At 41.5% G+C, this 121,896-nt stretch overlaps 2 protein-coding genes and 1 long non-coding RNA gene across 5 annotated transcripts; 2 read left to right on the forward strand and 1 right to left on the reverse strand.

Annotated features, from left to right (window-relative positions):
* Positions 1-11,422: 11,422 nt before the first annotated feature.
* Positions 11,423-47,010, forward strand: HCK (HCK proto-oncogene, Src family tyrosine kinase). 3 transcript variants are annotated; one of them, XM_020990720.2, is made up of 13 exons: positions 11,423-12,175; positions 19,605-19,722; positions 20,594-20,636; positions 21,714-21,819; positions 22,402-22,500; positions 23,322-23,425; positions 29,520-29,669; positions 30,093-30,245; positions 30,587-30,769; positions 31,479-31,555; positions 38,742-38,895; positions 39,244-39,375; positions 44,009-47,010. In XM_020990720.2, the coding sequence occupies exons 1-13, from the start codon at positions 12,075-12,077 to the stop codon at positions 44,209-44,211; spliced, it is 1,623 nt and encodes a 540-aa protein (XP_020846379.1). In that variant the 5' UTR covers positions 11,423-12,074; the 3' UTR covers positions 44,212-47,010. The 3 variants fall into 3 exon arrangements, with proteins under 3 accessions (XP_020846379.1, XP_020846380.1, XP_078006329.1); XM_020990721.2 differs by having other exon boundaries at positions 12,081-12,170; XM_078150203.1 differs by lacking the exon at positions 19,605-19,722 and having other exon boundaries at positions 12,154-12,175.
* Positions 47,011-51,909: 4,899 nt separating this feature from the next.
* TM9SF4 (transmembrane 9 superfamily member 4) lies at positions 51,910-120,749 on the forward strand. The gene is given in 19 exon segments (XM_020990722.2): positions 51,910-52,078; positions 89,085-89,201; positions 91,051-91,150; positions 97,808-97,976; positions 98,115-98,244; positions 99,947-100,070; positions 101,338-101,379; positions 101,382-101,455; positions 101,557-101,668; positions 102,331-102,401; positions 102,569-102,701; positions 103,325-103,406; positions 103,514-103,589; positions 104,593-104,676; positions 116,205-116,380; positions 117,370-117,433; positions 118,721-118,840; positions 119,374-119,463; positions 120,454-120,749. Coding segments are annotated over 19 exon segments (1,929 nt in total). The 5' UTR covers positions 51,910-52,063; the 3' UTR covers positions 120,604-120,749.
* Positions 63,831-70,855, reverse strand: LOC110211425 (uncharacterized). Its single transcript, XR_002325391.2, has 2 exons — positions 70,554-70,855; positions 63,831-66,866 (listed from the first exon to the last, which is right to left on the reverse strand). It is a non-coding gene; the product is annotated as an uncharacterized LOC110211425 (long non-coding RNA).
* Positions 120,750-121,896: the final 1,147 nt, after the last annotated feature.

A 121,896-nucleotide genomic window follows, 5' to 3' on the forward strand; every position in this document is an offset into this window, starting at 1 on the left:
AGGAAGACTTGGCTTCAGATCCAGTCTCAGATATTTACTAGTTGTGTGACCTGGAGCAAGTCGCTTAACCCTGTTTGCCTCAGTTTCCTCAAATGAGATAAAGAAGGAAATGTCAAATCACTCCAGTATCTTTGCCCAAGAAAATCCCAAATGGGGTTATAAAGAGTCAACCATGACTGAACAACAAATATGTAGATAGCACCTGTGTTATTTCATAATGTAAAAAAGATTCAAGTTGATGTGACCAAAAATTTCATCATCAACCTCTTAATAAGTTTTTCTGAAATTACTGGAAGTGGCATGGTACAGAGGAAAGCATGCCGGAAAGCATGTATTCAAGGGCCCTGTCTTCATATTCTGTCTTTGGAGAGCTTCTCAACCTTTCAGGGCCTCAGTTTCCCCAGAGAGGGGGTTGGACTAGATGACCTCTGGGCTTCCTTCCAGCTCCAAATCCATGATCCTATGAGCTTGGGCTGGTCTTTAGACAGCAAGCACCTAGGCCATTACTGAATCTGAAGTCTTTGAAGTGTGGTAGGATTTAACTGGAGTTTGGATTCTACTGGCATAGTCCACTTTCATGCCACAAGGAGGGATTAGAGAAGACACTTAGTGAAATGTGATGTTGTTATTGTGATGGTGATGGTAATTATCTCAGAAACAGGACACAAATATCTTTTGACATCCTCACCCCACCCACATTTTTCGGTAGGGACCAGTTTCTTTACCACTCACACTATCTCACTTCTGATGGTAATTCAGGCTGGGTAAATCCCAGAGGCCCTCCCTGTGCCCTCTGGGCCCAGAGGACCAGCCCTGGCAGCCTCTTGCCTTCCCGTCCCTCGTCTTTGGGGCTCCCCCTCCCCCAAGAGTGCTGAACTTGACAGGCCCAGTTCATGGGGAAGTCCAGGAGGTACTTCCTCTTTTCTGAAGGAAGCAATCTGTAGGTTGTGTAACTGAACCATGTTCCTGGTTCCCCTCCCCAGCACTGGCCATCCCCTAGGGGGATAGGCCACCAGCTGGAGGTGTCCATGCAGCTGGGAGAGAAAAACAACTTCACACTATACCCCTTTCTCTCTCTACACTTCCTCCTTCATTTCCCTACCCTCCTCCCTCCCATCCCAGCAGCCCCAGAGCTGGCATTTAAGACAGAGGCTAACTGAATAAAAACAAAGGGCAGAGAGGCTCCCATGATCTCTCACCTGTGCCTTTTGACATCATCAGGGGTTCCTAACTTGAGGTTTATAAACGTGTTTTAAAAAAATATTTTGATAATTTTTTAAGTATAATTTATTTTCTTTGTAATCCTATATATTTTAATTTTATTTGCTTAAAAATATTACCCTGAGAAAGGCTTCATCAGACTGTCAAAGGGATCCATAACATGAATAATAACAAATAGTAGCTAACATTTATATAGTGTTTACTTGTGTGCCAGGCACTGTGCTAAGCACATATAATTATTATGTCATTCGATCCTCACAAAAACCCTTCGAGGTAGGTGCTGTTATTTAACCCCATTTTACAGATGAGGAAACTGAGACAAAGAGAGGTTAAGCAACTCACCTAGGGTGACATAACTAGTTAGAGTCTGAGATCAGATGTGAACTCAGGTCTTCCTGACTCTGGACTCGGTGCTCTGTCCACTGAACTATGTAGCTGCTCATAAAAAAGGTTAAGAACCCCTGCTCCGCATCCTTCAAGACTGAGCTCAGATATTGCTTCCTCCAGGAAGCTTTTCCTGATTCTCTCCAGCTCAAAAGAACTCCCGCCTCATATCATCACATAATGCTCTGTACTTCTCCTATGCACTTATAGCTGAATGCTTTGGTGGGTCCATGATCTCACTGGTGTTGAGAATCATTCCACTGGCCCAGAATGAGACGCACCTATTCATCCTTTCAGATTTTTGCTTGTACCCTTCCAGAAACTGCCATACAAGAAGATCTACCTAACACTCTAGAGGCCTTTCTCTAGGTCTGCTAATGGTATGTAGGTCCCAGGGCAGCATTCTCCTTCTCTTATCTCTTGCTGCCATTACGTAGGCCCATAGATCATAGATTCATAAACTCACAGATTTAGAGCTAGAAGAGATCTCAAGGTCCACCTAATCCAACGCTCTCATTTTACAGATCAGGAAGACCAGGCCAGAGAGAGTTGCCTCAGATCACACAGGTGGTATAAGAGGCCAGATTGGAACCTTAGCCCTCTGACACCAGAGCCAATACATTTTCTAGGCAGGTGATATGACTGGCCTGCCTCTTTTTTGGGTCACATATATCTTTTTTTATGTTTTTATAATCTTTTATTTTTATTTTTTTAACATGTGTTTTTAAAACTCTGGGTGACAAATTTTCTCCCTTCCTCCTTCCCTGCCCACCCTCATTGAAAAGGAAAGCATCTCGATACAGGTTATAGACGTGTAGTCGTGCAAAACACTTCCATAGTAGTCCTGTTGTGAAAAACTAAGTATATTTCCCTTCATCCTCTTCTACCCCCCCCATTTATTCTATTCTCTCTTTTGACCCTGTCCCTCCTCAGAAGTGTTTGCTTCTGATTATCCCCTCCTCCAATCTGCCCTCCCCTCTATCAACCCCCTGCTCTCTTGTCCCCTTCCCCTCTTATTTTCCTGTAGGGTAAGATGGATTTCCATACTCCATTGAGGTCACATATGTCTTCACTGACGTATTTTATGTCACTTGTATTCAAGTCACCGTTGGTAACATGCGCCAGCCTCCTTACACCCACCCATCCATCTCTCTATTGTTCTTGGGGGGTGGGGGAGAGGGCAGGTCACAGTTTTAATTCTTCTGAGTGCTAGAGTTCTACAGTCCACAGCCACGGAGCATCATGAAGAGAATGTTGGTGTTAAAGAGATAAGTCTTGGGGGCAGCAATCAGCTTGGGATCATTGAAGCTGGTATCCACCTTCCCAAATGCAATCTAGCTCATTCTTTTCCTATTCAGTTTTGGGCCTGGCTCATCTCATACAACTTTCATATTCTACTTCATATTAATACATGCATATATATATATATGTGTGTGTGTATATATTACATGTATTGTATATAATATCCATATATCCATATATTACACACATATATATATATGTCTTATCACTCATACTAATTGTTAACCCCTTGAGGGTAGGGATTGGGCCTTTTTCATTTTTGTATCTTCCTTAGTGCCTAGGACTGTGCTCTGCATATAGTTCAACCGATCAATAAGTATTTAATAAGTGTGTCCTATGTGCCATGCACTGTACTGGGTGCTGAAGATATAAAGACAGCTAAAGAGCAGTTCCTGACCTTAAGGAGTTTACAGTCTAGTATAGGTTATAAGACAAATATACAAATTAATATGAAGTAGGATATAAAGCAGGGCAAATAACACATACAAAAATAAATAAGTATATACAAAATAAAGGCATTGAGGGAGGGGGGAAGAGAACTCTAGCAGCTAGGAGGATCAGGCTTCAGGTAGAAGGTGTCACATGAGTGGAATTTTGAAGGAAAAAAGGAATTCTAAGAGGTTATGGGGGAGGCATGTTTAATACATTCCAGGCATGGGACCGTTAGAGATGAGGATGGAGGGTTGCAAAGGGAGGAGCAGAGAGAAGGCCAGTTTAGTTGGACCATAGAGTGTGAGTAGGGGAGTGATTTAATGAGACATAATAATGTGTTTGCAGGTCAGAGGGGACACTGATCTGGATGGGATGGAGAGTGCTTGCAGGGTAGCAGCAGGAGAAACAGACAGAGGAGTTGGAATCTGGTTATGGAGGAATTTTAATGTGAAGCTGAGATGTTTGTACCTTATGTTTCAGGCAATGGTTAAGATTTGGGTTAGTCTGAGGTATCACCTCACACCTATCACATTGGTTAATATGACAAAAAATGGAAAATGTTGGGAGGGGATGTGGGAAAACTGAGACACTAATGCACTGTTGGTGGAGTTGTGAACTGATCCAATCTTTCTGGAGAGCAATTTGTAACTATGCCCAAAGGGCTATAAAACTGTGCATACCTTTTGATCCAGCTATACTGCTGCTAGATCTATATCCTAAAGATATCCAAAAAAAGGTAAAAGGACCTATGTTTACAAAAATATTTGTAGCAGTTCTTTTTGTTGTGGCTAAGAATTATAAATCAAAAGGATGCGCATCAAGTGGGGAATGGCTAAATAAGCTGTGGAATATTATTGTCCTGTAAGAAATGACCAGCAGGATGATTTCAGAAAAACCTGGTAAGACTTACATGAACTGATGCAAAGTGAAGTGAATAGAACCAGGAGAACATTATACACAGTAACAGCAATATTGTTCAATGAAGAACTGTGAATCACCTGGCTATCCTCAGCAATACAATGATCCAAGATAATCCCAAAGGACTAATGATGAAGCATACTCTCTGTCTCCAGAGAAAGAACTGATATTGTTTGAATACAGACTAAAGCATACTTTTTTTCACTTTCTTTCATTTTTTTTCTTTTATTCAAGTCTTCTTGTACAAAATTACTAATATGGAAATGTTTTACATAATTGCACATGTATGACCGCTATCTGATTGCTTACTGTCTTAGGAAGGGGAGAGGGAAAGGAGGGAAGGATAGAATTTGGAACTCAAAACTTTAAATAAAAATGTTAAGAATTTGAAAAAAAATATTTGGGTTAGGTTAGGGGTTAAGGAGAGTGTGGCTGGATTGCCGATTTCTGGACCAGACAGTGTTGCCCAATCAGCCAGTCTTTGTTCATATACATCCTAGAAGGTTCTCCCTCTTCCCTTCTGCCTTTCCACATTCTTCCATTTACCAAGGCCCAACTCTGGCCTTGCTTCCTCCATGAAGACTTCCTGACTGTGCTGGCCCAGAGAGCTCTTCCTCTTATGAGTTTCCATACCCCTGACTTTTCAATACCACTCACTTTCCCGTGGAGCACAGGCTCCATTCTGCCAGAGGGAAGAGGAGAAACACAACCCATAGGTGTAATCATTGATCACCAAAGGAATTCTATCAACCTCTGTGTGTGGCTCTCTAGCTTACTCCTGACTAATGTATTCAAAGGTGCCTGGGATCTGCTTACTTTAGATCAGTGTTGGTTGAAAGGGCTTTAGTAACTCTTGTTCTCCTAAGTATTAAACCAGCCTCAGCCCCAACATTTGGGAGTCACTCAAGTCAGCTGTCCATCTGGACAGCTTCTAGGTGGAGCTGAAGTTGTGAATCAGGAAGAAAAGGACCTCAGATTCATAGGATCTTAGGCTGGAAAAGATATTATAGATCATCAAGTCCATCTCCCGCATTTTACAGGTGAGTAAACTGAGGGAAATGACTTGCCCAGGATCACACAGCTAGTAAATGAACTTGGGTCTTTCTGACTCTAAGCCCAGTACTCTGTCTACTGCTTTGCTGTCATGAGGCCTCACTAGGAGCAGTGATGAACGGGCTGGCTAAGGAAGGTCTCTGAATACAGGAAATCTAAACCTAGTTCGCATTTCAACATCAGTCCTGCTCAGCAAAGTCTGGCCGTGAGACAAGTTTCCAAATCACACAAGTTAAATGACCCATCCAACAGCCTGGGACCTCTAGCAGTTTTCCAGCCTCACTCAGAAGATGAAAAGGGAATTCAGTAGTGATAGATATGAACGAATTCAGATGAGAGAGAAGTGCAATTGTGTAATGAATGCTATTAAGCTAGGAACAAGGAAAAATATATCTAGAGATAGATAGATATATAAATATACAATCAATCAATCAACATTTATTTTTAAGGAATTTATTTTATTTATTTTTAGCATTTATATTTTAAAATTTTGAATTCCAAATTCTCTCCCTCCCTCATTCCATCCCCTTCCCCACCGATTCAGACGGCAAGTGCTATGATACATATCATACATATGAAGTCATGCAAAACATTTCCATATTAGCCATGTTGCAAGAAAAATAAAGTGAAAAGCAATCAACAAACATTTTCCAAGTTCCTACTATGTATCAGGCACTGTGCTAAGTGCTGGGGATACAAAAGACAGTCCCTGCCCTCAGGGAGCTTATAATCTAAAGGGGAGACAACGAGCAAAGAAATGTGTACAAACAAGTTATATGCAGGATGAATAGGAAATAATTAACAGAGGGAAGGTACTGGAATTGAGAGGTTGGGAGAAGCTTCCTATAGAAGGTGGGATTTTAGTTGGGACTTAAAGGGAGAGTATGGTAATATGTATAATAAGAACCCTAAAACAAAGTCGAAGAAATGAGGAGATGTACCTCCCTCCTTTAATTGGAGAGGTAAAAAATTGCCTGCTGAAGGTCTGCATTTCTGGATTAATTGATTTTATTTAATTGTTTTTCATGTTTGCTCATTGGTGAGTGTGTGGTGGGAGTGTATCTGCAAATAACTGTGATGTAGAAGCAAAAAGCAGCCTAAAAAGATTTTAAAGGAAGAAATGTTCAATTAATACCTCACAGGGTATACAGCTGAATATGGTTAGCACCAGTGGCAAGGAAGGCTATAAACAAGTTGACCAAAGGACTCCCATGGGGCATCATGTTCTCCTTTTAAACAGGGCCATGGGTTCTAATTTCCGCCCTGCTTCTGACTTGCCCTGTGACCTTGAGCAGATAGCTCAAACCATTCTGAGGTTCACTGGACTCTCTCCTCAGCATATATTTGGGTGTACCTATGTTGCTAAAACAGTAATAGCAACTTGCATTTCAGTCACAAGAAGGAGGAGGAGGAGGAGGAGGAGGAGGAGGAGGAGGAACTGATCTCTGGAGCAGGGAAGCAGTGTTCCTGAGGTCTCACGGGGGTTAGTGGTATAATGCCAGGACTCACTCCTGTTTTCATTGATCTTTCTGCTACATTGCAGTGTCCTAACAAAGAGCTTTCCCATCTATTATCTTTCCAGATCCTCATCTTAGCTCTGTGACAGAAGTATGACAAGTTGTTGCCTGTTGTTTAATATCTGTATTTTACAGGAGAAAAACAAGTAAGTCTCAGAGAGGAGAATCGAACTTTCCCAAGGTCACTCAGAAAATTGGTGACTTATCTAGTCTTCATCCCAAGCTTCCTATCTGTCAATCCAGGGCAAGAAAATGCTAACATCTCATAAGGAATATCTTGGGATGCATCTGGCAACTCAAAAGGGAGCAAATGAATATTATACCATAATAACTGCATCTTCCCCTGTCCCTCCCTCCCCCCACCAAGTCAGTCCTGTGTTGAATGCCTGAACAATCAATAGGAATACCAGGGAATCTAAAAATATTAAATGCAAATGCCACTGGAAATATGAAAATTTTTCTAAAGAGCTGGTGGCAGCCCTGCTGTAGGGTACAATCAACCTTGTGGGGACGGTTTTTTAATGGGAGGGAATGAAAATGAAAATGAAAATGAAGGAGGAAAAAAGCCAGGAACACTGATCCTTAAACATAGCACTGAAAGGAACCATTGAGATTATCTAGGTCAACCCCTGAATTGTATAAGAATGAATATTTTCTGGGTGGCTCAGTGGAGTCAGGAGAACCCTGAGCAAGTCATTTAATGCTGTTTGCCTCAGTTTCCTCATCTGTAAAATAAGCTGGAGAAGAAAATAGCAAACTACTCCAGTATCTCTGCCAAGAAAACCCAAAATGGGGCCACAAAGAGTCAGAAACGATGACTGGACAACAAGAACATGGGGTCTTTAGACAATTGGATTTAGAGTCAGGAGCTAAGGTCAAATCCTGGCTCTGCTCCTCATCCCCTGTGTGACTTTTGGCAAGTCTCTGATTGAATGTCTCTGGGCTCCAGTTTCTTCTGCAAAATGAAGGGTTGGGCTGGGTATGTTACGAAGATCACTGACACTAGAGCCAGAGGACCTGGGCTCAAATATAATCTCTGACACTTAAGACATGGGTGACCTTGGGCAAGTCCTTGAACTTCGGTTTCCTCATCTGTAAAATCAAGAGGTTGGACTAGGTGGTCCTGGAGGTCCCTCCCAGCTCTAGATCTAGAAGCTTCTATTTTTGTAACTCTAAGTGATAGTTAAGCTTTCTTCCAGCACAAAATCTTGTGTTTCTAGTATCTCTTTTCTCACACGGGTTCTCCAACTTGAATGCCTCTGCTTCTAGTCTGCTAATCCATATTCTTGAAGCTCCCCAGCCCAGATCATCTGGCTGGTGCAGTTAATAGAGTGCTAGGCCTGGAGTCAGAAGAGCTGAGTTCAAATCCAGCCTTAGATACTTCCTAGCTGTGTGACCCTGAGCAAGATATTTAACCTCCATCTGCCTGAGTTTCTTCAATTGTAAAATGGAGATTATAATAGTACCTACCTCTCAAGGTTGCTGTGAGGATCAAATGGGATAATAATTGTAAAGTGCTTAGCATAGTGCCTGGACATAACAATAAATATATTTTATCTTCCTTTCCTTCCTTCTTTCCTCACTCTCTGCCTCCTTCCTTCCCCCCCTCCCTCTCTTCCTTTCCTTTCTTTCATTTTGTCCTCCCTCTGTGCCTCCTTCCTTCCTTCCTTCCTTCCTTCCCTCCCTCCTTCCTTCCTTCCTTCTTATCCAGATCCAGTCTCTCCACAGTTCTGTTCAATATTCTTTGACCACTCCTACCCACAGGGAACTCTGCCTCTCTCCCAACTCAGAGTTCCTATAGTATTGACTTGTATACCTCATTCATAGTTCTTAGAATCTCTACCATACAGTTTAGGGTATATACTCTATCTGCTCCCTTGCCTTGTTATCTATTTCACAAATGTAAACTTATCTTGATTCAACAAAGAAGCTGTAAGCTCCCCAAAGGCAAGGAACTTTGTATATGTATACATACATGTGAGTGTACCTGTGTGTTCATACAGGTGCATGTGCCTGCATTGTGTGTTTATGTGCATACATGTGGGTGTACTTATGTGTATATGCCTACATGTATGTGTTCATATGTAGGTGTGTGTGCATTTGAGTATACTTGTGCAGCCATGCATGTATATCTGCCTGTGTGTGCATTTGTGTGACTATACATGTGTGTGAATTGTATGTGTGTTTTGTGTGCACTGTGCACCTATGTAAATGTGCCTTGTGTGCATGCATATGTATATGCCTGTATGCATGTGTTTGTGTGTGAACCCATGTGAGAGTACGTGTGTGTGTGTACATGCATATGTGCATTTGTATGTGTGTACTGAGCTAGGGGCTCAGTACTTTGCTAGGAATATAAGAGGTGCAAAAGAACTAATTTTTTAAAAATAAGGTTCCAATATTGATTTGCTCTTTTCTGGGGTGTGAAATTGAGACACAGTTATTTGGGAATGTACCCTAGTTAAGGTATAAAGAGAGTATATAAGAGTTGCGAGTGAGCTTAGAACACAGGATATTAATGCTCCAAGCTCCATGTAATATAGAACATGGGATACTAGAACTGGAAGGGACTTCAGAACACAACATTAGAGCTCAGATTGGCCTTAGAACATGGCATATCTGAGCTGGAGGAAAGTTTGCCCAAGGTCACCCAGCAAATTAGTGTGTAAGCTAGATTTAACTCCAAGTCTCCTGCCTCCCAACCCAAAATTCTAAGTGAACAAGATAATACTAACCTCTCCTAGGGAACATCTTGAGGGGTGATGGCAGCAGCATCTGACAAAGCATAAGAGCTCTGAGCAATGGTCATTGTGTCTTCCCTCGCCCCCTCTTCCCACCTAAGAGCTCAAAGAGACCTCAGAACATAAATCTTGGAATGTCAGAGCTAGAGAGAACTTTAGAAATCATTTAAAAAGGCAGCATGGAAAAAAACACTGGCTTGAGTTATAGTTTTGGTTTCTTCCTTTAGCTACTTATGTGAACTTTCAATGTGGTTTTTGCATCTATTGGGCTAGATTACCTAAGGGCTTATCCAACTCCTCCAGTTCTGTTTCTATAGTTCTTTGCTCCTAACGTGGGAGAATATCAAGGATCAACATGAAAAAAAATGGGTGGTTCACTGTGAGGTAGGTGACTCCCTGTCACTGGAAGTGTTTACACAGAGGCTCTGTTTAGAGATACGGTAAAGGAAATGACTAGAGGGATGATCTCTGAGGTCCATTTAAATTCCTAGGTTCTATGGATATTTAAACAAAATTTGAACACCATACTCCAGATGTTTAATTCTAGGCCTCAAATTTTATATTGGCAGCTTGGAGAGGCAATGTCTCAGTGGAAAGCAGGGGATGAGAAAGGAGGGAGGGCGCGAGAGAAGAATGGAAGAAGGAAGGGGGGGAATGAGGGAGGGAGGGAGTAAGGGAGGGAAGGAGAAAGAGAGAAGGAACGAGTAAGGGAGGTGGGGAGAGAGAGGAAATGAGGGAGGGAGAAAGCAAAGAAGAGGAGAGAGAGAGGAAGAATGAGGGAGGAAGGGAGAGAGAGAGGGAGAAAGAGAGGGGGAGAGAGAGAGGAATAAATGGAGAAAGGGAGAGACAGAGGGGGAGAGAAAGAGAGAGAATGAGAGAGAGTTACCTCTGATTCATACTGGCTCTGTGACCATGGACAAGTCACTTAAATTCTTAGTGCCCCCAGACAACTAAGACTGTAAATTGCAGCGAGTGCCTGTCTGTATTGGTTTAAAAAAAAAAAGTTCCTCATTGGGAATTCCCTGCATTGTCCAAATCATAAGACTAGTCAGGAAAAAAAAACAAAAACCAACTGACAACTGGGAACACGTCCAAAGGAGGGTGGCCAGAACAAGGATTTGGGTCAGTTGTAAGTCTTCGGGAATTATATTTTCTTCCATTTATTCTCCCCTCCCCTCAAGTGACTACTGGTCTCATGGACTTTGGTATTCAATGGCTTAATACAATTAACTCTGCGGAACTTGCAAAGGAACTTACTCATCTGTTGGAGAAGGTGACCTCTAAGCATCTGCCCAGCTCTAACGTTCTATTTCTACAGTTCTCCTAGCATAGAAAAAGGAGGGTTGGTCTAGAGAAAAAAAATAATAGGGGGGTCTCATTATGAAATAATCGACCCCTTATTACTTCAGTATGGAAATAATGATCGAATTCCTGCCCCTCCTCTCCCCCCAAGTTTTAGATTAATTAAGAACTGGAAGGGACAGAAAAGATTATGTAATCCAACTCTCACATTTTACAGATGAAGAAACTGAGACCCAGAGAAGGAAAATGACTCGCCTGTAGTCACACAGGTACTGAGTAGCAGAGCTGGGATGTGAACTCCTGTCCTCCGTTTGTTAAGTTCAGGGCTCTTTATACTGCGCTAGTTCTTTCCATTGATCCCCACAAACAGGATCGCCTGGAGGATCACAAACAGATCACCATCTGTTGGGAATCCCTCAAAAGAAATGAACCTAGCAATCGAGATAGTAAAAAAACTAAACGGATGACAGCTTGATTTCCCTGTGTCAGAAAGCCGCTGAGCTCTTCTAAAAATAGTGTCAGTGGCCCCAAAAGTCAAAGCGATTGTTCCTGTGTTAGGGACTTTGCATGAGGTTTGAATAACCCACAGTAGGGGCAGAGAGGAGGAACTCTTTAACCGCAGAGAAACAGGGAAGGGTCTGGAAAGTGGTGGCTCCGACCCGAAGGGTCACACGGGAAAGGGAGAAGGGAGTAGAGGGGGTTAGGGGTAAATGAGGTAGCGGATGAAATGCGAATCAGGAAAGTTTGAAGGCTCCGGGGCGAGGCTAGAATGTTTCGTCCAGAGTCTGAACTCCTGTGGGCGGGACTAGACTCTTTCGGGTAGTCGTCAGAACGCTAGTTTTAAGGGCTTTAAAACTTTAGAACAGCTCCGGGACTGGTGGAAGTGTTGTAGGCGGAACTTGTCTCCACCTGTCTAGAACCCAGATGCCCCGAGGAGCGGTAGGTGACCACCTGAAGATGAGGTTTATTTCCTTGTAGCTCCAATTGTCTGCCCTCGCCTCCTCCAAAGGGACACTCCTACGACTGAAAGGATAGGGTTAAGTACCACTCCACCTGTGTCCAACCCACTCCCCTTCACCAACCTTTCAGTCCCCTGGAAAAGCAGAGGCGCCTAGAGCTCCTCGTGCAAAGGGAAATTTGAGTCCCGGAGGGCTCTCAAGGAACCACAGCACCAGCTTCACCTCAACCCCACGGGGGCAGCCTGATGCCCCAGAAGCGGCGGAGACCCCGGAAGACTGAGTCGGGGGCGCCTGGGCCAGGGCTGGAGCCGCACGTCTCAGGACGGTTTAGAAGACTAAAGGTCAGGTGAGTCCCAAAGGCTTGCGGGAGCATACCCAGACCCACCCCCACCACCGTCTCTGGGCAGGGCTGGAAGAAATGAGTAATGTAAATGGGGCCAGCAGGTTGTGGTGTCCCTGCAGTCCGGGGCTACTTATGGGATGGTGGTAATATGAACCCAATTCGAGAGGGAGGAGAATGGAAGAGTTGTGTGTATTGAGTGACCCAGAAGGAGAGAAAATGGGGAGAAGAGAGAGTAAAGTGATGTAGCAAGGGATAGAAAGGTGGAGAAAAAAAAAAGGAAAGAGAGATTAGAATGTTGAGGGAATGGGAGAAGCCAGTTTCATAGTCCTGGCTCAGGAACATTAAGTGGAGAAAGTACTAAAGAGGAACCAGAAGTCCTGGCTGTGTGACCTGAGATTACATTTTTAATCTCTCTGGGTCTCAGGTTCCCTTTCTACAAAATGGGAAGAACAGATAGACTCTTCTTGTTCCTCTCAGGACACTAGGGTATGTGAGGAGGGGCTTTAAGGTCCCGGAGCTAGAGAGAAGCACAGGGGTGGTGGGTGGGTCTGAGGCACTAGGCAGCTGGGGGCAGTTGGGGGTGACTGGGTGCTAAGGGAGGGGTGTGTGGGTGGCATCAGTGGTTAAGCTGCAGCTGGGTTCTGCTCCTCTTGGGCTAGACCCTCCTTCCAGACTCCCAGAGGATCTTGAATAACCTTTGCAGCCTATCCTCCTGCCCCATGTTCACCCATCTATAAGAGGATGACAGTCACTATTCCCAATGAGGAAGGGGTCAAACAGACTCCTGGAGGCCCAGAGAGGGGCAAAGTCAGCCTCCCTTACGCCCAATTCCATCTTGTTCACACAGTCATTCAGAAGATAGATCTATGAATAGGACCCAGGAGTCCCAGTTTTCTAGGTTTGAATCTCTCATGCCACCTGGGTAATCAGCTGTTCCTCATTCTTACTCCTTTCCAGAGATAAGATAAATGGATACATTGTAATCTCATGGAGAAGTCTGAAAGCTCCTGCCCTGGGGGGAGAGGGGGGTACTCTAACAGAATGGTTTCTTGTAGAGCTTAATTCCAACCTGTACTTATTAATATAGTTCAAGTCAACTTTGCTAGGACACCTAGGACCAGAGGCCCAGGCTTTAGAACCAGAATCAGAGAAACTTAGAACTGGAAGAAATCTAGAAATATGAAATGTCAAGACTGGAAGACCTCTTTGGATCACCTAGTCCAATCCCTTTCTTTTACTGAGAAGGAATTTGAGGCCCAGAAAGAGGAATTGACTTTTTCAAAGTCACACACAACTTAGAGCAGAGCACAGCTCTTCCAGTGCCTGGACTGGAGCTTTCCATCATACAGTGCTGCTTCTGAGCCCTGCCTTAGATCGGAAACTTTTGGAAGACAAAGCCTCTTCTATTCTCTTGCTCTGTACAGAGTCTGAGCACTGTCTGCTCATTGGTAATGAAAGGTGTGAATAACCCCTAGACTCTGTCCTTCAAAAGCTTCTTTCTGGGACAAAATGTAAAGGGCTTGGTGGGTGGTGGGTGTAGTGCACTGGCTGGTGTGGCGAAAATGATAGTAATAGATCCATCCCAGATAGCTGACCACTTCTCCTTCATTTCCCTAAGGTGAGAATGGTAGATAGAGACCAGAGGTTTGGGGTATTTTGTTTCTTCTTTTCTTTTTTGAGGGGGCTAAATGAGAACTGTATGCGTATAAAAAGACTGGGGGGGGAAGGGAATAAGTATTTACTAGGCCCAAACTATGTGCCAAGTGCTTTATAAATTCTACATCATTTGATCCTCACAGCAACTCTTATAAGGTAGATGCTATTGTCATCCCTGTTTTATAGTTGAAGAAACTGAGGCAAACAGAAGTTAAGTGATTTTCCCAGGGTCACATGGCTAACAAGCGTCTGAGGCTGGATTTTGAACTTCTGACTCCAGTTCAGCATCCTATCCACTGCACCACCTGGCTACTCGGTAGTTTTGAGCTTGTCCTCTTTATGTCTTGGTCAAGTCACTTCTTCCATTTGGGCTTCAATTTCACACTTCAGAAAATGACAGTAATCCACTGTAACCTGTCCTGGGGTTCTGAGGTTAGTATGAGAGCAAGCGAATCTGTGGCCATGGATATGTGGTCTTCTAGGAAACCTTGAGTCCATAGCATCTCTTCTCCAGACCTCAGTTTTCCTATCTGAAAAATTATCTAGTTGGGCCAAATGGTCTCTAAGAACTCTTGTAGTTATGGCATCTATGTTCTATGCCAGTGGTTCCCAATTTTTCAGAGTTTAAGGACCCTTTCTTAATGATAAAAAAAATTTAAGGACCACCACTACATATATTGATGGAAAAAAATATGCAAAATGCCTGACCAAAAGTTACAATGAATTTGATAAAGCTTTTAAGTGAATTTATATTTTATCAATTACAGCAGCATCTGTGTCCACTTGAAACATTGTGATAGGAGACATGCCTTATTCAGTTCGCAAAGGATGCTTACTTGTTGGTCACGCCCTGTTATTTAATGAGATAGTGGATAGAGCCCAGCATGTAGCTTTCAGTACTGGAAGTCTAGTTGAAGGGATGAAATTATGAACCTTAGAGCTGGTTCCACATGCCACTTGCTTCACTATTTAGATTTCAGAACAAGTGCAGAAAATCCACTTTCACAAACATATGTTGTAGAGAAAAGGCATCTGGTCCATTTAGCCTTATCAGATGGCTCTGGGCAATCAGAAAAAAACAGGTAGTCACAAGTCAACCAGGTGCTTTTTGTGTATGAAGATTAGGTTCAAAGGACTTTTTTCCCTCTCAACAACAAATGAAATGTAATATAAATGACAAAGTGTGGTGTGCACATAGTAACAACAATAACAACAATGAACATTTATATATCACTTAAAAGTTTGTAAAGTTTGTAAAACCTATATTATCTCATTTGATCCTCACAACAACCTTGGGAGGTAAATGCTATTATTATCCCCACTTTACAAATGAGGAGACTGAGGCTGAGAGGTCAAGTGACTTGTTCAGGTTCACATAGCTAATAAGTATCTGAAGCTAGATTTGAACTCAGGTCTTCCTGACTCACTAGACTCGAGTCTAGTGTACTATCCACATTGCACCACTACACTGCCTTTAGATTGGGAGATTCCTTGCAATAATTCTATGAGCCCCCACAAAGGTCCACAGTCCACATGTTAGGAACCACTGTTATATACTCAAAGATCCCTTACAGTCCTTACATTCTATGCACTAAGGTCATTTTCAGGCCTCTCTCAACTCCAACATTCTTTGAGGTCTTTTGATTGAGAGTTCATGGCCTCACAAAGATCACAGTCTAGTAAAGACATTTCTTAACCTAAGGTCCACAGACACTCAAGGAGTCTATGAATTTGTATAGGAAATAATGACATCTTTATTTTCACTAACCTTTGGTTTCCTTTGTAATCCTATGTATTTTATTTTATGTTTTTAAACATGTTATTCTGAGGAGTCCATAAGTTTCACCAAAAGATTAAGACTCCCTGGTCTAGTAGAAAGATTAGACAAGAACACAAAAAACATGCATGGAAGAATGTGAAGAAAACTTGAGAGGGTCAAAGTGGTGTAAGATCACTTCAAATGAGTGGGGGAAGGAATTAGAGAAGTCTCCCTGGAGAAGGAGGTATCTAAGATGGAACTTGTTGGATGACTTTTTTAATGAGGAGCAGGCATGAGAGGCAGAGATGAGAGGAGGAATTTCAGAAGTAGGGGAAAGTGAAAGCAAGAGATGAGCGAACAGTCCTTTAAGCTGAGTGTGTGTAAAGAGAAGCAGTGGCAGGGTAGGAAGAGGGGAGGAGGGGAGGGAGGGAGGAAGGCTAGAAAGGTGGGTTGAGAACAAATTGTGAAAGGCCTGGAATGCCAAACAAAGGAGTTTAGATTTTATTCACAGAACATAGAATTTATCTAGTCCCACCCCCTATTTTCCATATGAGGAAACTGAAGCCCAATGAGGGAGAATAATTTGCTCAACACCTGGCTAGCTATTATGGTCACAGCCAAAATTCTTGGCTTCTCAGACTTGAGGTCATTGCATTGAACAAAACTAGGGAACTATCGAAGGTTTTTTGAGCAAGAGACTTAGCCACCATGCCTCAGCTTCCTCCGCTTCTGCCCCAACGTAACCCTTTTCCCTTTGATGAGTTCTTCCTAGAATCTCTGTTTTGGAGAAGGGCCCAGGCCAGTCAGCCCTGATTCCCTGGATTTCGAGTGGTTACTTCCTTCCCTCTAATCAGAGGAGCCCAAGGGGCAAGGGCCACTAAGGAGGTGTGTTTCCGAGTTGATGTGATCTTATAGGAAAATGAGTTTCTGGAGACAATGATGAAGTCCAGATGAGCAGCTGAGTGAGATGATTGGATGGGGTGGGGGTGGGGTGAACATAGGGAGAGCTCCTCCCAGATCTTCTATTTAAGGAAGGGGCCCAGGATAGTCATCTCATCATTTCCCAGCCGGCTACAGGAATTCATCCTGCCCCTTCACAGGGTGCCCTTTCCCTCCCCCTTTTCCCTTCCTCCTTTCCCTCCCCCTTTCCTCTTCCTCCCTCCTCCTTCTCTTTTAGCTTCTTTTTATTTGCAGTCTCCTGTTAGACTGTGAGATCCTTGAAGGCAGGGATTGTTTTTCACCCTTCTTTGTATACCCAGTGCTTAGCACAATGCCTGGAACATTGTAGGTGCTTAATAAATGTTTATTGACTATTGACTCTATCTTCTTGTCCACCTCCTACTTTTCAGCTCCTTTTTTTATATGTTGTCTTCCCCCATTAAAACGTTAGCTCCTTGAGGGCAGGGATTGTTTCTCTTTTTGTATCTCCAGCACTTTTCATCATGGCTGGTACATAGTAAAGTGCTTAATAAATGCTTGTTCATTGATTATGGGGATGGAGGGTAGGACATAATCACAGGTGTGTATTAAGAAGCTGACTTAGATGCTGTGGGTTGTAGGACAAGAGATTGGAAGCAAGAAGACCTGATAAGAAACTATTTCAGAAATCAAGCAAGAGGTGATGGGGGCCTGGACTAGGATGGGAATGGGAATGGAGGTAGGGGATGAATGACAAAATATTGTGATATGATCTAACCAGAGCAAAGTCCTGTGGGCTTTTTCATTTTAGATGCCACGTCTTTCTTTCATGCAGCCTAAGACAGCATTTACTTTCTTAGCTCAGACATGAGGACTTATCTCTAAGCCCAGAGCCTCAAGAAGCAAGCCCTTCCTTGCCTTTAGAACACAAGCCCAAGACCAGAGCCTCAGAAACCAGTACTCCTACCATTAAGAGGAGGGCCTCTGACACCTGGCCCAATCCTTCCCTTCTTCCCTGGCATTTGAGAGAGAACTAACTGATACCTTTTTCCATCATCACAGGACCCATGAGGATAAGAGCTCTACTCCCTGTTTTATAGATGAAAAAACTGAGGGTCAGAAAGATTAAATGACTTGTTGTAACTCAGATAATCCCGGAGATGAGACTCAACCTCAAGTCTTCCAGATGCCAATTTCAACACTCTATCTATTGTGCCCTCCTGGCTCTCCTGCAGCCCCTGTTGCAGTAGCTAAGAGTTGACCCAATTGCCTACCATGTTCACTGTCTGCTGCCTTGAATGTTCTAGTTCAGCACAGGTGAATGTGAAAATGCTTTATAACCATGAAATGCTATATACACACAATGTCTTCTTTATTAATAATAATAGTAGGGGAAGGGAATAAGCATTCATACAGCATTAATACTATGTGCCAGGGAATGTGCTCAGGGATTTTTACAATTCTTATCTCATTTGATCTTCACAACAACCCTATGAGGTAGATATCCCCATTTTACAGTTGAGGAAACTGACACAGGTGAAGTATCTTGCCCAAGGTAACACAGCTAGTAAGTGTCTGAGGCCCCATTTGAACTCAGGACTTCTGGACTCCTGATAGGCCCAGCACCCTATCCACTACACCACCAGCTGCCTCTAGTATTTCCAGTTTCCCCAATATTTCCCGTTAACTAGGGAATCTATTCCCCAGCAATGTGTTCTTGAGATTACAGAATCCTGGGGTACTGTGTTTGCCTTCTGCATCTTCACTTTCTAGATGGTTCCACTGATCTACTTTTCACTTTTTTAAAATAATACCAAATAGTTTTGATTATTACTGCTTTATCATATCCTATGTGTCCTTGTAATTCTAGGCCCTCTTTATTCCTTTTCTTCTTCATTATTTTCTTCACACGTCTTGTTAATAAGAAAGAAACCCGCAGCAGTTTGGTTGACATAATAAAAAAAATCCATAAATTAAAGTAGGTGGTAGAATCATCTTATTATATTAGTGTGGCCCAACCATGAGCAATGAATTATTTAAGCCTTCCTTTATTTCTATAAAGAAGGCACAGAGTTTCTGCTATTGTTCCTATCATTTTTTATGTTACCATTAATTAAACTGTCTTGCTTTCACTATCCCAAGAGGTCTAAGGGATTCATTAATAACATGCTGAATTTAAGAGTGAAATTTCCAGTAGGTGGGGGTAATATTAAACAGAGTATCTGATACCCAAGGAATAATAGGAAAGGACTCCCCCTGAGAGAGTCTGTATATCCCTCTGGCTCCATTGGTAAAGAATGTTTAATAATATTTTCCTACAAATCGTTTTTGTGACTTATTAGGTAAACACCCAAATATTTTCTGTTTTTTCTAGGTATTTTGAGTGGCATTTCTTTTTTCCATTGTTTAGAGGTGCAATGTAATGTACTTTTGTTGTACTATATAAAAATGCTAGGGATTTTTGTGGATTATTTTGTATCCTATTATCTTGATAAGTCTGTTAATCATTGTGGTTCATTTCTTTGCTGATTCTTTGGGGCTTTCTACATAAGTGATTAATATTGCCTGCAAAAAGGGAGAATTTTGCCTCCTCATTGCTGTTTTTATATTTCATCTCTTTTTCTTCTTTTATTGCTATCATTAGTATTTCTAGTGCTATGTCAAATAATAGCAGGGAGAGGAGAAATCCTTGTTTTACCCTTTTGCTTATTTGAAAAGCTTTCGATGCTTCTATCTTGCTAATAATGCTAGCTCTTAGTTCTGGATCTGTACTTTTGATTACATTAAAGAAGGGCCCACCCATGTCCGTGCTTTTGTTTTGTTTCATTTGTTTTAAATAAGTGAATGTTGTATCCTGATGAAAATTTTTTCTATATACATTAATATAATTATATGGTATTGGGGTTTTTGTTTATGTGATTAATTATGCCAATTATATTGCAAAACCATAATCATCTCTATTGTACTTGTATCTCTTGCCCCTTGGAATATAGAGTCTTTTATACTGGACACCCAGAAAAGGATATCATCATTAATGGGTTGATTGGGTCCATGGGGATGCTATGGGCACAGAGCTACATTCCCCCTTTTCTATCCCAGGATGGGGTGTGTGAAGTCCAGGTTTACCCAGGATGGTGGGAAGTTCTTCAAAAAAGAGTCTCAAACAAATACCAAGGGCCCTGTGTATGTGCCAGATCCAACATCCCCTGGAAAAGAGGTGAGCAAGGCTTCAGGTTTGGTGGGAAGAGTGAATTCCCCATTATGTTATGAGTTTGACTTGTGCCATTTCTTTTCTATCTTCTCCTCACCTTGTTTGTGGGGGGAGTGCCCAAAGAGAGGCCTTAGTCCATGGTGTTGGTCTCCAATGCCCTTGGGCAGATCTGCTCTGAAGATTCTAGAAGGTGGCTGATTCTTTATCCCCAAATCTCCAGTACCCTCTTGTATTAGTACCTTAAGACCCTGATGAATCTGACACAAAGTTGGAAACCAGCCCTCCCTTATTTATCACCTACTATGCAAGATCCCAGACTCTCAGCCATCTTTTGCTGCAGCATTTCATTTCCTCCTATCCCAGGGTGCCTCAGGCTTGTCCATAACAACTGAATCACAGGATTTGGAGCTAGGAGGAACCTCAAAGATTATCTAGTTCACCTCTCATTTTATAGAGCAGGAAACTAAGACTTGCCTGAGTTCACAGAGAGTAACTAGGAGAAACAGATTTGGAACCTAGATCCTCTAGCTCCAAGTACAGGGCTCTTTCCACTGCCCAACTCTTCCTGTATCCCCCTTCCCTCCCACTTCCTTTCATCCCTCCAGGAGATGATATATCTTCCCACTGGTTCTCAGCTTGCTGAGGATTTCAGGTGGCAGTATAGAACAGCGGAAAGAGCTTTGGGCTGGAGTTTGGACACCTAGTATCTAGTTCCATCTCTGCCATTTATTTTCTGTTGTGTCCTTGGACAAGTCTTATGCCCTTTCTGTGTTTCAGTATCCTCCTCTACAAAATAAAGAGGCTCAACTTTGAGATCCCTGTCAAGCCCCAGACTCATTTTTCCTTTGATCCTGACCCTGTTCTTCACTCTCTACAGGTAGTCAGTGCTTCCAGCGTCAATAAGGTCATCTCCTCTGATGGTATGTGATCTCTAGTCACACCGGGACATGGTGAGGTGGAAAGGAATAGGGAACTGGGAGTTACACAGAGAAGCTCCAAGGCAGGAAGCATCTTGCCTTGGAAACCAAGGTTTCCTTGCTTTTCTGAGTCCTCTCCCCTTCCTCCCCTCCCCTCTTCCCTTCTCTATCCTCCTCTCTTTTCCTCCCTCCTTCCTCCCCTCCTTCTAAAACAATCTATTCCAATATGCTCCTTTTCCAGAGGGAGGAAACTGAGGCCCAAGGAAAGGACTCACCCAAGGTCACACAGCAAGGTCTAGAACTGAAGTCTCCTAATTTCTCACGCAATGCTCTTTATATGACACTGTGATGCTAAGCCCTTCACCACTTGACAAAAAACATTCTGAAGTTATAAATAATAACACCAAAATTTTCTATACACTTATAAAAGCTCAGATGGACATACTGAACAAATTAGATGTTACTGTCATTTTGTATAATAGGTATTCTATGTAGTCTTTTAGAGTATAAAAGACGATAATGAAAAAATAACATCACATTCCTATTGTACTTTGCTGTTCACAAAGTACCTTATACACATTCTCTTGTGTGATGGCCCTATTGACACCTCTGAGGACAATGATAATAATAGCTGCTCATATTCTGATAGGACCATCCTTTCCTCACAACAATCCCATAAGACAGAAAGGACAAGTATTCTTATTCCCATTTTACAGAAGAGGAAAGTACAGGGTAGACAGGGGAGGAGGGGGAGAAGTGACTTGCTCAATGCCAGAACCAGCAATAGAACCCAAGGCCCCTAATTCACAATCTAGTGCTCCTTCTACTCTACTTTTCTTATCCTTATTCTTCATTTTCTTGTTCTTATTCTACAGTTTAGTTTGTGTTTTCTTTAAATATTTGTTAAAATTGTTATTAAATTTATAGTAAAAGTTCTTTTGTAAAGAGAAAGGTAACACATAGGAAGGAGAAACATAGGAGGAGTCCAGGGGATGGAGGGCAGGTAGGGGTTGGGGGAAGGTAGGCCTAGCCATCGCCTGACAGTTCCTGATGATACATGTGTCTCCATTCCCCAAACAGGCTCTGAGAAGATGGACATCACAGTTGTGGCCCTTTATGACTATGAGGCCATCCACAGTGAGGACCTCAGCTTCCAGAAGGGTGACCAGATGGTGGTCCTAGAAAAGTGGGTCCTGGTCTGGTGTTTGTCTTCTTGAATGTGACTGAGCCTACAGTAGGTTCATGTCAAAACTCTGGAAGAGACAGGCAAGCCTCTTTGCTGCCTATAGTCCTGTCTTAGCCAAGATCAACTCCTGTCCCCAAACACCCACAGTTTTTGTGGTCATAAGATTTCATCTCTTGTTGTCTATCTTCTTGGTGCTGAGCCTGTTCACACTTGCTGGTCCTCAGATAAGTCATCAGCCATCACCTGCACTAGATATCTTCTTAGCTTATATGGAGCCAGGGCCACCTGCAAAGCTCAGGGAAGCTTCTTAAGAGAACTTTGAAGGAGAACATAACTCCTATTTTGTATGAATGAAAGTAACCCTCATTCAGGTTAGAGCTGGAATGGACCTTAGAAATAATTAAGAAATAATAAGCCCAACCCCCTCCTCAGTTGGATGCCCAACTCTGACACTCCTTGACCTTCAGGTCAAGTCTGGAGTTCTCTATCTCACTCCCTAGTGAAGAAACAGAGGGGCTAAAGGTTGGTTTGAAGCACTCTAGTTCTACCACAGTGGGATGATCGTATTTCCTCCTCCTGCAGGTCTGGAGAGTGGTGGAAAGCTCGTTCTCTTGCAACCCGGAAAGAAGGCTATATCCCAAGTAACTATGTGGCTCAGATCAACTCGCTGGAGACAGAGGAGTAAGTATACCTGTTGCCTACCCTCGGAGAAGGAAGTCTAGAGATGCACAGGGTTGAGAGGGTGATCATGATCTATATCCAATCTGGGATGCTTTAGTTTAGACCATCTCAGACAGATGAAGATCTACCCTGTTCTAAAATATCTTCCCAGAAAAAGTATCACAGCCTCTCTCTGAAGCCTATCCTCCCAAATACTAAGTTCTGCATTAAGTCTAACCTAAATTCTTTCTGCTGCACTCTAAGGCCATGGTGCTCTGTGAAATCTCTTCATTACCAGATGTTTCCTGGAGGTGAAAACATCACATTTTCTCACCCTATGCACCCCTTCAAATCCTTGATCCTAGATCTCTCTCCATTCATTCAACAAACACTAAGAACCTACTATATGTAGGGCTCTGTGTTCAACTCTCAAGGAAATACAAAAATAAGTGACATACATGCTAATCCTCAGGGAGCTTACAGTCTAGTAGGCAGATAAGACATGGACATAGATGAATATAAGACACATCCAGATATGATAAATCTGGAGGAAAAGTGTGAAGTCTTTGAGATCACAGAAAGCTTCATAGAGAGGGTAACATGTGAGCTGGGCCTTGAAGAATGGAAAGAATCTAGTTTAACGTCTTCACCTTCTTACCTTTGGGACTGCCTTCTCTAAATCCCAGGCCAGTTATGTTGCTCACAGTCTACTCTATCACTCAGAGTTACTATGATTCTCTACTGTGACCCCAGCATGCCCCTGGAGGCAAGGTTGCACTGTGGGCTGTCCTGGTTCTCGGCTCCCACAACTACCCCCACACCTTGCTCTTCTCCTGTCACAGATGGTTCTTCAAAGACATCAGCCGTAAGGATGCAGAGCGTCACCTGCTGGCACCTGGGAACGTCCTGGGCTCCTTCATGATTCGGGACAGTGAAACCACCAAAGGTAAGTCTTCAGGTGGCAGTGAGACACAGGGTGGCAGGTGGTCCCAAGCTGGTACAGTGAAAAGAGTATTGGATTTGAGGTCATGGGCTTAGGCTTCAAATTCCATCCTGTGTGATGTCGGGCAAGTCTCTTTCATTCTTGGGACCTTGGTTTCTAAACTTATATAAAATGAGGGAGTTGAACTAGATTATTTCTAAGGCCCCTTCAAGTTCTAACATTTTATGGTCCTATGATTCCTGGAGGACAAGTGAGGAGCGGTCCCCCTGGAGCATCCCAGCCCTAACATATGGACATAGCCTTTTCCTTAGTCAAACACCTGAGTGAGGTGTAATAATAGCAGTTTCCATTTCTTTAGGGCTTTCAAGTTTAAACTACCCTGGTAGAGAGTACAAATACTATTATCCCATTTTAGAGATGAGCAAACTGAAACTCAAAAGGGAAGTGACTTGTGAATGGCCTGGCTAGAATTTGAACTCAGATTTTCTGTCTCTGTGTCCAAGGATATTTCTACTATTCAATTCAACAAACATTTATTGGGCACACATTATGTGCCACACACTGTGATGGTCACTGGGATACAAAAGCAAAATTGTCCTTCCCCTAATGAGTTTACATCCTGTTGGGGCATTCATGTATACACAGAAGTAAACACGAGGTAATTTGAGTAGGGAGAGACCACAGACAGGGGAGAGGATAGGGGAAAGTTTCCTGAAAGAGGCAGTTTCTAAAGTATACTTTGAAAAAAGATGGAGTTCATTCAACAGCTTGTACAGATGTGCAGAGGTGGGAGATGAACCTTGACTTTGAAGAACAACATGGACTATGTGAAGGAGAGTAAAGCCCAACAAAACTCCAGCTCTGGCTTACTCCTCCTCTATTCCTACTCATGTGCTATTGAATGGAGCTGGAGAAAGTCACACAACTTTGAAGAGTCCACTACAAATTTGCTATCTAATCTCTAACTGGGCCCTTACTGCAAGACAATCCTTTTACTCCTCCCTAATTGAGCCTCTGCTCCATCCCCCACAGTAGCTATTACAAATCTCTTAACATTTCCCACACCATCTCTTGCTTTGCAACTGTAGGCTTTGACTATTCAAGAAAATAGAAACCATTTGCCTAAGCTCCCTTCTTTCTCCTTTTCATCTCACAACCCCTTGACATGATCCCCCATTTTTCTCCCTCCTTTACTCCAATCCCCAATAAAGAGATAGCATTTCTCTTTGCCAAGGCCAACCCCTCTATGTACATTCTGGATCCCATCCTCTCTTCTCCAGCAGATTGTCCATACTATCATCCAGTAGACCTCTCTAGTTTTTAATCTCTCTCTTTCTACTGCCTCTTTGTCTATGAATATACCCAAGTCTTTCCCACTCTTAAAAAACCCAGCACTTGATCCTACTACAACTATTCGAGCCCTCAGACTATCATTCTCCTTCCTTTCTCAGCCTAGAAAAATCCATCTACTTTCATTGCCTCCCCTTCCTGTCCTGTCACTTCTCAACCTCTTCAATCTGGCTTCTTACTCTATCACTCAGCTGAAACTGTTCCATTGAAAGTCACTGATTTTAATTGCTAAATCTTTTGGCCTGTTCTCATTCCTGATCTTTCTTGACTTCTTTACCACATTTGACACTATTAACTATATTCTTCTCCTGAAAGCTCCTTCCTCTTTGGGTTTTCTTAACCTGTTCTTTCTTGTTTTTCCTATCTATGTGACTACTTCTTCTCAGTCTCCGTTGGATCATCATCCATACCTTGTCCCCTAACTTTGGATGTCCCCCCAAAGCTCCATCCCGGATCCTCTTTCTTTCTATACTCTCTCGGTGACAACATCAGCTCACATAAGTTTAATTATTATCATCTCTGTGCAGATGATTCCTAGATCTATCTATTCAGTCCTAGACTGTCTCCTGAGCTTCAGTCTAGCATCACCAATTTCCTGCTGAGCATTTAGAATTCAGTGTTCTGAAGATATCTCAAATTCAACATGTCCAAAAATAAACTCATTATCTTTCCTAAATCTATTCCTCTTCCAAACTTCCCTATTTCTGTAGAGGGTACTACCATTACTTCAGTCACTAAGGTACCCAACCTTTTTGCCATCTTTACCCTCACTCTCACTCACCATATATATCTAATTAGTTGTCAAATCTACTGTTCTTATTTCACCACATCACTCAAATTATCCTTGTCTTCCCTTTTGCACAGCTGCCACCCTAGTTCAGACTGCCACCATCTCTTATCTGGACTGTTGCAATAGCCTTTGTTCTCCCTGTATCTCTAAGTCAGGCCTGCACAACTTGCAGCCCACAGGCCATTTGCAGCATACCAAAAGATTTTGGGCGGCTGGGGAAAAATGTACAGGAAAACATCTTCTACATCTTTTGCCAGCCATTTGAAATCGTTTGCTGTGCCTGTGGTCCACTTACAGCCAGCAGGCCACAGGTTGTGAAGGCCTACTCTAATTCATTCTTCACATAGCTACCAAAGTGATTTTCCTAAAGTATGAGTTTGATCATGTCATTCCCCCACTCAGTAAACAGCAATGGCTCTCTATTACATGCAGAATCAAATATATGAACTCTTCCGTTTGGCACTTAAAATCTTTCACAGCCTGACTCCCAGCTACCTTTCCAGATTATTTTCTTCCCTTTTTTCTACCAGTCAAACTGGCTTTCTTATTCTTCCTCATACATGACATTCCATCTCTCACATCCGTGGATTTGTACTGTCTGGCCCCCCCTCTATGTGTTTTGTATATGCCTCCGTTTGTATATATTGTCTCCACAGCTAGATTTTGAGTAGAAAGAAAGGGATTGACATGACATGTAGTTGCAGAATTAACAAGATTTGGCCACTGAATAAATATGGAGGATATAAGAGGGGAGAGAGGAAAGGATGGCTCTGAGACTGTGAATCTAGGTGACTGGAAGAATGTTAGTGCCCTCAATAGAAGAAAAAAGAAGATTGGAAGAAGGTCAGATATAAAGGGAGAAATGAGTAGGTCAGCTGGGACATATAGATTTTGATATGCGGAAGGGATATCCAAGTAGAAATAACCAGCAAATATTTGGTGATGGGGGACTAGAGCTGAGGAGAGAAATTAGGGTTAGGATATATAGAACTGAGATTCATCAGCAGAGAGATGCTCATTGAACCCATGGGAAATGGTGAGATCACCAAGGGAGATGATGTAGAACCAGAAGAGAAGAGGGCCCCAGACAGAGCCTTGTGGAACAATCATATTTAGGGGTCACAAGAAGGATCATCAAAGGAGAGGGGAAAGGAACAATCAAACAGCTAGGAGAAAAAACAAGAGAGAACAGTGTCATGAAAACCATGAGTTGAGAATATATCTGGGAGGAGGGGGTGTCCAATAGTGGCAAAAGCTTCAGAGAAGTCAAGGAGGTTGAGGACTGAGAAAAGGCAATAGGATTTAGAAGGGAAGGAATCATTAGTAATCTTTGACAGAGTTGTTTTAGCAAAGAGGTAGGAGCTGAAGACACTTTCTAAAAGAGGGAGATGTGTGTAGGTGGTGCAGAAGTGAAGATAGCTAGAGAAGAGGCCAGCAACTTGGCAGTGAAACAGAGGAGATCTCCAGGATACTAGCTTAAAGGGTGAGAGAGTCAAGGGAAGGCTTTCTAAGAATGCAAGACATAGGGAGTGTCTGTAGCAGCAGGAAAGGAACCAACAGAATGTGATAGATTAAAGGTGAGAGAGATTTGTTCACAGAACAAATCCCCTTAATAAAAGGATTTGTTCTGTAAAACGTGGACTCAGTCAAAAGGCCACACTCAAGGAAGGCCACATGTGGCCTCAAGGCCTCAGATTCCCCACCCCAGGATAGAACATATTTCTAGAAGAGATGGAAGGGAGGGGATCAGGGGTACAAAATAGAGGAACTGAGTTGGCCTTGACAAGGAGAAGAACTCCTTTTTCCTCATAGATTGTCTTGTTGAGTCATGTCTCACTCTTCATGACCCCATTTGGCTCCTTCTACAGATGAGGAAATGAAGGCAAACAGGGTTAAGTGACTTGCCCAAAGTCACACAGCTAGTAAGTGTCTGAGACTGCATTTGAAATCAGGAAGATGAGTCTTCCTGACTCTAAGCTAGGTGCTCTATCCACTAAGCCACCTAGCTGCCTCTTCTTGGAAATTATCAAAAAGGAAAAGAGGGTGGGTAAAAGTGTAGAGGAGTTTTGAGGTGTGGAATAGAGGGGATGAGGGAGCTTACACTGGATAGCCTTAATTTTCTTAGTAAAGTAAGAGGTAAAGTCTTTTGAGGTGAGAGAGAGGGATAAGGAAGAAATGTAGAAGGGGGGTTGAAAATAAAGGAGGAAGTTTAGAATCTTCTCCTATGAATAGTGATGAATTGAATCCACCTGTTAAGCAACATTGCAAGGTTCTAACTGTATAATAGAGCAGAAAAAGCTCTAGGTTAAAGTCATAGGACTTGAGTTCAAATCTAGACTCTGTTGCCAGCATGGCTTTAAGTAAGCTACTAAACTTCTCTGAGCCTTAGTTTCTTCATCTGTAAAACAAGAGATCTGTTGATCTCTATGATTGCTTTCATTTCTAAATCTATGCCCCTGCGAACCAACCAGTATGTTATAGCCCAAGATGCCCAGAATTTCCTCATTGTACTTGATTAGAGTGGAAGGGTGGTAACTATGGTAGAGACTAAAAAACAACAACAAAAAAAAAAGATGTCTGCATGTGTGAGTGTCTGGATAATTCTGTGTGTTCATGCTTCCATGTGCATGTATATATGTGCCTTTGTACATGCTTTGTGATAAGGTGAAAAGAACCTTGGTCTTGGACCCAGAAAGATGAGGGTTCGAGTTCTAGGTATTCCATTTAATCAGCCATATGACCCTGGGAAAGTCCCATCTCTAGGGCTCAGTTTTCTAATCTGCAAAATGAGAATAGTAATATTTGCTTCCTACCTCACAGAGCCATTGTGAGGAAAGCACTTCCATGAACATGGAAGTGCTATAGAAATGGGAATTGCTGTCAGTATTTGTATAGAGGTGTGTGTGTGCTTATAAGATTATGGCTAGTTGGAGATGATTCTGGAGTAAAGGGCAGGAGAGGAGCAGTCTTCTCCTAGCAGGTTCACAGGCTCAGTGTAAAAGATTTGGAGTCAAGACTCAACTTGACTACATGGTCTATATACCACCCTCCTTTGTAACAAAGAAGCAGAGTGAAGCAAAACTCATAGACACAGTAACTTTATCTGACACCATATGCAATCTTCTGCAGCCAAAGTCCAAGTTGTTTTTCATCCAGTTGACTTTTTTACTGTCTGGGTTAAAGTGGGAGAGAGTTTCCATTGTTACCCTTTGCACCAAGATTACCTCCTTGCCTCTCACTACCCTAACAGTGGTTGAGAAGAGGAACGATCAGTTGCATTTTGATGGGGGCTATCTAGAGGATGCTGGAAGCTACACAGCCCAGGATAAGGATGGCGGTCAGAAGCCAACCTGAGAGCAGAGAGGGGGAGAGTCAGTGGTTGTGGTGTGTGTTTCAGCTGAGAGTGCAGTATGCATGTGGGAGAGTTTGGAAGATGGGAGCACATGGTGCCATGGCACTTGACTTGACTTGTCTTCTGCAGCATGGTCATCATGATTTTTAGGGGGTAGGTGCTAATAGAGGGTTTGAAGGTTTATCGTTTCTATCCATCACATAGCTTATATCAGTACAGGGCAAGCAGTGATTTGAGGTATGAGATTCTGTCTTGTCCAGCTTGTCTGGGTTATACTAGGGTGTGCTTGCCTCTAAGTCATTGCTCCCAAGGAAGCTTGCCTGGATGAGGTTGTTATGAGAAAATGGACACAGGGAAGCTTAACACCAACAACCTCATTTATGACCAAACTGGGGAATTTTATATTGGCATTGACAGTTCTTTCATTCAGCTGTAGCCCACTGGCTAGGGCAGTTGTACCCTAGGAAAGACTGAGGAAATGATGTGAATGGTACTGGGAGCCTCTGCCCAGGACAGAGAGGGTTAAGGAAGGGGGAAGGGTTAAAGAAGGATGGTGGGGTACTTATATCCCATGACAAGAGATCTTTCCTCCCCTGCCCACTCAGGCAGCTATTCCTTATCAATACGGGACTATGACGCTCAGCACCAGGATGCAGTGAAACATTATAAGATCCGGACCCTGGACAACGGCGGTTTCTATATCTCCCCGCGAAGCACTTTTAGCACTCTGCAGGATCTGGTGGCCCACTACAAGAGTAAGTGTTCCCCAAATCCTGGGGCCAAGAGCTGTGTCCTCCTTAGGGAATCCCAGGCATCTGAAGGGGCTGTGGGTGTAGAGATAAAAGCACTGAATTTGGAGTCAGAAGATTTGGTTCTACTTGGTTCAGAATTAACTGTGTAACTCTGAACAAGTCATTTTCCTTTCTGGGCCTCTGAAGGAAATGGAGAAATGATTTCTTGGATCCTTAACTATGAATGTATATTAAGTGTCTGGGGTGGGATAGGTACAGCAGCCACAACTGGTTTAGAAGTCATCCAAGTTAAAATTTAGAATTGAGTAGTAGGTTAGGCTTGCCTGGTTGGGGCTCCTTGCCCTAAAAAGAATTGGGTACTCTTGGTGATACACCCTCTGCAGCTGGTGGGTGTCACCTAGAACTAACGCTAGGGCTCTGTTGCAGAAGGAAGTGATGGCTTATGCCAGAAGCTAACAGGGCCCTGTGTGGTCCCCAAGCCCCAGAAACCCTGGGAGAAGGATGCCTGGGAGATCCCCAGGGAATCCCTGAAGTTGGAGAAGAAACTGGGAGCTGGGCAATTTGGAGAAGTCTGGATGGGTAAGAGTCCTGGGCTGGGCTGGATGGAAGATTCTGAGAAGGACCTAGGAGTGGGAGAGGGAAGGATAGATCTGAATAATGACTTTTAAAAAAGCAGTTTCTCTGATAAGAAACCAAATCCTCTAGCTTATCCAAAAGTCAATATGCCTTTAAAGTCCCTAAGAGGCTATGTTACTCTCTTCCCTTCTGAGAAAGGAAGTCCAGAAATTGGTGATTCCCTCCTTGGGGTGTGAGCAATTGGGAAAGGTCTTTTAGAGTAGAAAGAGAGAGTGTGGGTGGCAGTTCCCATTAGGATCCCCACTCTGGTATCACTCCTTAACCCCATTTCTGTCCCCCTTCAGCTACCTATAACAAACACACCAAGGTAGCTGTGAAGACCATGAAGCCAGGGAGCATGTCTGTGGAAGCCTTCTTGGCTGAGGCCAACCTGATGAAGACTCTGCAACATGATAAGCTTGTGAAACTGCACGCCGTGGTCACGAAGGAAGAGCCCATCTACATCATCACTGAGTTCATGGCAAAAGGTGAGGGTTGCCATCAGGGCCCAGATCAAATGCCTCCTCCAGAAAGCCTTCATTACTTCTACCCCAGTCAATTTCACTCCCTGTCCCTACCCTAGTCACAGAAACATGGAAATAGTAATTTCTTCCTTTCCTGTAACATAGCACTTGGGCTTTTATGAAACTCCCTAACTCTGGACACTATATTTCTACCTTCCACTTTTGAGACTATATTTCCATGATTGAAGTACTTGGATGAATAAAAAGAGATCAGATGAAGGAGAGATCACATACAGCTGAGGAAGGGGGGATTGGGGAGGAATTCATTGAACACAGTCTAGAAAAGAGAGAGAAGTCCCCAGTGTACCACCTGAGGAAGATTTGGAAGAGTAATACCCTTGCCCTTGGTGAGAAGAGGGGAAGGCAAAAAGCTGGGATCATCACCCTAACTCATTGTGCTGAAGGAAAGGCTTTGTGCCCTGCGCTGTGCTGGGAACTGCAGGGACTCCAAAGAGGGAAAACTAGCAGTCTAGTTAGTAAGAAATGATTGAGGCACTGTATAGAGCACTGCGTTGGATTCAGGAGACCTGGACTCAAGGGCCACCTCTGACGTGACCTGGGAAGAACTGTATAATAGGGCTGGGGAGCCAGGGTTGATTAGTGGGTCCAGCTGGCCCCTGAACTCCTGCTCAGCTCTCTCCCACCTTCCTCCCCCCCCCCCACGCCCAACTAGGAAGCCTGCTGGACTTTCTGAAAAGTGATGAAGGACGAAAACAACCCCTGCCAAAGCTCATCGATTTCTCAGCCCAGGTAAGAGGGTAACTTCCTTAGGGAAATTCTTCCCCCCCCCATTACCAGTGGAGTCATGGGAAAGACCCATTTTTCCATCCCAGCAACCCCCTTGCTGTTTTCCTTTGGGTTCTCCATAGGGTGGAAACTCAGTGGGATAAACACTGGATTTGGTTTAGTTCCCTGTATCTGCTACTTAATCTTCCTCTGTAGCAGAGTGTCCTTCCTGCTACATGGAGATGGTCTTGACTTTTAAGGCCAATTCCAGCCCTGGTGATACTGGGTATGACATGGGGTAAGATACTTCATCTGTCTGGGTCTCAGTATTATCTCTGTAAAATGAAGAGATTGAGCTAGGTGATCTCTGAGGTTCCTCCCAGCTCTGACATTATATGGTCTATGTTTTAAGCTACCTTCTAGCTCATAATTCCATGATACTACACCAACAATCTTGACCAAAAAAGTCTTAATCTTCCTAAAAGCAGTTCTTTCAGTATATCTTCCCTTCTCGGCTCCCCATTATCTATAGAAAATAATAATAATAATAGTATCAACATTTATGTAGTGCTTTAAGGCTTGCAAAGTGCTTTTATATACATGATCTCATTCAGTCCTCATACGGCCTAAACTATTTAGCTGGGGTTTCGAGGCTCCTCCGCTGAATATCCCAGAATATGTCTCCAGCTTTATTTCTCACTGGTCCCCTATCTAAAGTCTCTGTTCTAGGAAGACCAGACTTGTCACTGCTCCATTCCGCCTTCAACACCCTTATGCTTTACAACTTCTGTGTCTAGGCTCACACTGTTACTTCTGCCTGAAGTTTCATCCTCCTGTTCTCTGCTTGTCTGAATTCTTCATTTAAACATTTATTAAGTGCCTACTGTGTGCTGGACCATGGAGAAGATATAAAGATGAATAAGACAGTCCCTAGCCTCACTAACCTTACAGTTGTAGGGGAGATAAGTCATGAATGAATGAATGAAAAAAGCATTTATCAAACACTGTGTGTCAAGCACTGTACTAAAGGCTAGGAATAACAAGTAGTGAGACTGTTTCTGATCTCAAAAAGGTCACACTGTAATTGGGAGAGAGAATACAGCAAAGAAACTCAGCTGAAGTCCCTAAGGATACAGTGATAGGGTAGAGCAGGGCCCAGGGAGCCTTAGTTTATATAAGTAGATCAGATCATAATGCCGAGGGACTGCAGGGCATACGGACAGGCCAGATTGTAAAGCATATAGGCCAAGGGTTAGGGTAGGAAGGGGTGGAACAAGAGAGGATGCTGGGGGGAAGGGTGCCCCTAGTGGTGACAGGTACACAAATAACTAGGATCCAAATAGAGTATGATCAATCAATGAATAAATAAGCATTGATGAAGCACCTTTAATTTGCCAGGCACTACGCTAGGTTCCAGGGCTATAAACATTGTTAATGTTTAGTTGTTTCTTATTCTTCATGACCCTATTTGGAGTTTTCTTGGCAAAGATACTGAAGTGGTTTGCCAATTCCTTCTCCAGCTCATTTTACAGATGAGGAAACTAAGGCAAACAGGGCTAAGTGACTTGCCTTATACAGCTGGCAAGTGTCTGAGGCCAGATTTGAACTAAGATCTTCCTGATTCCAGGTCTGGAGCTGTATCCATTGTCCCAGACAGTTGCCCCAGAGTTATAAATACAAAGAATTAAACAATCCCTGCTATCAGAGAGCTTTCATTCCACATGATGTAGTGGGGAGAGGGTCACACTTGGACTCAAGAGTGTTCATTCATTCACACATATTAACTGGGCCCCTACTATGTGCAAGGCCCAGTGAGGATAAAAATATGAGGAGCATACAGTCCCTCTCCTCAAGAACTAACATTCTGGTAAGGAGCTAAGACCAGGATACAGATACAAGGTAAGGTGTAATATGGACCCTGAGTGGAGTCCCCAGAAGTGCTATGAGCATTTAAAGGAAGAAGAGGCATTTCTATTTGAAGGCATCAAGGAAGGCCTTGAAAGGAGAGAGGTATGGATGGGAAACACCACCTGAGCTTGGGAAGATTTTCTATCCCAGAGATGCTATAATGAGCACAGAGAAGGGCTGGAACACTGATAACACCTAAAAACAATGCAGGAGGGAAATACAGGGAGGCTTTGACTATGCAAACCTAAGATTGGCAAACTAAATACAATAAGTGGACCTCCTCCCTGGGTATTCTCAGGAGAACAATATGGAAATGAGGCTCTGAAATTTCCAGTGCAATACCCCAGGAAGACAATAAACTGTTTTGTTCCCGACTTCAAAAAACAGAATATCAGAGGAGGAAAGGTCCTTACAACATACAATATTAAGATAGAAAACCTAATAATAACAATCACTGGAAAGAGCTTGTAGACCTCCTCTCCAGTCCTGGCGTTATCACTAGCTCACTATGTTAGGAAAAGGAAGGAATTAAAAGGTGTACAGGCTAACCGGCTCACTTGAGAGAAGAAAATGAGGCCCTGAGTGATAAAGAGATTTGCCCAAGGTCATACACCAAATCTGAGCCAGGCCCAGAAATCAGCTGAGTGTCCTTCCTATTACATGGAGACAATCTTACTTAAGGCCAATCCTGGCCCCTGGTGAATGTTCATCAGTGATGTCGATGATGATCACCTACCTCAGAGCATCCTGGGGATAAAGACCCTAACAACTGAGCTCTTAATAAATGAATGTGTATTTATTAAATTGAATTGAGTCCCTAGAGGCCAGCCACATCCAGCAGCCTGTAAAAGGTAGCATGGTACATAGGATCATAGATTTGGAGCTGTAAGGGGCCTTAGAAGTCATCTAGTCTAACCTCCTTCTTTTTACAGATGAAGAAACTGAAGCCCAGACAGGGTAAATGACTTTTCCTAATTACACCAGTAGTTAGTGATATAGCCAAAAGTCCAACCCCAAGCCTCTGACTACAGAGTCAGAACCCAATGCAAAGCTGGGGGTCTTAATCTTTTTTTGTGTTGTGGACCCCTTTGGCAATCTAGTAAAGCTCATAGAGCACTTCTCAGAATAATGGTTTTAAATAATTGAAAGAAAGACCAAATTTCACCTAGTAGTTACTGAAAACAAAGATATAATTTTTCCCCAGCCAAGCTTAAGGGCTCCCTTTAGGAGCCTACAGACCCCCAGATTAAGAATATGGTGTTAAGGAAAGAACATTAGTTTTTGGAGTTCAGAAATCTGCGTCTAAAATCTGACTCTGCCATTTACTAACTCTGTAACCTTAGCTCCCTAGGCCTCAGTTTCCTCATCTGTAAAATGAGGGAATTGAAACAGATGGCCTCTAAGGCCCCTTCCATTTTTTAGTCCTTTGAGCCTGAAGGATTCTCAGCAAATCCAAAGCCAAGAATCAGATTCTGAACCAGTTTGGCTTTGGGACAATGGTGTTCATTTGCTGCCATCTGCTGGTGTAGCCTACCTAGGACACCACCATCTTGGTTGTAGGTCCCTAAGTCCATGGGCACCTAATCTACTCTCTCTGCCCTCTCTCCACTAAAACAAATACAGCCAAACTCAGGTTTTAAGGACTTCTTGGGAGTGGGGTTCCAGTTATTTGAGCTCCCTAGTTAGATAAGGCCAGAAACCTTCTTTTGATAACGGACCTAGTGGACCTTAGAGTTGACTCAGAGCCAAGAAGACAGGTTCCAGTGTCATCTTTAATATATACTGGCTATGTAGCCTTGGCCAAATCATTTAATTCTCAAAAACCGTAAGTGGCAAAGAAGGCATCATCCTGCATTGGTAAATGGAGTTTTCTTACCTAGGAGTCTCCTATACTAATGAAATCACAGTCCCAATCCTAGTAAGAATAAGAGCTAACATTTACAGTATTCACGAAGTTTACTAAGGGCTTTACATGTATTATCCTCTTAGATCCACAACAACCCTGTGAGGTAGGTGTTATTATTTTTAAACTAAATTTTATTTTATTTTCATGAAGGTCTACCTTCTTTCCCTCCTACCTTTCTCCCTCTCCCTCTCCCTCTCCCTCTCCCTCATCCCCCCCACACACATTGAGAAATCAAGAAAAACAAAATCCCTATGGCAAACATGTGTAGTCAAGCAAAACAAATTCCTGCATTGGGCATGTAAAAAGAAGTATCTCAACTGGCACTCTCAGTTATCACCCCTCTACCAGGAGATGACTAGACTGTTTCATTGTAAGTCCTCTGAAATTGTAGTTAGTCAATGTATTGATCAGAGTTCCTAAGTCTTTCAAAGTGGTTTGGTTTTGTTGTTGTTGTATAAACTATCGTCCTGGTTCTGTTCATTTTACTCTGCATGGATTCATACAAGTCTCCCCAGGTTTGTCTGACACTATCACCTTGCTCATGTCTTTCAGCATAATAGAACTTCACATTCATATGCCATAACTTGTTCAGCCATTCCTCAATTGAGGAGCACCCCCTCAGTTTCCAATTATTTGCCACCACAAAAGAGCTGCTATAAATATTTCTGTATAATTCCTTTTCCTCTTTCTTTGATTTCTTTGGGATATAGGCCAAATAGTGGTATCACTGGGTCAAAGAGTATACACAGCTTGATAGCTTTTTGCATATAATTCTAAATTGCTTTCCAGATTGGCTGGAACAGTTCACAGTTCCATCAACAGTGCATTAATGTACCTGTTTTCTCATAGCCCCTCCAGCATTTGTCATTTTCTTTTTTTTTTGTCAACTTTGCCCCTCTGAAGATTATGAGGTAGAATATCATAATTGCATTAATTTGCATTTCTCAAAATAGTAGTGATTTGGAGCATTTTTTCATATTGATAACTTGGATTTCTTCCTCTGAAAAGTGCCTGTTCAAGTCATGTGACCATTTATCAATTGGGGAATGCAATTTGAATCAGTTCCCTATATATCTTAGAAAAGAGACCTTTATCAGAGAAACTTGCTGCAAAGATTTCCCCGCCCCCATTTACCTGTTTATCTTCTAATTTTTACTGTATTGGTTTTGTTTGTGCAAAAACTTTTTAATTTTACATAATCAAAATGTCCACCTTTCCTTATGTGACCCCTCTATCTCTTGTTTGGTTATGTACTCTTCTCCTACTCATAGATCTTCCTGGTAATTTCTTACTCCTCTAATTTCTTTATGATATCAACAGTAGGTATTATTATTATTATCCTCATTTTAAAGATGAGGAAACTTAATCTAAAAGAAATTAAGTGATTTTCATAGGATCGCATAGATAACTGTCTGAGGCAAGATTCAAACTCATGTCTTTGTGACATGAGTCCAGTACTGTAGGCATTGTGCCACCTAGATCTCTAGTCTATAACCCTGCCCTGTGTCCTAGAGACTGATTTTTGTATGTAATCCCTGGTATGAGTTGATTTCCTTATCATTTGTTTCCATCCTCTCAAAATGGACTAGGAAAGCATTCCCAGTTATCTGAGGCTTCTGGTTACCTGGGTTCCTCTTGAATAAGATAGCATGAGGTATTTGAAAGCTTACTGAATTTAGGCTTAGAAGACTTGAGTTTGAAAGCCAAGTCCTGCCTCTTAGTCTGCAACATTAGGCACTTCATGCCCCTTCTCTGGGCCTGTTTCCTCCTCTGTGAAAGGAAGAAGTTGGACCAGAAGAGTTATAAGCTGTCTTCCAGCTCTGTGTTCCAAGTTCTTTTCAAGTTCTGACATTTTGTATTCACATTCTAAGGTGATAGCAGGTGATAGAAAGAATACTATGTTTGGAGTCAGGGCTTGGATTTGAATCCTCAGTTCTCTGGGCTCTTCCAGGTTTAATACTCTGTGTTCTAAAGCCCTTTACTCAGATCACTTTTGAAGTTTCACCATTATAACATTTGTCTCTAGGTCAAAAATGAACTGTTTGTCAGTGGGTCTGCCCTCCTCCCCCACCCCAAGAAAAAAGTGTGAAAAAGCGTTGAGTCAACCAGCTTGTCCAAGTGACTTGAGTTAACACTGACAGGGTCAATTATCTGAAGGATGTTTAGCTTGGATGATGAGAGTGGGGAGGAATTGATAGGTTGCTATTTGTCCTTTGTTCTTGAAGAGGACTATGACATCAGGGAGGTGATGCCATGACGTGCAAGTGAATTGGGTTTAAGTGAGGTAGGGCTGTCCAAAGTCACCAGCCTCACTTTCTCCTCCGGAGCCATTTGGGTCCAGTGGCCAGATATGGATCAGGACACCTGGAGATGGCCCAGGATGCAGTGGGGGACCTTGGCCTTTTCAAGTTAAGGTCTTTAAGAGGTCTCAGTTTGACTGGGGCAGTGCTCATTCAGTAATTAAGACTTAATAAAAAATGAGGCCAAAAATGGCTTCTTTAAATTAAAAAAAAAAGATGTGGGAGGGGAAGACCTTCAGGGTTTCTGGCCAAAAACAAACAATTGTTATTTACATTCAGGGCTGTTACAGGGAAGAAGGAACATCTTTACTCTATGTGATCTCACAGAGCCATTCAATTCAATTTAGCAAGCATTTAAATGCCCTTACAATCCAAGCACTGTTATAGGTTATGGGAATAAGGCAAAAAAAAAAAGAAAGAAAATGCCCTACCTTCAAGGAGGTTACATTCTACTGAAAGAAACATGTATGTAGGTAAATACATAATATGCACAAAGTGAATATCAAGTCATTTCAAGGATGGGGTGGAGTGAACACAGAATCTCAGACCTGGAAAGGGTCGTGGAGGAGATACAGTCCCACCTTCATCAGAGCAGGGATCAAGCCTGTTACAACATTTCTGAAAAGTGGTCAACCAGCCTCCATTAGAACACCTCCAGGGGAGGGGAAACTTCCACCCTCCAGGACAGCCTGTTCTACTGTTGGCAGCTCTAGGACAAAGGGTTTAAAGTTATAAGGAGACAGATTTCAGTTCAGTATAGGAAAGAACTTAAACTGGAGTTGTCCAAAATTTGACATAATCACCTCATGGCTGGATGATCATTTGTCCAAAGTGCAAGCGAGGAAAAGTTCTTGCTCAAGTATGGGTTGGATTAGATGCTCTTTGAGGTATCTCTCAAGACTAACAATCTAGAAGAAGTCCAATAGCTGATTCAAGGCCAGGTGGTCTTAGTGGACCCAGGTTTATCTTAATCTGGGACTGGAAGGGTTCTGGGAGGGGAGGAAGACAATGGGTAACACTTACTTGGTTAGCTCCTCCTCTACTGGTTGGAATTTGGCTTAAGTTTGAGGATGGTTTTCTGTTTTTGGCATTGTAGATTGCTGAAGGAATGGCCTTCATTGAGATGAGGAACTATATTCACCGAGATCTAAGAGCAGCCAACATCCTCGTCTCATCGGCCCTGGTGTGTAAGATTGCTGACTTTGGCCTGGCACGGCTCATTGAGGACAACTTTTACAATGCTCGAGAGGGTAGGCACTGTCATGGCCTCTTTTCTCTCTGAATTATCCCTATTATCCTGCTATAACCTTCTTCATGCCCAGTCTGACATCTTTTTGTCAGGCCTCAATCTTGTAGATCAGCTACAGACAAAGAGGGTGAGCCTTAGGAGACCTCAGTCATTGCCCCTCTCTAACAATAACTGCTTTGTGAATTTAGGCAAGCCATTTAATGTTTTTGAGCCTGTTTCTGCATCTGCCAAATGGACAGTGGATCTTCAGAGTGGTACAAATGCTGGACCAGGGCCCATTCACATCATAACTCCCCCTTACCCCTGTCCCTGCAATTGACTCTTTTGACTCAACTCTATCCTTCACCAGGAGCCAAGTTTCCCATTAAGTGGACAGCTCCAGAGGCCATCAACTTTGGCTCCTTTACCATCAAGTCAGATGTGTGGTCCTTCGGCATCCTTCTGATGGAGATTGTCACTTATGGCCGGATTCCCTATCCAGGTAAGGAAGATGATACCTTCAGGAGCAAAGGAAGTATTATGGGATGAGGGGGGATAGTAAGGAGAGGGTAAAGATTATGAAACTAGAATAACGAGGGCCTTAAAAGCAGGTCAGAAGAGCTTGTATTCAATGAAATGGGATCAGAAAACCATTAAAAATTGTTGAGCAGAAAGTAATATGTGTATTAGGAAGATCAGTTTGCCAGAGGTACAATAATATTATGTCATCCCAAATATAAGGTATATCCCTAACGTAAAATCTCTTTGAAAATATGTAAGTATCATATCAATACACTCTGAAAATAACACCTGTTCTAGGCCGTTCTCAGATTTTAGGTAAACTAAATCTGGAGAACAAATCTAGCCTGTATGCAAAACTGATTAAAGTTTTATAATGCTTTACAGTTGCAAAGTGCCTTACTTATGATCTCGTTTAAGCTTTTTAATAGACCTGTGAGGCTAGCAGTACAGAGGGCTGCTTTTGATGATAATATTGAAAAATTAAAGCTGGGGAGTAGAAATTTGCCATTGTGTCCCTAACATTGACCAGAGAAGAATGTTCTGGTCACTTCAAAAGGATTTTTATAAAAAAAAATGTTTTATGCCACATAGTTATGAGTCATTATTACATAGGAACTAGAACTAAAAGGAGCCTTAGAGATTATCATCTAGCTCATCCTTCTTATTTTATTTATCTTTATTTTAATTTTGAGTATTTCCATATATGTTGTAGAACAGGAGGGGATTGTACATAAAACTATGAACTTCTAATATGTAGAGCTTGCTTTTCTTTTTAAGAATATAATAAACTTAACATATAACTTTCAAAGCTGTCCTGTTTGTAATACCTTTTATTTTTCTTTCTCTTCTCATTTTTTTTTTGTGGGCAAAGAACTCTATTGCTATTCATTCTCTCTCCAAATTGAAAAAAAAATAGAAAGGAACAAATATGTATACAAAATATGTGTACAACATTGTAACAAATATGTATAGTCAGGCAAAAGAAATTTCCACATTGTCCATGTTCAAAAACATATGGCTAATTCTGAATTTTGAGTCTATTACTCCTCTGTCAAGAGGTGAGTAGCAAACTTCATTGATTCTCTGGGATCATGGTTGTTTATTGTATTACTTAGAGTTCTTATGTCTTTCAAAGTTGTTTGTGACATCAAAAGGTTGTTATTGTATAAACTGTCCTCATAATCCTTCCTACTTCACTCTACATTTGTTAATGTGTATTCACAGGTTTCTCTGAAACCATCCCATTCATTGTTTCTTTTGGCATAATATTCCATTAAATTCACATGTCATAATTTGTTCAGACCTTCCCCAATTGATGGCACTCCCCCTTGGTTTACAGTTCTTTGTCAATATAAAAAGAGCTGCTGTAAATATTTTTGTATATATGCGTCCTTTCCCTCTTCCTTTGATCTCTTTGGGGTATAGGATTAGTAGTGGTATCCCTAGGTCAAAAGGTAGGCACGATTTAGTGACTATTTAGGCACAGTTCCTTTCTGCTTTTCAGAGTAGCTGTACCAATTCATAGATTCATCAAAAGTTCATTAGTATGCTTGTATTACCATAGCCCCTCCAACATTTGTTACATTCTTTTTTAGGGGGTAATTATCTGATGGGTGTAAGGTAAAACCTCTTTAATTTGCATTTCTCTGGTGTTTAGTGATTTGAAGCATTATTTTCATATGGTTGTTGATACCATGGATTTATTTCTTTGTAAATTACCTGTGCATATCCTTTGACAATTTATTTATTGGGAAATGGCTCTTGTTCTTATCAGTTTGAACTCATTTCTTATATATCTTTGAGATGAGATATTTATCAGGGAAACTTGCCACAGAGATTTTTTCCCCTAATTAACTGTTTCCCTTCTAATTTTAGTTTATTGTTAAATCTATATTTATCTGTATAAAAGTCTTTTAATTTCATGTAATCAAAATTGTCCATTTAATCTTCTGTGATCCTCTTTATATCTTTGAACACAAACTCTTCCCTATCGGTAGTTATAAAAGATAATTTCTTTTTTGCTTCTCTAATATGTTTATGATGTGACTGTTTATATCCAAGTCACATATCTAGTTGGAGCTTATCTTGATATATGGTGTGAGGATCTGGTCTCTACCTAATTTCTGCCAGACTGCTTTACAGTTTTCCAGGAGGTTTCTTGCTGAATAACGAGCTCATGCTCCAGTAGCTGGAGTCTTTGTGTTTCTTGAACATTATGAATAAATTAAAAACACTATGCTATTATGTTTATTTGCTTCTTTATGCCGTATATTTAATTGTTCTACTGATCAACCTCTCCATTTTTTCCACCAGTTAATAGTTTTGATGACTGTTTCTTTTTAGTATATAGTCTGAGATCTAGTTAAACCCCCTTCCTTCCCATTTTTTTAAAATTTCCCTTGAAATTCATGGCCTTTTGTTTCTCCAAATGATTTTCTTTTTTTCCCTAGCTCCATAAAGTAATCATTTGATCATTATGCACCAAATAAGTAAATTAATAAAGAGAATATTGTCAATTTTAATATATTAGCTTAGCCTATCCATGAGTGAACATTATTTCTCCAATTATTTGGGTCCAATACCCTCATTCTACAAATGAAGAAAATGAGACCAGGTCACAATCAAAAAGAAACAGAGCCACAGTTAATAAAAAAAAACAACAACCCAGTAACAATTTACTAATAATACTCTTTATGATAACGGGTGATTTTTACATAGCACTTTATAGTTACCAAACATTTTACACACATAATCTCATTTGATCTTCAAAGCAGCCCTCCCAGGTGGGGAATCTGAGGCCCAAAGAAAGAAAATGACAATCGGAGTCAACCAACTAGGATCTAGTGCGGCCAGGACTGGAACCCAAGCCTTCTGAATCCAAAACCAAAATGTTTTTTCCACTGAACTACCTTATTCCTCTGCTGGAGGAAATTATCTGGATAAGTAGAGCGTCAAACCTTCCAACTCCCTTTGTCCTTATCTGCTGTTGCCAAGCAACCTTCTATTATTGATTAGCCTTTCCAAGTAGACCCTCTCTCTCTGGGAAGGATGAGCTGTTTGGCAGACAGGACTGTACTAGTAGCCTTTGGTGTGGTTGAAAGAACCCTAAAGTTGGAGTCAGAAGATCTGGGTCCCTGTCCTGATTCTACCACATTAGAAGCAGCTAAATGGCACGGTGGATAGAGTGCTGGAAGACCCGAGTTCAAATCCAGCCTCAGACATATACTAGCTTTGTGACTCTGGGCAAGTCATTTTAACCAGTATTTGCCTCAGTTTCCTCAACTGTAAAATGGGTAGTACCTGTCTCCCAGGATTGTGAGGATCATATGAGATAATGTTTGTAAAGCTCTTAGCATAGTACCTGGCATATGGTAAATGTTTAATAAATGCTTATTTCCTTCTTTCCTTCCTTCTGCATTCTAATTGGTTGGCCTTGATTGCCATGCCTCCTTCTCTGGGTCTCATTTTCCCCTTCTGTAAAACATTGATAATGAATTTCACAGGAGATACTATGAAGATCAAACGAGATAATGTATATATAAAGGGTTTTTTTAACAATACAGGGCTATATGAAAACATATATTATTATAACTAGCATTTTTATTACTAAACTGTTCTTCTGGCTTATCAATTAGACTCTTGTGAGTTTAATTACTATAAGTAGGGACAGCTAGGTGGAGCACTGGCCCTGAAGTCAGGAGGACCTGAGTTCAAATCTGGCCTCAGACATTTACTACTTACGTGACCCTGGGCAAGTCACTTAACCTCTATTTTTGACTCAAAAAAAATTACTATAAGCCAGTTTCCCAGACATCCTTTCCCAAAAAAAAACAGTTCACTTCAGCTGAAAAGTAGAGAGCCAATAGTATAGATGGGCCTGTGAAGTCCAATTAGAGCAATCAGGCTGCCACTCTCTTGTAGCAAGTGACCATCACAGCTATACATGTATGTACATATATGTATGTATATATCATATGTGCTAAGGTAAAGGATATAGACAGATCACTAGATTAATAGAACCCTAGAATTGGAAGAGAGATTATTTTGCCTAATCCCACATCCAATGCATGAATCCTTTCTACACCATCTCAGATAAATGTTCTTCCAGCCTCTGCTTAAACACCATCAGTGACAGGCAGCTCAACACGTACCAGGGCAGTCGTGTTTCTAAGCCATCTTAATTTTTGGGAAGTTCTTTCCCATACTGAGGTAAAATCTGCCTCTTTATAGCCTTCCTACTATAGTTCCAATTCTGTTCTTTGGGACTTAGTTCGAATTGAATCACTCTTTTACATAATAACATTTCTTTAGATATTGGAGAACAGTAAAGACGTCTCCCTAAATCTTTCCTTCTTCAGGGTAAACATCTTAGGTTAGATAGAAAACAGAGGGAAGCCATACCTCTTGGGGACCTTTTAAGTTTACAGGTATATTATAGACTGAAAAAAGTTGAGGGTAAACATTGGACTACTTCTAGACTATGGATACCCCCTCTAAAACCTCAGCTTCCTGTCCCTCAAATTCATGACAAGTCAAAAGTGAAATTAGGTGAGAGTATGTACATGGCCCCCACTTCTCCTTCTCCTATCTGACTCTTTTCCCCTGTTTTTCAGGAATGTCTAACCCTGAAGTGATCCGTTCCCTGGATCGTGGATACCGGATGCCTCGTACAGACAACTGCCCAGAAGAACTATACAGCATCATGACTCGCTGCTGGATGAACAAACCCGAGGATCGGCCTACATTTGAGTATCTCCAGAGTGTGCTGGAGGACTTCTACACTGCCACTGAGAGCCAGTACCAAAAGCAGCCATGAGGAGTAGCATCCCAAGCATTGTGACCAACTCTTGAATCATATCAGCATACCATCATGTTGCTTTCATGTACACTACCTACTGGTCATACTCATCTTCCTAATTCCCATCTCCATTTCAAGATCCATCTCTGAGACTGGGAGTGTGGAGACCTGTGTTCTAGTTCTGTCACTAACTCAGTGGATCATTGGACCAAATCACTTGCTCTTTCTGGGTCTTCCTCTTTAAAGTGAAGGCATTGGATTAGATGATCTCTGAGGTCCCTTCCAGCTCTAACATTCTATATTCTATGTTCTAAGGTCCCTTCCAGTTATAGCATTCTATGTTCTGTAGTATAAGGTCCCTTCCACCTATAACATTTGACAATCTAAAAGCTCTTTTGGTTCTGACATTCGCTGACTGTGATTCCTAGGAAGATTGCTGGTCAGTATTGCTATTGGCAATTGACTGGGATGGTTGTTATTCCAGTTTTAGCCACAGCTTTGGGAGATCTGGGTCAAATGGAAAAATACTATGAATGCCACAGAGTTTATGGATAGACACACATTTCTCTTCTTCCAATTGCCAAAAAATCCTCTTAGTTCCTAGCAGCTCATTAACCAAGAAATTGGGATGGAGACCTCCCAGAGACCAGAACTGCTGAGAGAAAGGGGGCTGCATCTTTTTTTCTTCCAACCTGCCTTGGGACAGTGTTAAGAAAGGAGTCTGAGAGTTTGTCCATGCTATTGTCTCAGAAGAGCTGTGAGCTTAGCCTCTCATTAAAAATTTCTCAAGAGATGAGGCATTTGGCCTCCTCCCAGTCCAAATTAAGGCATAAGAAATTGTTTTGGCTTTCTTGTCAGGACTAGTGAGTGGCTATACCCTTCTCATTTCCTATCCCAAATTGGCCAGTGTGGTTGTCAGAAACCCATCTGTGGTGAAGGGGGTGCTGGGATTGGTGGGAAGTGATTTTGGAGGGGCTTGGCAAAGGACAGCCCCACAAAGGACAAGGGGAACATAAGAGGGTAGAAGATGAGAACTTTGTGGGTTGGCCTTTCCCAGATGTTTTTCCAGGCCCCTTGGCTGCCACTACCTCCAGAGGCAAAGATGGAAGGCTAAAGATTCACTTCCAAACTGTCTCTCCTGAGAGGACTGGGGAGGAATCAAGAAAATAACAGAGGAAGATGTAGTTAGCCTGAACCTTACCTTCCTATTTTTTCTTCTCAGGATGAAAGAATACAAAGACAGGCTCCAGAGGTTCGCAGATTAGCCAGACCACTTAGTCCATACTTGTATGTGTGGCCACATTCTCAGCCACAGCTCTCCCCAAGGCTTCACTAAAGTCCTGCCTTGGCTTAACTCTACGCTTGAGTTAGGTCTGTGGATGTTAATAATAGGAGATTACAACTAACTGCAGCTCACCCTATTCCCTTCTGTTTGAGGTGGGCTTCTTCTCCCTTTCTTCGCTGAGATGGCCACTGGGGTATTTAAGGCTAGAGAACTGAATGGAATGAGGACGGGGTCCAGTCTCATAGGTGCATCTAGACCCCCGTCATCCTGAACCCCGCTTCTCCATCTAGCGTATTCCTGCCCTAATCATGGGAGATATGGGATAAAAGAAATCAAATGGCCCAGGGCAGCCAATACCTGCTATGGGAAAAACCACTCAGTACATACGTCCTGTTGGTGGTGGGTCAGAGATAGAAGCATTGTGCACAAAGAAGAGTGGCACCTTATCTGGATGTCTCACTACAAAGTCTTAGTAAGTTCTAAAAATTCTCTGATTCACTGATTATTCAACAAACAGCTGAGGGCCTACTACATGCAGAGCATGCTCTGCCTTTGGGGATTTGTTCATTTAGCCAACAGTTATCAAATGTGCAGAGCACCATGCCACACATTTGTGTGCAGAACATAGTGCCACAAAATGGAAGAAATACAAAGATTAACTAAGACACGTTCCCAGTTCTTAAGGAACGCACGATCTAGTAGGTGTATAAGACGTAAACCCCGATACTTTTAAAATATCATGTTACATGAAAATGCTATGGAAAGGTTAAAAAAAAGTGCTGTCGACCAAGAGGATGAGGGAAGACTTCCTAGAGATGGTATTACTTGAACTGGGTTTTAAAAGGTGGGTAAGAATTCAAAAGACCAAGACAGCACAAGGAAAGCAAATGCAGGATTCTTGGCTCTGTAAGAAGACAGATGAAATTCAGTTTTATGCTGGTAGTAACAATCCGCAGCACTTTTATTGTTGTTGTTGTTGTTTCGGTGAGGCAATTGGGGTTAAGTGACTTGCCCAGGGTCACACAGCTAGTAAGTGTCAAGTATCTGAGGCTGGATTTGCCAAAGCACTTTTATGATGCCCTGAAGGCTATTTATGGGCCAATTCAACCCCTCAGGGCTCATGGAGCCATATTGATTAGTGATAAGGAGATGATCCTAGAGAGGTGGGCTCAACACAAATATACAGAATAGCCCAGGCATGGAGATGGCAAAGGCCCTACCCTCAATGATCTCCAATCTAACTGGTAGAAAATAATGACACAAATAGCTATGGTAGCAGGGAAGATGAGATAATTGCAATGGAGAGATACAAGCAAAGTGGCATGGAGTTGTGAGTTTGTGACTTTATTTAAAATGAAAAGTTTTTATTTACCTTTGACTCTCATTGTGTTTTTAAAAAACAGGTTTGTCTGCCCCTTTCTCTATCAAGCCCCTTCTTCCTGTCATGTAACCTTCTCCAGGGCACTGATACCACAGTAGGTCCTGTTCCTTGTCATCTGTTTTAACTATCAATAAAGAGGTGTAAGATTTGCTTTCTGTGGCCTGCTCTTGCCTTTTGTGATATAGTACTAGGCTCCTTTCTCCCCAGTAGCACTCTATGGTCAGTTAGACCCACCCTCTCTCTCTTCTCCAAAATTTCTTTAGGATCAATGACTCCATAGGACTGGAGATGCCCCAGTAGAGTTGATCTCCTTGGGCAGCTGTGTCTTCTTTTTTCAGGGCCTTAAGCCCTAGATAAATCAAGAGACTCAAGGTGCTAGGACCAGAAATGATACAGGGCTACCTCGGACTCTGGGCTTCAGTTTCAACACCTATTAAATGGGAATGAGGATACTGGCCCTGCTTCACTCATGGTGTTGAAGAAGAACACGGGATGTGAAAGTGGCTTTAAAACAACAACAAGAGTGGACACACTGAGAAGCGTCCATGGAAGGAGGCATACTTAGTCAGGCGTGACTAATGGATCGGTTTGTTTTGCCTAATTGTACTTCTATATCACAAGAAGGAAAGTTTTATTTGTTTTCTGTCGGGATGAAATCACTGGGGAAAAAAAGCATTAATAAAACTTAAAAAAAAAGCAATAGTAGCAGTAATCTACGTACAGTGCTGGCTGATTATTTACCATTACTAATTGGAATTCAAGCTCTGGACACTTGCTTTCCTCCTAAATCCTTTCTTTTCTGTCAGGTTTTTAAGATACTGCTCTTTCCTGATTCACGTCCTACCTTTTGGAGTGGTACTTTTCAGTCTCCTTTGCTTTCTAGGTATACCCCAAGGCTCTGTCCTGGGCCCTCTTCCCTTTCTGCTCTACACTTTCTCACTTGGTGATTTTTTTTTTTTGGTGAGGTGAGTGGGGTTACGTGACTTGCCCAGAGTCACATAGCTAGTGAATGTTATGTGTCTGAGGCCGGATTTGAACTCAGGTTCTCCTGAATCCAGGGCAGGTGTTGTATTCACTGTGCCACCTAGCTGCCCCTCACTTAGTGATCTTATCAGCTCCCATGGGTTCAATACCATCTCTAAGCCAATGTATCCCATTGCTGTATATCTAACCTCAGCCTTTCTCCTGACCGTCAGTCCTACATCATCACTGTCTATTGAACACTTCAAAATGGATGTCCTGTAGATATCTCAAACTTGTTCAGAACAGCATTCATTATCTTTCCTCCCAAACCCATTCTTCCAAACTTCCCTGTTACCGTTGAGAGTAATTCCTATTCACCCTGGAAACTTTGTGTCACCCTTGACATCTCACTCTCACACTACATATCCAATCAGTTGCTATACCTTCTACTGTCTCTACAATACTTTCCTCATACATCCCCTCCTAATCACTCACACAGTCTCCACCTGTGAGTAGTGGTAAGCAGCTAGGTGATGCAATGGATAACAGCTCTGGGCCTGGAAGTTAAGAAGACCTGAGCTCAAATCCGATACTTAGATTCTTACTAGTTGTGCGACCCTGGGCAAGTCACTTAAACTCTGTTTTCTTCAGTTTCCTCATCTGTAAAATGGGAATAATAACAGCACCTATCTCAGGGTTGTCATGAGGATCAAATGAGATAATATTTGTAAAACACTTAGCACAGGGCCTAGCACATAATAGGCTCTGTATGTCTTCTCCCCTTCCCTTCCCACCTTAGTTAAGTCTTTCATAGTCTCTCACCTGGATTATTTCAATAGCCTCTTATTTGGCCTATCTGTATCAAACCTCTGCCCACTCCAATTCATTCCCTACATGGTTCCCAAATTGGTTCCCCTAAAGAACAGTTCTGACCCTGTTAGCTTCAATTCTCTTGTGGCTCCATATTACCTAGAGGATCAAATGCCTAAGTTTGACATTTAAAGATTTTCAAAACCTGGCCCCATTGGGCTTATGTTAGGTCTGGTGCATCCTGGGCACCAAATGCAGGTTCAGGACATATAGAGATTGAATCAATGAGGCAAATAATATGGATTTTAAAAATCCTTTCCTAAAAACAGACAAGCACTGAGAAGAACGAACATTGACAGGCATAGCACTCTGATTTCCTATCCATTAGGACACATCCAGGTCAATAATATTCCTGTAGAAGAATAAGTAACTTGTCAGGACCAAAGATCTATATTTCCTTATTTATATAAGATTTATCAAAAAGTGGACCTTAATGAATTTAGCCTATTCTTGTTCTAGGTTTCTAGGACCAAAGGCTATATATATATATATATATTCTTTCAGTCATTAAAGTCATGCAACCTAGTCAACCCCTTAAGGCTCAAGGCCTAGGCAGAACAAGAAATACCTAAGACATTCCACCCTTTGACGATGTAGAAGAAGCATGACCACACTTTATGCCTAATAGTAAGGACTAGGACCTCAGTTCTAGATAGTAACAGATAAAATATCCAAGTTTAATAGTACAGAATGTACATTCTGAACAAATGGGGGAAAAAAACAGTCACAACCAAATCCACAGCCACCTTCCAAAAGTCAACATAGTTATGGCATTAAGATAATAAGTCAGTCAGATGGTCACAATGCAACTGGAGGCCAAATGAAGAAAGAACTAGGAGGAGAAAAGCTGGGAACAGAAAGCTGTCCATGAGAACCAGCAGAACCCTAAGGACATCTCTACTCCCAAAATAATACCTGGTAGCAGAAGCTAAGTATATATAATCCCTTTGCTTGCTGACCCTTGGCCTAAGATGCTATCTCTCTTCCCCTTATTCTGTTGCCCCTACATCCTTCCTCACCCTTCCTCCTTGATTATGACCTCTGCTTCATTAACCCCAAGCTTACTGAAACCAAATTCTCTGACCCCTAAGTTCTTCTGAAGGTCCTATCTTCCACCCACTCTTCTCTTTATCCAAAAGGATTAAATAGGTAATACCTTCCCCCAACTCCCACTCATCCTAACCCCTAAAAGACTGTGAACAGTCACTTCTTCTTCTCCCCTGTTGTCAAGGCCCACGGTCTCTCCCTCTGATGCCAAGGCCTCCTTGGCTTTCAGGGAGATGACTTGCCCAAAAGCATCCCACAGGAAAGATGGTGAGATTGGGAAGAACATTCTATATCTTCCCCAGGAATAAGTTTCCATTGCTTTCAGTATCAGGCCCACAGCTCCCAAAAGAGCCAGGAGTAAAGGGACAGTGGTCTGAAAAGCCTGCCCACCTCCCTCCCTCCTAGAGAGCTGACAATGACTAAGGGAAGATATTTGCCTCTGCCAAGAAAAATAAAGTCTGTCCTTTAAAAGTCCATTCCAATTCTCAATACCGCCTTCCTAAAGGTGACAAGCCAAATCAAGTCACCAGATGATGAAGGCAGGATGACTCTAAGCAAGGAGTCTGTCCACAGCATTATTATTCCTTTCATTCAAAGAAATAGTTGGTGTTATGAGCAAGGGCAAACATGACCACTAAGCAGGGGGCTGTATCAATGAAGTGCTGCTCCTTGCATCACCACAAGGGGCGCCTCTGGGCCCCCATCACAAAGCATGGCCCATACCAGTAGTTAAGAGTCTATACAACTGATAACCCAGTGGTGGTGCTAATCCTAAGAAACTACCTTTCTAGTCTTCTTACACACTACTTCTATACCCTGAGATCTAGCCATACTGGCCTCCTTGTTTTTCTACAGATCTTGGCACTTTTGGACTTGTTTCCCATGTCTAGACGGCACCCCCTCACTCCTTGCGGCCCTAGGAGCTCCTAGTTCCCTTCAGGACTCAGTTTACATGCTCCCTTCTGCACGTAGCCTTTCCTGATCACCCCAGCTACTAGTGCATTCCTTCCTAAGAGACCCTTATTGTCCATACTATGTACTCGTCTCTATATGCACATGTTGTCTTTCCCTTAGAATGTAAGCTCCTTGAGGGCAGGGACTATTTCACTTTTATCTTTGTATCCCATTTAATAAAAGGCTTGCTGACTCATTTACTGATCAGATGTAACAGAAAAAGGGCTGGGTTAGGATTTGGAGAAAGAGGACGACTCCTGCGTTGTCCCTTACTACCTACGTAACCATGACTTTGTTAAGTCTCAGTTTTCTCACCTGTAAAATTGGTCTAGGTTACCAGTAAGGGGCCTTCTAGTTCTGAATCCATGGTACTGCTTTACTCCTTACTATAAGGCAGCTAGGTGGGAGTGGATAAAGCTCCTTCAGTCAAAGAGACTTGAGTTCAAATGCTTACAAGCTGTGTGACACTGGGTAAATCACCTAGACTCTAAATGCCTCAGTTTCCTCAGCTGTAAAATGGCCCCTAGTTTACAGGGTTATTGTGAGGATAAATGCGATAATATCTGTAAATGGCTACATAAATCCTAGTTATCAGTATTGCTTTATGATCTTGAGCAAGTCACTTAACAAACGTTTTTCGATATATAAATTTCATCCCGTGTTCCTGATTATCTTTCCAGATGTAAATCCTAAAATCTAATTCCTCAGGATTGTCTTTTTCTAATCCTTTTCTCTCCTGTTTCGTATTACAATCCACCGTGACGACGAACTTGTGCGATCCGGAGGTCCATTTTCGAGATAAGGAAAACTGAGGCTCTCTGCCCTAGAACAGCAAAGGACTCCTCTGGTGACGGTAACGACTCCGTGGGCTCGGCGACGTTTACTCCCGCACTCAAAGTCAAGGACTCTTCTGCCCCAGACTGAGAAAATCCGGCTCGAAGCCGCCCAGGCAACGCTTCCTCCTGCCAGGAATCAAAATGGCGCAGGGTGGCTAACAGTGAGTAACTAACTAAAGAAGTCCTTGCCAGGAGTCAAGATGGCGCAGAAACCTAGTTGTAAAATAAGAGAATAAAGACGGCGGTTGCCAGGAATCAAGATGGCGCAGGGTAGCCAACCGAGGCTAGCTAACTAAGGAGGTCCTTGCCAGGAGTCAAGATGGCGCCCAGAGTTACAGCTTCCCCTCCTACGGCAAATCGGCGACACCGTAGTCCTCCGTCGAGTCCCGGAATCCGCGCCTCTGCCTTTCCGGTCATTGGGGCCCGGAGCCCAGAGGCGGCCCAGCACGGACACCCGTGTGGCCGGGCTTAAACTCCGTCAGACTGGAGGCGCCACTTCCGCTGACGTCGGCGGCGGCGACACGTGGATCCAAGATGGCGGTGGCGATGGTGAGTGAAGGAGAAGCCGGAGCTGGGGCAAGAGCGGGGTGTCTGCGGGGGGGGACCCCCAAGGCCGGGGGTGGGGCCGGAGCTGCGGCCGGGTCTCCCCGCGCCTCCGTCCCGGGCCTGGCCCCCGTGCCCCTCTCGCCCACCCAGCCGGCCCGAGATGCCTCTTCCCCGGGGCCGAGGCCTGAGCGGAGGCGCTACCTCCGACGCTCCCGGGGCAGCCAGAAGCCGGACCCCCTGTGCGGCCCCTCGGCCTCCTGGGGGCGGCTCGTCCCAAGCCCCTCGGGGCAGGGCCCAGGGCGCCGGGCTTTGGCACCTGACGCGAAGGGAGTGGACCTGAGTTCGAATCCTAAGTACTTCCCACTTGATCCCTTTGTGACCTTGGCCAAGTCGCGCACCCTCCCTGGGCCTCAGTTTCCTCATCTGTAAAATGAAGGTGTTAGACTGAATGGTCTCTAGGATCCTAAGTCATGTCTCCTCTCTGGGCCTCAGTTTTTTCCTCCGTAAAATGGACCGGTTAGACTAGGTGACGCCTTCCAGCTCCATGTCCTGGGATCCTGTGGCTCCAACGGTGTTAGATGCAGATGGACTGTCGAGAAAGAGGCTTAATGCACACAGTAGGTGCTAAGTAGTGTTAAGTGGAATGTAATGTAATATAAGTTTATATTACTTATCTCCTTGAAAATCTGGAGAAGTGCTGGAGAAGAATGAATGAAGAGATGGGTATAGGGAGTATACGGAGTTGTATGTGTACCTGTAAATATACATATATTCAACTAAGTAAATATTCATTAACTACCCACGATGTGCCAGCACTAAGTGCTGGGGATGCAGAAAGAGGCAAAAGACAGTCCCTACCCTCAAGGAGCTTACAATCTAATGGGGGAACACAACATGCAAACATATATACAAAGCAAGTTCTATACAAGGAAATAGGAAATAATTAATAGAGGTAAAACACTGGTATTAACAGGGATTGGGGAAGGCTTTCAGTAAGTGGGATTTTAATAGGGACTTAAAGGAAGCCAGTGTTCCTATAAACATATATATATATATATATATATATACACACACACATACATACACACACACACATACATACATTATTAGTATATAGGTTACTGATGAGGAAACTTATTCCACTAATGCGAACAGGCTACTGTTTTTACAGCTTAGTTTTATGGAAGCACAGGGAGGCACAGCTTCATGCTACTGGGAAGTATGCAACTCAGTGCTGGAAGCCAGTCTTCCTAACTCCAAGAAACCAAGTCTTTTCTCCAAGGCCAACTTCATTGTTATAGAGCACTTTACCGTTCACAGAAGCATTATTCGCATTTCAGGGAGGAGGAAACCAAGGATGGCAACCTCTCTGGAACTCTTGTTTCTTCCCCTATAAAATGAGTAGGTTGGATTAAGTAGCTGACATTTACGTAGAATCTTTTAGGATTTGCAAAATGCTTTTCATGAATTATCTCTTTTGATTCTTATCAGGGCTGTGAAATAGGAGCTACCAGTAGTATCCTGATTTTTTTTAAGGCAATTGGGGTCAAGTGACTTGTTCAGGGTCACACAGTAAGCGTCAAGTGTTTGGTCTGAGGTCGCATTTGAACTCAGGTCCTCCTGACTCTAGGACTGGTGCTCTATCTACTGTGCCACCTAGCTGCCCCCAGTAGTATCCTCATTTTACAGATAAAGAACTGAGGCGCATGGTCACACAGCTGGTGAGCTTAGGAGGCAGATTTCAAACATAGGTCTTGAAGGTCCTTTTCAACTGTAAATCCTGTGATATTTTAAGGCACTGAGAAATGAAATGAATTGCCCAAAACTAGTGAGTGTGAAAACCTTGGATCTTCTGATTCCAAATCTAGGATTTCTCCATGAAACACCAGGATATAGATGATAGGCAAACCTTGCTCACCAGAATTGGATTTGTGATTGTTGTTCTATGTTCTAGAGACGTAGTGGGATGTTGTGGTGAAAAGCCTTTAATTTAGAGTTAGAAGATCTGGATTTTAATTTCACTTCTACCACTTAACTGAACTTTGGAAGAGTCCCTTCCTCTCTTTGGGCCTCTGTTAAATGAGGCAGTTTCTAAGGTTCCTTTCAGCTCTGATGTTTACACAGTTCATTCACTGTTTCAGCAAACCTTTATTAAAAGTGACAACTGTTACAGAGTATGGTCCTGGAATTGAGAGAGATACAAAGTGTAGAAAAGACAGTATCTGACTTCAAAGAGTAAGTGGATAAAATAGGGCAGCTAGGTGGCGCAGTGGATAGAGTGTTAGGCCTGGAGTCAGGAAGACTCATCTTCCATAATTCAAATCTGGCCTCAGACACTTACTAGCTGGGTAACCCTGGGCAATTCACTTATCCCTCAGTTAAGTGCCTCATTTTCCTCCTATGTCACATGAGCTGGAGAAGGAAATGACAAACCACTCCAGTATCTTTGCCAAGAAAACCCCAAATGGGGTCATGAAGATCTGGGCACAACTAAGAAACAGCAAACAGATAAGACACAGACACAGGATGCAGTACTACATGAAAAGTGCATTGGAGTTTTAAAACTCTGTTACATGCAAGTTGGAAGGAGGAGGGGTCACATTCAGCTTCATAGAGAAAGTGGTCTTTGAGTAGGGCAGAAATTTAAAAGCAAAAGGGAGAGGAGGGAGGATGTTTCAGGTATGGGGAGTAGTAGAGTAATCAAGGCATGGAGGGAGGAGAGCACAGGGCATGTTCAGGGAATGGAGAAGTCCAGTTTGGCTCGGATCATAGAGTACATGGAGAGTAACATGAGAGAAGACTGGAGTGTCATATTGTTGAGGGCCCTGACGACTAGGTAGAATTTTGAACTTTATTCACTGAACAGCAGGAAGCCACCAAAGATTTTTCTTTTCTTTTTCCTTTTTGGCTAGGCAATTGGAGTTAAGTGACTTGTCCAGGGTCACACAGCTAGTAAGTGTCAAGTGTCTGAGGCCAGATTTGAACTCAAGTCCTTCTGACTGCAGAGCCGGTGCTCTATCCATTGCTCCACCTAGCTGCCCAAGATTTTTGTGCAAAGGTATTACATGTCCAGATCTTTGCATAAGATTTTGGGTTCAATATAATGCATGGGCTAGTGAAGGGAATGAATAGAGACTGTTGCAGTAGTCCAGGTAAGTGGTAATGCGTATCTGTACTAGGTTAGTGGCAGTGGGAAAAGAGTGGGGATTTAATGCCAGAGATTCAGCACAAGTAGAATTGACAGGCTTTGGTAATTGATTCTTCTGTCATCTTTCAATCCTAAGTTATGAACATGGAAGGAAACAATCATTTATTAAGTTCCTGCTATGTGTCAGGTATTTTCCTAACTTACAAATATTATCTCCTTTGATCCTCACAAGAGATCTGTGAGGTAGGTGTTATTATTATCCCCATTTTACAGTTGAGGAAACTGAGGCAAACAGAGGTTAAGTGGCATGCCTAGAGCCACACAGTATGTGAGCTCAAATTAGAACTCAAGTCTTCCTGAGTCTCAGCATTCTATCTGCTGCACTAGGTGGTCTGGCTGTCTCTCATAGTGACATGGAGGAATAAATGGCTGTGTTACAGACAGAAACAATAAAGTCAGAAGAGAGAATAGGTGTAGGGGGAAAGATAATAAACCTGATTCTGGATCCGTTGAATAGGAGGTGCCAGTGGGACTCCCAGGTAGAAATGTTCTCTAGGCATTATATCTATGTACAAAGATAGACTGAGATGTCAGAATTAACTCAATCAGCTGACAAGTGTGGGAGATACAAGTACAAAGGAAACTATCCCCAAGGAGTTCACATTCTAATGGAATCGATAAGGTATAGATTTGGGAGTCATCTGTTTTAAAGCTGTGGCAGTGAGTGAAATTGACCAGGGAAAGAGAGTAAGAAAGAAGAGAACTGAGGGTTGACTCATGGGAAATGGTTGCAAATAAGATCCAGAGCAGTTTTCCTAGTAGATCCCTAAGCTCTGTCCCAGCACTGAATCCTATAATCTGTAAGCCATTTCTCCAGGAGTCTGTTTCCTCATCTATAAAATGGGTGAAAATGCTTCCAACCATTTAATTTATCACAAGAATAATGTGAGATAAGTGCTTTATAGTTTGTAAAGTGCTGTATAAATGTGAGCTGCTTTTACTAAACGGGAAGAGAACAGTAACACTCCACCCTCACACATACATTCACTTCCCAGAAGCTGTTGAAATAACAATTGCTTAGTCTATGGTAAGTCTCATTCATCAGGGACTTCTGGAGGGATAAGTGTTAATTTCACCCCCATGTACATTTACCTATAGCAAGTAAGTGACATTTGTCACTCTCCAAAGAAAAGCGTCCCTGGGTGTTGGTTTTCTCTTCTCCAGAGGTTGTTGTGGGCTTATCCTCTCTGTTAATGGACAGATGACTAAACCTTTCCATTTAATGAGGAACAATTGCTTAGAAAGGAATTTAGGTACCTCAGGGATTATTTCATAGATTGTCTTATGTAGGTAAGAAATGTTAGATACTTCTTAATTGAAAGAGATTGTTTGAACAGAACTTTGCATATAGCAGGTACTTAACCGATGTTTATTGATCATTTGATTAATTGATTGACAGGTGATAATAGAAAATGAGTGAGTAGAAACCCATTTCCACCCTCATTCCCTTCATCTTTTATTTATTTATTTTATTGTACATCTAGGAAATCTGTGGAATAAGATAGTAACAGGAAATTAGACCAGTTCCTGCTTTGGTGAAGACTTTCAGAAAAGCAGTATTGACAGTGTTTGGTCAGTGATAGAATACTCTTTTCAGAGGTGGAGGGGGGGTTGGGGTTTTTTTTTTGGTTTTTTAAGGAAGAGTAAATTAGCAAAAGAAACTTCCCGCAGTGATTCAGTATTGGGGATTAGATGAGGGAATACTGTGCATATTATGATGCAAGCACATTCCTAGAAGAAAAGGCCCACTCTGTTCATGTGTTTTTCACATAGTCACTTGAACTTTTTAGCAGCTAAATTATAAGACAATTTAAAGGATATTGTGAGGGAGATTTCATGTTAGGTTCAATAGTGAAAGCTGGAAAACTAACTTGTTAGAAGAGATGTGTATAATATGCAAATTGTGGTCACAGATTGACTGGAATTGGCAGATGACTCAGTTTCTAAGAGGGGAGAAGGACTCCACCCCTGACACACAGATTTCACAGCCTAGTAAGATGAAACTTGCCTTTCAGTTTCTAGGCTCCTGTGGTAAGACTTGATTATAAGACAACCAAACAGGAACTAAGCCAGTGACTGTGTAGCCTCATGGTTGTGGGAACTGGCTGTTTTGAAAAGTTAAGATTATAAGTGCATGTCTAAAAGTTCTTCCAAGTTTTTTTTTAACTCCTCTTCCCCCCTGCCCTCCCCCATGCACATATTGCCCTCCACCTTTTGTTTGATTCTTATCTGTCCTTTTCATGTTGTTTGGTTTTTATCTCTCCCTTTCTGGGATGGGCTGCCATCAACCACATCTGTGTTAGGATAGGTGTTTCCTGAGAAAGAATGTTTCTGTGCTGCCTTATTCACTGTTGCACCAGGGCTAACTGTAATTTCACACATTCCTCTTGGTTTTCCAAATGCCTTGTTAACCTGGGCTTGAGTCATTACTATAACGTTTCAGGACCAAGAGTTAAACTAGCTGACAGTGAAACAAGAGGAAGGAGCATGCATCAGTATTTAGTGAGGACAGCTACCATTGGTGGTAGCATTTTGGTAAACTTGGGAAATTTTTATATGGTGATTTTTTTTTTGCCATCTCTTTGACACTCAATTTAAAGAATTTCTCCCCTCTCAGGTGTATCTGGTCACCCTGTCTTTAGTGTTTAGTTTTGGTCCTACATGAATGACTGAAAGACCTCAAGTTACCTTTTGAATTAAGGAGCTACTATACTGATGCTCAACATCACAAAGAAAAGGCATCTTACTATCTGTCCATAGCCAAAAAGCATCTGTGTGTCATCAGCCCTGGGAACCTTATGCCACATGCTAATAATAACTGTGGCTGTATTAAAAGGGCATTGTTCAGGTGGACCAGCCTTGACCCCACAACAAATTAGCCACAACACTTTGGACAAGTCTCTTCCTATCATTGGACCTCAGTTTCTCCATTTGTAAATGGGAGAGGGGTGAAGTGGAGGTAGTGATTTTGCTATGATCCCTTCCAGTTCTGATAGTTCATGATACTGTGTAGGGGCTGCACGTTAAAGGTTGCTTTCCCCATGATTCCTTTTCACTCTTATTGACCTTGTGGTTTTGAATAAGTTTAGCTTTTTTTCCCCCTGACATGCTAATTGCTGGTTGTGTCACTGTATACATACTCCCTAAGTCTGTCCTCAGCCTAGTACTCTATTCTGCAGGCACCACCGATCTTCAGGAACACATAACCGATTGCCTCATTCTTTTCTGTGTGCATAAACATGAAATACTTGGACAGGTGATGGTTTCTCCTTTCGCAGCCAAACTTTTTTATCTTATCTTCAGACCCTTTATAGAGGATACTCAAGGTAGCCAGGAAGGATGGAAATAACATTAAGTTGCTACTTGCTTTCCTCCTTCACCTGGTTTCTCTTTTACAACCTTAGCCAAAGTTTTCCTTTGATCTGGCATTTAACTAACAGGCAGGATAGTGCAGATGGTCATGGTGACAGTGCTTTCCTTTCTGAGTTTCAATCCAGGAGGGTGGGAAAGGCACTAGATGAACCTAGAGCCATTTGGCTTCTTTTGAATGATGCAAGCCACCCATCAACAAATCCACTTTGATCCATGAACCATTTGCTTAAACTACTTTTTTCCAGATGTGGACCAGGGACACTTGGGACTCCTCTCTTTTCCTGTAGTCTTTTATTATTAAATGTTTATTTAAAACTTAATGTTAAATATTAACCAGTTAAACTTGCTTAGTAACTATTTACATGTTCATTTCAATGCATGAGGTTGTTAACTTTTCAGTTACTTCTCAGTGTTCACCATGATTCCTTACCTGATCTCATTTACTATGTCTCTCACATTATTCTGTTAATCTTTATTACTTCCTTCTCTACATTGTTAACACTTCCTTCCTACACTGTCTGTGCTTAATGAGACAAATATAAATTTGAAAGACCTTTGGAATTCAGGGTCTTGCTAAATGCAGCCAGTAAGTCTTTTAAAAAACACATATATGTACAAATGAAGGGCTGTATTTGAATTCTAAGCCTGCTTCAAAATCATTATTCTGGAGAGTCAGGAGATTTCCCATCCATCCAGCAGGAGAGATCTGGAAGCCCAGCTGAGCTTATTTTATGGGCCCTGTTTCTGGACTAGGAGGTTCAGCTGCCTTTCTCTTCCTTGGGAGACTCCAGTAGGATCATGGGATAGTAGAATGAGCCCTGGCTGTGCCACTAACCAGTAGTATGACCTCGGGCAAGTCATTCCATCCCTTTGGGCTTCAGTTTTCATCTCTATTATATTAAATGATTGATTAGGTAACATCTCTGAGGTCCCTTTGAGCTCTGCTGTTAAAAAGGATCCTGTGATTTCAGTTGGGAATTCTGTGCTGCATTCCAGTCTTACTCCAGTTACACATCCTCTGCAAACAGCTCCTTCTAGTCTATCCTCTTCTGCATTCTCTATGTAAAGGAGACCCTTCACTGTGTTATATTTTTCTTGTGCTTCTGCAAAGCACTTTTGATCTTTTGTGTTGCCTATCAGGTAGTAACTTATAGCTACTTAGTTTCCCTCAGGGCTGTTCAAACTTGTTGTCTAGGTGATCTTTCCTCTATTCTCCTTCTCCTCCCTCCTCTCCCAACTATTTTATTTTTTTGTTTTGTTTCGGTTTTGGGGGGGCGGGTTTGGTGAAGCAGTTGGAGTTAAGTGACTTGCCCAGGGTCACACAGCTAGTAAGTGTCAAGTGTCTGAGGCTGAACTTGAACTCAAATCCTCCTGACTCCAAGGCCGGAGCTTTATCTACTGCGCCACCTAGCTGCCCCTCTCCCAACTATTTTAAAGTAATTTTCTTTGTCTCTGTATAACAGATAGTGGTTTAGAATAAAGATAACATTTCCAAAATTTCTGATGGTCAATTTTTTGTTGTGGTGGTTTTGGTTTTTTCTCAATGATTCCTTTTGCCCCATAAAGTCTCCTTGCTAAGTGTATTTTTGCTCTCGTTCATTTGTGACTCCATTCTCTGGGGGCTTTACTTGATTAGGTAATTGCTCTCATTAACTGCTTGTGACCTGTTCCCAAAGCCTTTTGTGCCTTTTGCTAGCCTGATGTGAGGCTGATTTTTTTGGGCTCTTGGTAGCAAGCAAAAGAGACTAGTATGGAGAGGCAAGTGTTGGTATGCTCTTGAGAAGGAAGATGGTAATTTTAGCTGCTTTCCCCCCAAGAAACAGGTTTAGTGTAGGGATTTGGAAAGCAGATAGAGTGGAAAAAAAGCAATTCTTTCCAACCAAAGAGGGATATGTAGAGCTGGAAGGAAGCTTTGGGGGCTTCTAGTCTCATGTCATCATTTTATATAGCCCTTGGCTGTCCCAGGGGTTCAGACTGGTCCCGAATCAAGTTCCCTTCCCTAGGCAGTAAGAGACATCAAAATGCTGAGATGTGATTTTTGTATAGAAAAGGAAAGGAAAGGTTAGCTTTTGGCAAGAGGTGGGTTTGGTTTGATAGAAAGACCCATAGATCGGCAATCCAATCTGATTTCTTAATACTAGCTTTAGCTTATGACTTTGGGCACGTTACATCTTTTTAACCTTAGTTTCTTCATCTATAAAAGGAGAAGGCAGGATTAGATGGTTTCTTGAGATACCTTTCTAGCTTTTATATTCTATGAGATTTTATAATCGAATGGGTTATCTTATAAGGTGATCTTCCTACTACTGGAAATATTCAAGCAGAGGATTTGTTGAATGTTATACAAATTGCATAAAGGGGATTTCTTCAGGAGGTGAGAGATTGGATCTTTCAGATTCTTTGTAACTGAGACATTATGATAAATATGAATTAATATTTCATTTTAAGGTACCTAATTTCCTTTGGTAGAAGTTAGTTTATACACATCCTCCAATCTGGGATAAGAGTATTAGGTTGGGCAGGGGTAAACACATTTTCATTTTTTGTGCTTTATTTTAATTTTTTTTAATTCGATTTTGATTTATCTTCAGGTCTACATTCTTTTCTTCCCATCTTCCCCCTCACCCCTCATTGAGAAAGCAAGAAAAACAAAACCCCTGCTACAATTATGTACAGTCAAGCAACACAAATTCCTGCATTGGCCGAGTCCAAAAAAAGTCTAAGTCTGCATGCCGAGTCTATCACCTCTCTATTAGGATATGGAGAGCACTCACTTTTTAATTTTACATGGGCTTTATAGTCTTTTTTATTGTTGTTGTTGTTTTTTAAGGCAGTTGGGGTCAAGTGACTTGCCCAGGGTCACATAGCTAGTAAGTGTCAAGTGTTTGGTCTGAGGCCGGATTTGAACTCATGTCTTCCTGACTTCAGGACTGGTGCTGTATCCACTGTGCCACCTAGCTGCCCCGGTAGTCTTTTTTATTTAACATTTTACTTTTTCCCTCCCTCGTCACATATAAAGACAATTTTTAACATTTTTTAAAATTTTGAGTTCCGATTTCTTACCCTTCTCTCCCCTCCCCCTTCATTGAGAAGGCAGTGGGCTATGTAGTCTTGACAAACAAAGCATTTGCCTTCTCTGCGCATCAGTTTTCTCACTTAAAAACAAAAAAAGATGGAGGGTGGTAGTTGTGTGAAGTAGATTGGGCTGTATATAGTCTCTAAGTCCCCCTTCTGGCTCTGACATCTTGAGAGACTTCAGCCTTGTTTCTTGTACATGGTTAGGTTTCCATGAACATCCTTATCCTAGGAAGAGTACCCTGGGAGATGGAGAGACTTTAGTTCTTGGGCCTCTCGAGTTTTCTAACTTTTCAGGTCACCTTTGAAGCCAAAGATGGTGCATTAGATTATATCCCATGAAGATTCTAGATTGCCATCACCTTGTAGCAGCATGTCATCACTTTTATAGTCAGGTGACTTGGAAAGAAATCAGGCGAAAGAATCTTGAGTTGGTTCCTTCACATTTCTTACAATACCTGTCCTACCATGGGAAAGAGCTGGACTTAGTGGAATTATTTGTCAACCTGACTTCTCAAACTGACACTAAAGTTGGAACCTTTATGGTGGTGATTAGAATCATGGCATTTAAATCTAGAAGAGACCTTAGGGATCATCTAGTTCAACATCCTCAATTTACATGTGGGGAAACAGACTCTATGAAATTATGTGACTTGCCTAAGATCCTACAGTTAGTTAGTAACAGGATGGAAGTTTGAACACTTAGGATCTTTTAACTTCAGATTCAGTATTCTTTCCCTTTTATTGATTTTTAAAAAATTAACTTCTCCAAGAAGCATTAGTTGTATTTGCCTGGTTTGAATATCAGGTGTAGTTCTATCCTTCTGTCTCATTGATGAAAAGTCAGATTTCTTGGGAAATACTGTGGTGACCCTATCAAATGAATGGGTCTAGACTTGGGCAAGCAAGACCATTCTTTCCAAGGGCAAAATTATATTCCTTTTTATCCTGATCACTGTGGTAATGTGGTAATGGCACCTCATATTTGTGGTAATGACACCTCATATTTGTTGTTTAAATGCTATATATGATTTTGTTGCTAAAAAGCAGCATGGAGTAATAGATAGACTGTCAGCTTTAAAATTTGAAAGACCTCTGGGTTCATGTCCTGCCTCTGTTTGATAATCTTTATTTTCTGATGAAAAAAATGGTCCCTTTCCTCACCAAGGCCAATCTCTACTTGGATCCCTGACCCCATCCCCTTGATACTTCTTCAGTAGATTGCCCCCACAATCATCATTTCAGTCATTCTCTTTCTATCTGATCTTCAGTCTCTTCCTATCTATTGATTTCTTTCTTGCCGCTTACAAGCATGCCCTAGCTTCCTCATCTTTAAAAAACCTTTCCTAAACCGTACTATCTCCTCAAGCTATCATCCTATATTCCTCTTCCCTTTTATTCATTTATTTTTTGGTGGGGCAATCAGAGTTAAGTGACTTGCCCAGGGTCACACAGCTGGGAAGTGTCAAGTGTCTGAGGCCAGATTTGAACTCAGGTCCTCCTGACTCTAAGGCTGGAGCTTTATCTACTGTGCCACCTAGCTGCCCCTTCCACTTCCCTCTTAAGCCAAACTACTAGAAAAAGCTCTGCCTCCTCTTATTCTTCTCCTTTCACTTCTTTTCAACCCCTTTCCATCTATCAGTCTGAACTGGTCACTCAACTGAAATTGCCCTCTCCAAAGGCACCAAAAATTTCTAAATCAAAAAAAATTCAGTGGCCTTTTTTCAGTCTTCCTCCTTGACTTCTGTTTTGTTATAGCCCTCCAGCATTTCCTGGGAGGAGGTAGAGCTCCCCCTATTGACTCTTGCTTTCTGTAGCTGGGATCACAGTGCCATACTCCCTCAGTGTAAATGTGGCTGTCAATAGATTAAATCCTCGTCTGGATGCCCAGTTTTTGTGTAAGGAAAGTCCCCATGGGGCAGCTAGGTAACGCAATGGATAGAGCACTAGCCCTGGAGTCAGGAAGACCTGAGTTCAAATCCAGCCTCAGACACATAAAAAAACTGACTAACTGTGTGACTCTGGGCAAGTCACTTAAGCCCGAGTGCCTCACCAAAAAAAAAAAATCCTTTTGAGGAAAGACCCCGTGGGCCAATGGAAGACATTGGGGAAAACAATCCTTTAATGAATTTGAGTGTTGAGAATAACATGTGAAACAGTGAGAATCAGTTCAATGCAAAGCTTTTTGCAAGCAGTAGGGAAGAAGGGAAGAGGAAATGGGGACCCTGAAATAAACTGAAAGAGAGAGAAATTCATGTAAGGATGGCACTGTGTTGGGAAGCAGACTCAGGTTCATTTAGCAGGAAGGAGGTGCTCTTCTGAGAGTGGGGTTCTTATACTATGATTTTGGGTGCCCCTCACAAGAGCTGGCAGATTTGCATAGCAGGGGTCAAGGCGAAATATTTTGGGGGTTTGTTACCAGGAAGAATGTCGCCTACAACCAGATAGCACACCGAACAGAGAGGCGTGAAATAAGACATGAAGTGGGACCAGGCGGAGCAGAAGACTGACTTAGTTTACTTTTCTGAGGGTACAGGATATATAGAGAAAATCCATCCTAACTTCAAAGAGCCCTCCCCATGAGACACTCCTGAAACATCTGCTGAGGATGTGATAACATACATTTCCTCCTTATCAGAGTTCCTAAATAGAGTTGTAAATTCCAAGGCTTTTTCCTGGCACCTGTATAGAGGAGTGAATATGTAAATCTAAGGTTCAAAGAGTGAGAAGGAATGTCTCAGGAACCTTCTAACAGGGAGAGATTGGAGAGCCGTGCCTCTTAATCATTGAGCCCTTTTGGGTAAAAGCCTGGGTAGAGGTCAAACTCTGCCCTGGATCTTAAACCCATATCAGACTCTTAAGATCGGCCCTTTACGAATTAGCAAGCAGCTTGAGGTGGTGAACATCTGTTCCCAACACTGTGATCCTTGATTTAATTAAGGTAACAATACAGGGGATAATAACACTGCCCAAGAAAATGCATGAAGTAACAAGGCAGGTAAATTCTTAAATTTTTCTTACTTAATTCTTAATTTTTCTGACTTAATTTTTCTAAGATCTCTACAGCCAGATTTTTTGGGTTGGCCCCCTTGGAATGACTGTCTGCAATCTCCTGGGTGGTATTTAGAATTGTGCCAGGCCCCCAATAGGCAGGCACTTGTCTTGTCTCATGAGATATTAGGATCTGAAGCATCATAGGGTAGCAGGATAATGTAAATATATGAATATCTGTAATCACATTGCAATAGCAACCTTGTTTTCAAGGGTTCTAACTTATCTGCTAAATACAATACTGATTGTTCTAATAAATTGACTTTATACAATGTATCAATAGCTTCTTGTGCATTAAGTACTAAACATATTTCTTGCTAAGTTATATACAAATTATGTAGTTTAGATTTCAGATTGTAGCATAATAGATGAAACAGCAGTAGATACAATAAAAGAAGCAACAATGATTAAACCAATAATAAGGAGACAAATAAATTGTTTTGATTGACTTAAGGAGGAAGTAATAATTTGAAGAACATGTTCACCAGAATTCTGAAACTATTCATGTAAAACGTTGGTAGGGAAAATAGCAAATGATTGTTCTACCAAAAATGCAATATAGTCATCATTGTCAATATACAATTGACACAAGTAACATACTATTCAAAAGTAGTATTAGATTGAATAAAAGTTACATATCCATGAGACAAACTGGTATTAAAAACTGATGTAACAAGGAAAAAACAGGATTCAATATTGTTGCTAAATTTTGAAAAACATATAGGTGTCCTGGATGCTAGAGATCTGAGGGTAATTGTAATCTTGACTTTATCCTGGAGATAGGGATCTTCTTGTCTTCCGAATATACAGGTGTTATTAGTGTATGTATAGTCCCAATTTGTCCATATATGTGAGAGGTTGCATCCAGGGTGGAAAAGGAAAAATAAGTCCAGTGCTGAGCACTCTGTACATTACACACTTGAGCAGAAAGTAAAGCTACTATTACTAAAAATACAAGTTCAGGAGTCTTTTATCACTTGATGAGAGGGAACTTTCACTGGACCTCATGTAGGAAGGCGACTTGTCACTGTAGATTGGCTCCTTCTGCACTTTCCCCAAATTCTCATACTCTGTATTCAAGCTGTGAGTTGTTATACACGCTCTGACATCTTTTTCCAGTATCCGGACAGGTTTATCAAAGTTTTCTGAAAAAATATGTAAGCACACCCTCGTCCCCTTGTTAGTAATGGATCCGGGCCTCTGGATGTTTTTAGGCTGGAATGTACTCATCTTTGTTAATATTTAGAAAATTAATAGCCAATTATAAAAATTAATAGCCAATTGTCAAAAATTAATAACCAATTATCAATGAGGGGTAGTAGCCCAGATTCCCCCCTTTTTTTTTTTGAAAAGAATAATTTTAATATCTTTGTTTTTAATTATATAAAATGTTTGTGATCAGAGAAATGTTATAAAAAGCATAAAAGGAAGAAAATGTTTTGCTAATGGAAGCTCCTCAGGAGCATTATCTGTTTTGATTCGTTTAAGTACACTCATAACTGTGAAGGCTTGTAAAATATGATTGATCACATATTTAATTGTACCACTTGTTTGTAAAGTGGCAAAAATGAAAGAAAAAGTATCCATTATAACATGAGTATAAGAAAGCTTTTCAAAAGAAGGCATATAGGTTACATCCAATTGTCAAATATGTTTGGGAGAAAAGCCTCTTGATACATTTGAAACAGGCTGTTAATTAAAAAATAATCATTATTCTTTATACTATGTTTCTAATACTGTAGGAGTTTATTCAAAAATAGTCACAAAATGTTTTCTTCTCTACAGTTAAGGTTGTTGTATTGGCAGAATATAGTTAATAAAAGGCTCAATAAAAGCTTAATAAAAGTTAAGTGGCAGCATTGTAGTTAAGAATCAATAATGGCATTGCTTTCAGTATATAATTGTGTATTAGTAATATATTTTAACTTTGCAGTCTCTATATTCTGAGAGACATAAACAGATTACTTGTTATCAGAAACAACATTAATAGGCTCATAATATCTTGCTATACCTGTACTTAACCCATCGATGAATGTCATGGGTGCTGAAGGAATGGGGTTAAATCTAACAATCTTTTTGAAATACCTATGAATAATTAGTAAAAAAGGTTAATATCTTAAGAAATGGTAAGTAATTATCAATATCAATATGACCAGAAAAAATAGTAATAGCAATTTGCCAATTCTTTAAGAGGAAACAAGAGTGTCTATTTGCCTTTTATTATAAGGTTAATTAATAACAGAAAGTAAATTTCCTGTAAGTTAAAAATTGTAGGGGACACTGGAGTACTAAGAATAGCATCTGGTACCTCTTCATTTAAAAAATATGGGTAAGTTGAGCTTCAGGAATTTTTCTGTTTGACTAAATAAAGCTCCTTTTTTGCTTCAGGAGTTAATGTTTTAGGGGAATTTAGATTAGGATCTCCTCTAAATGTAAAAAAGAAATTAGCCAGTTGTTCTGTAGTAATTTGGAATGTTGGTCAAAACTAATTAGTATCCTCTAAAAGTTTTTGAAAATTCATTAAGTGCTTCACTGTTGTTTCAGTGACAATATGACCTAGGTAGGAAAATGGAGATTTTTCTTAAACTTTTTCTTGGGCTATAATAAGCCCATATTCTTGTAAAGCTAATTGAGGCTGAGGAAATAAATGTGTGAGTTTTCAGTGGAACAGCTACAAAGTATGTCACTATATAGTGTATTATTTTTGCATTGAGAAATTTTTTCCTAATTGGTTGTATAGCTTTATTAACAAAATTTTGACACATTGTAGGGCTGTTTTTCATGCCTTGAGGAAGGACTTTCTATTGAAACCTGGTTGCAGGGTGTTCTGCATTAACACTGGGTATTGTAAAAGCAAAACAACATTTGTCAGCTTCTTATGGTTTAATAGTAAAAAAGCAGTCTTTTAAATCAATAACTATCAAAGGCTAGGAAACAGAATTCATAATGGGTGAAGGGAGACTTCATTAATAGCTCAGAGGTCATGAAGCATCCTCTATTTCACTGACTTCATTTTAATAACAAAAACAGGTGAATTCCAAGGATTTGTAAAGAATTCTGTATGTCCTTTTAAAAGTCTTGCTCAACTAATTGCTTTACTGTAAAAAGCTTCCTTTTTGTCAAAAGCCACTGTTTCACCCAAACTAACAGCTCCCCTTAGATGTAAAATATCTTGCCCCCACAAATTAAAGGGAATTAATTGAGTTTCAGCTATCTATTATTCTACTTAGTTTAAATTCATCTTAAAATAATTGATTAGTGGTGATCTACGAGGCAGGCTAAAGTTAATTAATATCTTTAAGAGTTTTCGGGGCAGCTAGGTGGTGCAGTGGATAGAGCACCGGCCCTGGAGTCAGGAGTACCTGAGTTCAAATCTGTCCTCATACCAAACACTTGACACTTACTAGCTGTGTGACCCTGGGCAAGTCACTTAACCCCAATTGCCTAAAAACAAACCAAAAAAAAAGTTTTTAAAGAATCTTGCCTATTTTGTAATAGTTTGGGGGTCTAATTGTAGACTGTGAAACAATATGTCTAAAGTAAGCAAAGGGTGGTTTCTTTTGTGCCTTATCAGGAGTAATTATAAATCTTTGAGACTGAAGAGCTTGTTAAAGCTCACACATTAATAAGGAAAGTTCACTAAGTTTATCATCCATATAATAAATTATTTTTGTCTGGGAATATTTTTGCCCAACAGGTTTAATAGTGTTATGAACAAAATTTTTGCACATGGTAGAAAGCATTCCTTAATAGGAAAACTTCAAATACTAATTTAATAGAGATGACTATACCCAAATTAAAACTCAAAGCAAAATTAGTTATAGTCCTAAGTCTTTCACTAACCATGGCTTAAAGCCAGATATAGTTAATTTTACTCTCGTGGAGTTGTAATAAGTAACAAAGATTTACCATGAGTCACATACATGAGATTTCACTTAACATCTTTCTTTCTCAAATTTAAACTTTTTCTGGTAAAAAAGCCAATTATTAGAAATCATTTCATATAGTTGCAGCTTCTCAGCAAGCTAAATTAATTGTTTAGGTACTGCATAATCCTAACAAGTTCTCTCTCTCTCCCTCCCTCCCTCTCTCTCTCTCTTCTCTCCTCCCTCCTCCTCCTCTCCCTCTCCCTCCCTCCTCCCTCTCTCTCTCTCTCTCTCTCTCTCTCTCCCTCTCTCTCTCTCTCTCTCTCTCTCTCTCTCTCTCTCTCTCTCTCTCCCTCCCTCCCTCCCTCCCTCCCTCTCTCTCTCTCTCCCTCCCTCTCTCTCTCTCTCTCTTTTTTTTTCCCCAGGGCAGATGACCTTGCCCACAAAAGATAATTTCCAGGAGCCCTGGCAAATTTTCGAAGTAGACGGAATTACCTTGTGCCCCTCCTTTTCACTCATAAGTAATTAAAAATTCTAGGTTTTAACATTAAAACAGTAACTTCAAATAACTTAATTAACGATCTGGTAATTTTCATAAGTGATAGTCAAATTGTTTTAACTATGAGCTGTTCTTTAATTACAGGTAAAAATAGAAATACCTCACTTTCTAATTGACAGTTATAAAACATTACAAAGCAAGATTAACCGGACTTGATAAAATAATTTAGCTGGCTTTTACACAGCTTTCCCACTGTCTTTCAGTCTTTTTAATTCACATTTTAATAACATCTAAATTATTGAAAATTGTTTGATGTAACACAAAACAATACAAAAGTTTACCAATTTGTAACGATACTAGATTTTTAAAATTTGAAACAAGCATGTTGCTAATGTGAATGAACTAAATTATCTTTTAGATTGTGTTCCAGTACTTAAAAACTTTTCTTTTTGAATTGAAGAGGAAAACTCCTCATCTTCTCCTTCTTTCTCCCCCACCCCAACCTGGCCAGGGTTCGAATTGGAGAGAAAGGAAGAGAATATTTTTCAACATAATCTTTCAATCTTACACCCAAAGCTTTGGCCAGGGCTTTAGAATGCAAAAAAGAAAGAGAACTTTTTCCTAACAATTCTCAAAAAGTTTCAAAACCTTTTTACTTTCAAAACCTCTAATCACACTGTGCAAATAAATTATACCTTCCTTAAGCTTGCTATACATACTCCTCTCTCCTACATGCAAACTTATTTGCCTAGCTAATTTTAAGTCCATGGGCACTTCTTCCCCTCTGCTTTCTGGCCTTTGTATCTCCTTTTCTAACATGCCCTTGCATTTAAATTTTCTCCCAGGCAGTTTTTTAACTGAAGGTAAATGTACATCTTTGTGTTGCTCAGGGGAATGCACATGTCTCTGTTGTTTAACAGAATGCACATCTTCCCAGTCCTTTTTAACTATGCTCAACTGTTCCTCAAAGGCCTTATGCATTTCTTCTTCCTCATCTGTTCCTGCCCCCTTATCTGCCCGAATCACTTTCTCAGCTACTAGTAGTTGCTTGCCTGCAATCTCCCATTTCTCTGAATCAATTGTGCCTTCTTGTGGAAACCATGGGCAGCATTTTTCTACACTTTCTAAAAATTCCGTAGCTGACTGTTTGGAATAACTAAACCTCTTTCTTTCACTATTTTCTTTAGTAATCTTAGTTAATAATCTCTATCTCTTTTTCCACTTTGTCCCTGACCCATACTTTTGATCTTAAAGGCGCCTCTTAAGACCGAAAGTATGTATGTGGGCCTTTCCAAAGTGACACTATTTCTTATGCTCTAAGCCCGTTTCTAAATTTTCTAATCAATTTCTTGTAATTTATAATCTCCCACGTAAGCCTGGTGATTTTTTTTCCTTCGTTCCCTTTACCTTAGCACCGCAGCGTCCAGCCCCTTAAGGACGTTGTTTCCTGGCGTAGTAGCCAGCGAGGGTTTCTTTTCCTCCAGAGCGTTCAAGGGAACCGTCCTCTCTCTGACTCTTCGTCACTGTTCGACGCGCCATTTGTTGCCCGCAACCAGATAGTACACTGAACAGGGAGGCGTGAAATAAGACATGAAGTGGGACCAGGCGGAGCAGAAAACTGACTCAGTTTATTTTTCTGAGGGTACAAGATATATAGAGAAAATCCATCCTAACTTCAAAGAGCCCTCCCCGTGAGACACTCCCGAAACATCTGCTGAGGATGTGATAACATACAGAAGAAAAACTGCTGGTAGACAAAATATTATTTGAGAAACACAGCTGTACTAACCTTTGAAAAATATTTTTCCCTGAGTATGTTCTGTAAGCTTACAGCCTCCCTTAAGGAGAGACTATCACAGTGATCTTAAGACCACCAGGCCCAATCTTATAACACATGTAACACTGTTGCCCACCTTCCCTTCCTGTATACACTCTTCTCTCTGGGTTTTGATAATACTCTTTCTTGGTCCTTCTCCTAACTGTATTACTGTTTCTTCTTTGTGCCTTTGCTAGATCAGCATCATCCCATGTCCTAAGCCTTAACTGTAATTGTATCCCAGGTTCTGTCCTTGGTGGTTCCTCTTCTCTTGTATCTCTACCACCATCTTTTTCCTTGGTAATCTCATTAACAGCTCTTGGTTCATTGATCATCTCTGTGCAAAATCCAAGATCCATATATCCAGACCTCATCTCACTTTTGAGCGGTATTCCTGTGTCACCAGATGCCCTTTGTAAATTTCTTACTGAATGTCCCATAGTCATCTGAAACTTAATACAAAACAGAACTCATTATTTCCCCCCTCAACACCGAACTTCCCTATTTCCATTAAGGATACCACCATCCTTCCAGTTAACTAGGCTTGCAACCTTGGAATCATCTTCAACTCTTCTCTCCTTCAGCCCTCCTATCTGTCTGATCAGTTGCTAGTTCTTGTCGATTCTGTCTCCATATTTCTCATCCGTGTCCTTCTAATGTAGCTACCACACTGTGGCCTTATCACCTCTCACCAGCACTATGACAGTAGTCTTAGCTTCCTTGCCTCCTGTCCCTTCCTTCTGCAGTCCTCCACCCAGCTGCTTAAATGCTCAGACAGGTCTGACCATATCACACTCCCCTCCTTCCTACCTCCTTATTGCCCCTAGAATAAGCTAGAAACTCCTTACTTTGATATTTAAATTTCTTCACTGTGGGGCTCAAGCCTGCCTTTCTAGATAGCACTCATTACTTCCTTTCATATTTAAACCGCCCAGTCAAACTGGCCATCTTGCTTTTTCTAACCACAACCTTTGCTCCAGTTGTCCTCTAGGCCTGGAATGCAGTCCTTCCCTTCTGCCTTTCAGAATCTCAGCACCCACCTCAAGAGCCACCTCCTACATGAAATCTCAGCTGCTTGTGTTCTCTCTCTTCCCCTCCCCCTCGCCCCCCCAAAACTCCCTTGTGTTTACTTTGTATATGTTTTGTATTTATTTATCTACAGTTTGTACATGTTTTCCCCAGTATAAACTCTAGGACCTAATAGAGTGCCTTCTTCCTAGTAGGCTCTTAAATGCTTATTGATTGATTGATTTGTTATTGATATTTGATTTGTTACCCTGGAATAGTCACTTAACCTGTTAGTGCCCCAGACAACTCTATAACACCAAAAGATGAAGAACAGTTGTCATCTGCATTGATGAAGAGACTTTCCTCATTGAGAATTTCCTTTACTCATAGCACAGGACCAAAATTGCTAATTTTAAAAGAGTTTTATTGATGCTTTTTGTTTTTACATCACAGTAATTTGTGGCTGTGTTCTCCCCTATTGCCCAGTGAGCCTTCCCCTTGTAACAAAATGAGTAATAGTTATCTGGCTCTGTCTGAAACATTCCACATCTGTAGTTACTCACTTTCCTCTCCAAGGAAAGAAGAATGGTGCATCTCTTTTCTGGGACGAGATTGTTCAATATAATCACAGCTTTGTTCTTTCCATTTATGTTATTGTGGTCATATTATATTGTTTTTCTAGGTCTGTTTACTTCATGAATCATTTCACTCAAGGCCTCCTATGTTTCTCTAAATTCCTCATCTTCATTTCTTACACTCCAATAATATTACATTACATTCATAGTGTTGCTGTGGTTATTTAGTTAGGATTATATGCTCAGGATAGTAATTTTAAAACACACATACAAGTACACACATGCACGTTGAACCCTTCCTTGTAACAAAGAAGAACATTTAAATAGTCTACCAGCAATCAGCATGCATTTAGTAAATGCCTACTGTGGCACTTTGCTAGACACAAAGCCAGCCAACAACAAATGTATCTCACTGTACATATTGAATTTCACATCTCTGGTCCTCACCTCTTTCCTGAGAGAAAGAAGATATGTTTCCTTATCAGTTCTCTAAGACCAATATTGTTCCTTACACTTCATCAGCATTGCTTACGTTGTTGTTATTATCATTGTTATATTGTTCGCTTTGTCCTGCCTTCATTACTCTGTATCTTCATATGAGTCTTCCCTTGTTTCTCCCAATTCCTTATGTTATTTTTTTTAATTGTACAGTAATAATTATTCACATACCATAAGTTTCTTCATAAATTCCAAGGTAGTAAGTAATTTCTCCATAATTCCACATTGGTCTCTTTAGATTGTTTCCCCTTAGGCCAAATTCTCTGTAAAATCTTAGGCAATAAGAGCCTTTCTTCTTAACTCAAATCCAGCTTCCTGATATCTAGGGTGCATGTTGAACTACTCTTAACTTTTTCCTTCTTTATCATAGCTCAGTGGTGAAATGGTCATTTCCTCTCAAGGTTCTCATTATTTCTTAGGAAGCAAGCATTTCTTTTATATTGGTCAGGATAAGGTGTAGAACAGTAGTTCCCCTTCTTTGCTTCATATACCCTTTGAAAAAATGAAATTGTCATTAAAGCAAATCAAAAATTTATCAGCTGCTTTGCTGTAATAGACTAAGAAAACTCCAGTGGATGTCAGGGTAGTTGAGATGATAGCAGCATTGTAATCTGATGTTCAGTTCTAAGAACCACATTTTAGCAAGGTTGTTGATAAGCTGGAGGGTACCCCAACAAAGGTGACTAGGACAGTGAAAGGCTTAGAGAACATACCATGTGATTGGAGATGTTTAGCCTGTAGAATTGAAAGCTTAGGACATGATGGTAGGTAGCATGATACAGTGAAGAGAGTGACTCTGCCCTGCTCCCTTCCCCCTTACACTCACTATGAAGCACTGAAGAAGTGCATTAACAAATGTTTGTAGAGTGCAGTATTTCCACTAGGGAATGTAAATTTTAATCTCTGAAATTTTTTTTTGTTTTTTTTTTCTCTTAAAAGACCAGCTTTAACCCCAAATCATTTCAATCCTAGACCAAGCTCTACTTGGTCACTGTTTAGGCCCAGATTGGTTCTGAATGAATGTAAATAACAATTTTTTCTATTTTGGCCAGAAACCCTGAGTGTCTTCACCTCCCAGATCTATTTTTTTTAAAAGAGGCCATTCTGTGCCTCATTTTTTAGAAGCCTTAATTACTGAATGACTGCTGCCTCAGTCAAACTGAGACCTGTTAAAAACTTTAGTTTAAAAAGGCCAACGTCCACTACTGCATCCTGGGCCATCTCCAGTTGTTCTGATCTGTATCTGGCCACTGAACTCAGATGCCCCTGGAGGAGAAAATGAGGCTGGTGACTTTGCACAGCCCTTCCTCGCTTAAATCCAATTGACTTGCATGTCATGGCATCATCTCCCTGATGTCATAGTCTTCATCAAGAACAACAAACAGCAGCAATAGCAATTTACATTATATGAATGATGTATTAGAATATTCAGAGCAGACCCTAGAAGAATACCTTCGGGGTCTGCCTGTGCTTAATGGTGCACTTTTGTTACCAAAGGTGCTGACAGGAGTTGCTTATCAATAAAGTTGATATTTTCTCTACTTGAGTAGTCCCTTTAGTCTCTGAAAGGACTTAAGTGGTATTTTTTAGTAATGTCGGTGGTATCTACTCTCTTGACTTTGTATTTCTTACTAGGGCATATGTGAAAACGGTTTTTAGAGGAGACCTAGAAAGATAAAATTTCCTACTTTCTGGAGGAAATGGGTCATAGTGTATAACCTGGGAGCCTATGGAGTCATACAGGCTTTGTCACATCTTGGAAGAGAGCAGTTAGCTCTAGCATCAAGGTAGGGGGAGATAAAATGGATTGTCTGTAGCCTATTTTTAGAATAATCATAGAATCTCTGAGTTGGAGGGAACCTCAGAAATCGGCTAGTCTGATCTTTCATCCAGTATAAAAATCCTTTTTACAACATCCGGAAGAGATGGTCATCAAGCTTTTGCTTGAATACTTCCACTGGTGACAGCCCTTGCTATAGTAGGATAGCTCTAATTGTTAGGAAGTTCTCTTTTTTTTTTTAATTCTTTTTTATAGTAATGTTTATTAAGCTTTAATTTCACAGTATCTTATTTCAGTTCTGAAATCAGCCTACAAATATTTCACTACATTAACATCAATCTGGTGACCATTTAATAAATAAAGGATATCAAAATAAGTTTGATATATTTAGGGTTCCCAACAATGATAGCAGTAGAACTGATTCCCCAAGGGAATGCCTGAAGTCTTACACAGACATCGCTAGCAACAAATCAAGTTGTTTTATAGGGAAAAAAAACCCCACAACTGTTACAAACTTAAATACTATCTAAATCTCCAATCTGGTGTAGGAAACAATATGGCATCACCAATATCAGTGCTGACAATTGGTGTCATGCTAAAAGACACAATTAGGAAGTTCTGTCTTATATTCCAATATTCCATTGTTTATGTAATGTGGGTATTCCCTTCAATGATGCAGATGGTAACCCATCCCTGTGTGTCTGTCCTGTGTGACCTTCCTCCATCCTCTCCATACTTTAACTGAGGGGGGCCTTCCTGACACTCTGTACAATACTTGGATACCAGTGGAGCAGGCAGGCTATTTGTTGGTTGTCCCACACTGCCACTATGTGATAGGTCCATCTTTTTTTTTCTTCTGATCATACATTTCTTTGATGACATCCTTTATACCACTTGTCACATATAGTCTCTTGTGTGGCATCCTTCTAATACCATCTATTTTCCTTTGGGTGATCTTCAACTTTAGTTTTTCAGACATCGTAGTACTTCATTAGTCATAGCCATTTATCACTGGAAAAATACTGGGGTTAAAAAGATGGGCCTTCCTCAAAGAAGTCACTGACAGAAAGGAAGGCTTCAAAGACAATCAGATATTTATACCATCACTTTTTTTTTCAGTAGCAAAGAACTGAAAACAAAGTAGATACTCATTGATTGGGGAATGGCTGAACAAATTGTGATTAATGAATGTTCCATACAGTGCCACCTGTACCCCAGCTATCATCCTCAACCTTCTCATCCCTCTCCCATTGGAACCTTAGACTCTGATACCGAAACCACACTAAACTCTGATAGGTGAGCTCTCACCTTATGTTTCTGGAACTAGGCCTCCATGTCATTTCCTATCGATTTCCAGGCCATGCTGCCACATAAGTATCCCACCTTTCTAGTTCCCCTTTATGTGTGGTCTTCTCCCATTAAAGTGTAAGCTCTTTGAGGGCAGAGACTGCTTTGCTTGCTTGTGTTTATAACCCAACACATAGCACAGTGCCTAGCACATAGTAAATGTTTAATACATGCTCTATTACTGCTTTGTAAGAAATGATGAACATGCGGAATAGAGGGAAGCATTAGAGTCAACATGTGACCTGATGAAAGTCAGAGTTGGCATAGTCAGGAAAGCAGCATATACAGTTACTACAACAGTGTAAATGGAAAGACAACAACAACAAAAAACCTGGAAGATTTGAAATTACCATATTTTCACCCCGTAATCATTGAGCCATGTGCGGTTTCTCTCTCCACTCTCTCTCCCGCCGAGTCCAAAAATTGGTTTGTGCCTTTCATCAAGTAATTGTTGCATGGTATAATTCTGTTCGTCATGCTGCTTAAAAGGTAAACAAAGCAGCAATGTATTCACCAGTGGCATATGGATGGGCATTTATCTCTTGAGCATTGTGAACCAGAAGCCTAGAATTCTCAGCACAGGAGCATTGTCAATATTCAATTTTAACATATATTCACAAGTATTCTGTGCATCCTAATCTTACATCAAAGACAGTTTAGTAATAAATTATTTTTAAGTAATACTTGGCATAAATTTTTTAAAGCTTCACATAATGGTTGCACCTCACCTTTTTCTGCAAAAAAAAAAAATTAGACATAAAAACTGTGACGATTATGTCGTGAAATACAGTGTGATGACCAAGCCTGGCCCTACAAAGAGATAGAAGAGGCTTTTCCCCAGTTCTTGCAAAGGCCTGGGACTATGGCTGTAGAACACTTTTTTGATATGTTGGCTAGTTTTCAAAACTGTTTTTTCTTCTCTCTTATTCTTATTATATATAATATATTTATTTATGATTTATATTCTCTTATTCTTATTTTATATATATTTTATATATATATCTATATATCTGGGAGGGGAAGAGGGAAAAAGGGATACACTGGGAAATGCAGGTGATGTAAAAAGAAAACATTTGTGAAACTGTATTTTTTTTTAACATGGACCCTAAAGTTAATTTTTAAAATGGAAACAGTCAAGGGTAGCATGACTGTGGGAAGACAGGCGCATGAATAAACTGTTGATGGAGTTGTGAATTGGTTTGACCATTCTGAAAAAATTTTTAGATTATACAAGAAAATGTACTAAATTGTCTATCCTCTTTGACCTAAAGGCTCCAAATATAGCAAAATAGTAATAACTTTCTTGTGGCAGCAAAAGAAAAAAAAATAAAGCAAAATTGATGTCCATCAACTGGGGAGTGGTTGAAGAAATATATAAATGCAATGATATGTTTTTACAGCATAAGGAATTGGAAATATGAGAAATTCAGATAAAAAATGGGAAGACTCGAATGAAATAATACAGAGTCAAGAAAGCAAAACCAAGAAAACTACATAATGACTGATAATTTTAGTGACAATACTAAATAGCCATTGTACTCTGTTGAATTGTAATGAATAATCTCATTCCTGAAGAACTGATAAGGAAATGCCTTCCTCTGAGAGGTGTACTACAGATGTGGAATTCTTTATATACCATCTGATGTAATGTTAGTTGGCTTTGCTTAAATGTTTTTCTTTGTTATAAGGACAGGTTCAGTGTAGTGTATTATTATCCTTTCTTTTTTTAAACCAAAAGAATTTGGACTTTTATTTCTAGGAGGTTTGGAAAATACTGGATAATTTCCCAGAGGCGATCCAGGTGGCTCTCTTTCCTTTGTTACATGTTCTTTTGTAGTGACTGTCCCAGATAAAAGTACCAATAGCTGAACTCTATTCATTGTCCATCCAGTTACATCATAATCTGCATACCATAGTCATAGACAATAGGCATTCTTTATCTATTTGGTCTTTATGTGGTATTTAGGCCAAACCCTTAGGAGATCATAGATCTCTTTTAAGAGGCTGTGTAGGGGCAGATAGGTGGCACAGTGGATAGAGCTCTGGCCTTGGAGTCAGGAGGACCTGCGTTCAAATCTGGCCTCAGACACTTCACACTAGCTGTGTGACCCTGGGCAAGTCATCCCCCACTGCATCACCAAAAAGAAAAAAAGAAAGAGGCTATGTAATGTTCTGGGGCAAGATACCATGAGCATAATGTCATCCATAAAGAGGAGGCTCTTGAGAATCTTACCATCTGTAGGGAATCCCTCTCGTTTGGATCCTATATTGATGGTGGTGGATACCTTTTCCTCCCTGTTTTATTCCTCACTTGATGTTAATAATATTAATGATTCTAATAATCAGAGGGTCATTCAAAACAGGAAAATGATAAATGTTGGAGAAGATGTGGGAAAACTAGAACACATGCATTTGGGAGAGCAATTTGGAACTATGCCCAAAGGTCAACCAAACTATGCATACCCTTTGACCCAGCAATAGCACTTCTAGGGCTATATCCCAAAGAGATCAAACAAATGGGAAAAGGACCCACATGTACAAAAATATTCATAGCAACTCTTTTTGTGGTGGCAAAGAATTGGAAATTGAGAGGATGCCCATCAATCGGGGAATGGCTGAACAAATTGTGGTAAATGAATGTAATGGAATATTATTGTTCCATAAGAAATTATGAGCAGGCAGACTTCAGAAAAACCTGGAAAGACTTACATGAACCAATGCTAAGTAAAATGAGCAAAACCAGGACAACACTGTACATAGTAATAGCCACATTGTGCGATGACTAGCTTTGATAGACTTAGCTCTTCTGAGCAATACAATGATCTAAGACAATTCCGAAAGACTCATGATGGAAAATGCTATCCACATCCAGAGAAAGAACTATGGAGTCTAAATGCAGATTGAAGCATATGTTTTCTCTTTTTTGTTGTTTTTTCTTTCTCATTGTTTTTTCCTTTTTGTTCTAATTCTTTTTTCACAACATGACTAATGTGGAAATATGTTTAATATGATTTTACATATATAGCTTCAGATTGCATGTGATCTTGGGGAGGAGGACAAGGAGGGAAGGGGAAAATTTTAGAACTCAAAATCTTATAAGTGGATGTTGTAAACTAAAAATAAATAAATTTTAAAAAATAATCAGAGAATCATTGAACAAAGTTATCTCTTATTGCATCTTTCAGAGTATTTTTTTATATTTTGACATTTGCCTTGAGAGACACTTATTGGAGGAGAATTTCTATGGCAACTTTTTACTCTGTCAAATCAAAAACTTTTTAGTAGTCAAACAGTGAGCACAATGAGATCTTGTATTTGCTGTGTCTTTTGGTCACTTTTATGATGGAAAAGATATAAGCTGCTGTGGAATATTACTTGCCTTTGCCTATCTGTCAAGAATATCATCAGTGCCCAAGTAGATTCTCACAAATATCTTAAATAGATGAGAATGTGGGCATAGAATTTAGTAGTTACTGATATCCTTTCATTTGCCTTTTGGGGTAATAATAAGGTAAGTTTTTTTTTCCAGGTCTTTTGTATCCTCCCCTCTTTTATGTAACTTTTGAGAGTCAGTCCCTCAGTGCTTTCAGAATTGTGTCACCTTTAACACAAGCATATTCTGTGTGTTCTTAATCTAATTGAGCTGCTTCTCCATCTTAATTTTCTTCAGTGCCATTTCCACTTTCTTCTGCAGCACATTCAGGACTCTCATGTTGGAGTTGTTGGTAAAAATGGTAAAAACATTCCAAGTTTGTTTTTTTAGTGGCTCTTTTCCTTTTCCTTTTTAAAATTTTTTGTCTATTGATTTCCTTCCACGTTCATCCTTTTAAAAGCCCTTTGTATGACTTAGTTGGGTATTTCTCTAATATCTCCTTAAACTTGTTTTCCCCTCCACCGCTTCTTATGGTTTTGTAATGTGATGTAGTACTCATGATCTTCTACTATCTCCTGTAAAATTTTACAAATAAATCTATTTTAAACCAGTGTTGCCTTTGGTTGCCACAGCACTCTTCTTAGCAAGGTGAACAAGTATTTGCTAGCTAAGGTAGTTTATAAGTTCTTTTATTCTCCTCATTAGGGCATTTGTTTGACACTGATTAAACTTTTTAATAAAATTCTTATACTCAGTGTTGATGCCCTTTACTCCATTAATTTACTTTACTGGGCAGAGGGGGAGTCAGATTAAAGTTGCTTTAACTGCACACCATTATATTTTTCTAATTTTTTTACTTTCCATTAGTTTTGCATTAATCTTGTAAATCAATGCAGTCAATAAACATTTGTTAATGTTTGTAGTTGTAATAACATATCTTCTATATGTCAAACACTGTCCTAAACTCTGGGGATAAAACTAATAAAAGAAAGACAGTCCTTGACCTCAAGGAGCTTACTATCTAATGGGGAAAGATGACATACAAAAGAAGGCTGAAAAGGGCTGTGGAGGTACCTGCCTAGGGTCATGATGGAGACCAGCCTGAAGGAGGGTAGCTGAATAGGAAATGAAGAGATGACTAGCCTGGGAGCCTTCTTTAAATGGAGACCTAGTTCTTTGTTTCCCCTTTCAGTCAGAGGGTGTAAGAGGGTGCTCAGTTGTGAGTAACACGGCTTTGTTTCACTGGATGATGAGTTTCCTGAGAGGTGTTCCTATGGGCATGGTGGAGTCCACTTTTTTGCCTTAAGGTCATTGTAAGACTTATTATTTGGAAATAACTTCCACTTAAGCATCAACTACTTACCTGTCAAAATAGTGATAATTTTTGGTGATAATTATTTGGTATTTGCTGTGTTTGGAATGTTCCAATTCTTTCCCGGAAGAAATTACTCAATACGTGTAATATGTGTGAAGCTCCTGCCTTGTATTGAGTTGAAATCTACTTCCTGTCACTAGGATCTTTTGGTCTATATTTTGCTCTTTAGGCCAGTACAAACCAAAGCAAATGCTTCTTTGCTCTGAGAGCCTTCCAGATAGTCTCAGAGTAATACAGGATCAGAGCTGAAAGAGATCTAGAAGGCTACCTGGTCCATGCTGACAAACAAGAATGTCTTCTACAGTGTACTAACGAGTGGCCATCCAGCTCTTGAGTGAAGGTCGCCAGTGGGAAAAGAACTCACTACCTTCCCTGGCGCCTATCCCTTTCATTTTGCTGTAGCCTGGCTTGTTAGCAAGTTTTTCCTTATGGCAAACCTCAGTCTACTTCTCTGCATCTTCCACTGTTGCCCCTTATTCTGCCAAGCAGAACATGTCTTATCTCTAGCCATTTGGGGTTGGGAAGAGAGGGTCTTGGAGGAAAGTTTTCAGATGGGTATGAGTCAAGATTTTCAAGATCATTTATTTAGCAAAGTGGCCTGCTTCAGATAATCTGGAAGTCTGATAGGCAGACTCATCCACTAAACAATAGATAAGAACGCTAGGCTCCAGATTTTTTTTGATTGTGCACCCCTATCAGTAAAATATTTTTTAGCATATATCTTCAACATATGTACATTTATTTATAAATTACATGTATAAATATACTGTGAGACTCACCGTCCAACCTGAAATAAAAATAGGGGTTGGGGAAGTGCTCTTTTTTGGTCACTGCCCCCAGAGTGCTTCCCATAGCCATGAAATGACCAGAGGTGGAAGGGACAGGAAAAGGAGTTGGAAGGAGGGAAATTTTCTCAATACCTGTTCAGCTGCTGCTATGGGTGCTAGAATAGCAGGCTACAACTATTCTGAGAAGCCAATGGCCTGTTCTTACATTGCAAGTGGTGGGGAGCAGGGGAGTATTGGGTCATAATGGGTGAAGAGTAGGCATAGTTGTATTGGAGATAAGTCCCATATTTGACTGTTGTAGGGAGGGTAGAGTCCAAGCCCATGTTCCCATTCTTCATTCAGTTGATTATACAACTCTTGGAGTCATGTTGTATTAGAACATCGGAAGAGGGGGGCAAGCAGGGACTCAAAGGACTAGGGTGGTAGGAGTGAAGAACAGACAAGAACCTTGAGCCTGTAAAGCCAAGGGGCCAGTTGGCAGTGAGAGTATTCCTGGAGTTGGTGGGCAGTAGCTTGTGCCTTCACTGTGTGACACCAGTTTATCTGGCCTGATCTTTCTGTCTACCCCGGGCCACCTAAAGTCAGATACTTCAATGTCTACCATGATGACAACTTCCACCTTACTTAAAATCACGTTGACATCGGTGTACCTACTGTGTTGACAGCACTGAATGAGGAACTAGACGAAATGTAATGAAAAGAGCAAAACAAGCCAAGTTCCCTCTTCTATATGACAGCATGCCTTATCTATTGCTTTCCTGAGATCTGTGCTAAGCTGTGTCTATAATATTCTTATGATCTGCCAGAACAGCAACCCTGTCCAAAAAGGAAATAAGTTTAGCTGGGCATTGAACTGTTCTTAACGAAGCCATGCTGACCATCTTTGTAATCCTCTCTTCTCTCTTTAATGATCTATTCTAGAATAGAATTTTACCAGGAATCAAAATCAAACTCACATGTTTTACAGATTCTGTACTCTTCTTTTGTTTGCCCATCTCTTGTGGTCCTTTCCTATTTTCCAGTCTTTCAGATCTTACAGTGAATAACTCCACAGTCACATTAGCCAATTCTTTAGTATCCAAGGATGTAGTTCATTCATCTGGAGCTTATCGTGGGTATCAACTCAATATTATCTTTTTTGTTTTGTCATTTCTAGTGCAAAGCTAATTATTGTCCTTGGCAAAGAAAACAGAAATAAAATAGGAATTGATCTGTTTCTCCTTTTCTCTGCTGTCATTCATCATTGCCCCATTGTGCATTGGCCATATCCCTTCTTTGACCCTCTATTTCCCCTGATGTAGCAGAAAACTCCTTTTTATTGTCTTTAGTATCCTCCACTAGCTTCAGTTCATTTGGAGCTTTAGCACTCTTGACACTTGTTTTGTAGGACTGCGCACAAACTGTTACCTGCCCTTGTTTCCATCTGCTATAAAAATACATTTTTATTGATCCCTTTCTGTCCTTGTATCTCTCCCAAAAAGCTAAGCCTTATAACAAAGAATTTTTTTAAAGAAAAAAAATTCAGCAGACCAATCAATACATTGAAAAAGATCTGACATTCACAATATGAATGGAAGCAAGTGTATTCTCATATGTCTTCATTAGGACCAACTTTATTTTTATAATTTTGCAACATTTGTTTCACACTGTTTTGTGGTTGTTCTATTTACATTGTTATAGTCATTGTATATATTGTATTCTTGGCTTTGCTAACTTTGCGTTAGTTCATGAAAGTCGATGCTTCTCTGTTTTTGTCATTTTAGGCATTTCTTATAACAATAATATTCATTACATTCAGGTACTACAGTTTGTTTAGCCATTCCCCAGTTGATAACCATCTGTTTTGTTTCTAGCTCTTTGCTACCACAAAAAGTGTTGTTACAAATATTTTTGTGAAAAAAAAGATAAAATTTTTAAAAATTTTAAAAATTTAAAAAACCAAGTATTTTTATGTATATGGAACCCTCTTATCAGTGACCTTTTTATAATTTCTTGATTTCTCATAAAGTCATTAGCTTCCATTTGCTCCATTCTAATTTTTTTAAATTTTATGTATTTATTTTGGCGAGGCAACTGGGGTTAAGTGACTTGCCCCGGGTCACACAGCTAGTGTCACATGTCTGGTCTGAGACGGGATTTGAACTCAGGTCCTCCTGACTTCAGGGCCAGTGCTCTATCCACTGCGCCACCTAGCTGCCCCTCCATTCCAATTTTTAAGGAAGTATTTTCTTCAGTGAGCTTTTGGACTTCCTTTTCCCTTTGGCCAATTCTGCTTTTTTTAAGGCATTCTTCTCCTCATTAGCTTTTTGGGTCTCTTTTGCCATTTGCGTTAGACTAATTTTCAAAGGTGTTATTTTCTTCAGTATTTTTTTTATCTCCTTTAGCAAGTTGTTGACTTGTTTTTCATGATTTTCTTGCATCACTCTCATTTCTCTTCCCAGTTTTCCCTCTACTTCTCTTACTTGCTTCTCAAAATCCTTTTTGGGCTCTTCCATGGCCTGGGACTGATTTATATTTTTCTCGGAGGCTTCGGATGTAAGAGCTTTGACTTTGTTGTCTTCTTCGGTTTTATGTTTTGATCTTCTTTGTTGCCAAAGAAAGATTCTATGGTCTGATTCTTTTTGCACTGTTGCTCATTTTCCCAGCCAGTTACTTGAGTTTTAAACTCTTTGTTAAGGTAGGGGTCTGCTTCTAGTGTGGAGAATGTACTGTCCCAAGTTTCAGGGGTTTTGTGCAGCTGTTTTCAGAGATAATTCTAGGGACCTGTAAATTTTCAGTTCTTCCAAGGTGGTATGATCAGAGGCGAGGTGTTTACTCCTTTCCTTGCCTGTGCTCTGGTCCATGAGTGACCATAAGCACTCTTTTCTGCCTTGGCACTGTGAGGAGTATTCTTTCTCCATCATCACCACAAGCTCCACCATGCCAATGCTCCTCTCACCCCAGGACCACACCCAGAACTGCGACCCAGACAAGCATGGGCAAAGCAAGAGAATTCTGCCTCAGCACCAGCAAAGAGATCCCTGCAGTCCCCCTCTGATCAGCCACTTGATCCCCACTCTACGTGTGGGCGAAGAGCTCTGGAAGCAGCCGCCGGCACCACACCAGGACTGGGGTCAGACCAAGCTCCTCTCTCACTGTGGTCACAGATCTTTCCTACTGATCTTCTAAGTTGTCTTGGTGTTTGTGGGTTGAGAGGTCTGGAAACCACCACAGCTCTCCTTGATTCAGTCCTCTGAGGCCTGCTCCAGGATCGCTGAGGCCTGATCTTTGTCTGCGGGGCCCCACGCTAAACTGTGCTCCTCTCCCAGCCTGGCGCAACAGACCTTTCTTACCGACCTTCCAGGTTGTCTTGGGCAGGAAATTCATTTCACTCTGTCTTTTTGTGGGTTCTGGCGCTCTAGAATTTGTTTAGAGCCTTTTTTACAGGTATTTGGAGGGGTTTGGGGGAGAGCTCAAGCAAGTCACTGCTTTTACTCCACCACCTTGGCTCTGCCTCACGATTTGAGCTGTACATAGCTTTTTAAAATCTCGATTGGCTTAGTTCCTTCTACATCCACATTAGTCATTTCAGTTAAACCTTATTTATCTTCCTCATGGAATTGTTTCCGTCTTTGTGTACGAGAATTTCCATCTTAAGGGTTTTCCAGCCCTTTTGGGCTAACTTCTTCTATAAAGAATTTTAGTCCATAAGGTCCTAGCTATTAACCCTTTGAAATGTGCTTTCCCCAAATATGTGGTGCATCCCAATCACAAACTCTAAGACATAATAATAATTAGGTCATTTCTATCCCAGCAGCCAGTATATAACCCTGTTAGTAAGTCACCTTTCACCTTACCTTTCCCCTTTTCCCTTCCCTCCTTTTTCTCCTCCACTCTTCTATATAATGTGTGTATGTATACGTGTAGGTATATGTGTAGGTATATCTGTATAATTTGAAGACAGCATTCAAATTCCCCCAGTCTTCTCTTGTCCCAGCTAAGCACCCATGAAAAGGACTCGTGAAAATGATGTCATTTATCCTTATTAGGTGTGAAATGTAAGACTAGAAATTGCTGTCTCTTTTTGGTGTATACTGTATCTCTCTTTACAGTAGTAATTATCAGATAGATCTACTTTGTCTAGACTGTTCCTGGAAATGTAATGCTTAAGATACTAATAATTATAGCTCACATTTATACATTACTCTAAAATTATTTTTCTCACATCAACCCTTCATGGTAGATAGTCATGTGAAAGAACTATATAAACTGTTAAGTTTTGTATAACTATACGGTGGTATTATTACGATTATAGAATCTAGACCTGGAAGGAAGCCTTAGAGATCAGCAAGTCTACTCCCTCGTTTAAATAATTTAAAACAAAAAAAAGAAAAAATAATAATTGAGAACCACAGTGGTTAAATGACTTGCCCAGAGTTGTTTAAGTGGGTAGTCAGTAGCAGAGCTGGGTGGTGAAGTGGATAAAGTGCCAGGCCCAGAATCAGGAAGACTTATCTTCCTGAATTCACATATGGCCTCAGACACTTTCTAGCTATGTGACCCTTGGCAAGTCACTTAACCTTATTCGCCTCAATTTTCTGTCTGTCAAGTGAGCTGGAGAAAGAATGGCAAACTCCTCCAGTATCTTTGCCAAGTAAACTCCAAATAGGGTCATGAAGAGTCAGACAGAACTGAAATGATTGAACAACAAAGGCAAAGCTAGCTGGTGTTCAGACCACGTATTTTAACTCCAGACCCTGTGCTCATTCCACTATAATAATGTAAGGTTAGCTCTTCCTGTTCTATTATACAAATGAGATCTTGCCCAAATTGTAACAGGCCACTGACCAGCTTTATGTTTATCTCTCTATGGCATTTATCACATTCTGCTTTACATTGTAGATATATACAGATCTCATCTGCTCTTCTAGAAGTCAGACATAACAATGTCTTCTTAATCAATTTGGTATTTCAGGGCCATGTACACAGAAAAATAGAATGTCCAAGATAGAAGAGACCTTACAGATGTTCTGAAAAGGAAACTAATGCCCCAAAGGTCCTACAGAGGAAATAATAGCAGCACTGGGCCTAGAAGCCATCATAGGTGCTGAATTAAATAGGTATTTGTTGAATGAAGTTTCAGGGAAGAAGTTTTTGGGCCATTATCATTCACCAGTAAATCAACAAGCATTCATTAAACATCCACTTTGTGCTAAAGATACGGAAGTATTCTTTTTTTTTCTTTTTTCTTTTGTTTTTAAGGCAATTGGGGTTAAGTGACTTGTCCAGGGTCACACAGCTAGTGTCAAGTGTTTGGTCTGAGGCCAGATTTGAACTCAGGTACTCCTGGCTTCAGGGCCGGTGCTGTATCCACTGCGCCATCTAGCTACTTCCTTGTGCTAAAGATACAGAAACAGAAATGAAATAAAGTTGTTAAATCCTAAGGGGGGGGGACTTGCACACAAATAAGTATAAACAAAATAAATACAAAGTGAATATGAGGGTAGCCTCCTAATAGCTAGAAAGATCAGGAAGAGCTTCATGGGAAAGCTTTATCTCTCTGAGCTTAAAATTCCTGCCCTGCACCCAGTCTTTTAGTCTTCTCTGACCTCCCCTAAACGCTTCTTTCATTCTATTTCTATTACAATTATTTCTGCATATATCTCATCCCTCCTCCTCAAAATTCATCATTTGGATGGAGTTTTGAAGGAAATGAGGGATTCTAAGAGCCAGCATAAAGACACTGAGATGGGAAATGGAATGTCCTGTGTCCTACCAATTTGAACCATTCACGGATGGAATGAAGCCTGGATGACCATTCCTTGTTGGGGATATTGTGAGTGGGATGAAGTCTTCTGAGAATTATTGCATTAGATAACTTTGAGGATCCTTCCAATTCCTAGATTCTCTGATTCTACTCCCTGGTTCTGCCTGACTAACCCCTTTAGGTATTTAAAGACAGTGATCTTGTTACCTGAGATTTATTCCACTCAAGTGTCCGTTATCCTAAAGGTCATTCTGCCTCTTAACTTGTTTGTTGTCATACTTACCTTTTTGTTTTTACTCATTCATTCAAGAAATGTTTATTAGGCACCTACTGGGTGTGTTGCACCCAGTAAGTGTCTGAAATGTAAAGTGTGAACAATACAGTCTGCCTTCAGGGAGGTTGGTGAAATGTAGAGAGAAGGGAGGAGGCTAGGCCTTTGGAAGAAGGGGAGATTTAAATAGGCAAAGATGTGGAATGGGTCCATTCCAAGCAAGGAGGTAGGAGAGGTCCAGTTTTAGTGGAGAGAGAACTAACCTCTTTGTTGTGATCCATTTTGCTTCCTGCATCTTTGTGTCAGTTTTGAAGCTTTCTCATGAATATAGATTAAAATAGGCTAGCTTTGGGTCTTCATTTCACCTTGCAACTTGAGCCCTGCAGGAGCCCTTGAATTCCCTGGGACAGCTTAGCTGAGGTAAGATCAAAAGATTCCATTTCAGAAGGGGTGGGACTGAAGTGAATTATTGGATGTAATCAAATTGGAAGCCAAAAGAGATTGTAAGTACCCTTCTGAGCATCAAATCACATGCCAGTGGGGCAAAGGCTAGTGGCTCATATGCTGGGGTAAAATCGATGTGATGAGGGCAAAGGAGAGATCCAGACAAGGTGCTTTAAGAAACATAAAAGAGTGAGGGTGTGAAGTGTTTGTCATATGAGGGCCAAGAAAGGAAAAATCACGTTTTGCCTGGGTTGTGGTGGGGTGGATGGGATCAGGAAAAGTTTCATGTCTAAGGGGACATTTGTTCTGTGTCTTGAATTCTGGTTTGTTGGCAGAAAATGATGACAGAAACATTTTGTCGGACTGGTAGAATTCCAGGTACTTGTTATGGAGAAGGCAGCTTCCTGGGGAAGTTGGAGTAGGGAAGTGGCCAATTTCTGTGGATGTTATTGAGTGTTCTTTTCTGCTAGGTAAATGGGTCAAGAGAAAGGATGAACTAGTGGGAAGAACAGTGAGAGGCCTGGCTTCTGTCTCTAGCCTCGTCTCTCGTTTTCCATTTTGGTACCCATTTCATGGGAAGCAAAATGACTGCCTTATAGAGCCCCTGGAAAACAGCAAATATGAAATGGTTTGGCCTGCGCAGAGAAAAGCACTTTGTCAGTAGCAGGATCGGTCGAGGCTTATTTTGAGTGACTGTCCGTTGGGCAGGTGAAGCATCCTGGCGTGGTGCAAAGTGAGAATACCTGAGTTTGGATCCCAGCTTTGCTACGCGTCACAAGCCACTTACTCTTCCTATTGCTCCCCAGCTTCCCCATCAAAGTGAGGGAAACAGATTAAATGAGGGCTAAGGCTCCTTCACTTCAAAAGCCTGTGATCCTTCCTGCTTCATCCAGCCTGATCTTTCTTCCTCCTGGCAGGGCTGGTTGCTGCCGCAGGTGCTTGGACTTCTCTCTCTTGTTTGTGGAACAAGTTCCTTTTATGTCCCTGGAGTTGCACCAATCAACTTCCACCAGAATGACCCTGTAGAAATCAAGGTAAGTGTAAGCTGTGCTTTCAGAGAGAGAGAAAAGGAACAGGTGGGACACAGAGTCCTTGGGTTCACAGAAGACTTCTTTATTCTTAGATGGGAGAAGAGAGTGCTAGATGGCTCCTTATTTCTCTAGTATTTGGCCTTTTGGACCAAATAAATGGCTATCCTGACCTCTTTATGTATCCAGATGTTAAGATATTAACTAGGTCTGGAGCTCTTTAATGCAGTTTAACTCATTTTAGTTTTTGTGCGGGAGGATTTTTTTTGCTTTTGTTTTTGAATTCCTGGTGTTATGGTTTAGTCACAGGTGAGTATAACTCCTGCTGCTGCTACTGTACCATCTAAACCCCCTCTTTGTTTCAGTTTTGCCCCCAAATGTGGCTGTAGGAGAGTAGCTTTATCTAATAGATAAAAAAGAGATCTTGGATCTTTATTAAGTATTGAGTACATTTACTCATTACGTACATAATATTCTAACATTCCCTCCACAAAAGCACTCCCTCATCATTACAGGAAAGTGACCCTGCGTTCTTTCAAGGTACACCTAGTGGAGGGTAAGCCCTGGTACTTCCACACTAACACAGCTTCGAGTCCCCCTCCTACTTTCCCTATTACTTTAAAGGGCAATACCTCAGACTTGCAACCTAGAAGTCATTCTGGATTCCTCACTGTCTCTTACCCTCACTCCACATCCAAGCTATTACCAAAGCCTGTCAGTTTCATCTTTGCAAATTCTGGAACACATCCCCATCTTTCCCCTGACACCGCCACCACTCTAATGCATGCCCTCATCACCTCACATCTTAATTATTTAAATAGCCTGCTGGTGGGTCTGCCTGCTTCAGGTCTCTCCCCTCTCCAATCCATTTCCCATTCAGCCACTAAAGTGATTTTCCTAAAATGCATGTCAATTCATATCATTTCCCCTACTCAGTAAACTTTAGTGGCTTGCTGTTGCCTCCAGAAGCAAATGCACAATGTTCTGTTTGGCATTCAAAGTCCTTCATATCCTAGCCCCCTCCTACCTTCCAACAGGTACTCTTACTCTCCAACAGGTACTCTTCAATCCAGTGACACTCACCTCATCTGTTCCATGAACAAGACATTCCATCTGTTGGCTCTGGGCATTCTCTTTGGCTGTCCCTCATGCTTGGCATACTCTCCCTCCTCCACTCTTACTACTGACCTCCTTAGCTTCCTTTAAGTCCCAATTAAAATCCCACCTCCTACCTTTCCCAGCTTCTCTTATTTCCAGTGTCTTCCCTCTGTTATTTCTTATTTATCGTGTATATAACTTGCTTTGTATGTATTTGTTTGCATGTTGTCTACCCCATTCAATCCAGTGCTCCTTTAGGGTAGGGACTATCTTTTGCCTCTTTTTGTATCTCCAGTGCTTAGACACACTGACACATAGGAGGCATTTAATAAGTGTTTATTGCATTGAATTGAGTAAAAGCCAAGGGAAAAGAACCTGTTTAGCTAAATGCAGAGAGGTTTCATCCCCCAAGTGTTGGCCACTAAGTGATAATTTTGGGGGGGGGGGGAGGGCTTGTCATAGCAACTCATGAAACCATATACTAAGATATCAGAGATTACAATCTGCTTCCAGCTGAGGACAATGTAGGTCTTTTGAAGGACTAAAATCAGAACCTCATAAAAAGCTAAATAATTCACATTTGATTTTTGTAATCTGGATATTTGTTATTATTCATTCTCCCATTGGAAAAGTTTAGTTGAGAATGTGTCACGGGTTAGGAAGTATTAAAAATTCTTTATCTAGGAAGAAGAGTATAGCAAATCCTATTGGTTTGCCTGATCTGAATATAATGCCCTCTCTCTTTTCTTCCCTCCAGGCTGTGAAGCTGACCAGTTCTCGAACTCAGCTGCCCTATGAATATTACTCACTGCCCTTCTGCCAGCCCAAGAAGATAACATATAAGGCAGAGAATCTTGGTAAGCCCTTGTTTCCTCCTGACAACCTACCCCAATGAGGCATTAGTGTCCCTTTCTCTCAAGTCTTTTCTCTTTGGCTATTTCTGGGTCTCTCAGTCAGATGCTGGTCCTCAGGCCGAAAGAATAATTATCCCTAAATCTAACAGTGAGTAGAGTTGGGACCAGAAGTAGTATAAAGTACCTCTGCATGTATCTTGTATCTACTCCTGTCCCAGTAAAAGTTTGCATATTGATCAATGAATAGGCAGCTTCCTGCAGCTGTTTTAAATATCTTCCTTACTAACTGTCTGTTCCTTCCCCTCTCCAGAAGGAGTAAAATGAAGGGAAAGTGGAGACGGGACCTCATGAGCTAAAAAGAATTTGTCTTTTGTAATCTCCCATTTCTTTGTTTCTAACCCCCTACCTCTTCCACCTCCTACTGCTTTATGAATCAACTCGCCTGGACCCCAGTGTCCTCCCGTTATCCTGTGGATGGACAAAACCCCTACGCTTCCCAAACCTATCCTTTTCCAAAGTGCCCCACATTCCAACATTACCTCTGGCTTCTCTGTTCCCTCCCCTTAACAGAAGATTTACTTTGCCTCCTACTTTACTAAGAAGATTGAGGCCATCCAGTGTGAATGTCTTTAACTTTATCTATCCTTCTTATCATCACAGTGTCCTTGCCTATCCTACCTCCTTTCTTCTTCCTCATTAAAGCCGCCCTTTCCACATGTACTCCTCTATCTCATGTTCTCTGTGATCTATCTCCCTTTCTCATTCACCTTCAGTCTTTTTCTCATCTCCTTCCTCTGAGCCTATAAACATGTTCAGAGCTCTCTTTCATAAAATAAACTTTCCCTTCACCCCTGCCATCTATTTCACTTTTTTCCTCCACCTCACTGCCAAACTCTTACGTTAGTCTGCACGCACTTTTGCCTCTTTCTTGCCAACCACTCCTAAATCCTCTGCAGTTCGTCATGTGTCCCCACTACTGTACTGAAGTTGTTCTCTCCAAGGCATTAAGGACCTCCTTACCATCAAATTAAATGGCTTTTTTTTGTCTTCACCCTCTTTAAAATGTGGATATGTCCCAAGGTTCTCTCCAAGGTCTTCTCTCTACATTCTTTCCTTTGTTGATCTTATATATTACTATAGTTTCAGTGATTACTTCTTTGCAAATTACTCTTAAATCTTTATCTCAGGCCCCCTACCTTTGCTAGAACTTCAGTTCCATATTTCTGGCCTCCTTTTAGCTATCTCCACAGGCTGAAGGCATAATTATCCTAAAATATGGGTGAACTGCTATGCCTTCAAACTCAATATGTTTAAAACCAAACCCAAGACATTATATATTTATTAAGCAATTGCCATGAGCCAGAGACAATGCTAAGCACTGGGGATACAAATACAAGCAAAAAGAAAGACAATCCTTGCTCTAGGAGTTTACATTCTAATGGAGGAAGACAAAACACAAAAAGGAGCTAGAGTGGGGATTAGCAGGGGAAGGTGTTTATGGCATTAAAATCCAGAAATTCAGGAGCTGAGCCAACCGGGGGGGAAAAAAAAAGGTTGATTGGCCTGGGCCCCTCCACAAAATGGAGGCCCAAGGAGGAACTCACCAATGGGAAAAGGATACTTCTGGATGGGAAGGCTACAGGAGCTGAGCTGATGGTTATTCTAGGATGAAGAGGCCTCAGGTGAGGAGGGAAGTTCCTGGGTGAGAATGCAGCTCTTGAGGCATGGTGTTGAAGTCCAGAGATTCAGAAGCATAGTCAGGAGGGGAACTTATCAGCTCTTCTCCAAATCGGCTTCTCCTCACCAAGTTCTCTCCTTCTCTTTTAATTGCACCACCATTCTCACAGTTCATCTAGGCTAGGGACCTTAGAGTTACTTCTGACTCTTCTACATTTCCCTGTCTCATTCAGCTAATCATTTCCCCAAGTCCTACATTTACCATACTTCTACCTCTGCCAAGTTATTATCTCTACAATATCTCATCCAGAAACTACTACCCTTCTCTCTCTCCCATAACTGTCCTAGTCCAGGGTCTCATTTCTTCTTGCCTGGGCAATTTCAAAAGCCTCTTACCTGTTCTCTTGCTTCTCCAATCCATCCTGCTCAAGTAATCTTCATAAGTAACTGCCGTGATTATGTCACGTTTCTTTTAAAAAACTTTTAGTTTCTCCCCATTACCTGCTAACCTGTCACTCCCCTGGACAGGCATACTAATTCACTACTGACAAATCTGTGAACTGGTTTTTTTTTGGGGGGGGGCGGTGTTGTATTTTGGAATTGTAAGAAAAGTTCGGCTCCAGTCTACCTATCTAGCCACCTATTTTGTGAGCCAATCAGACTGAACTACTCTCTCTCCCATCTCTGCAAAAGGCCCTTTTTATCTCATTTTTTGCTCCTTCCATAACCATGCTTGGAATATCTCCTCCTTTACTTCCCTTGAGGCTCCACTCAGATATTATCTCCTGCCCAAAGCTCTCCTCTCCCGTTCTCTCCCCTCCATGGATATCATCTACACTTGCTGGAGAAGATTCTTTGTTTAGGTACTTCCCAGGCTTTCTTGATGCTGTGACATTCAGCCTTCCTCAGAGGAGTACTTGTTATCTCTTCCTTTTGTGCCACCTCTACTCCCCCATTAGAACGTGAGCTCCTTTGAGGGCAGTGATTATATAATTTTTATTTTTTTAATGATAATAACTGACATATAATACTTTAAGATTTGTAGAATGTTTCGCATGTGTTATCTCATTTGAGCCTTACAGCAACTCTGTGAGGTAGGTCCTGTAGGTATTATGACCCTCATTTTACAAATGAGAAAGTTGAGGTTTAAAGAAGTTAAGTGACTCATAGTCACCAGGCTAAAAAAGTGTTCGAGGTCAGACTTGAACTTAGGACTTCCTAAGTTCAAGACTAGTACTATATCCACTAGAATCTAGTAGATTATGTCACTTTTCTAGTGACTACACCCTGCTACCTCCCTTACTTTACTCTTCGTGTCCCCCATTCTGGGCATAATGCCTTCTACCTAGTAAGCACCTGATAGACATTTGTTGAGTTGAGTTGAACTTAGAAAGAGGTTTTGAATGGCAGCTAAAAGGTTCTGTCTGGGGTCACATTGGGTTTAATGTTTTTTGTCTGTAATTTGCATGAAGACATAAAATCAGTGATGATGAATTGGCAGCTGAGACAAAGCTAGTATGTTTTGATGACAAAATTGAGATTCAGAAAAGACTCCAAGTTAGATCAATAAACTGAACCTAATAAGATAAAATTTAACAGGGATAAATGTTATTTAGAGTTTGAAAAGCATAAGATAAATATGACTTAACACCAGTTCCCATAAAAAAAGAATCTGGGCATTTTGGCTGACTGCAGTGGACCAACAATGTGGTATACTATCCATAAAGAGAGAGGTGATGGTCTTACTGTACCCTGCCCTGGTCACATCACATCTGAAGTATTGCATTCATCCCTGGACCACATTTTAAGAGGGATCTTGACATAGGGAAGATTTCCCAAGAAGGGGAGGTAGGACTCTATAAACTGTGTCATAAGATGAATGAAGGAACTATGGAAGAGAGGACTAAGGAGGATATGATAGTAGTCTGCACGTATTTGAAGGGCTGCTGTAGGGAATAGGGATTAGTCATATTCTGTGTGGGTCCAACAGACAATGAGAGCCTTTGGGTGGAAGAGGAAGGCAGATTTGGACTAATCTCATGGTAAATTCCAAATAAATAAACAATTTAAACATAAAGAGGAATGTCTGAAGAAAAATAGAGTAGGACAAAGGGCCCTGTCTTTCACAGTTATGGTTAGAGGGGAAATGCATAACCAGACTAAGGATTGGTGAGATTATAAAAGTCAAAATGGATCATTTCAAGTACATTTGTTGGGTAAATAAAAGTACAACAACAAGAAGAAAAAAACGTATTTTTCATTCAACATTTTTTATAAATGTCAGACATCCAGAATCGATGTGGAATTGACAGAAATCTCTGAGAGTCCATTCCTGAGTATGTGTATGTGTTCAGAGCTTATGAATAAAGTTTTCAAGAGAAGAAGTACACACTATCAACAATTACATTTTAAAATATCCAAAATCATTAGCAATAAGAGAAATAAAAATTAAAACATCCCTGAGGTGTCCCCCAGACCCATCACACTGGCAAAGATAGTAAAAGATGGATGGTAAAAGAGAAATAGTCAGTGTTGGATAGGTGGATCTGTTAATTCATCCAGTTGTTCCTGTTAACAGTTTGGGATTGTGAGAAAAGTTACTAAGCTCTTCATACCCTTTGACCTATCAGTCTTACAGTTATTGTATCATTTTAGTAATATCCAACTCTTTGTGACCCTATTTGGGGTTTTCTTGGTAAGGATACTGGAGTGGTTTGCCATTTCCTTCTCCAACTTATTTTACAGGTGAAGAAACTGAGGCAAACAAGATTAAGTGATTTGCCCAGGGTCATGCAGTTAATAAGTGTCTGAAACCAAATTTGGACTCCGGAAGATAAGTCTTCCTGACTCCAGGCCCAGTACTCATCCATTTTGCCACCAAGCTGCCCTGTCAGTCTTACTACTGTCATATCCCACAAAAGTTGATGATTCCTATATGTATCATAGTATTTCCAGCAGAACTCCTTATGGGAACAAAACACTGGAAACAAAGTAGGCCCCTGTTGATTAAGAGAATAATGGACTATTATTGTGTCATGAGCACAATATTTGGAGACCTCAGAAAAATGTGGGAAGGCTCATATAAACTGATACGGAATGATGAAAGCAGGATCCAAAAAACATAATGACTGCAGCAATGCAAGTGAAGATCTAAAACTAAAAGGCAGCAGATATCATGTCCAGTAATGTGGCCAGTGTTGAAATAGTTAACTCTTACAAGTAGAAAGTTACATGTGTTGTCAGTTGTTATGGCTGTTAGGGGATTTTTGCCAGAAATGTACATGGGGGACGTTTATTGGGAACTGGTTAATGTGTCATAATAAACTGTTGACCAATCACAGTGCATTGAGCTAGTAATAGTGTTATTTGACTAATTCACACTAAGGTGGGGATTGCCTCCCTTTTAGCATCTGCTGGGGTTTACTTGTTAACTCAAATGAATCTCTTAAGTGGTGGAATTTTAAGTAGTCTATCTGTTTGACTTGGGAGAAAGGAGGGTCATTTGTTGTCTCCTGTTTCCTCCTCTAGCTGGGAGGAGGGGAAGAGCAAAGGAGCTGAGTACAATAGAATCAGGTTCTGTAACTCTGGAGGACTGAAGCCTCCTGGCCTCCTTAATTTTCAAGCAGGGAGCACCCATGACCTGGTGTTTCTGGAGCCTTTGGCCACCAGGGACTACCGCTTCTAGGTATTGGGATCTAAGATGGGACAAACACTGGAGTTTTAGGGACAGCTACACATGTTTAGCGTAGGCCAGCACCCAACAGGATTGACTGAAAGATACCAAAGGGGTGTCTTCAGCCTCAAGCTCAGGAGGTAAAATGGAGCAGTAGTTTCCCCTGCTTAATTTTTTTCCTGACTTGCATTGGCAAGGAAAAGGCTGAGGGTCCTAAATTCTCCTGTCCTCTCTTATTTCCAGAGTTTCCTATTAACTCTTTCCCTTCTGCCACAGAGTAGGAAAACCTGCATATGAGTCTTCCTGATTTATGTCTCCAGGCATCTTGTGACAGACCCCAGAGAAGCTTTTTGCTCTGTCCTGTTCCTCTGCTTCTTTTTCCCCAGATGTTTAAGAAATGCTTGGGACAGCTAGGTGGCGCAGTGGATAGAGCACTGGTCCTGGAGTCAGGAGGACCTGAGTTCAAATCCAGCCTCAGACACATGATATTTCCTAGCTGTGTGACTCTGGGCAAGTCAGTTAACCCCAATCTCCTCATCAAAAAAAAAGAAAGAAAGAAAGAAATGCTTGCTTTGGGTACGCAAAAGTCATACTAAATGACAGTGGACTGTTTACCATGTATGTAATTGTTATGGAACCAATTGACTGCTGAGTAGGTTGTGGAAGATTGATGTGTCCACTTGTGAGTTATCTTTTCCATTATGAAACACATTTTGTATTATGACCATCATTAAATATGCTAAAATTAATTTTGTTATTTTTGTTTAATTAGAATAATAAATTCTATTCTGTACACTCAGTCTTCATGGTTTATTATTGCTCATGTAGCATAATCATCCGCACACAACAGAAAAAAAGTGATAAAGAGCAGTGGACAGGACTGCTCTGTCAAAGAGACAGAGTGCTCCAGTTTATTCTTGTTCTTGTTTTAGGTGGATTTTCTGTGTTTCAAAAATGTCTTGCTAAACTTCTCTCACTTTCTCCCTATCTTCTTCCCTCCTTAAAGCAAGAAACTTAAGCAAATAATAGGAAAAAGTACTGGACCTGTCCTTATATCAGCTGCATAACTTTGGCAAATGACTGTGTGCCTCAGTTTCTTCATCTGTAAAATAGAGATAATGCTTGTTCTTGCCTGGATTGTTGTGAGCATCAGATGAAATAATGTCTCTATAAAACATTATATGCTATCTGTTATCTGTTATTACAAATTCACCATGTCCCTCAGGGATAGAGAAGAGCTGAGCTTCTGCTGAGATCAGGCAGATGCTCTATGATGGACTGCTTCTCTCTGTGTCTCTTTCTTGTGGCAGGAGAGGTGCTCAGAGGGGATCGGATTGTGAACACCCCTTTCCAGGTATTAATGAACAGCGAGAAGAAATGTGAAGTTCTGTGTTACCAGCCCCGAAAGCCTGTGGTGCTGACAGTTGAGCAGAGCAAACTTGTGGCTGAACGCATCAGTGAGGATTATTATGTCCACCTGTGAGTGGCTCGCCTCTTCCTTTTCCTCCTCCTCCTCCTCCTTTTCTTCTTCTTCTTCCTCTTCCTTTATGTCCCAGAGAGGGCTGCTTTCCAGTTGGGGCAGACCTGCAGGGACTGACTGGGGATTTGCCATTTCAGCATTGCAGATAACTTACCTGTGGCCACTCGGCTGGAGCTGTACTCAAACCGGGATGATGAAGGCAAGAAGAAAGAGAAGGAAGTGCAGTTTGAACATGGCTACAGGCTAGGCTTCGCGGATGCCTCGAAGGTAAACATGTTCCAGGTGCTCGGCAATCTCTTGTCCACAGCTTATATTCATAGAATGCCAGATAGGGATCAGGAGAGTTGATGTTAAAGCCTAAATTCACAGCACAGGAAATTGGTGAAGAACCATTTAAACACAGAATGGTAGGGCAGGAAGAAGGGACCATCTAGTCCAATGCTTCCATTTTGTAGGAGAGGAAACTGAGTATCAGAGACAGGGAGTGATTTGCCTGGGTTCCATATACCTAGTAAATGGTGAAGCCAGGGCTCAAAGCCAGGTCTTCTGGCTCACAGCCCAACCATACCAGCTACACCATAACCATCCAACCTAAATATTGAACTATTACAACCAGGCAGTCACTGATGCTGACCTACTGAAAGTCTGCTCTGTACGGGATACTCTGATAGGGGCCTAAGGAGATCATTCATCAAGGACCTGTCAGTCTAGCAAAGAAAGGGACAAGACTGAAGAGAAAGTTCACAAGTCAGAATGGGAAAGGGCCAATTGAATCACGTCAACTGTCAGTACTGTAAGAGTTCAGACAAAGGGGAGAGGGAAAATATGGTTATTGACCCATCAGATTTCATGGAGGAGGCAGCATCTGCCTTGGGATTTAAAAGAGGGGTCAGAATTCAACAGGACACTGAGGCTGTAGCACGAGTCAGGTTGAAGAGGTGGGAGAGTGCAGGCTATAGTCCAGGGATAGGTTGTGGATTGGATTGGGCTGAGCTTGGAAAGGTGAGTAGGAGTCCAGTAACAAGAGAGAAGGAATTCCAGGAAGGGAAGGTGATTCTGTTTGGGCATGGCAAAGCAGATCCATCTAGCTGGAATTCAGGTAGGAGAAGGATAAGGGAAAGTTTGGAGAGAGAGGCAGGGGGACGTTATGGAAGTCCCTAAAAGCTGGGTGAAGGACTTCAGAATTTTTCCAGAAGGAGTAGGAACCATTGCAGGTTTTTGAGAAGAAAGAGATGTGATCCAGGAGGCATTTTAGGAAAGGCCTTATAGCTGGGCAGAGTGGACTGAAGGATGGGGAGGGCTTGGAGGCAGGCAGATCAATTAAGGGATTTTTGTTTTTGTCTTCTAACTGGTCATCTGCCTGCGGTCTTCTCAGCATGTGATAACTTCTGTAGGCATTGCTCAGTTGACTCTCCATACAAGGATCCATGCTTTCCTCAGGGTGGGAACTTCTTTCAGAATGAAGATCACAACCTCAGGAGGCGATGAGCCTCCCTGAATTCTGATAGCTAGGCTGTACCTGGAGTGATCAACGCATGGTGTTTTGCTGAGCCTGTACACAATGCCTTTTTCACTTGGTAGGACTTCCCAGTGACTGTGCTCCCCCCAGTGCACTGCTTTCTAGAATCCTGGGTCATTCCTGCCCTCCCCAAGAGAAGGATGTTAGTGGATGCTATAGATAGGAATGGGGACTGGACCTGGGATTTCACTGGGATGGTGAACTCCCAGGTGAGGAAACTTCCTCTACCAATGCAAGTCAGCACCCTCTATGTAATTTATCATCTTAGAGAGCTGTCTAAAACACTGAGAGATTAAGTGATTTGTCCAAGGTCAAAAAGCAAGTATGTACAAGAGGCAAGGCTTGAACCAGGCCTTCTTGGCTTCGAGGCCAACTGTAACCACTGCTCCATGCTGCCATTCATCTAGCCGTTGATATGTATATTTATTTTTCCTTTCCTTTCTATTTCAGATCTATCTACATAATCATCTTTCCTTCATCCTTTACTATCACAGAGAGGATGTAGAAGAAGATCAGGAGCACAATTATCGCGTCGTCCGCTTTGAGGTGATTCCCCAGAGCATCAGACTGGAGGGTGAGTGGGGGGCCATGGTCAGAGGGGAAGGACTAGGCTGAGATTCCACAGCCAGAGTACTTCTAGCTGCAGAGATAGGTAAGAGCTTGAGCTCTGGTTTCATCCATAAAACTGAGAGAGGCTGGATCCTGTTCAAAGAACATCTGCTTCTTAGAAGTTTGCCTCGTAGGCCAAAGGGATCTAAAGCAGAAGCCATGTCTGATTACTCCCAAGTCCAGTGCCCTTTCCCACTGTACCATGTTATCTGCTAAGTGAACCTAGAGAGTGAGAGGGGCACCCCACATTGAATTATCAGACTCCAGTTTTAAATCTTGACCCTGGGCACCTCTGAGCCTCAGTGTCCTCTGCTGTAAAATAAGGATAATATGACATGCCTTGCCCTTTCACAGAGTTGTTATGAGGATCAAATGAGGTGATGTATATAAAGTGCTACAAAACTATGAGGAGTTTAGTATTTATATTAATTATATTTGGATTGCTATCTCTTATGGGAGGTGCCTGGATCTCCTTAGGAATACACTCAAAATCTCAGGGTGGTTGACTTCTTCAGGAAGCTAATCTTGTCCCTTTTACTTTGATTTTTATTAGCTTCCATTTCAGGGGCTCCTTTCTTCACCTCCATTCTGGGAGGCATGTCACATTTGGACCCTGTAGCTTCCTACAGAGTGTAATGTACTATAAGGAGTCCTTGACTTGGGAGTCAGGAAACCTGGGTTCAAATCTCAGCTCAAATGCTCTCTAGCTTTGGGACCTTGGAAGGTCATTTCTTCTCTGTGAGTCTCAGTTTCCTTATGTGTAAGATGGGAGATAGTAATTATTGCAGTACTACCTCTCAGGGTGGCTATGAGGATAGTGTTTTGTAAACCTTAAAGTGCTCTTATGCCCTGACTACATATTATGTCAGGTGTGTCAGGGCTTAGCTAAGTTGTCCTGCTGGAATTGTGAGTTTAGTCCTCTTTCTAAAAATCTCCATACTCCTTCAGTCAGCCTCTCATGGTGTTTTCTGTCTCATGCAAGCCAACCTGCTGTTCTCCCAGCTGTGGAATCCTTTGGGGAGATGAGTGAACTTAGCCTTCTCCTTTAGCTAGCAAATTGGGTATTCCTCCTAACTCACCAGGCCAAGCTGCTAGAGTCCAGGACTCCAGGTTCACATTTTGAGGGGTAAAAGGTAGGGAGGGAGTGTCAGCATCAGCAAACCAATAGATCAGCCTTTCTTGGAGCTCTTGGGTACCTTGTCAGGGACAGACCAAGTTTGTATCTCCTGCAGACCTCAAGGTGGATGAGAAGAACTCGTGTACCCTGCCTGATGCTGCAGCTCTGCCCCACAAGAAATCGATCCTACCAAGGAGAACCAGCTACTGTTCACCTACTCTGTGCACTGGGAGGTGAGGCAGGAGCTGGGGTCCTCGGGCAGGGAAGAGGATGGTCTTCTTTTTGAGGATTTCCACTGAAAGAGCCTGACACTGCTCTCTATTCCTCCTCCCAGGAGAGTGATATCAAATGGGCCTCCCGCTGGGATACCTATCTGACCATGAGTGACGTGCAGATCCACTGGTTTTCCATCATTAACTCTGTTGTGGTGGTCTTCTTCCTGTCAGGTGAGAGAGATGTCGATTGTGGAGGAGGTCTGTAGATCAGTCCTCTCCCCATTTACAAACGGGAGCAAAAAGAGCAATGCCTGGGAGGTGGGGCCTTTGGAGGGTAAGAGTAACAGCCCACGAGAGTAAAATTGTCCTGTGCCTCCCTTTTATCCATCATATCTGTTGTAGCCTTTTATCACAAGTGGAGAGTAGGTCACCATGTACCCTGTCCTATATGGTGGGAAATTTCTCCAGTTCTGTCTTTAAATATTTAATGGGGTTGTCATGGAAAAGAGCAGTTGCATTTGTTCTGCTTGGTCCCAGAGAGGAGAACAAGCACAAATCTTTAGAAGGTTCTAACTTTCTAGTAATTAGAGCTATCTAAAAGGGGATTGGGCAGCCTCAGGTAGTATAGGGGTTTTTCCCATTACTAGAGCTCTGCAAGCAATAGGTGAGTGACTTCTTGTTGAAGTTGTCAAAGAAGTGATCTCTGTTCTGGTACGGATTGACTAGATATTCTTCTCTGAGGTCTCTTCAAACTGTGGGGGAGTCCCTGATCCCCTACATCTAATAGTCCATCTAAGAGAAGAAGCCCCATCGGTCCTCAGTGAAACATTGACAGTCTGTGGAAAGAGAAGCACATAATGGAGCTGACGGGTCCACCTGTGTGCATCTTTCAGGTATCCTCAGTATGATCATCATCCGGACTCTCCGAAAGGACATTGCCAACTATAACAAGGAGGACGACATTGTATGATGGCCTTGGTGGGGAATGGGAGAGGGTACCTCCTAGCATCAGGGAAGGGAAGAAGGGGTTCAGAAGTGACAGAGCTTGAGCTAAGGAAGTAAGGAACTTTCTTAGGTGGTAATCACTGTAACATAGACTCACAGTACTGCTTCTGTGGATTTTTTATATAGGAAGACACCATGGAGGAATCTGGCTGGAAATTGGTACATGGTGATGTCTTCAGGCCCCCCCAATATCCCATGATTCTCAGCTCCCTGCTAGGCTCTGGAATTCAACTCTTCTGTATGATACTGATTGTCATCTGTGAGTGGTATCTTGTGACTGAAAGGGGAATGGTTGTCCTGATGCTCATGCCATTTCTGTGCCAGGCTATCTTATACAGTGGGTTAGTCACTCTCTTTTGCCAGGGCACTTTAGAGAGTGAGAGTAAGAGCAGGTGCCCAGGGGGTCACCACTTCTTGGCCTTCTAGGTTCCTACCAGGCAAGTGCCATCTTTGAAGAAGCTGTCCACACTGGTCCCACATGTTTCTTTTACTAACCAGTGACCATCATGTATTCTCTCTCTCTCTCTCTCGCTCTCTCTCTCTCTCTCTTTTTCTCTCTCCCTCTCTCTCTCTCTCTCCCTCCCTCTCCCTCTCTCTCCCCTCTCCTCTCTCTGCCCCTCTCCCTCTCCCTCTCCCTCTCCCCTTCCCTACCTGAAGCTTAGGGATCAAGTTTTCCATGATTAGTAAGGATGCAGAAGTAATTGTAGCTAATGCTAAGACCTAGCTAGCATCCATCTTTAGACCTGCTATAAAAAGAGGGTTTTCCCATCTTGGGAAAAGACTGGGTCAGAGTTGTTGTAGTCAGTTAAAACCCTGAGATTACAATAAGCAGGTGTGGAGTATGTTGCTCTGCCTCCTCATTTCTGCCTTCTCCCTCCCCAGTTGTTGCCATGCTGGGAATGCTGTCTCCTTCCAGCCGGGGTGCTCTAATGACCACAGCTTGTTTCCTTTTCATGTTCATGGGGTAGGTTGTGTATTCATTATTTGGGAAGGGTGATTGGGAGGAAATCTTCTTTATGGTCTTTATTTTTCCTTCCCCTAACTAGAGTAATTCCCAGTGTTCTCCCACAGGGTTTTTGGTGGATTTTCAGCTGGCCGTCTATATCGGACCCTGAAGGGTCATCGGTGGAAGAAAGGAGCCTTCTGTGTGAGTAGCTCTCTTTATCCCAACCTTTCCCAGTATTATCTTGGAAGCAGAGATTTTCCTCAGCAGACCTGAATGATTTTTTATTCATTTATCTAGAGCTGTGATAGATATTAGGGGAAAGAGAGATCTGGCAAGAAAGTCTGTTGGGGGTGGGGTTTGAAGAACTGTGACAAGTCAGAAAACAGACAGAGAATCCTGGGAAAGAATTTGGGTCAGTACAGTGGAATAGTTAAGACAGACGGGGCTATAGACATTTGGAGATACTCCTTCCCCTTAATCTTTGCCTTAAAACTTGTTCAAAAGAACAATGAGGATTAATGGCTGAGAGAAAGAGGAGGGAGATGGATTTATTAAATAAAAACAATCCTATTGTCATATGTACTTCAGGGTATTTTTCCCTATCAAATGAGAGCATTATGTAGCCCTTTGTCCCTCTCAGAACTGGTGAGGGAGGGAAAGAAAGTCCAGGCTTTGAACACGTAAGAGAAAAATATACCATCAGTAGAACCTGTTAGAAATGATAACTCAAAGAATGATGTGGCATCTTCTTACAGAGATTGCCTCTGGTCTCAAAAGAACATTAAGCCTTTTGGGAAATGGTGTTGGCTCTTTCAAATTAGCAATTGTGCAGATTCACAAGATGTTAGAACTGGAGCAGTCCATCAAAGCAGCAAAACACCATAGTCATCTGTGATCTGAAAACACGTTAATGTACAACTGCCAGAAGTGCCTTGCCCCTACTTAGAAGGGCTTTAGGCAGTTGGAGGATGTAGCTACCTATGATTAACTTGAGAAATCTGCAGTGCAGTTAAAAACCTGACTTCTGTTTGTGCAGCAGCAATGATCATAGAATGAGGGTCCCTATGGGCTTGTCCCACCTGTTGAGAGAGAATATGCCCCGGACAGATAGACACTCTGCATAAGGAGCTCTCCTTAGGGCAGGGAGATGCTCTTCACATGCCGGCGGCTCCCTCTAGCCAACCTAACTCAATCTTGTCACCAGACGGCGATGCTGTATCCTGGGGTGGTCTTTGGCATCTGCTTTGTGCTGAACTGTTTCATCTGGGGGAAGCATTCATCAGGAGCGGTAAGTGGTCCCTAAGCCTCCAGTCCCTCGGTCTGGTCTTTTGTCCCATGGTTGATTGCTGCTGCTTTTCCATCTGGAATCAATAGAGTCATGTTCCTGGAAGAGTGTGCTCTGTACTAAGTGAGATTTCCTCAGCCATGCCTACTTCTGCCCCACAAGATTGCTCTTAATTGTCGTTTACATAATTTACTTTTAAAAAACAGACTTTCCAAGTTTAGAAGTTTCTTTGAAGTTTCCGCAGGCCGAAAAATAGAGTGGGTAACTTCTTTTTCCTTGGAACTCATGAACAAAGCAGAGACTTATTTGAATGTTATCTATACTGTCTCAAGAAGGGACTTTACTTCAAGCTGCTACCCCCTAACTATATCATCCCTTGTAGAACCCAAAGGATTATTACTACAAGTTCCAGGCCATGGTGCTGGGCCAACCTAGGAAGTCTTGTACCTCTTCTTCCTATGCAAAAGTGCCATGAAGATGACCTTCTCCTTTAAAGGTTCTGGTTAAGGATTCTTAGTTCAGACCAGAAATCTCTTCCTCATTGTCGCAAGGTGCTGGGGAAATTTTCTCTCAGAAGCCAGGAAAGCCTTTTTATAGAAGTTGACGTCAAGAAACAGGACACCTTGAGTCTGTGGTGTAGTGTTTCTGGGTTTGACCTTTTGTTCAGTTCTTACTTCCTCCATTTTTAACTCGGTCTCTTTTTCTTAGCCAGTGCTGACTAGAATGGACGAATTAATGTTTTCCCATATTATACTTGGTGCCATTGTTCTTTCTTCTCTCTTTGGATCCCTTCCTTCCTTGTTCCTTTGCTATTTTCTGCCAAATTATATGTGAAAATCTCCAGGGATGTGCTGTGGTTGCCGTGGTTAACAAGTTTTCATCTCATTAACTGAAGAGCTCATTTTCTCTGGACTTCTGTCCCCTTCCCTGATGGGCCACTGCTGTCGTTAGGTCTGAACTGACTGCCCTCTATCCAGTCTTGCCCAGCTGTGAAACAGCCGAAGAGCCTTCAGGACTAGTTGTTGATGCATGTCTTATTCAAACATAGAATCCTATGACTTCAGAGAGTGTTTAGTCCAGCCTTTTCTTTGAACTAATTTGAACTCCTCTACAAATTCCCAACCACTGATCTTCAGCCTCTCTTTTAAGATCTCCAGCAACAGGGAACTCATCTCATAAAGAAGCCTATTCCGTTTTTCGTATTTTTTTAATTAATTAATTTATTTTTAGTTTTCAACCATCACTTCTATAAGCTTTTGAGTTTTAAATTCTTTCCCCCTTCCTTCTTTCCTCCCTCCTCAAAACGGCGTGCAATCTGATATGGGCTGTACATATACATTCCTATTAAACATATTTTCACCTTAGTGATGTTGTAAAGAAGAATTAGAACCAATAGGAGGAACCACGAGAAAGAGAAAACAAAACAGAAAGGAAAAAAAAAGAGCAAATAGTATGCTTTGATCTGCATTCAAATTCCATAGTTCTTTCTCTGGATGTGGATAGCATTTTTCATCATGAGACTTTTGGAGATGTCTTAGATCCTTGCAATGCTGAGAAGGGCTAAGTCTATCAAAGTTAGTCATCGCACAATGTGGCTATTACTGTGTACAATGTTATGCTGGTTCTGCTCACTTCACTCAACATCAGGCATATAAGTCTTTCCAGGTTTTTCTGAAGTCTGCTTGTTCATCATTTCTTACAGCACAATAGTATTCCATTACATTCATGTAACACAACTTGTTCAGCCATTCCCCAGTTGATGGGCATCCCCTCAATTTCCAATTCTTTGCCGCCACAGAAAGGGCTACTATAAATATTTTTGTACATGTGGGTCCTTTTCCCATTTTTATGATCTCTTTGAGATACAGCCCTAGAAGTGGTATCACTGGGTCAAAGCGTATGCACATTTTTATAGCCCTTTGGGTATAGTTCAAAATTGCTCTCCAGAATGGTTGGATCAGTTCACAACTCCACCAACAATGCATTACTATTCCAATTTTTCCACATCCTCTCCAACATTTATCATTTTCCTGTTTTGTTATGTTAGCCAATCTGATAGATGTGGTACCTCAGATTCATTTTGATTTGCATTTCTCTAATCACTAGTGATTTAGAGCATTTTTCATATGACTGTAAATAGCTTTAATTTCTTCTTCTGAAAACTGCCTGTTCATATCTTTTGACCATTTATCAATTTTGGGAATAAAAGCCTATTTAAAGCTCCATTTGTTACAAAGTTCTTCCATACATTGAGCTGCAATCTCCTTCCCAGTCATTTGTTTTTTCTTTTTTTAAAAATTAGGTCACCCTACCTCACCCAGGCTGAAAGTATTGGGCCTTACTTGTGGACGAGATCCTACTACTGATTGACATGGGAACTTCGACCTGTTCTGTTTCTAACTGAGCTGATTCATCCCTCTTTAAGCAATTAGATGGCCCCCCACTCTTGGAGGCGCACCCTATTGATGCTAGACTTAATGAGGACATAACCTCCTGCAGCTCAGAGCTCCCAAGCTCAAGAGATCCACCAGCTTAAACCTCCCCATGAGCTATGACTACAGGTGTGCCCCACATGCCTAGCCCTAGACATCTCTAAATATTAGGTCTAGTTCTGCCCTTTTGAATCAAACAGATCAAATCTAATTCCCTGCCACATGGTAGCCTTTCAGATACTTAGGAGTTTCTCGTCTGTAAACTAAAAACTCCCAGTTCTTCAGCAAATCCTCCTAGTACATGCTTTCAAAGCCCCTTCACCATCTTGGTTGCTTACTCCTGAGCAACCTTTTTCTCTCTAGTTAATGTACTACTTAAAATGTGGTGCCCAGGCTTAAACACACTACTGCAAATATGGTTTGGCCAGGAGGTAGGGCTGCTACCTCTTGTTTTCAGTGGTCATTCAGTCAGTCAGTAAACACTAAGTGCCTGCTCAGTGCCAGGCGCTGTGCCAAGCACTGAGGAAACAAGAAGAGGCAAAAGACAGTCTCCGCTCTCAACAAGCTCACAGAGTCCAATGGAGTGACAACAGACAAAAACAAGTATACAGACAAACTAATTAAGAGAGGGAAGGCACTAGAATGAAGAGGGAAAGGCTTCCTGTACAAGGTGAGATTTTAGTTGGAACTTAAGGGAATCCAGGGAAGCCAGTAGGTGGAGATGAGGAAGGAGAGCATTCCAGGCAAGGGGCACAACCATAGAAAATTCCTGGAGTCTAGAGATGGAGTGTCTTGTCCACGGAACAGCCAGGAGGCTGATGTTAAAGGACTGCAGAGTATGTGAGCGAAAGTAAGATGTAAGAAGACTGAAAAGGTTATGAAGGGTTTGAACACCATCAGAGGATTTTGTATTAGATTTTGGAGTCAGTAGGGAGTCACTAGAATTTTTAATTAGGTGGGTGACATTGTCAGACCTGCACTTTAGAAAAATCACTTTGGTGGCTGAACGAAGGATAGATTGGAATGGGGAGAGATTTGAGATGGGAAGAGCAATATTACAGTTGCCTGTTGGGGGAGTCTTATAGCAATAATCATAATAAACCATAGCAAAACTCAAAGCAATAACTCCTTGGGTTCTACAATGGATGATATAGTTAAGAGATAAAAGCTTAAAGGAAATTCCCTTCTTGAGACAGCACAGATGCCTCTGCTTTGTTTATGTGTTCCAAGGTGTAACAGGTATAACAGACGATAAGGGTCTTCACCAGAGGAGTAGCAGTGTCAGAGGAAAGAAAGGGGCATATTCAAAAAATATCGCAAAGGCAAAACTGGTAGGCCTTAGCAACAAATTGAATATGGTAGGTTGAGAGATAGTGAGGAGTCCAGGATGACTCCGGTTGTAAGCCTGAAGGACTGTCAGGATGGTGTTGCCTTCTGCAGTAACAGAGAAGATAGGAGGTGGGGAGAGTTTAGGGGGCAAGATAATGAGTTCAATTTTGGACATGTCAGGTTTAAGATGTCCAGTTCAAGATGTCTGAAAGGCAGTTGGAGATGAAAGATTGGAGGTCAGCAGAGAGATTGGGGCAGGATAGATATATTTGAGAATTGTCGGCATAGGGATGCTAATTGAATCCATGGAAACTGATGAGATCACTAAGTAAAGTAGTATAGAGGGAGAAGAGGAGAAAACCCAGGACAGAATCCTGAGAGACACCTATGGTTAGAGGGTATGATCTGGAGGAAGATCCAGCAAAGGAGACTGAGAAGGAAGGTAGGAGGAGAGCCAGGAGAGAGTAGTATCCTGAAAACCTAGAGAGAAGAGAGTATCAAGGAGGAGAGAATAATCAACAGTGTCAAAGACCACAGAGAGGTCATGGAGAACGAGGATTGAGAAAAGGCCATTGGATTTGACAAGTAAGAGATCATTGGTAACTTTGGAGGGAGCAGTTTCAGTGGAATGATAAGGTAGGAAGGCAGATTGTAAAGGGTTAAGAGGAGAGTGAGAGGAGAGAAAGTGGAGGCACCTATTGTAGATGATCTTTTCAAGGAGGTTGGGGGAGACATGGTTCTGGACATTATACTTGTATTAATGTAGTTTAGAATCACAGTCATTTTCCATCATTTATTTATATTGAATTCACTGGGAGTATTTTTCACATCATCTGATATCTACAAATATTCCTCTTCTGTTCTTGTACAGTTAACTTTTGTAAATCTAAGTATAGGAGTTTACTGTTTTCCCTGTTATATGAAATTTTGTTAGATTTGTCACATTATTTAAGATTTTTGAGATCTTTTGGAATTCTGTCATTCAGCATATTTGTTTTTTATCCCTCCTAGCCTTTGTCATTTTCCAGTTTGATAGGAGTGCCATTTATGTGTTCATTAATTAATCAACAAGCATTTATTAAATGCCTACATAGGAGGCACAGTGCTGGGTACTGGGAATACAAAGATGACAGTGAAACAGTACCCACCCTCAAGAATCTTGCAGTCTAGCTAGGAGAGACAATTGTGTCGGTAGATACAAAATTGATACATGGGAGGGTTAAAGGGGGGAGCTGAGAAGACTTTGAAAGGCTTCATGTAGAAGGTGGCATTTGAACTGAGCCTTGAAGGAAACTAGGGTGTCTTAAGAGGCCCAGGTAAGAAAGGAAGAGCATTCTAGGCATAGAGGACAGAGAATGGAAAATCACAGATAGAACTTGGAGTGTTATTGATAAAAAAATATTGAACAGAACAGAGTCTAGGACAAAGTCCTGTGGCAGGTTAATATGAATCCATGAATCAGTCTTCTTCGGAGCAACCTGCTTAACTGTACTGTCTTCCAGCATGTATGTCTCCATCTTGTCCACAAGAACTTCATCCATGAGAGACTTTTATCAAATATCTTGCTGAAATCCAGATTTTTTTTTTTTACAACATTCCCCTGATCTACACTGTCAAAAAAAGAAATTTAGCCTGGCATGGCTTGTTCTTAGGGAACCCATAATGGCTTCTTCCTGGTGAACACTTCCTAAGTGTTCACAAATCATCTCTTTAATAGTCCATTCTGTAATGCTGCCTAGGGTCATTGTCAGTCATTGTCTTGTCTGCAAATAATTGGTAGTCTACCTCCTTCTTTACAAAAAAAAATTGATACATATGTCTGTTTTTAGGCTTCCAGAATCCTTTTTGTTTTCCAGAATTTCTTTTTTAAAAAATCAGTACAACTGATTGAAAAAGTCCAAAAACATGTGCAATTTGTAACACTTCTGGACCTCCCACTTCTATGAAGGGCTGGGTTGCAAGTGTCCCTTTTATCTCTTCATTCCAGTCCTGCTTGATCTTTATAATTTTGTTACATTTACTTTTGATTTTGTGTGAGTGTGGTTGTTCTTTCCATTTGTTATCATTGTGTCTATCCTGTTGTTTTCTTGCATCTCTTTAGTTCACTCAGTATCATTTCGTGAAGAACTCTCCATTACATACCATTTCTTATAGCACAACAATATTTCATTACATTCAATTACCACAGTTTATTTAGCCATTCCCCAGTTGATGGACATCCACTTTGTTTGCAATTCTTTGCCAACAGAATTTCTTAAAGCTTGATAAAAAGCCATTTGTTCGTCATACCCTTAAGTTATTTCAGCCCAGGGCAGGGCTTCTTAACATGGGTTCCATGGCTAGAATTCAGGAAGTCCATCCGCTTTAATGGGGGGGGAAAATTACATCTCTATGTTTACTAACCTCTAAGTGAAATTTAGCTTTTTTTTTTTAGAATTTTTAAAAAAGATCAAGTCCCTGTGCTTCACGAGACTGCAAAATGGGTCCATGACACATAGAATGTTAAGAACCCTTAGCTTGGGTACGGTTGACCTGACTTAGGGGACATGGATATATTTGAATTATGAGGGACCATGGGTTAAAGGTTAGGTTGTTGGGACTCTTAGTCTCCCCAACTATCTTTGGCACCAATTCCCGGCTTTTGTTTTTTCTTTTCTAATCTGAAGATCAAGCATCAGGCTGATCCCTTCCTTGTCCCACCTCTTGCACAAAACATAGCTTAAAAAGCTCTTCTTATTGTCCAAAGCATTTTGCACAAACCTCAGCTCATGCTGGGCTTTCTCATTCCTGAAATTGTTTTGGTAGTCCTCTGCCGATCTTTTATGTGCTTCTTTAGTTATATGCACCTGTTCTATCTTCTTTATGTGTTCATTTTAAATGACTTTGTCAGAGAACTCCCTGTGTAGTTGCATCACTCTTTAACCATGTGCTCCTTTTCTTATTCATTAGGATCATTTGTAATTGGATTTTTAGTTCGTTCTTGAAAGCCACTCTTCATTCTTGAGCTGATTTCCCTTCACATCTCTTGGAAGCAATCCTTCTCTCTACTCCCATAGTTAAACCACCTTAGTTCAGGCCTTCCTCACCTCTCACTTAAATTATATAATTTATAATCTCCAAATTAGTCTCCTTGCCTCAAGCTTCTCACTTCTTGAGTCCACCCTGCAACTAAAATGTAGATCTGACCATGTGCTTTCCCTATTCAGTCAACTCCACTGTCGTCTTCTTGTTTCTAGGATAAAATATAATTTCCTGTTTTGCTTTTAGAGCCATGTACAACCTAGCTTCAACCTGTCTTTCTAGCCTCATGGTCACTGGTCACATCAGCTGCATTTTGCCATCCAGCCAGCATGGCCTTCTCGCTGCGTGTTCCTCACGCGTGCTACCTCTGTACTGGCCATCCCTCATGCTTGGAATGCAGCCCATCCTTGCCTCTACTTCATAGAGTCCCTCTCTTCCTTTAGGACTTAGCTTGAACATGCTGTTTCTCATGAAATTTTTCCTGACCCCTCAAACGACGAGTGCCTTCCCTCCAAAACTACCTTATTTTTAACTGCTTTGTATATATTTGTATTTACTCACTTAAAATTCATGCTCTGTGTACTTACATCTGTACTTACTGTCTCCCCCATTAGCATGTAAGCTTTTTTTGAATTGTTTCATGCTTTGTACTTGTGTCTCTAGTACCTAGCATAGTTCCTGGCACATAACCGGCATTTAATAAATACTTGTTGATTGATTGATTGACTGATTAATTCCCTGGCAATAGGAACTCAGCTGCTTATTTTCTAAACTTAATAAATTTTACTTTGCAAAAGGCTTAGAGACATATCTTACCATGTCTAGTGTATTCTTTTTGGCTGCTACAAAGTCTACAATGACATGGTAATCTTCTCTCAAGATTATAGTTTCTGCTTCAACCAGTTTCTACTTTTTGTTAAAAACCTTTCTTGTTAGAGGATGTGTCCAAAAGTTCAATGGAGAATGTGCTAGTTTAATTTAGAACTCAAAATCTTACAAAAGTGAATGTTGAAAACTAAAAATTAAAAAAAAAAAGAATTTGTTAGTTTATGGAATTAGACTTCTGGCAGACGTCCAAAGAATCACAGTCTCTTAGTGTTTTTGTATCTTGACTCAATGCTAGTTTGGGGATCTTTATCAGGAACTGTCATCCATCTTCCTCCCCCTGGCTGGGTGGTTAGTAACATACTGCAATAATATTATTACTTTTCTATCTTTCTCTTTTTATACTACCCAAATGCTTTCTACCATGCTTTCGAAGGTTTGTGGATTTCCACACAGTTATCTGGAAATAGATAGCTCAGATAGAGAGAGCTTTCAGATCTACAAATGCTTCCACCCCAACAACCCTGTGAAGTAGTGTTGCAAATATTCCCATTCCCATTAATCTAGATTTTAACTTGCAATTCCTAACTTACTAGATTGTTGTGCAACTAGTAAGGAAAGACCTTGGTCCAGGCCCCAGGCCTGCAACCCCCATTTGCACATTCACGCACTTTGCTACCCTCACTTCAGTATCATCTTGCTATTTAGTGCTGTGCCACTGCCCGTTTTATCAACTCTAAGTATCACAAACCCTTAGTAAGTACTATAGTCAGCATTTAAGAACATACAACACTTAGATAAAGCCCAGAGCTCTTGCTGCTCCCTCCAGACATGGGAGACAGCATGTACATGGATGGGAGGTGGTGGTGGGAATGTTACATACAAGAAGCAGCTAGGTGGCGCAGTGGAGAGAGCACCGGCCCAGAAGTCAGGAGGACCTGAGTTCAAATCCGGCCTCAGACCAAACACTTGACACTTACTAGCTGTGTGAGCCTGGGCAAGTCACTTAACCCCGACTGCCTAAAAGTAAAAAAAAAAAAAGAAAAGAAAAGAAACAGAAAGAAGGTCATTTGGACTAGAATGCAGAAGTATGATGGAGAGTGTGTGTACTAAGCTAGAGCCAGTCTGAGAAGTGCTTTAAAAGTCAATCAAAGAATTTATATTTTATTCTAGAGGCAAAAGGGAACCAACCATTGGATGGAGCCTTTTGAACAGACAGGTGCTTTAGGAAATATCACTTTGGCAGTTATTTCGAGACTGGATTGAAGTAGGGAGCCACCATAGGCAGGGAGACCAATTAAGAGGCCGTCACAATAGTCTAGGTGAGAAGAGGGCCCCAGCTAGAGTGGTGCCCATGTGAGGGGAGGAAAACAGATGGAAATGGATGAAAGATACAGGGTGGTGGTAGAATCAACAAGACTTGGCAACTGCTTGGGTATGAGGGTTTAAAAAGGGCAAAATTAAGATGATTTTGAGTTTGTGAACCTGAGACAATGGTAGTATCCCCCCCCCCCAAATGGGAAAGTTTGGGAAAGGAGAACATGAGAGAAGGGTAGATAATTACTTCTGTTTTAGACATATTGATTTCCAGATGCCTCAGGGACATCCGGTTGGTGACATCCAGTAAGCAATTGGTAATCTGAGCCTAGAGCTAGAGAGCTAGATCTGCAAGTCTACATAAAGGCCACAGTTGAGTTAATGAGAGCTGATGCTTGTTTAGACAGAGAAGAATAGAGGGCCCAGGTCACCTCCTCAGCAGTCCAGGCAAAGGGGATGGGATAAGGATGATAATACAGTTAAGGAACAGCCACAGGGGTGGGGGAAAAAAAAACAGACGAAAGCAGTGTTATTAACACTCAAGGAGGATAGAGTATCTTAGACAGAAGTTATTAACCCAGGATCCATGAACTTGTCATTTAAATATTTTGAGAATTGTATTTCAATATAATTGGTTTCCTTTGTAATTCTATGTATTTTACTTTATGCATTTAAAAACATTATTCTAAAGAGCTGTAGACTTCACCAGACTGCCAGAGGGACTCATAATACAAAAATAGTTGAGACCCTGGGCTAGGAGGTGAGCTCCATTAATGCTACAGAAAAGTCAAGAAGACTGAGGCCATTGGATTTGGCAGTTAATTCTTTTGGGGGGGTGCTAGGCAATTGGGTTAAGTGACTTGCCCAGGGTCACACAGCTAGTAACTGTTACGTGTCTGAGGCTGGATTTGAACTCAGGTCCTCCTGAATCCAGGGCCAGTGCTCTATCCACTGTGCCACCTAGCTGTCCTGGCAGTTAATTCTTAAATATCAACATTTAACTAAACTCTCTTCAGTTCTTTTATTGTCTTTTCTATTCTAAAATCTAAACCTTTCATTGGAAAAAAGATAGGGCACTACTATTTATGCCTCATATCTATTTCCTGCCCAGATTTTCATAGTCCCTATAGACCTTTCCAGATTTCTTCTTATATAACCTTCACTGAATCACTGTAAGTGGCCAGTCATTATGTTTGATTAGTCTCTACAGGTTCTCTATCACATCCCCAAATACGGCAGACAAGAAAATAGCATTTCTATGGAGTATACATATGAGTGCTTTGTCTCTGTACTTCACAGTAGGGAGTTACTAGGCACCATAACTTGTCTTTTCCCCTTAGTACAAGTAACTGATTTCCTAGCAAGCCCATACTGGTGCTTCTGGGTCATCTTTCTTTTTCATGGATGCAGCTTTTCACTGAGAGGCTCCAAATGCACCCTTTTGGGGAAGTACCTCCTATCCATTGTGTAGCTTCTTTGGGCAGTGGAGCAGTGGTGGTACGTGAACAGATTTGTGGGGTGAGTTGAGTTGGGTTCCTGAGTGGCAGACAGGATTCTCCCTTCTTTTCCATCCTTTCCCTCTAAGTGAGAGTTATCTGTTGTTCTTCCTTTCCTTCTCTCTGTTGTGTTCTTCCATTCACCAACCTCCAGACCCTCATTTTGATATTCCTTTGCCTCCTTAGAATCTTTTTATTTCTGGGCTTCTTTTTAAATTGTTTCTTGAATATTATCAATGAACTTTCCATTCTCCCATCCATTCTCCTGGATTGTAGAGAAACTTCTTCACCTCCTTTTGCCTTTTCCTCAAGCAGTAGAGAAGTATGGAATTTCCCACATTGTGCCTTCCCCAGTTGATGATTTCCTCTGAAGACAGATATATCACAGTCCCAATAAGTCACCAAGCCAGTTTCCATGACTAGAAATTTTTTTCTTTTATTTAGTCTTTTATTTTTCCCTAGTTTCATGTATAAAAGTTTTTTAACATTCATTTTTAAAATTTTGGGTTCCAAATTCTCTCCCTTCCTCCCTCTCTACCCCCCCCACATTGAGAAGGCAAGTAATTTGATATAGGTTATACATGTGTAGTCATGCAAAATGTTTCCATAATAGTCATGTTGTGAAAAAAAAAATGAACCTCTCCCCCCCACACACAAAAAAAAACTCAAGAAAAACACAGAAAGTAAAAAAGTATGCATCAATTTATATTCAAACACCATTAGTTCTTTCTCTGGGCATGAAGAGCATTTTTCATCATAAGTCCTTCAGAGCACTACTGAATTGTACTGCATTGCTGAGAATAGCTAAGCACGACCAGAAATTTTTAAAAGTTAAGGCTTATAGCTCCCCCTGTGAATTCCACTGCTTAGTACAATGGCAAGCTCACTTCTTGGTGCCGCATTCCGAGAACATTGCTTGTGTGAAGCCTCAGACATTCTCTGTTCTACTCTTACACAGTTAGTAATTGCCAGTGACCAAACTATCTTGAATCTGTGTTCGTTAAGCAAACGTTAGACAGATTTCTGAAAACTAGACGGGCAGTCAGCTTGCAAATGCAGGGTGTTCATAGGCTCTTAGAAATTATTCATGTGCTGGATACCGTGTTTCTAGGTGCCATTCCCTACAATGGTGGCCTTGCTGTGTATGTGGTTTGGGATCTCTCTGCCACTGGTATACCTGGGCTATTACTTTGGATTCCGCAAGCAGCCTTACGATAACCCTGTGCGCACCAACCAGATCCCCCGGCAGATCCCTGAGCAGCGGTGGTACATGAACAGATTCGTGGGGTGAGTTGAGTACCTGTGGGTTCCGTGGGTGGCACAGGGGACAGTGCGAGGCCTGTCTGCTAGATTTCAGTTCATTTACCATTTGCATCGTTGTCATCTTCATCATAGTTCCCATTCAGGTGTTGCTATGCAGTTTACTCCAGCCCCATTTTTCAGATAAAGGAACTGAGGCCTCCAGAGGAGAAGTCACATGGCTAGGACTCATCATAACTGGTGCTCAGCCCCAGGCTTCTGACTCCAAATCTAGTGTCTTTCCACTACACCATAGTGACTTTCACTGTGTTTATCATGAAAATGGGCACCCTATTCCAAAGCTCTCTCCTTCTAGAGCTACTCTGAGGAAGAAGAAGCAAAGCTGAGTAGTGCCCAAAAAGAAGGTATACTTAAAAGAGATTGTTCCTCTCCATCCCGCCCCTGTGGTGATCTAATGAAAAAAGTGCTAGCAAGGGGGTGTGGAGATCTGGGTTCAGATCCTGCCTTCACCATTGATTCACTCACCATATGTGGTGACCTTAGTGAAGTCACTTCACTATTCTCGGCCTCAGTTTCCTCATCTATAAAATGAGTTTGTTTGTTTGTTTTTTATCTCCCCTCATTGGGAGAGAGACAGGGAACTCCTAGGAGAATATCGTACACATTGTCACTGTATTAGCCATTTTTGCTGAACTGTTTTTCTTAGTCAGTCTGGAAGGGGTAGTGGAGGTAAAATAGTTATGATGCAAAGACTAAAGGCTTCAATAAAACATTTTTAAAACTCAAGTTAAATTTTAAAAAATAAAATAAAATGAGGATATTACTCTTATCTTTATCCCATAGTGCTGTCGTAGGACTAATGTGTGATTAGAGATGTGAATGTGGTTTGAAAACATCCCCCACGCAGATGTAAGGGACCATGTGATCCATAGTGGAAAGCCAGGTGGTCTTGTTTTCCTATGATACCTTGTGCTTTTAACCCTGCCCTCTCTTCTTCTCTTCCTTTTTCCATGTAGTATCCTAATGGCTGGGATCCTGCCCTTTGGAGCCATGTTCATTGAACTCTTCTTCATCTTCAGTGTGAGTATCCCCTCCCTGCTGCCCAAACATCCCCTCTCCACACACACACACACACACACACACACACACACACACACACACACACACACACACACACACACACACCCCCTCTGGGCCCTGCAACTTTATTAGCCAAGAGAGGGATGTCCAGCTTCCAGATACTGTATGTAAAGTGGCTTTGTTCTCTTGTACTTCTGCTGCTTCTTTCCCTCCAGCTTTCATAATAAAGAACCCTGGTGCCTCTGGTATTACAAGGTTTGCTTCTTGTCCCATGTGCCATGGGAGAGGCTTGAGCCGTCATTGTTTTAGTAGTTAAGGGTGAAGCACTGCTCAGAAGTGATCACAGAATCTTAGACTAGAAGAGTTCTTAGAAATCACCTAATCCAACTCCTTTATTTGAGAGCCAAAGAACAGAACATGACTTTTCCAAAATCTCATAGCCAATAAGTTGTGGAGCCAAGACTTTAGTCTGGGCTATCTGACTCAAAGTCCAGTGGTCTTTGCACTATGTCATACAAAAGCACAACCCCAATTCAGTTCTCATTGTATCAAGAGGCTTGCTTATGTAGATGCTCAGGGAAGCTTTGCTCGTCTAATCATGTAGTTTCCCTATCTGTCCTTTCTTATGAAAAAATACTTTTAAAAGGGATTGAGTCATTTATCATTGTTGATCTGTTAACACCTTAGTGTGCTGCCTCCGTTTTTATTGCTTCTGTAACATGGGAAGCAGGACAATATTGGAGCCCCACAAAGCATGGGATAGGACCACAGCCTTGGGAATAGTGGCAGTTGCTACCTGGGACTCTTGGCTTCAGGGAGAAGGATCTCTGCTCATGTATTATAGACCAGTGGTGTCAAACTCTAAACAGATCGCTCCATCCCTATGGGCAGAATATTGACTTAGAAAACCATAAGTTAACGTCATTTTTATTGTTTTCTTTTGGTGGTGGTGGTGGTGGTGGTGGTGGGTTGTTAAACATTTCCCAGTTAGATTTTAATCTGGTTCAGGCCAGATTCCCTGACTCAGGGGCCATGAGTTTGACACCTCTTTTGTAGACCATCAGCTATCACATCTGTAGGGACAGACCCAGACCCTCAGTACCTCTGACTCTGACCATGCAGGGTTGCTTTTTTATCTGCCTTGTGAAAACTTGTCAGCTCCTGCACTAGGTCTTGCCCCTAGAATAGAGAGTGGTTTTCCTTTTCCTCTGGGACTAGGACAGGACAACAGAAAGACGAGAGAACTGGATGGGCAGGTTGCCTGAAACACTTTCCTCTCATGTGCAGGCAATCTGGGAGAATCAGTTCTACTATCTCTTTGGCTTTCTGTTCCTCGTATTTATCATCTTGGTTGTGTCTTGCTCCCAGATCAGCATTGTCATGGTATACTTCCAGCTCTGTGCTGAGGTAAGTAAGAGTGAAGTGATGGGGATGGAGAGCTGGCACCTGATTTCCTTAGCTTGGACCCAAAAGAAAAGAAGCAATCTAAAACAAATCTGGATAGAATTGGTTAGAAGCACTCCAACCCTACTCAAGTGAAAGGACAGCCTTCAGTAATCACAGACCATAGAATGTCAGACTTGAAACGGACCTTAGAATGTAGAATGTTGGAAGCAAGACGGACCTTAGAATGTAAGGCATAGAATGTGTTATGGCTGTAAAGACTTTTAGAACATAGAATGTCACTTCTGGAAGATCTTTTGGAATATAGGATATCAGAGGTAGAAGGGACCTTAGAACACAAAGTGAAGGCCTCAGATATACCTTGTTTTCAGTATCATGTCCCATTAGAGGAATGAGCCAAATGATTCACTATCTCATCCCCTCTATATATTGACCTCAGGGATTTTAGAACTATAGTCAGCCATGGAAGGTAGGGGAAGGGGGGTCTGGCTGGAGGTAGTAATTTTGATTCTCTCTTTTCTCTTCTTCCTGCTCAGGATTATCGCTGGTGGTGGAGGAATTTCCTGGTGTCTGGAGGCTCTGCTTTCTATGTCCTGATTTATGCCATTTTTTACTTCGTTAATAAGGTATAGGTTACAAACTGGAGGCCACTGCCATTTCCCATCAGCAATAGGACCATGGTGGTAGGGGATTAGGAAGAGTCAAGTTTCTGAATCTTGATAGCCCACAGGCCCAGAAGGGTATCCAGCTGTCTTTCCCAACCCCCTCTCCTATCACAATCTATTCCTGCCCCAGTTCTGTCATAGGAGACGTTGGCCCCTAATTTCTTTAGCACTTAAGTTCTTAGATTTTTCTATCAATAAATAAACAAATGGATAAATAAATAATGGTAGCTAGCACTTATGTAGTGCTCTAAGGTTGCAGAACACTTTACATAGGTGATTTCATTTGATCCTCACAATCACCATATGGGATGGGTCCTATTATTTTCCTCATTTTACAGATGAGGAAACTGAGGCTGTGAGGTACAGTGACTTACCCAGGATCACACATCTAGTAAGCATGTGAGACAGGACTCTAATTCAGGTCTTCCTGACTCCAAGTCTAACATTGTAAACCCTGTGCCACCTCACCTGGCTGCTCTGAGTCTCTGAGGGTTTGAGAAGAGAGCCTCTTTATGGTGACACTGAAAAATACCTTAAGGGGCAAGGTTGCATGGACAAAGACTTGTTCTCCAAATTTAACAATAGATACAGAAACTGAGGCCCTTCCAGTGTGAAAGAGGTAGCTAGGGAGCCCTGGCTTCCAGCCCTGGTCAGCTTCTAGCTTTCCCATGTGACCTGTGGCCAGTTATTTCGTTTCTCTCAAAAAGTTTCCTCATCTGTGAAATGAGAATGATGCTTGTACCACCTGACTTACAGTGTTGCTTTGAGGAAAATACTTTTAAACCTCAAAGTGCTGGAAAGATGTAAGCTGAGAGATCTAAGCCCTGCTGTACTGGTGTCGGGGCTCCCCCAAGCCACCTGCCTCCCCTCTTGTATAGCCAGGTAACAAAAGGCCCTGATGCTGGGCCCTTCTGACAAGGCCTTCCCTCTGCTTGTCTGTCTTTCCTCTAGCTGGACATCGTCGAGTTCATTCCCTCTCTGTTATACTTTGGCTACACGGCCCTCATGGTCCTGTCCTTCTGGCTGCTCACTGGCACTATCGGCTTCTATGCAGCCTACATGTTTGTCCGCAAAATCTATGCAGCAGTGAAGATAGACTGAACATGAAACTCGCTTGGCACAAAGAGACAGACCTGTGTGTTTCCTGCCAGGAAGGAAAGGGGATTCCTTTCCCTGGTCTCCGAAGGAAACCAACCAATGGGGATTGATGAGTGAAATAAAATAACTCCTGCTCGTTTGGAATGTCATTTTTGGCACAGTGTTCATGGATCCTGGGGCTACTTGGGGTGGGAGGGACATGTAGATAAACCTTGCATTTTATCATATTATTCCAGTTCTATGGGGGACTTTTTTTTTAAAATTTCTAAAGCTAAGAAATGCCCCTCCATTCATAATTCTTTGGCTTGTTTATTTTTCTTCCCTCGATTTTACACAAATGGATTTGAGATTGGAAACATGAGGAGTCTCCAGGACACTGAGTTTTGGTCACCAGGGCTCTTGATTTGGGGAGAGCCTTTCCATCTCCTGCCCCGAGAAACCACCTGGAGTAGGAAATCCTGAGACACCCAGGGCATTTTTGAGGCTGCTTTTCATCCATTTGATGGGGTTCTCCCCTTCATCCCTGGTTGTGCTTTCCGTGGATCCTTACGAGAGCAGTTCCCACTCTGGAGATGGGCCATTCTGTCTCCCCAGCAGCAAGTGCCCTCTGCCTCCATCTTCCACCCATCCTGCTTCTTCCTTTCCCCTCCTCAGGCTGTGACCCTGGATGTTCAGAGACAGAGCAAGGCAGGGAAGAGCTTGGTGATGTCCTCTCCAACAACTAAAACTCAAGCCCTGTCCACTGGCCAGAGGAAGGTCAGAGTTGAGCACCAGCACCCATGATGTGAGGTGAAAAAACCCAGATGCCGGGATGACAGCATTGTCTGGGCAGCCGGATCTCCCTGTCTTGGGGACTGGATGAGAGGAAGAGATGTCTTCACACAAACCAACCAGTGTTTCTGTGGTGCCAAGAAACGTGACTGAGCAGTGAGCCTTTCTGTATTGCTTTGGGAGGGGAGGACTTTGGTGAGTGAGTGGGTGGGGAGGCTTTGAGTCCATTTCCTCACTTCACTCTCACTTAGGAGTCATCTCCATGATTCAAAAGGGCTGCACTTTTACATATGTTTTGGTAGCTGTTCTCACTACTGTTTTTAGGCCCTCGAGTTCTCTTGTGGACAGGCCAAGAGAGGAAACTGGTTTCCTTATTTTAGCTCATTTTGGTGGCAGGTTGGCTGAGGAAGAGGAAAAAGCCTTCCTCCAGTCTCCAGGGTGTATCTGACAACCAGCTTCCCTCTCCCAGGCCCCCAATCCATCTATCCCCAGGCTTTAGAGCCAAGTCTGAATTCTCACTTTTCT

Source organism: Phascolarctos cinereus, unplaced genomic scaffold (genome assembly GCF_003287225.1).
Source record: "Phascolarctos cinereus isolate Bilbo 61053 unplaced genomic scaffold, phaCin_HiC Scaffold_2;HRSCAF=192, whole genome shotgun sequence".
Taxonomy (NCBI): Eukaryota; Metazoa; Chordata; class Mammalia; order Diprotodontia; family Phascolarctidae; genus Phascolarctos; species Phascolarctos cinereus.

Excerpts from the sequence above, each read along its gene's own strand:
- HCK (XM_020990720.2), top strand. The coding sequence starts at position 12,075 with ATGCCCCAGAAGCGGCGGAGACCCCGGAAGACTGAGTCGGGGGCGCCT. Across the intron at positions 23,426-29,519 it reads GGACAGTGAAACCACCAAAG|GCAGCTATTCCTTATCAATA; the intron begins GTAAGTCTTCAG and ends CTGCCCACTCAG. Across the intron at positions 30,770-31,478 it reads CACTGAGTTCATGGCAAAAG|GAAGCCTGCTGGACTTTCTG; the intron begins GTGAGGGTTGCC and ends ACGCCCAACTAG.